Source organism: Ranitomeya imitator, chromosome 2, assembly GCF_032444005.1.
Source record: "Ranitomeya imitator isolate aRanImi1 chromosome 2, aRanImi1.pri, whole genome shotgun sequence".
Classification (NCBI taxonomy): Eukaryota; Metazoa; Chordata; class Amphibia; order Anura; family Dendrobatidae; genus Ranitomeya; species Ranitomeya imitator.
The window spans coordinates 279,360,818-279,504,996 of record NC_091283.1 but is presented as its reverse complement, the minus strand read 5'-3'; the positions used below and the strand labels follow the sequence as shown (position 1 = coordinate 279,504,996).

The following is a 144,179-nucleotide window of genomic DNA, read 5'->3' as shown; positions in this document are numbered from 1 at the left end:
AACTATATATTTGGTGCGTTCCGCCAACCCTAACAGTAGACATGTGGGAAATGTTATTTATTAACTATTTTGTGTGACATATTTCTCTGTTTTATGGGCATAAAAATTCAAAGTTGGAAAATTGCGAAATTTTCAAAATTTTCGCCAAATTTCTGTTTTTTTTTCACAAATAAACGCAGGTAATATCAAAGAAATTTTACCACTATCATGAAGTACAATATGTCTCAAGAAAACAGCGGGATCCGTTGAAGCGTTACAGAGTTATAACGTCATAAAGGGACAGTGGTCAGAATTGTAAAAATTGGCCCGGTCCATAACGTGCAAACCACCCTTGGGGGTAAAGGGGTTAAAAATATTTCCAGAATCTGTCCTTTCCTCAACCCTCAATCTACTAAAATGCTTGTGCATGCCCTCATCTCCGACCTTGACTACTGCAACATCCTTTTCTGTGGCCTCCCTGCTAACACCCTCTCACCTCTCCAGTCCATCCTTAACTCTGCTGCCCAACTAATTAATCTCTCTCCTCGCTACTCCTCTGCTTCTCCCCTCTGCAAATCTCTTCACTGGCTCCCATTCCCTCAGCGTATCCAGTTCAAACTACTAATAATGACCTACAAAGCCATCCATAACCTGTCTCCTCCATATATCTCTGAACTAATCTGCCGATATCTTCCCTCACATAATCTTCGGTCCTCCCAAGACCTCCTTTTCTCTCCTCCACACTTATTCGCTGCTCACCCAACCGCATCCAAGACTTCTCCAGAATATCCTTGATCCTCTGGAATTGTTTGCCCCAACACATCAGACTATCAACCTGTCATGACTGACAGGATGGTTCAGCCTCCATCCTGGTCAGGTCAGAGTTAATTCGAGTCTGCCTCTCTTTGGTTCTGGGGAGGCTATTTAATGTTGGTAGTTCCTGGGTTTGGTGTCGATGATACTTCAGTATACTCGCTTTGTGGTTGCTCACCCAGGTTACTCGTCCGTAATCTTTGTGCCTCTGTGCGTGTGAGCTTTTGCTGTGTATCATCTGGTTTGTGTTGTGAATTCTGCTTTTGGGCTCCCTCCGGTGGTTGTAGGTGGTAATGCAGTTGTCCCAGGGCTGCAGTCATGGTCAGGTGTATCTGCTGATTGCAATTCTGACTGGGGTATTTAGGTTTGCAGGATTCATTAGTCCTTTCCAGTTGTCAATGGTTCTTGGGAGGTGTTGGACCTCTGTCTAGTTTCTCCTGCTTAGCTGCCAATTCAGCAAAGATAAGTGTCTTTTTTTTCTATGGCACACATGCTGTGTACTGGATTTTTGGTTGTATTTCTGCTCTGTGTGTAGGATTCTCTGGAGTTGCAGATATACGTTCCACGTCTTTAGTTAGATGGAGGAATTTTTTGTATAATCTGCTGTGGATATTTTTGGAAGGGTTTTAATACTGACCGCACAGAACTCTGTCCTATCCTTTCCTATTTTAGCTAGAGTGGCCTCTTTTGCTAAATCCTGTTTTCTGCCTACGTGTGTCTTTTCCTCTACTACTCACAGTCAATATTTGTGGGGGGCGGCCTATCCTTTGGGGTTCTGCTCTGAGGCAAGGTAGACATTCCTATTTCCATCTATAAGGGTATTTAGTCCTCCGGCTGTGTCGAGGTGTCTAGGTTTTGTTAGGTACACCCCACGGCTACTTCTAGTTGCGGTGATAAGATCTGGGTCTGCGGTCAGTATAGTTACCACCTACTCCAGTGAAAGTTTTCATGCTGCTCCAAGGTCACCTGATCATAACAGTACAACTGGCCAATAATGAGTTAAATGCATCTCAGAAGAAGGGAAGAAAGGTCTTGAGCCATTTTTTTTTCTTCAGTCTACTTTGTCTTCTCCTCCCTCTTTATCTCTGGGTGGCTAAAGAGCCTTGTGCTAGCATGAATGTTCAGGAATTAGCTTCTCGTGTAGACCAGCTTGCTGCTCGGGTACAGGGTATTTCTGATTATATTGTTCAGACTCCTGTTTTAGAACCGAAGATTCCTACTCCTGATTTGTTTTTTGGTGACAGGTCCAAATTTTTGAGTTTTAAGAACAACTGTAAACTGTTTTTTGCTTTGAGACCTCGATCCTCCGGTGATTCCATCAAGCAAGTAAAAATTGTCATTTCCCTGCTGCGTGGCGACCCGCAGGATTTGGCATTTTCCCTGGAATCTGGGAATCCGGCTTTGCTTGATGTTGACTCCTTTTTTCAGGCCTTGGGATTGTTATATGATGAACCTAATTCTGTGGATCAAGCTGAAAAGACCTTGTTGGCCCTGTCTCAGGGTCAAGAGGCGGCAGAATTGTATTGTCAGAAATTCAGAAAATGGTCGGTGTTGACTAAATGGAATAATGATGCTTTGGCGGCAATTTTCAGAAAGGGTCTTTCTGAGTCCGTTAAAGATGTGGAGCGTATATCTGCATCTCCAGAGAATCCAACAAGACCGAGAAAACACTGACACAGTCTAAGGCTACGTTCACACTAGCGTTCTGCTAGTGTGCGTCGCCTTAGCGTCGGGCGACGCAGCGGCGACGCACGCGTCATGCGCCCCTATGTTTAACATGGGGGACGCATGCGTTTTTGTGTGCTGCGTTTTGCAACACTTGCATCTTTTTTGCCACTAGCGTCGGACCAAGAAAACGCAGCAAGTTGCATTTTTCTTGCGTCCGATTTTCGGCAAAAAACGACGCACGCGTCGCAAAACGCAGCGTTTTTGCGTGCGTTTTGCCGCGTTTTTGTGTGCGTCGCGTCGCCGACGCAGCGGCGTGCAACGCTAGTCTGAACGTAGCCTAAGCTGGACAAGAGAAAAACAAATGAATAGCACAGAATATAAGCACACTGCATGTGTGCCACAGGAACAAAAATCAGAGACTTATCTTTGCTGAATTGACAGCTGAGCAGGAGAAGCCAGAAAGTGATCCAACACTTCAGAAGAAACATTGACAACTGGCAAGGGCTAATGAATCCTGCACACTTAAATATCCCAGTCAGAACAGCAATCAGCAGATACACCTGGCCAGGACTGTGACTCAGAGACAACTGCATTCCCACCTACAACCACTGGAGGGAACCCAAGAGCAGAATTCACAACAGGCAAGATAGTATTCCTATTTCCATCTATAGGGGTATTTAGTTCTCCGGCTGTGACAAGGTGTCTAGGGTTTGTTAGGCACACCCCACGGCTACTTCTAGTTGCAGTGTCAGATCAGGATTTGCGGTCAGTACAGTTACCACCTACTCCAGTGAAAGTTATTCATGCGGCTCCAAGGTCACCGGATCATAACAGTTTGTCTCCTGACTTTTGCTTCTTTATCCTGCATTTGTACTGCCCTGTACTTCCTGGTTATCTGACCCCTTGGCTCATCTCAGTGTACTCTGTCTTTTCCCTAGGTACCACGCTCTCTGGCTTTTGACTCTCTGCTCTGCTTTGACTACGCTTAAATTCTGTGCCCTGTACTCCGCGCTCCCAGCTGCCTTCCCTGGCCATACGCGTAGTGACTCAGTTATCACATGACAGCTTAATTCCAGGTCCTTGCGCTCTGCGTGCCTTGTTCCTCTATTCCCTGCACTCGTTCCCATGCCCCCTGATAGCGCCCCCTAGGCTGCACCTGTAGCACCATTGGTGTCATTACACCACAACATTCAGATCCTTCAGACGGAACCTGAAAACCGACCTCTTCAGGAAAGCCTACAGCCTGCAATGACCCCGCTGCCTCCATACTACTACCGAAGCTACCGCCTCACCAACACCAAAGTTGCTGCAAACCCCCAACCTACTGTCTTCTTCCCCACCATCCGGTAGAATGTAAACCCGCAACAGCAGGGTCATCTCCCCTCTGTATCAGTCTGTGATTGTTAGTTTGTTTACTGTAAGTGATATCTGTAATTTGTATTTAACCCCTCCTCATGTACAGCACCATGGAATCAATGGTGCTGTATAAAATTAATACATAATAATAATAATAATGTATTCATGTACTGACGGTGGTTCAGATAATTACCTAGGTATTTAGCCAGCTCTCTGCCTCAGATTAGTGCAAATTGTAGCTTCTTGCTCACTGGTGTATGTTTGCCTTGTTTCACTGTGCTCTGTTCTACTGCTGCCTGACCTAGGACCGTGCTCTGGATCTGTGTCTTTTTACCGTTTACTTACTATGCTGCCCTGGTTATCCAAGCCTCCTGATGATCCAATCGGTGAAACGCGTTGAGGCATGAGGAACTTATCCTCAGAACATCACAAAACGATGAGTACCCTATTGAGCTTAACTGGCATCTTTTTAACAATATAAGATGAGTGCACAGTGTTCATCCAGACTGTGCTCTTTTCTATTGATAGAGATGAAATCTGTCTTATGTCTATAGCTGTGGTTGGAAATTGGTTATATGCCCAGTATATTATATACAGTTTATCTATAGGGCCACTGATAAAGTGAGCCGTCGAGGAGTGGGGGCGCCGTTTCCGCTGTACAGTAGGGTGCCAACCTCCACAGTTAGGTAGGCTGCCAGAGCAGGGAACAGTTATAGAGAGGTACTCTATATATGATATGCACTTTTTTGCACTTTAATATAGTCTGTTATTCACTCTACCTCACACTGTCTATATTATTGCTATGGATTACTAATGTTTAAAAGCAAGCACTGTCTTCTTCATATTTTTCCTGTCGTGTAAGATTGGAGTTCAATTGCATCACATTATTATCAGGGGCTGGACAGGAGTAAAAAGGGACAGCCACCGTTGAGCGGGGGCGCCTATCTCGAATAATTTTAGGGTGCCAACCTCCGCTGCATAGGCAGGGAAATTCAGAACATTTACAGTGTGAGGGTTATGTTGTAGCTAAGCACGGTTGTTTGTATGGTGAGTGTGTTCAGTATTTCAAGTGATGAAATAAAATGTAGTTTTATTCAGTATCGGCTAATTACAAGGTCTCCTGGTTTGGTTTTCTTGATTTTGAACCTTGAATGTCCAATCAAAAAAATTTTCTGTCCTAGTAACTAGTGTCACAAATATACAGTGAAATGGGGGGATGGCGGTACTGTGGGAACATTATACTGTCTGGGTGAATGGCTGTACTGTGAGAACCTTAGTGACCTATGAAGCTTCGATCTCAGAACAAGGCTCCATAGGTTGTACTATGATGGTGAATGATGGACTGTCTCTTGTCTGAATTTATTTAAGTCCCTCAGTATTTTAGGTTTTTTAAGGTTGCCATTTGTGGACTATGTTGAAATCCTTCAAACCAGCATGGCTTTTTAATATTTTTTAATAATTTGTTGAACCAGGGTTTAGGTTAGTTGTTTTTTTTCTTTCAGCTTACTGGGTTATTAATGGGGAAGTCTGACAGATGTCTCTCCAACACTAACCCCTAGGATTGATGCCAAACATAAACCCCTCAAACTATTACCTTGATTGCCAACGCACCAAGGCAATCGGGAAGAGCCAGGAAAAGTGGCAGCTGTTAGGTTACTGTTCACAACACACAGAGACCCTAAAATAGTCTCAGTGCTCAAGGGGTTAAACTTCCCCACGCCCATTGTGGCAACATCGCATTTATTCCGAATTATCCAGATGTATTATTTCAGTAGGCCCAGGGACACGAGTTAGAGTTCATGTGACAATGAATGTTGGCCTTTATTGTCCCTAAATTATTGTTCACGGGCTGCTGTTTAGCTATTGTATCTGTCCTAGCATTGTTCTACTGTCATTGGGAAATAAAGGCACAATGTTTGAATGTTTGCTAATACATTGATGACTCTTTGGTGGTCTGCAATATGAAGGACAATCTATGCATGTTGTTTGCACACTCCAGCAGTGAGGGATGGCCTCCTTCCACCTTCCCCCAAGACTGTGAAAGACTGACTGAATGAGATATTGTGACATATAAAAAGGAGGATCTTCCTGTGTTCAGGAAGTCTACATTACAGAAGTCATGGCATCATCACGCCAACTGAAGAAATACAGAGCTGCCACATGTGACCATCGCTGAATCATGGATATGTTTTGAGAAAGCCAAGATTGGGACCTGCCGGTCACCTGGTTCCATGGAGATGTTTGGAGAAGTTGCGATCATTTGATCAACTGGCCTTGAATCTTGGATGGACTCAATGGTCTGTCATCTTCCTACGCTTGTCGTTACCTCCTCTCTGTGCGCGTGCTACAGGTGGGGTAGAGACCCTGGAAGATCTGAAGTCACAGCTGCCATTATCCTGGTGAGTCAGCGGAAGGACGAGACTCTGTAATGTGCAACATCTTGGGTATTGTGCCGGGACTGTTTTATGTGATAGCTGTCTGTTTTGTGGTTCAATAAACCATTGCCACACTGTTACCCTCACCCTGTGTTGTCTGAGTAGTTTTCTGCCCACGAGGAGAGAGAGAGCGGACGTTCAGTGGTGTGAGCCCAGGTCCAGGCATCCAAGACAGCGGACGAGGGCAACCACTGACCCTGTATCTCCACACCCAGTAATGGAGCCTGCAGCACCGACCTCCACCCACAGAGCCGCACTCCACATAGAGAATAATGGAGCCTCCAGCACCGACCTCCACCCGCAGAGCCGCACTCCACATAGAGAATAATGGAGCCTCCAGCACCGACCTCCACCCGCAGAGCCGCACTCCACATAGAGAATAATGGAGCCTCCAGCACCGACCTCCACCCGCAGAGCCGCACTCCACATAGAGAATAATGGAGCCTCCAGCACCGACCTCCACCCGCAGAGCCGCACTCCACATAGAGAATAATGGAGCCTCCAGCACCTACCTCCACCTGCAGAGCCGCACTCCACATAGAGAATAATGGAGCCTCCAGCACCGACCTCCACCCGCAGTGCCGCACTCCTCAGAGAATAATGGAGCCTCCAGCATCTACCTCCACCCGCAGAGCCACACTCCTCAGAGAATAATGGAGCCTCCAGCACCTACCTCCACCCGCAGAGCCGCACTCCACATAGAGGATAATGGAGCCTCCAGCACCCACCTCCACCCACAGAGCCACACTCCACATAGAGAATAATGGAGACTCCAGCACCGACCTCCACATAGAGAATAATGGGGCCTCCAGCACCCACCTCCACCCGCAGAGCCACACTCCACATAGAGAATAATGGAGCCTCCAGCACCGACCTCCACCCGCAGAGCCGCACTCCACATAGAGAATAATGGAGCCTCCAGCACCGACCTCCACCCGCAGAGCCGCACTCCACATAGAGAATAATGGAGCCTCCAGCACCGACCTCCACCCGCAGAGCCGCACTCCACATAGAGAATAATGGAGCCTCCAGCACCGACCTCCACCCGCAGAGCCACACTCCACATAGAGAATAATGGAGCCTTCAGCACCGACCTCCACCCGCAGAGCCGCACTCCACATAGAGAATAATGGAGCCTTCAGCACCGACCTCCACCCGCAGAGCCGCACTTCACATAGAGAATAATGGAGCCTCCACCACCGACCTCCACCCGCACTCCACATAGAGAATAATGGAGCCTCCAGCACCGACCAACACCCGCAGAGCCGTACTCCACATAGAGAATGGAGCCTCCAACACCGACCTCCACCCGCAGAGCCGCACTCCACATAGAGAATAATGTAGCCTCCAGCACCGACCTCCACCCGCAGAGCCGCACTCCACATAGAGAATAATGGAGCCTCCAGCACCGACCTCCACCCGCAGAGCCACACTCCACATAGAGAATAATGGAGCCTTCAGCACCGACCTCCACCCGCAGAGCCGCACTCCACATAGAGAATAATGGAGCCTCCACCACCGACCTCCACCCGCACTCCACATAGAGAATAATGGAGCCTCCAGCACCGACCTCCACCCGCAGAGCAGCTCTCCACATAGAGAATAATGGAGCCTCCAGCACCGACCTCCACCCGCAGAGCCGCACTCCACATAGAGAATAATGGAGCCTCCGCACCTACCTACACCCGCAGAGCCGCACTCCACATAGAGAATAATGGAGCCTCCAACACCGACCTCCACCCACAGAGCCACACTCCACATAGAGAATAATGGAGCCTCCACCACCGACCTCCACCCGCAGAGCCCTACTCCACATAGAGAATGGAGCCTCCAACACCGACCTCCACCCGCAGAGCCGCACTCCACATAGAGAATAATGGGGCCTCCAGCACCGACCTCCACCCGCAGAGCCGCACTCCACATAGAGAATAATGGAGCCTCCAGCACCGACCTCCACCCGCAGAGCCGCTCTCCACATAGAGAATAATGGAGCCTCCAGCACCTACCTCCACCCGCAGAGCCACACTCCACATAGAGAATAATGGAGCCTCCAGCACCGACCTCCACCCGCAGAGCCACACTCCACATAGAGAATAATGGAGCCTTCAGCACCGACCTCCACCCGCAGAGCCACACTCCACATAGAGAATAATGGAGCCTCCAGCACCGACCTCCACCCGCAGAGCCACACTCCACATAGAGAATAATGGAGCCTCCAGCACCGACCTCCACCCGCAGAGCCACACTCCACATAGAGAATAATGGAGCCTTCAGCACCGACCTCCACCCGCAGAGCCGCACTCCACATAGAGAATAATGGAGCCTCCAGTACCTACCTCCACCCGCAGAGCCGCACTCCACATATATGGCTGCTCTCTGCGCACAGGACCTGTGATGAGGTCACAGGAGGGGAGGAGTCAGGGGTCACATGATCAGGGGTCTCACTGTATGCAGGACTCTGCTGTGCTGGTTGTCATGGTGCTGGATGAGAGGAAGTTTATGTGTGGGGTCAGGAGGTTTTTACACTGTGGATGTAGCATGTGTGTCTGAGGTGTATGGAGCAGAGCCGCTTGTGTACGAGGTGTACGGAGCGGAGCCATGTGTGTGAGGTGTACGGAGTGGAGCCGCATGTGTACGAAGAGTACGGAGCGGAGCCGTCTGTGTATGAGGTGTACGGAGCAAAGCCATGTGTATGTGAGGGGCGGAACCATGTGTGTCCTAGGTGTGAGGAGCAGAGCTGTGTGTGTACGAGGTGTACGGAGCCGTGTGTGTACGGGGTCTATGGAGCTGAGCCATGTGTGTACGGGGTCTATGGAGCCGAGCCCTGTGTGTATGGAGTGGAGCCGTGTGTACGGAGCGGAGCCATGTGTATACGAAGTGTGAGGAGCGGAGCCGTGACTATAACCAGCCTTTGGGGGTAAATGGTTTTCTAACCTTGCCCTTAGAGGGACTTACAATTTGATGCATCGTGATCATTGGAATATGGCTTTTTTACTGTCTGGGGATTATTCGAAAATCTCGTCCTCCATTCGGAGTCTCCAACGCACCATCGGGATCTCACAACCTTCTGAATGATATTTCTCTGATTACATTGGGAGATTTCTTGTGATTTACCTTGAAGATATGCAATTTTCTCTCCTGATTTGGATTCTCACCGGGAAACGTGTGAGGGAGCACCAGTGCCGTAGTCGTTGTTGAGAGTATGTGCTGTAACGCGCCCTGGTCTCCCGTCACGTGAATATAATGTCCCCTCTGCTATATCTCTTATGCACCATCAGGGTCCATTCGGCTGAAGCTCGGCTACTGGCGTTGTTGCATATAAAGAGACAGAGTCCATTTCAAACTTATAACGTAAAACTTTACTTTCCTCTGTTCGCAGCACATCCTGTTCAGATACAGCATTAGCATCGATTTCCATACTGTGCACATTCTCGTGCACTTCTGTCTACGTCCTTCAGTACGTGTCCGTGTCTTACCGCCTCTTGCGGTAACGCAGCGTCCTCCCTGTCCAGAGTCACTACACTTGGTATTCCCTCGTCCGTTTCACACTGGATCTGAGAGCATCAGCCCATGCGATGATCTGACACATGATGAGTGACCTGCATCCCCGTACTGCTTAGGACCTCTTTTCCAGCTTCTGCTCCACACTGTTGTACTTGTGACCCTTCTGGTCCCTGGATGGTGGAGCTGCTCGCTTACAACATTTCGGAGCTAATGTAACATAGTAACATAGTTATTAAGGTTGAAGAAAGACTTTAAGTCCATCTAGTTCAACCCATAGCCTAACCTAACATGCCCTAAGATGTTGATCCAAAGTTAGGCAAAAAAACCATGGGGCAAAGAGTAAGCTCCACATTGGGGAAAAAAATTCCTTCCCGACTCCACATACGGCAATGAGACTAGTACCCTGGATCAACACCCTATCAAGGAATTTAGTATATATAACCTGTAATATTATACTTTTCAAGAAAGGCATCCAGTCCCCTCTTAAATTTAAGTAATGAATCACTCATTACAACATCATACGGCAGAGAGTTCCATAGTCTCGCTGCTCTTACAGTAAAGAATCCACGTCTGGTATTATGTTTAAACCTTCTTTCCTCCAGACGTAGAGGACGCCCCCTTGTCCCTGCCTCAGGTCTATGATTAAAAAGATCATCAGAAAGGTCTTTGTACTGTCCCCTCATATATTTATACATTAACATAAGATCACCCCTTAGCCTTCGTTTTTCCAAACTAAATGGCCCCAAGTGTAATAACCTATCTTGGTATTGCAGACCCCCCAGTCCTCTAATAACCTTGATCACTCTTCTTTGCACCCACTCTAGTTCAGCTATGTGTTTCTTATATACCGGAGACCAGAACTGTACACAGTATTCTAAGTGTGGTCGAACTAGTGACTTGTAAAATTATGTTCTCCTCATGAGCATCTATGCCTCTTTTAATGCATCCCATTATTTTATTTGCCTTTGCAGCAGCTGCCTGACACTGACCACTAAATGTGAGTTTGTCATCCACCCATACTCCCAGGTCTTTTTCATTGACGGTTTTACCCAGAGTTTTAGAATTAAGCACATAGTTACACATCTTATTACTTCTACCCAAGTGCATGACCTTACATTTATCCCCATTAAAGCTCATTTGCCATTTATCAGCCCAAGCTTCTAGTTTACATAAATCATCCTGTAATATAAAATTGTCCTCCTCTGTACTGGTTACCCTGCAAAGTTTAGTGTCATCTGCAAATATTGAAATTCTGCTCTGTATGCCCCCAACAAGGTCATTAATAAATATGTTAAAAAGAAGAGGGCCCGGGACGTGGCCTAGCTCTGGACATGTGAGGGTGCAGGAGCTGTGAGCTCTCTAGCTTTTTCCCAAATACAGCGTCAGGAAAGCGACTATATGAGGATAAAAAGAAATTTTATTGACATTACTTAATAGCCGTAACTACGAGCATCAAAACGACACCAAAACGGAGACTCTAGATGGAATGCAGCTGAAGTTATCCAGCACGCTTTACTCTGCCTGACAAGGAACTAGTGGAGCCGCCATTTTGGAGCTCCCATCTGCCTCGTGCTGACAGAGTACCCGGTGCAGCTCATCGTCTGCAGCCTGGGTTCCCTCTGCTTGTGAGGACCTGACACAGAGGAGCGAAGAAACGTCCCACCATCAAGCAGCTGAAGAAACCAGAGACTGCCGCCTTCCCTAATTCACAACATAGCGGTGTCTAGACAGGGGAGCTTCCCCACTGCTACACAGAGAAAATGGCGCGGACCGGCAGCTGAGAGGGGCGCCAGATAACCAGACGCACTAGGACCAACTGCGTAGCAAAGGAGGATTGGAGAGGCACTCCGGCCACCCGTAGGAGCAACCACTTGGACAGGCCACCGCAGAGCCGGAACTGCCTGACTCATCGCTGCTTGCTCCTGCGCGCCACTGCGGTGACAAGCGCTGCCACAGCGAGGACCCGGGGAGATCAGCGACCGCTCCTGAGCCTTCCTCGGACCATCTTGGGGACGCCGCTCCTGTTAGCAGCGGCGACGCCGGACACAGCTGCGAGCACAGGCAGCTTCACTGGAGATCACAGCAGACAAGCACACAGACACTAGCGCCGGAGGACCGCAACGAGGAGCAGAAGAGAGAGCCGCATTGCCTGCGGCGACGGCCGACAGGAGCACCTACTCCAAGCCGCACTGCAGCAGGATCACCGTTCCTGACCCCTGCAGCGACGTGGGACAACAGCTGGAGGCGCCGCTTCTAACCCCCACAGCCACATCTGTAAGTCGGAGCACAACAGCGTCGGTGCCCTCCCTGCACACTGAGGCACAAGGTAAGCCCGGCGGCGGAAATCCCCCTTAGACACTAACGAGCCGCAAATAAAAAGCATAAGGAAGGGGATTCACCCCGGTCTGTCCGGCGGGAGATAACGGTCTGTCCGGCGGGAGATAACGCTGTGGAAGTAATAAGGCATTGCTAATTACCACCCCGGCACTGACGCTGAGGAATGCGAACGAGGTACTGTTTGGGCGGGAAGCCTGCTGTGGAACACTATTAAAATAACATAAACCCTCTAACATTTGGGGTCCGGGAGCCAGCCCCTCGCATTACAGTCCACAAACTGCACACAAGCTCTGGGGATTGTCACAATAAATCTCCCATATTCTACAGAGCTTAGGATATACAACATCCATAGTAAAACCTGATCTTGTGACTCCTTCTCAGCGCCACAGTGCCACCTGGTGGATAAATTAATGTTTCTAAGTGACAACAGAGAATCTGAAGACAATAGCTGCATTTAAAGAGACAGTACCAATTTTGAGATACACGGACGTTGTTTCTCTTATCTTCTTAAGTATTTAAAGCTGAGAATTTGACTGCTGAAAATAGAGGATTTAATCTAAATAACTCGCATACTCATTACAATTCCTAAATGGAACAAAGGTCTGAAAACAAAAAATCACTACAAAATCAAAAGGAAACTTCTGCATCCTATTCCAGATCATATACAGACATTTCCAACCTGTCGAGCCCAATTAAATTTAGAGCTCCTCAAAAAGCTGACGACCCAAAAACTCATAAAATAACAATGCAACCAAACGGTGCTAAATCCACTTCTCCAAAAGCCGCTCCTACTCAACGGTCTAATCCTATCAAAACAAATTTAGATACCAGGAGCAAAAATCTCCCCTCCGCGAAGGTTGTGTCTTCAGCATTGAGTCAGCTTATGGACACCACTGTATCGGCCAAGAGAGGCGCACCGGAGGAGGAGAGAAATTCGGACTCTGAAAGTAAAAATAAAAAAGACCGACCAGAATCAGAACCAAATACTCCAAAAATGAGCCACGAGGAATTATTTTATCAAAAAATAACCTCATTAATTGACCAGAAATTAGATACGGGTTTCGCTAAACATAATGCCTCTTTTGAGGAGGTCTGCAGAGGCTTTACCCAAAAACTGGAACTCTATGAATCCAAAATAACTGACCTTGAAACTAAAACAGACTCACTAACCAGCCAAAATATTGTTTTAAAAAAAAGAAATTAACGACCTCAGAACCAAAATGGCAGACTTAGAGGATAGGAGTCGGAGAAATAATTTGAAAATCAGAGGTATCCCAGAGGAAGTAGGACAATCAGAACTACCAGACTTTGTTAAAACTATCTTTAAAAAAACGATTCCAAGTCTCAGCACTATGGACCTTTGCATTGACAGAATCCATAGACTCCCTAAACCCAAAGGTATACTAGCAGACAAACCAAGGGATACGATCCTTCGCCTACACTTTTTCGGCACTAAGGAAAAGATACAGGATTATGTTAAAACTAAGGGCTCGCTTCCGGAGCCTTACCACCAACTAAAAATATTCACAGATCTCTCAAAACACACTCTGGACACCCGCAGATCTTTCAAGCCCTTAATAGATATTTTAAGAGGGAAAAATATCCAATACAGATGGGGATTCCCTACCAAGTTGATGTTCAGCTACAGAGACAAATTCGTTGTGATTAATACCTTGGAGGAGGGATTGGCACTTTTTAAATCTCACTCCTGATTTTATTTCATTTTAAGGATCTAAAGAGACTCCGGAAAACTTATGGCTAACGCTTCCTCTATAATCGTAGGGAAAAGGTGGAGAGTCAATCTTTCACGAACTTTTCCCCCAACAGGTCGAGACTTCCTTAGGGAACAGACCCAGTTTTGAATTTCTTGTTCATACCAGTTATATTGTATTGTATTTGACAAACCGTTTCTTTTCATTGTTAATCCTTTTATCTTTTCTTGGTGTTCCTACAGCTCCTTTAATATACCGGATTATGCAGCTAAAATGTATGTCCTACAATGTCAGAGGGCTTAATAGCCCATGGAAAAGGTACGCGTTGTGGAAAGAAATTAAGCAATCACATGCAGACATCGTATGCATTCAGGAATCGAAATTTTAAAAAGGTAGCCATCCAAATTTCACCCACAGGGACTTTCTACACTCTTTCTCATCTTCATCACCCAAAAGAAAGGCAGGAGTAATCACGTTAATAAAAGATACGGTGCCATTCCATCTTGTTGAGGAGGTGGTGGATCCCGCCGGCAGGTACCATATTCTAATTTGTGAAATCAACTCAACTCAGTGTACAATCGTTAATGTGTACTGCCCTAACACAAAACAGCTGAGCTTTCTCAATAAAGTGATGAAGAAAGTCCAGTCAAAAAAGAAGGGCAATTTATTTATTTTGGGAGACTTTAATATGGTGCCTGACGGAGGTTTGGATTCCACGTCTTTAACTCGCCACTTAACATGTAACCTCAATAAATGGATTCAAAACAATGAGCTATACGACACTTTCAGGTGTCTAAATTCTTCATCCAGAGAGTACTCACATTTTTCATCAGTACATAAAACCTCTGCGAGAATAGACTTGCTTCTCACAGACATATTCACCCTCAATAAAATAAAAAGCTCAGCCATACTAGACAGGTCAATCTCGGACCACTCTCCCATCATATTCGAAATGTGGATCGGCCCATTCTTTAAAAACTCTACTTTATGGAGGTGCAATGACTTCCTATTGAACATCCCAGAGTATAGAAATGAAATTGTCACGACATTAAAACAATATTTCAAAGAAAACGATACTGAGGGGATGAACCCACTCACAGTGTGGTGTGCTCATAAGGCAGTAATAAGGGGGAAATTGATTCAAATAGCAGCAAGACACAACTCCAAAAAAATAGAAAAAATTAAAACTATACAAAAACAAATAAATATAAAGGAAAATGATCTCTCTAAAACAAACATAAAATCTCAGCAAGTTTACAGGGAAATCCTCAATTTGAGACAGGAACTAAACAGGGCTATCCTTGATGACTTTGATAAAATTGTTAGAGTGTCAAAGTTTAGAGTGTACTCTGAGACGAACAAACCAACGAGGTTCATGATGTCCAAACTGAAGAATGAGAGAGTTCGTAGCAGAGTATATAAAATAAAAAATGCAGCTGGAGATATAAAACAACACCCAATTGATATAGTAGAGGAATTCGCTTCTTATTATAGGAAACTATACAACCTAAACGGAGAAAATCCTAACTCTCAACCAGATCCCCAAAAAATAACAGAGTTCTTTGATAAACTACAACTTCCTAAAATCAGCCCATCAGACCTGTCACAACTTAACTCACCAATAACAACCTCAGAAATTACAGAAACGGTAAACTCACTAAAATTACAAAAATCACCGGGCCCAGACGGACTAACAAACGAATACTTCAAAAACTTTGCAGATATACTTATTCCTTACATGGCAAAAATTTTCAACCAGGTTTCGGGAGGTGGGATCTTCCCTGGAGAGATGTTGGAGGCAACACTTATTATGATTCCCAAGTCATCAAGTAATCTAGAAGAGGTGAAGAATTTTCGCCCAATTTCACTGATAAATTCAGACTTAAAAATTTTCTCCAAATTATTAGCTACAAGATTGAAAGGAATCCTACCAAGGCTAATCAATGATGACCAATCAGGCTTCATTGAAGGCAGGAAAACTTCCGATAGCACTAGGAGGCTTATAAACATTATTAATAGAATTAATTCTACCCGAACCCCCTCAATTCTCCTAACACTGGATGCCGAGAAGGCGTTCGATAGAGTCAATTGGGCTTACTTAAAAAGTGTTCTTTTAAATTTTGGTTTCAACAACAAATGGATAGAAACTGTTTTTACACTGTACTCCAAGCCAAGTGCCAAAATTTACATAAATAGCAACTTATCAAAGTCATTCTATATAAATAATGGCACAAGACAGGGATGTCCCCTCTCGCCACTGCTGTTCGCCTTGGCGATAGAACCATTAGCCGAAGCAATTCGTATAAACGAAAAAATCACGGGGATTTACACACCGACTAAACAATTCAAAATAAGTCTATTTGCAGACGACATGCTGCTTTCACTCACAAATCCGTCACAATCCATTGCAACACTTCTTGAGATAGTAGAGGAATTTTCACAAATATCAAACTTTAAAATTAATAACAGTAAATCGAAAATCCTACAATTTTACCTTACAAACACCACAATAAACTCTATTAAAAATAATTCAGAGTTCGGCTGGGAAGAAGAACAAATATCACACCTAGGCATTGTGTTAAAAAAAACAATACGTAGCACAGTTAATGCAAATTGCGAGACATTTCTGACCAATAGCTCAAGAGATCTCCAACCCTGGGGAAATATAGGCTTGTCGTGGATGGGTAGAGTATTAGCGATAAAAACGGTGATACTTCCGAAAATTTTATACATTTTTAGGGCTCTCCCTCTTATCTTCCCAATAACTTTTTTTAATAGCTACAACAAAAAAATCTTCTCCTTTGTTTGGGGAGAGAAGAGAGCTAGAGTAGACAGAACAGTTCTTTCTAAACATAAATGTAATGGAGGAATGGGGATACCAAACATTTTAGCTTATTACCACGCTAACCTAATCAAACAAAGCTAATACTGGATAACTGAAGATGTCAAACCATCTTGGATGGATCTAGAAAAGGACCATAGCATCTCAAGCCCTCTTAAAAATCTCCTCCTCAATCATATATTCAACTTAAAAAAATACAAACTAAATCACCCTATTTTTCTGGCAATTACCCAATCTTGGGATCATCTTGCCTCATTGAACAAAACGGAGAAGTCAAAACTGAAAGAGAATTTTCCAATTTCCCTGATTGCTTCTGTTTACGGATTCTCGGTACCTGAACTCTGGACAAAAAATGGCATCCGAAAGTTGGGAGACATTCTCGCAACTGATAGATTGCTCAGTTTTTCCGAGATTAAAAACAAATTCAAGATACCCTCCTCAGACTTTATGCAATATTGCATGGTTAAGGAGTACCTTCAAAATTTCATCTGTATGGTTCCCCCGAAAACAGAAGTAATCCATCTCCTTCTAAACAACCAAACTCATAAAATCTTCTGGAGCACTAAATTTCTTTACGGTACTTTCAATAAGGATAGCGAGTTCATAAAAAATAAATATATGGTCAAGTGGGAGAGAGATCTCCAGTTCTGTGCAACAAAGGAACAATGGGAGAAAGCAATAAAAAATTCATACTCTTCAAATATATCCATACCGCTACATGAATCATTTTATAAATTATTAACAAGATGGTATCTGACTCCGTCTAGGATAGCACACTTCAAACCTGGCTCGTCTCCATTATGCTGGAGAGGGTGTGGGCTAAAGGGAGATCTGAAACACATATTCTGGACATGCCCAGTTCTCACAGAGTTATGGAATAAGATTTCTACATATATCGGTGAACTTCTTGATAAGAATTTCACTCTTTCCCCACAGACAGCACTCTTTTTCTTGGACCTCGAAGAGGTACATCACTCAACCAAAAAGGTCATAATTCATTTGTTACTGATAACTAAAAACTTGATCGCCACCTTCTGGCGAAGATCTGACATACCAAGGTTCTCTGACATTGTGGACAGACTAAAGACGCATAATACCCTGGATTTAAAATTTGCAATAGCTAATGGATGTTTGCATAAATACGACAAAAAATGGAGCATTTGGAACACTAAACACCAAACCTTAGATTAGTTAATGTTATTTTATTAAATTTCTTTTCATTTCTAGATTAATGGTAGCTGCCGTGCTACTTTGATGTATATAGTTCTGAATTTAGAAATTCATGGAAGCTTTTCTATTCAAGACAGCTCAATACTGTAGCAAATATACAAATAATTACAAATCTGTCTATTACCAATAAAGTTGTTTTTCTTTCCCCTCCCTCTCCCAACCCCTCACCTCCCCCCTCTATCCCAATTACTAATGCGAAACATCACACATATAAATAAAATGCAGATGTCTTGAAATTGTTAAAATGTTCAATAAAAATGTTTGAAACAAAAAGAAGAGGGCCCAATACTGACCCCTGTGGTACCCCACAGCTAACTGCAACCCAGTCTGAGTGTGCTCCTTTAATAACCACCCTTTGTTTCCTATCCCTGAGCCAGCTCTTAACCCACTTACACATATTTTCCGCTATCCCCATTATTCTCATTTTATGTATCAACCTTTTGTGTGGCTCCCTTTCATAGCCAGTCAGTGAAAGGCTTCTTTTGAATCTTGAATAAAGTGCTCAGAACCTCCGGCTACCACCCTTAACTTCGCAGGGTATATCCACAGCGAGGAGATTGGAACAAAACAAAATCCTCTAAACTGCATGCTCGCAAACTCCAGAAGCCTGACAAACAAGATGGAAGAACTAGAAGCAGAAATATCTACAGGTAACTTTGACATAGTGGGAATAACCGAGACATGGTTAGATGAAAGCTATGACTGGGCAGTTAACTTACAGGGTTACAGTCTGTTTAGAAAGGATCGTAAAAATCAGAGAGGAGGAGGGGTTTGTCTCTATGTAAAGTCTTGTCTAAAGTCCACTTTAAGGGAGGATATTAGCGAAGGGAATGAGGATGTCGAGTCCATATGGGTCGAAATTCATGGAGGGAAAAATGGTAACAAAATTCTCATTGGGGTCTGTTACAAACCCCCAAATATAACAGAAACCATGGAAAGTCTACTTCTAAAGCAGATAGATGAAGCTGCAACCCATAATGAGGTCCTGGTTATGGGGGACTTTAACTACCCGGATATTAACTGGGAAACAGAAACCAGTGAAACCCATAAAGGCAACAGGTTTCTGCTAATAACCAAGAAAAATTATCTTTCACAATTGGTGCAGAATCCAACCAGAGGAGCAGCACTTTTAGACCTAATACTATCTAATAGACCTGACAGAATAACAAATCTGCAGGTGGTCGGGCATCTAGGAAATAGCGACCACAATATTGTACAGTTTCACCTGTCTTTCACTAGGGGGACTTGTCAGGGAGTCACAAAAACACTGAACTTCAGGAAGGCAAAGTTTGACCAGCTTAGAGATGCCCTTAATCTGATAGACTGGGACAATATCATCAGAAATAAGAATACAGAAAATAAATGGAAAATGTTTAAGAACATCCTAAATAGGCACTGTAAGCGGTTTATACCTTGTGGGAACAAAAGGACAAGAAATAGGAAAAACCCAATGTGGCTAAACAAAGAAGTAAGACAGGCAATTAACAGTAAAAAGAAAGCATTTGCACTACTAAAGCAGGATGGCACCATTGAAGCTCTAAAAAACTATAGGGAGAAAAATACTTTATCTGAAAAACTAATTAAAGCTGCCAAAAAGGAAACAGAGAAGCACATTGCTAAGGAGAGTAAAACTAATCCCAAACTGTTCTTCAACTATATCAATAGTAAAAGAATATAAACTGAAAATGTAGGCCCCTTAAAAAATAGTGAGGAAAGAATGGTTGTAGATGACGAGGAAAAAGCTAACATATTAAACACCTTCTTCACGGTGGAAAATGAAATGCTAGGTGAAATCCCAAGAAACAATGAAGACCCTATATTAAGGGTCACCAATCTAAACCAAGAGGAGGTGCGAAACCGGATAAATAAGATTAAAATAGATAAATCTCCGGGTCCGGATGGCATACACCCACGAGTACTAAGAGAACTAAGTAATGTAATAGATAAACCATTATTTCTTATTTTTAGGGACTCTATAGCGACGGGGTCTGTTCCGCAGGACTGGCGCATAGCAAATGTGGTGCCAATATTCAAAAAGGGCTCTAAAAGTGAACCTGGAAATTATAGGCCAGTAAGTCTAACCTCTATTGTTTGTAAAATATCTGAAGGGTTTCTGAGGGATGTTATTCTGGATTATCTCAATGAGAATAGCTGTTTAACTCCATATCAGCATGGGTTTATGAGAAATCGCTCCTGTCAAACCAATCTAATCAGTTTTTATGAAGAGGTAAGCTATGGGCTGGACCACGTTGAGTCATTGGACGTGGTATATCTCGATTTTTCCAAAGCGTTTGATACCGTGCCGCACAAGAGGTTGGTACACAAAATGAGAATGCTTGGTCTGGGGGAAAATGTGTGTAAATGGGTTAGTAACTGGCTTCGTGATAGAAAGCAGAGGGTGGTTATAAATGGTATAGTCTCTAACTGGGTCGCTGTGACCAGTGGGGTACCGCAGGGGTCGGTATTGGGACCTGTTCTCTTCAACATATTCATTAATGATCTGGTAGGTTTACACAGTAAAATATCGATATTTGCAGATGATACAAAACTATGTAAAGCAGTTAATACAAGAGAAGATGGTATTCTGCTACAGATGGATCTGGATAAGTTGGAAACTTGGGCTGAAAGGTGGCAGATGAGGTTTAACAATGATAAATGTAAGGTTATACACATGAGAAGAAGGAATCAATATCACCATTACACACTGAACGGGAAACCACTGGGTAAATCTGACAGGGAGAAGGACTTGGGGATCCTAGTTAATGATGAACTTACCTGGAGCAGCCAGTGCCAGGCAGCAGCTGCCAAGGCAAACAGGATCATGGGGTGCATTAAAAGAGGTTTGGATACACATGATGAGAGCATTATACTGCCTCTGTACAAATCCCTAGTTAGACCGCACATGGAGTACTGTGTCCAGTTTTGGGCACCGGTGCTCAGGAAGGATATAATGGAACTAGAGAGAGTACAAAGGAGGTCAACAAAATTAATAAAGGGGATGGGAGAACTACAATACCCAGATAGATTAGCGAAATTAGGATTATTTAGTCTAGAAAAAAGACGACTGAGGGGCGATCTAATAACCATGTATAAGTATATAAGGGGACAATACAAATATCTCGCTGAGGATCTGTTTATACCAAGGAAAGTGACGGGTACAAGGGGGCATTCTTTGCGTCTGGAGGAGAGAAGGTTTTTCCACCAACATAGAAGAGGATTCTTTACTGTTAGGGCAGTGAGAATCTGGAATTGCTTGCCTGAGGAGGTGGTGATGTCGAACTCAGTCGAGGGGTTCAAGAGAGGCCTGGATGTCTTCCTGGAGCAGAACAATATTGTATCATACAATTATTAGGTTCTGTAGAAGGACGTAGATCTGGGGATTTATTATGATTGAATATAGGCTGAACTGGATGGACAAATGTCTTTTTTCGGCCTTACTAACTATGTTACTATGTTACTATGTATTGAATATGGAATGTGTAGATCTCTTTGGCTCTTTGTTTCTGCACTTCTGTAAAGTAATCTGGAAGATCGAGATTTTGGATGTATTGCTAGATCTGGGTGATCCCTTGCCTGTGACAGGAATATCTCTGGCTCGGTAGTGTAAAATGTTAGCCAGTGCATGTTTTGATCAAAAAACAGAGGGAAAAGAGAGCAGCACAGCTCACAAACAAGAAAAAATAAACTGGCACATCTGAAGTGTATAACAGTGGCATGGACATCGGAGGCAACAACCCAAGAATTATCCTCCTGGCCATAACCCTTCCACTTGACAAGATACTGAAGCCTCCGCCTCGAAAAACGAGACTCCAAAATCTTCTCAACCTCATATTCCAACTCTCTCCCTCAACCAACACCGGGGCAGGAGGGTCAACCGAGGGAACAACAGGCACCACATATCTCCGCAACAAAGATCTATGGAAAACATTATGAATGGCAAAAGAGGCTGGAAGAGCCAACCGAAAAGACACCGGATTAATAATTTCAGAAATTTTATAAGGACCAATAAACCGAGGCTTAAACTTAGGGGAAGAAACCTTCATAGGAACATGACGAGAAGACAACCAAACCAAATCCCCCACACGAAGCTGGGGACCAACACACCGACGGCGGTTAGCAAAACGTTGAGCCCTTTCCTGAGACAACGTCAAATTGTCCACCACATGAGTCCAAATCTGCTGCAGCCTGTCCACCACAGAATCAACACCAGGACAATCAGAAGGCTCAACCTGCCCAGAAGAAAAACGAGGATGAAAACCAAAATTACAAAAGAAAGGTGAAACCAAAGTAGCCGAACTAACCCGATTATTAAGGGCAAACTCGGCCAACGGCAAGAAAAACACCCAATCATCCTGATCAGCAGACACAAAGCATCTCAAATAGGTCTCCAAGGTCTGATTAGTTCGCTCAGTTTGGCCATTAGTTTGAGGATGAAACGCCGAAGAAAAAGACAAATCAATGCCTATCCTAGCACAAAAGGCCTGCCAAAATCTAGAGACAAACTGAGAACCTCTGTCAGACACAATATTCTCCGGAATGCCATGCAAACGAACCACATGCTGAAAAAATAATGGAACCAGATCTGAGGAGGAAGGCAACTTAGGCAAAGGTACCAGATGGACCATTTTAGAGAACCGGTCACAAACAACCCAGATAACAGACATCTTCTGGGAAACAGGAAGATCCGAAATAAAATCCATGGAAATATGCGTCCAGGGCCTCTCAGGGACCGGCAAAGGCAAAAGCAACCCACTAGCGCGGGAACAGCAAGGCTTGGCCCGGGCGCAAGTCCCACAGGACTGCACAAAAGCACGCACATCGCTCTACAAGAAAGGCCACCAAAAGGACCTAGCAACCAAGTCTCTGGTACCAAAAATCCCAGGATGACCAGCCAACACTGAACAATGAACCTCAGAAATTACCTTACTTGTCCATCTATCAGGAACAAACAGCTTCCCCACTGGACAGCGGTCAGGCTTATCAGCCTGAAATTCCCAAAGCACCCGCCGCAAATCAGGGGAGATAGCAGAAAGAATCACCCCCTCCTTAAGAATGCCAACTGGCTCAAGGACTCCAGGAGAATCAGGCGAAAAACTCCTAGAGAGGGCATCAGCCTTAACATTCTTAGATCTCGGAAGATACGAGACCACAAAATCAAAACTGGAGAAAAACAGGGACCATCGAGCCTGTCTAGGATTCAGCCGCTTGGCCGACTCGAGGTAAATCAGATTCTTATGATCGGTCAGGACCACAACGCGGTGTTTAGCTCCCTCAAGCCAATGTCGCCACTCCTCAAACGCTCACTTCATAGCCAACGACTCCCGATTGCTGACATCATAATTGCGTTCCGCAGGCAAAAACTTTCTGGATAAAAAAGCACACGGTTTCATCAAAGAACCATCAGACTCCCTCTGAGACAAAACGGCCCCTGCCCCAATCTCAGAAGCGTCGACCTCAACCTGAAAAGGAAGAGAAACATCCGGCTGATGCAACACAGGGGCAGAAGTAAATCGGCGTTTAAGCTCCTGAAAGGCCTCAACAGCCTCAGAGGACCAATTCGTCACATCAGTGCCTTTCTTCGTCAAATCAGTAAGGGGCTTAACCACACTGGAAAAGTTGGCAATGAAACGGCGATAGAAATTAGCAAAGCCCAAAAATTTTTGAAGGCCCTTCACAGATGTGGGTTGGATCCAGTCATGAATAGCCTGGACCTTAACAGAATCCATTTCTATAGACGAGGGAGAAAAAATAAAACCCAAAAAAAGAGACCTTCTGAACTCCGAATAGGCACTTAGACCCCTTCACAAACAAAAGCATTATCGCAAAGGATCTGGAACACCATCCTGACCTGCTTCACATGAGACTCCCAATCATCGGAAAAAATCAAAATATCATCCAAATATACAACCATGAATCTATCAAGATAATTGGGGAAAATATCATGCATGAAAGACTGGAACACAGATGGAGCATTAGAGAGCCCAAATGGCATCACAAGGTATTCAAAATGGCCTTCGGGCGTATTAAATGCAGTTTTCCATTTGTCACCCTGTTTAATACGAACAAGATTATATGCCCCTCGGAGGTCAATCTTAGTAAACCAACTAGCCCCCTTAATCTGAGCAAACAAATTAGTAAGCAAAGGCAAGGGGTATTGGAATTTGACCGTGATCTTATTAAGAAGACGATAATCAATACAGGGTCTCAAGGAGCCATCCTTCTTAGCAACAAAAAAGAAACCCGCTCCCAATGGTGACGAAGAGGGCCGAATATGCCCCTTCTCCAAAGACTCCTTGACATAACTCCGCATGGCGGCATGCTCTGGCACAGACAGATTGAAAAGTCGGCCCTTAGGGAACTTGTAACCAGGAATCAAGTTAATAGCACAATCACAGTCCCTGTGCGGAGGAAGGGAACTGGACTTGGGCTCATCAAATACATCCTGGAAATCCGACAAAAACTCAGGGACCTCAGAAGAGGGGGAAGAGGAAATTGACATCACAGGAACGTCTATGTACCCCTTGACAACGCCAACTAGTCACCGACATAGTTTTCCAATCCAGCACCGGATTATGTTCCTGTAACCATGGAAAACCCAGTACAACAACATCATGCAGGTTATGCAACACCAGAAAATGGCAATCTTCCTGATGTGCTGGAGCCATGCACATAGTCATCTGTGTCCAGTACTGAGGTTTATCCTTGGCCAAGGGTGTAGCATCAATACCCCTCAAAGGAATAGGGCTCTGCAAAGGCTGCAAGGAAAAACCACAGCGCCTGGCGAATTCTAAGTCCATTAAGTTCAGGGCAGCGCCTGAATCCACAAATGCCATGACAGAGAAGGACGACAATGAGCAAATCAGGGTCACAGATAAGAGAAATTTAGGCTGTATAGTACTAATGGTAACAGACCCAGCGACTCTCTTAGTACGCTTAGGGCAATCAGAAATAACATGAGCAGGATAACCACAGTAAAAACACAGCCTATTCTGACGTCTGAATTCCTGCCGTTCTGTTCTAGTCAAAATCCTATCACATTGCATAGGTTCTGGACTCTGCTCAGAGGATACTGCCATATGGTGCACAGCTTTGCGCTCGCGCAAACGCCGATCAATCTGAATGGCTAGAGACATAGATTCGCTCAAACCGGCAGGCGTAGGAAAGCCCACCATAACATCTTTAAGGGCTTCAGAAAGACCTTTTCTGAAAATAGCAGCCAGAGCCTCTTCATTCCATTTAGTGAGCACAGACCATTTTCTAAATTTCTGGCAGTATAACTTTGCCGCTTCCTGACCTTGACACAAGGCCAACAGGGTTTTTTCTGCATGATCCACAGAATTAGGTTCGTCATGCAATAATCCGAGCGCTTGAAAAAATGCATCAACATTCAATAATGCCGAATCCCCTGTTTCAAGAGAAAAAGCCCAGTCTTGAGGGTCACCACGCAGCAAGGATATGATGATTTTTACTTGCTGAATGGGATCACCAGAAGAACGGGGTTTCAAAGCAAAAAACAATCTGCAGTTATTTTTAAAGTTCAAAAACTTGGATCTGTCTCCAAAAAACAAATCAGGAGTAGGAATTCTAGGCTCTAAAGCCGGAGTCTGGACAACATAGTCCTGGATACTCTGTACTCTTGCAGCAAGTTGATCCACACGAGAAAACAAACCCTGGACATCCATGCCAAAGCATATATCCTGAACCACCCAGATATCAAGAGGAAAAAAAAAAGACAAACCAAAGCACAGAAAAAAAAATGGTTCAGAACTTTCTTTTCCTTCTTTTGAGATGCATTTAATTCATTTTCGGCCACTTGTACTGTTATGATACGGTGGTCTAGGAGCAACATGGAACGAGCTCTGAAGGAAGTGGTAACTGTACTGACCGCAGTCCCTAAGCTCAACACAACACTAGAAGTAGCCGTGGAATGCTCTTAACTTTCCCTAGGCATCTCGTCACAGCCTAAGAGCTAACTACCCCTAAAGACAGAAGCAGGAAAACTATCTTGCCTCAGAGAAAATCCCCAAAGGATAGATTAGCCCCCCACAAATAATGACTGTGAGTGGAGAGGGAAAAGACATACACAGAATGAAACCAGGATGAGCACAGGAGGCCAGTCTAGCTTGATAGATAGGACAGGATGGAATACTGTGCGGTCAGTATAAAACACTACAAAAATCCATGCAGAGTTTACAAAAAAAATCTCCACACCTGACTAAAGGTGTGGAGGGTAAATCTGCTTCCCAGAGCTTCCAGCAAGATAGAATTAATTCATACTGATAACGCTGGACAAACATAGAAAGCACTGAACGGATAAGTCCACAATCTGTGAACAGAAAAGTGCAAGCAAAAACTTAGCTTTGCAGAACTGGTAAGGATAACAGGGAAATCCAAAGAGATGTGAATCCAACCAGGAACCATTTACAAGTGGCACTGGCTGAAGAAAGAGCCAGACTTAAATAGCTGAGCAGAAGAGCCGATAAGTGGAGGCAGCTGATGACAGCTAACTCCAAGGAGCAGCCATACTGTTATGACCTGGTGGTTAGGAGCACCCGGAACGACCTGATGGTTAAACTCACACAGGACAAGCTCTGGGAAGTGGGAGCTCTGCTGACCGCAACCCCTAATCCTAACACACAACTAGATATAGCCGTGGAGCGTACCTAACACGACCTAGACGCCTCTTCACAGCCTAAGAGCTACCTAGCCCTAAAGATAGAAAATAAAGCCTACCTTGCCTCAGAGAAAGTCCCCAAAGGAAAAGGCAGCCCCCCACATATATTGACTGTGAGTTAAGATGAAAGTCACAAACACAGAAATGAAACAGGTTTTAGCAAAGGGAGGCCAGACTTACTAAACAGACTGAGGATAGGAAAGGTGTCTTTGCGGTCAGCACAAAACCCTACAAAAAGACCACGCAGAGTGTGCAAAAAGACCTCTGCACCGACTCACGGTGCGGAGGTGCCACTCTGCATCCCAGAGCTTCCAGCTAGCAGGGCAAGATCATGATAGCCAGCTGGACAAGGAAACAATGAACAAATAAATAACTAGCAGGGACTTAGCTTCTGCTGGAGTAGACAGGTCACCAGAAAGATCCAAGAGTGAACTGAACCAGTACAAGAACATTGACAGCTGGCATGGAGTAACGATCTGAGTGGAGTTAAATAGAACAGCCAGCCAAAGAATAAACTACGTCACCTGTGGAAGGAACCTCAGAAGCAGCAGCTCCACTCACAGCCACCAGAGGGAGTCCATGGACAGAACTCGCCGAAGTACCATTCATGACCACAGGAGGGAGTTCGATAACAGAATTCACAACAGTACCCCCCCCCTTGAGGAGGGGTCACCGAACCCTCACCAGAGCCCCCAGGCCGATCAGGACGAGCCAAATGAAAGGCACGAACTAGATCGGCAGCATGAACATCAGAGGCAAAAACCCAGGAATTATCTTCCTGACCATAACCCTTCCACTTGACCAGGTACTGGAGTTTCCGTCTCGAAATACGAGAATCCAAAATCTTCTCCACCACATACTCCAACTCCCCCTCGACCAACATCGGGGCAGGAGGATCAACGGAGGGAACCATAGGCGCCACGTATCTCCGCAATAATGACCTATGGAACACATTATGGATGGCAAAAGAAGCTGGAAGGGCCAAACGAAATGACACAGGATTGAGAACTTCAGAAATCTTATATGGACCAATGAAACGAGGCTTAAACTTAGGAGAGGAAACCTTCATAGGAACATGACGAGATGACAACCAAACCAAATCCCCAACACGAAGTCGGGGACCAAAACAGCACCGGCGGTTAGCGAAACGTTGGGCCTTCTCCTGGGACAATGTCAAATTGTCCACCACATGAGTCCAAATCTGCTGCAACCTGTCCACCACCGTATCCACACCAGGACAGTCCGAAGGCTCAACCTGCCCTGAAGAGAAACGAGGATGGAAACCAGAATTACAGAAAAAAGGTGAAACCAAAGTAGCCGAGCTGGCCCGATTATTAAGGGCGAACTCAGCCAAAGGCAAGAAGGACACCCAATCATCCTGATCAGCAGAAACAAAGCATCTCAGATATGTTTCCAAAGTCTGATTAGTTCGTTCGGTTTGGCCATTTGTCTGAGGATGGAAAGCCAAAGAAAAAGACAAATCAGTGCCCATCTTAGCACAAAAGGACCGCCAAAACCTCGAAACAAACTGGGAACCTCTGTCCGAGACGATGTTCTCCGGAATGCCATGCAAACGAACCACATGCTGGAAAAACAATGGCACCAAATCAGAGGAGGAAGGCAATTTAGACAAGGGTACCAAATGGACCATCTTAGAGAAGCGATCACAAACCACCCAAATGACCGACATCCTTTGAGAGACAGGGAGATCTGAAATAAAATCCATGGAAATATGCATCCAGGGCCTCTTCGGGACCGGCAAGGGCAAAAGCAACCCACTGGCACGAGAACAGCATGGCTTAGCCCGAGCACAAGTCCCACAGGACTGCACAAAAGAACGCACATCCCGTGACAAAGAAGGCCACCAAAAGGATCTAGCCACCAAATCTCTGGTACCAAAGATTCCAGGATGACCCGCCAACACCGAACAATGAACCTCAGAGATAACTCTACTAGTCCATTTATCAGGGACAAACAGTTTCTCCGCTGGACAACGGTCTGGTCTATCAGCCTGAAACTTCTGCAGCACGCGCCGCAAATCAGGGGAGATGGCAGACAAAATTACCCCCTCTTTGAGAATACCCGCCGGCTCAGGAACACCCGGAGAGTCAGGCACAAAACTCCTTGACAGGGCATCAGCCTTCACATTCTTAGAGCCCGGAAGGTACGAAACCACAAAATCAAAACGGGAAAAAAAAGCGACCATCAAGCCTGTCTAGGATTCAACCGTTTAGCAGACTCGAGATAAGTCAAATTCTTGTGATCCGTCAAGACCACCACGCGATGCTTGGCTCCTTCAAGCCAATGTCGCCACTCCTCGAATGCCCACTTCATGGCCAACAACTCTCGATTGCCAACATCATAATTGCGCTCAGCAGGCGAGAATTTTCTAGAAAAGAAGGCACATGGTTTCATCACCGAGCCATCAGAACTTCTTTGCGACAAAACAGCCCCTGCTCCAATCTCAGAAGCATCAACCTCGACCTGAAACGGGAGCGAAACATCTGGCTGGCACAACACAGGGGCAGAAGAAAAATGACGCTTCAACTCCTGAAAAGCCTCTAAGGCCACAGAGGACCAATTGACCACATCAGCACCTTTCTTGGTCAAATCAGTCAACGGTTTAGCAACACTAGAAAAATTAGCGATGAAGCGACGGTAAAAATTAGCAAAGCCCAGGAACTTCTGCAGGCTCTTCACAGATGTCGGCTGAGTCCAATCATAAATGGCCTGAACTTTAACAGGGTCCATCTCGATAGTAGAAGGGGAAAAAATGAAACCCAAAAATGAAACCTTCTGAACCCCAAAGAGACATTTCGACCCCTTCACAAACAAGGAATTCGCACGAAGGACCTGGAACACCATTCTGACCTGCTTCACATGAGACTCCCAATCATCCGAAAAGACCAAAATATCATCCAAATATACAATCATGAATCTATCAAGGTACTCTCGGAAGATGTCATGCATAAAGGACTGAAACACAGATGGAGCATTAGAAAGCCCGAATGGCATAACCAGGTACTCAAAATGGCCCTCGGGCGTATTAAATGCTGTTTTCCATTCATCGCCCTGTTTAATTCGTACAAGATTATACGCCCCTCGAAGATCTATCTTGGTGAACCAACTAGCCCCCTTAATCCGAGCAAACAAATCCGACAGCAGCGGCAAAGGGTACTGAAATTTGACTGTGATCTTATTAAGAAGGCGGTAATCAATACAAGGTCTCAAAGAGCCATCCTTCTTGGCCACAAAAAAGAACCATGCTCCCAACGGTGATGACGACGGGCGAATATGACCTTTCTCCAAGGATTCCTTTATATAACTCCGCATAGCGGCGTGCTCTGGCACAGATAAATTAAACAGACGGCCCTTAGGAAACTTACTACCAGGAATCAAATTAATAGCACAATCGCAATCCCTATGAGGAGGTAAGGCACCGGATTTTGGCTCCTCAAATACATCCCGGTAATCTGACAAAAAGTCAGGGACTTCATAAGGAGTGGAAGGCGAAATTGACAGCAATGGAACATCACCATGTACCCCCTGACAACCCCAGCCGGACACAGACATAGATTTCCAATCCAATACTGGATTATGGACCTGTAGCCATGGCAACCCCAAAACGACCACATCATGCAGATTATGCAACACCAAAAAGCGAATATCCTCCTGATGTGCAGGAGCCATGCACATGGTCAATTGAGTCCAGTACTGAGGCTTGTTCTTGGCCAAAGGCGTAGCATCAATTCCTCTCAATGGAATAGGATACTGCAAGGGCTCCAAGAAAAAACCACAGCGCCTGGCAAACTCCAAGTCCATCAAATTCAGGGCAGCGCCTGAATCCACAAATGCCATAACAGAATAGGACGACAAAGAGCAAATCAGAGTAACGGACAAAAGAAATTTAGACTGTACCGTACTAATGGTGGCAGACCTAGCGAACCGCTTATTGCGCTTAGGACAATTGGAGATATCATGAGTGGTATCCCCACAGTAATAACACAGCCCATTCTGACGTCTGTGTTCTTGCCGTTCAGCTCTAGTCAACGTCCTATCACACTGCATAGGCTCAGGCCTATGCTCAGAGAATACCGCCAAATGGTGCACAGCTTTGCGCTCATGCAAGCGCCGATCGATCTGAATGGCCAAGGACATAGACTCATTCAGACCAGCAGGCGTGGGAAATCCCACCATGACATCCTTAAGGGCTTCAGAAAGACCCTTTCTGAAAATTGCCGCCAGGGCACACTCATTCCACTGAGTAAGCACAGACCACTTTCTAAACTTCTGACAGTACACCTCCGCTTCATCCTGACCCTGACACAAAGCCAGCAAGATTTTCTCTGCCTGATCCACTGAATTAGGTTCATCATAAAGCAATCCAAGCGACAGAAAAAACGCATCTACATCACGCAATGCAGGATCTCCTGGCGCAAGGGAAAATGCCCAGTCTTGAGGGTCACCACGCAACAAAGAAACAATAATTTTTACTTGTTGAACGGGGTCACCAGAGGAGCGGGGTTTCAAAGCTAGAAACAGTTTACAATTATTTTTGAAATTCAGGAATTTAGATCTATCCCCAGAAAACAAATCAGGAATTGGAATTCTAGGCTCTAACATCGGATTCTGAACCACAAAATCTTGAATGTTTTGTACCCTTGCAGTGAGATGATCCACACAAGAGGACAAACCTTGAATGTCCATATCTGCACCTGTGTCCTGAACCACCCAAAGGTTTAGGGGAAAAGAAAGACAAAAAACACTGCAGAGAAAAAAAAATGGTCTCAGAACTTCTCTTATCCCTCTATTGAGATGCATTAATACTTTGGACCAGCTGTACTGTTATGACCTGGTGGTTAGGAGCACCCAGAACGACCTGATGGTTAAACTCACACAGGACAAGCTCTGGGAAGTGGGAGCTCTGCTGACCGCAACCCCTAATCCTATCACACAACTAGAAAAAGCGGTGGAGCGTACCTAACACGACCTAGACGCCTCTTCACAGCCTAATAGCTACCTAGCCCTAAAGATAGAAAATAAAGCCTACCTTGCCTCAGAGAAATTCCCCAAAGGAAAAGGCAGCCCCCCACATATATTGACTGTGAGTTAAGATGAAAGTCACAAACACAGAAATGAAACAGGTTTTAGCAAAGGGACGCCAGACTTACTAAACAGACTGAGGATAGGAAAGGTGTCTTCGCGGTCAGCACAAAACCCTACAAAAAGACCACGCAGAGTGTGCAAAAAGACCTCCGCACCGACTCACGGTGTGGAGGTGCCACTCTGCATCCCAGAGCTTCCAGCTAGCAGGGCAACATCATGATAGCCAGCTGGACAAGGAAACAATGAACAAATAAATAACTAGCAGGGACTTAGCTTCTGCTGGACTAGACAGGTCACCAGAAAGATCCAAGAGCGAACTGAACCAGTACAAGAACATTGACAGCTGGCATGGAGTAACGATCTGAGTGGAGTTAAATAGAACAGCCAGCCAAAGAATAAACTACGTCACCTGTGGAAGGAACCTCAGAAGCAGCAGCTCCACTCACAGCCACCAGAGGGAGTCCATGGACAGAACTCGCCGAAGTACCATTCATGACCACAGGAGGGAGTTCGATAACAGAATTCACAACACCATACCACTTGAAACCACAAGAGGGAGCCCAAGAGCAAAACTCACAAAAGTGCCACTTACAACCACCGGAGGGAGCCCAAGAGCGGAATTCACAACACTCAACACCTGCTCTGGTCGTATTGAGACTTCTGGCAGGAGAGCCTCTGGGTGCATAGTCTCTTCAATCAAGGGAAACGTGCATATACCCTTGCCAACCCTAATTGAATGTGACCAGATACCTGATAACAGGGAGGAGATTCCTACTTCGGAAGCTGCGCTTCATCATCGCCACTTGAGGCACCTGACTAAAGAAATTCCTCTTTGGACACGAATGCTGATGTTCTAATCCTACTCGGGAGGAACATTCTGAAGGTCCACAAGGTGTGCCAACAATGCAATGGCCCAGATGATGCTCCATACTCCCAAAGACTCGACCTAGGCTGGGTAATCGTGGGCGATGTATGTCACAAGGCATCCGAAGTCAACACCTGTAAAACGTATGTGCTCCAAAATGGTCGTGCAACTCATTTTAAGCTATGCCCTCATCACTACAAAGTGAAAGAAAGGTTCTCTGATTGCATCCGGGAGCCTGACATCATTCCCACTCCCTACGGTGATAACTTAGGGAGAACAGTGTTTCACACAACAAAAGATGACAACAAAGTCGCCTTATCCATAGAAGACAAGGAGTTTCTTAAAATGATGGACAGTCGATTCTTAAAAAATGAATCTGGCCGCTGGGTTGCTCTCTTACCCTTCAAGGCTTCAAGGACCAGGCTTCCTAACAACAGAGAACAGGCCTTATCTAGATTCATCTTACTGCAGAGAAGCCTAGGCCTGAGGTGGAACTTGCTAAAGGACTCCTTCAGCTTTCAGGTTAGTGGTGCAGAAAAACCATTTACTAAGCGTGGGATTCTGTCAGTGGTGAACAGTCTATATGATCCACTTGGGTTTGTCGCATGTTATGAATTCTGTTATCGAACTCCCTCCTGTGGTCATGAATGATACTTCGGCGAGTTCTGTCCATGGACTCCCTCTGGTGGCTGTGAGTGGAGCTGCTGCTTCTGAGGTTCCTTCCACAGGTGACGTAGTTTATTCTTTGGCTGGCTGTTCTATTTAACTCCACTCAGATCGTTACTCTATGCCAGCTGTCAATGTTCTTGTACTGGTTCAGTTCGCTCTTGGATCTTTCTGGTGACCTGTCTACTCCAGCAGAAGCTAAGTCCCTGCTAGTTAATTATTTGTTCATTGTTTCCTTGTCCAGCTTGCTATCATGACCTTGCTTTGCTAGCTGGAAGCTCTGGGATGCAGAGTGGCACCTCCGCACCGTGAGTCAGTGCGGAGGTCTTTTTGCACACTCTGCGTGGTCTTTTTGTAGGGTTTTGTGCTGACCGCAAAGATACCTTTCCTATCCTCAGTCTGTTTAGTAAGTCGGGCCTCCCTTTGCTGAAACCTGTTTCATTTCTGTGTTTGTGAATTTCATCTTAACTCACAGTCAATATATGTGGGGGGGCTGCCTTTTCCTTTGGGGAATTTCTCTGAGGCAAGGTAGGCTTTATTTTCTATCTTTAGGGATAGTTTGCTCTTAGGCTGTGAAGAGGCGTCTAGGACGTGTTAGGTACGCTCCACGGCTATTTCTAGTTGTGTGATAGGATTAAAGGTTGCGGTCAGCAGAGCTCTCACTTCCCAGAGCTTGTCCTGTGTGAGTTTAACCATCAGGTCGTTCCGGGTGCTCCTAACCACTAGGTCCATAACAGTCGCACCCCTGACTATACAAAGGCAAGCTCCTGCTGAGACAACTCTCAGTGCATTAAGGAATGGGATATACCACTCCCTGTGGACAAACAACTAAGGTGGAAGTCATGGAGAGAATCTCTTTGCGCCTTGGATAAGATCCACATACTACGTTGTTACACTCCGGCATCCCTAGCTATAAGTCAAAGGAAAGAGATTCATGTATTTGCTGATGCTTCCACTGAAGCTATTGCCACTGTCGCTTACTTGAAAGTTGTAGACTCTAACAATGAAGCCCATGTTGAATTTCTGTTTGGAAAGGCTAAACTGGCTCCTAAACCCAAGCACACCATACCCAGACTCGAGCTCTGTGGGGTTGTACTAGCCGTAGAGATTTCAGACTTCATACAGAGCGAACTAGCTATTCGAGTGGATGACACACAATTCTACACAGACAGTAAGGTAGTTCTGGGCTACATATATAACCAGATGAAACATTTCTACGTCTATGTCAGTAACCGCGTGGAAAGGATCAGGAAATCCTCTAAACCCCAGCAATGGCAGCATGTCCCATCCCATCTTAACCCCGCAGACCTTGCTACTAGACCAGTGTCCATTAGTGCCTTCACAAGCTCTTCTTGGTTAACAGGACCAGAGTTCCTTCACGACCATTGCAAAGAGACTGCCGTTGAAGACAGCTTAAACCTTCAGGATCCAGATGTCGGTATTCTATCCTCATTCAATTTTATTTGAAGTGTGCAATCGTATGAGCCTGAAATGGTATCATGTGTCTCGATTCTCTAAAAAAGAGGGAGTGGCTGATGATGCACCCGAGGAGGATGACGCATATGCTTGTCCCTGTTCCATACGTTCTGAGCTTCGCCATCTACTTGTATTTCCACTTTTCCCCCTTCCTTTTGGTCTTCTAAAGGGTCTAAAGGGGTCCTTTGAGTGATATTCAGGGTCTGATGACTCAATGTCAGACGAGGAAATATCAATTATGCTGGGGGGGTCTAATATTTGTCTGGGTACTGTTCAATGGAGGGTAGGCTTTCTTCTCCTTAAAATCTGTAAGGTCTCTGATAAACTTTTTATGTTTTTTGTCCTTTAAGGACAGCTGGTATTTTTCAACTGCTAGTTTCAGGTTTTCCTCTTTTATTGTAAACTCAGGGGATGTTTTAAATTTTAAAATGCTGTCAATTATTTCTTTCAAACTAGTTGAGGATTTTTCAAAAGTGGTAATTTCCTCCTCTATCAGGATCTGCATAAACCTCAAAGATGAAGCTATGCTTTCTTTTTCCCACTTGTCTAATAAACTTGTAGATCTACCCCTTAACCTCTTCATGACCCAGCCTATTTTGACCTTAATGACCTGGCCATTTTTTGCAATTCTGACCAGTGTCCCTTTATGAGGTAATAACTCAGGAATGCTTCAACGTATCCTAGCAATTCTGAGATTTTTTTTTGTGACATATTGGGCTTCATGTTAGTAGTAAATTTAGGTTGATAATTTTTGCATTTATTTGTTAAAAAATCGGAAATTTGGCGAAAATTTCGCAATTTTAAAATTTTGAATTTTTATTGTTAAACCAGAGAGTTATGTGACACAAAATAGTTAATAAATAACATTACCCACATGTCTACTTTACATCAGCACAATTTTGGAAACAAATTTTTTTTGTTTTGCTAGGAAGTTACAAAAATCATTTTTTTTAGGGACCACCTCACACTTGAAGTTAGTTTGAGGGATCTATATGGCTGAAAATACCCAAAAGTTACACCATTAAAAAAAACTGCACCCCTCAAGGTGCTCAAAACCACATACAAGAAGTTTATTAACCCTTCAGGTGCTTCACAGCAGCAGAAGCAACATGGAAGGAAAAAATGAACATTTCACTTTTTAGTCACAAAAATGATATTTTAGCAACAATTTTATTATTTTCCTTATGGTAAAAGGAGGAACTGGACCCCGAAAGTTATTGTACAATTTGTCCTGAGTACGCCGATACCCCATATGTGGGGGAACCACTGTTTGGGTGCACGACAGGGCTCGGAAGGGAAGGAGCGCCATTTGACTTTTTGAATGAAAAATTGGCAGGAATCAATAGTGGCGCCATGTCGCGTTTGGAGATCCCTGATGACCCCCTCAATTCTAACTCCGACACTAACCCCAACACACCCCTACCCTAATCCCAATTCCAGCCATAACCCTAATCACATCCCTAACCCCAACACACCGATAACCACAACCCTAACCCCAATACACCCCTAACCCTAATCCCAACCCTAACCCCAACACCTTCCTAACCCTAATCCCAACCCTAACCATAACCCTAACCACAAGCCTAACTCTAATCCCAACACACCCCTAACCCTATTTCCAACCCCAACCCTAACTTTAATTCCAACCCTAACCCTAAGGCTATGTGCCCACGTTGTGGATTCGTGTGAGGATTTTTCCACACAGTTTTTGAAAAATCCGCAGATAAAACGCACTGCGTTTTACTTGCGGATTTACCATGGATTTCCAGTGTTTTTTGTGCAGATTTCACCTGCGGATTCCTATTGAGAAACAGGTGTAAAACGCTGCGGAATCCGCACAAAGAATTGACATGCGGTGGAAAATACAATGCAGCGTTTCTGCGCGGTATATTCCGCACCATGGGCACAGCGGATTGGTGTTCTATACATTTACATGGTACTGTAAACATGATGGAAAACTGCTACGAATCCGCAGTGGCCAATACGCTGCGGATCCGCAGCCAAATCCACACCGTGTGCATATAGCCCAATTCTAACCCTAACCCTAGTTGTAACCCTAACCCCAGTGCTAACCCTAACCCTAGCCCTAACCTTAACCCTAGCCCTAGTGGAAAAATAAAAGTAAATATATTTTCTTTATTTTATTATTGTTCCTACCTATGGGGGTGATAAAGTGGGGGTTTATTTATTATTTTTTTTATTTTGATCGCTGTGATAGAACCTATCACAGTGATCAAAATGTACCTGGAATGAATCTGCCACTGGGCATGCGCCCGCCATTTTGGAAGATGTCGGCGCCCATGCAGAAGACGGATGGACACCGGAGGTCGGTAAGTATGCGGGTGTGGGATCGGACAGGGGGGTTGAGCACAGGACAGGACAGAGGATGGAGGCAGTGGATCGGTAGTGGTGGCAGATCGCAGTCTCCAGCCATGGCCGAAGTTATTGCAGCATCGGCCATGGCTGGATTGTAATATTTCACCAATTTTTATTGGTGAAATATTACGAATGCCCCCCTGGGCTGAAGTACCACTCCCCCTTTCCCTGCAGGTCGGGTGAAATTACAGTTAACCCTTTCACCCGGCCTGCAGGGACGCGATCATTCTGTGAAGCAGCATATGCGTCACAGGTTGGATTGGCACCGACTTTCATGACGCATACGCTGTGTCACAAGTCAGGAAGGGGTTAAAGCTGGATAAATATTGATCCTAAGGCCCCTAGGTACAATACCTTGTTTCATGTAATTTTCTAGTGATTGCACCTCCCATCACGACTTAATATTTTCTTTATATGTAAAGGAACCCCGCCATTGCATTTAGAAAAAAACCCAAACAAAATTTTCACTTAAGGTGTCACCATCCGATCTCATTAAAACGGGGGATTCCTAAAGGACAGTTCCTCAGATTACGGAGGAACTGTTCCGCGGACACTGACTATCACAATAAGTCTAAGGAACTAAAAAAGAGATTCCGTGATCGTGGATATCTGAGGGCTATTATAGATCAAGCCTGCTATAATGCCTGGACTACTGATAGACCCACTTTAGTTAATCCACGCAAGCCAACTAATGAAGACTCCATGAAGAGACTTATAGGCACATATGATGACCAACAGCCAGAAATTATGAGAATACTAAGAAAATACTGGGGAATTCTAAAAACTGACCCCGATCTGTCCAAATGGATTTCCCCATATCCATCAGTGACATAGAGAAGGGGGAGATCAATAAAATATCAAATCGTTAGTAGCCACTATACCCCCCCAAAAAAGAAGGGACATGGTTAGATCAGAGATCGGTAGAGACCTTGTTGTGAATTCTGTTGTTAAGCTCCCTCCTGTGGTCATGAATGGTACTTCGGCTGGTTCTGTCCATGGGCTTCCTCTGGTGGTTGTGAGTGGAGCTGCGGCTTCTGAGGTTCCTTCCACAGGTGACGAGGTTAATTCGTTAGCTGGCTGCTCTATTTAACTCCACCTAGATCATTGCTCCATGCCACCTGTCAATGTTCCAGTATTGGTCTAGTTCGCTCCTGGATTGTTCTTGTGACCTGTCTTCCCAGCAGAAGCTAAGTTCCTGCTTGTTTTTTCTCTGTTTGCTATTTTTTCTGTCCAGCTTGCTATTTTGATTTTTGTCTTGCTTGCTGCAAGCTCTGGGACGCAGAGGGAGCGCCTCCGCACCGTGAGTCGGTGCAGAGGGTCTTTTTGCGCCCTCTGCGTGGTCTTTTTGTAGTTTTTTGTGCTCACCGCAAAGTTACCTTTCCTATCCTCTCTGTTCAGTAAATCGGGCCTCACTTTGCTAAATCTATTTGATCTCTGTGTTTGTAATTTTCATCTTAACTCACAGTCATTATATGTGGGGGGCTGCCTGTTCCTTTGGGGAATTTCTCTGAGGCAAGGTAGGCTTTAGTTTTCTATCTTTAGGGCTAGCTAGTTCCTTAGGCTGTGACGAGGCGCCTAGGGAGCGTCAGGAGCGCTCCACGGCTATTTCTAGTGTGTGTGATAGGTTTAGGGATTGCGGTCAGCAGAGTTCCCACGTCTCAGAGCTTGTCCTGTATTATTAGTAACTATCTGGTCATTCCGTGTGCTCTTAACCACCAGGTCCATTATTGTCCTCACCACCAGGTCATAACAGTACCGGTGGCCAAAAGTATTAATGCATCTCAATAGAGGGATAAGAGAAGTTCTGAGACCATTTTTTCTCTTTGCAGTGTGTTTTGTCTCTCTTTTACCCTTTACCTCTGGGTGGTTCAGGATACAGGTGTAGATATGGACATTCAAGGTCTGTCCTCTTGTATGGATAATCTCACTGCAAGGGTACAAAACATTCAAGATTTTGTGGTTCAGAATCCGATGTCAGAGCCTAGGATTCCAATTCCTGATTTGTTTTTTTGGGGATAGATCTAAGTTTCTGAATTTCAAAAATAATTGTAAATTGTTTCTTGCTTTGAAACCTCGCTCCTGAGGTGGCCCTGTTCAACAAGTGAAAATCCTTATTTCTTTGTTACGTGGCGACCCTCAAGACTGGGTATTTTCCCTTGCGTCAGGAGATCCGGCATTGCGTGATGTTGATGCGTTTTTTCTGGCGCTTGGATTGCTTTATGATGAACCAAATTCAGTGGATCAGGCAGAGAAAATCTTGCTGGCTCTGTGTCAGGGTCAGGATGAGGTAGAGATATATTGTCAGAAGTTTAGGAAGTGGTCTGTACTCACTCAGTGGAATGAATGTGCGCTGGCAGCAATTTTCAGAAAGGGTCTCTCTGAAGCCCTTAACACTAGAAGTCCCGGGAATTTCAAGATCCCCCCTGAAGTCCTGAGAGAGGGTCAAATGACCCTCAGTCCATATTGACACCTTAATTAGCATCCTTTCATTTGTAAATGTGCTCTTGCCTGAGTAATCTGCAGGGGGGGATTATCTAAGATAAGAGTGTGTAAACAGAAGAATGCAAGCTATTCCTGAGTGTGGGGGTTGCTGCTCACAAGAAAGAAAGAATATGAGTGTCTGCCCACCCCCCCCCCCAGCTGTATTGCATTAGCAAATTTGCATGCAGCTTTATGTGCTGTGGGGGAGAAACCTATTTTGTTCACAGGAAAGAAAATGGAGAGGAGGCACACCATTGAAGAGGCATTGGAACTGATTCTGAGCAACACAAACCCTTCAGACTCAGATGGAGAAGACATAGTCCTTCAACCGGCACATGTGGGGTCTGTGCTGACACATGCCGTAGGCACGGACATACGGGACACATGTTCCCCTATGGCCCCATTCCGCACGAACTGTGTCTCTGTGTGGAGCACATGCGTGTCCGTCTGCTCCACACAGAGACATGTCCGTTTTGCGGAAGCACGGACCGCTTTTTGCCGAAAACGTCCATGCACACAGATGTCATCTGTGTGACTTCCATGTGCACGGACCACGGAGGAAAGTGAAAAGCCTAAAAATAAAGAATTTCATATTCACCTCAGTCCAGCGCTGACAGTTCCTCTCACTTCCAGTGCCGCTCACTAGGCTGTGAATATTCACTTCACTGAGCCCAAGAGTGAACCGGAAGTGAGAGGAGAAGAGGTGCTGGAGGAAGGTGAGTATGTGGTGACAGCAGACAGCGCTATCTGTGGATTCACGGATAGCACACGGACATCACCCACGGTGCATGGGGGCCAAAAGGAATCCTGTTCTGCTTGTTTCAAAAACGGACAGAACAGGATGCCAAAAAAGGCCGTGTGAGTTACCTATTTTATTTCCTGACTATCTTTTTTATTTTGAACCAAAACAAAATGCTTATTTGAAATTATTTATCTTGCAGATGAGGAGACTCCGTCTCTACCAAAAAAGAGAGCTCGGTTGGCGAGTGAGCCAACAGAGACCGCAAAAGATGGCACAGTGTGGCATGAAGTACAAGTGGGGAAACATCTCCATTTGACCCCAATAGAACCGTACCCTACAGATGGAGAGCCAAGTGCCAAGGCCAGACAAAGTGTCCAGAGTCGCCTTCAGAGCTTCCTCTGTTTTATCAGTCTTGACATGCTTCGTAGCATTGAAGAATGGACTACTCAACATGCACGTCACACGGAGCAGGTGGATTGATTCATGGGTCTCCCGGAACCAATGGCATTTATTTCAGTCATTATCTTGTGGGGGGTGACCAAGGTTCCATCACTACGTGACAGCTGGTCAGCAAACCTGGGAAACCCAAGGATCATTGCCACTATGACCCAAAACCGCTTTCAAGACATCATGCAACACCTACACTTTGATGACATGTTCACGCGCAGTGAGCGAGTGGAGACCGATAAGTTTGCTGCAATCTCCGATGTGTGGAGATTGTTTGTCACCAACTGCATCTCATCCTACAACCCTGGTCGACACATCACTATTGATGAACAGCTTTTCCCGTCAAAGACTCGCTGCTGTTTTCTGCAATACATTGCAACAAAACCAGACAAGTTTGGCATCAAGTTTGGGGTGGCTTGCGACTTTAAATCAAAGTACATCTGTAATGTCCTCCCATGTCTTGGCAAGGACCCCAGTCGTCCCAGCGGGGAGAGACTGTCCGAAACTGTAGTGATGAGGCTGATGGAACCATTCATGGACAAGGGCAGAACTGTAACCACGGACAATTTCTTTACATCATTGTCACTTGCACAACGACTGCTTAGCCGGGAAACCACTATCCTCGGCACAGTCAACAAGAGTCGCCGGGAAATTCCTCCATCCGCTAGACAGATGGACCGCACTGAATTCACCACTCAGGTGTTTTCAACCACTGGTGCCACACTGACAGTGTATGCACCCAAACGAAAGAAGGCCGTCTACATTCTCAGCAGCATGCACAGGGTGGTTGAGACTGAGGATACCAACAAAAGGAAGCCAAACACGGTCACACAATACAACCACACAAAGTGCGGTGTGGATGTAATGGACCAAATGGTGCGGGAGTACAGCGTGCGTGCAGGAACACGGAGATGACCAGTCGCCGTGCTCTACAACATCATTGACATGGCAGCACTCAATGCTCATGTTCTTTATCAGGCATGCACTGGGGTGCTGGAGAGACGGGTGGACTTCCTGGTTGAGCTTGCAAAAGAGTTAGGTGGCCGTCATGTGACTGAAAAGAAGGCACGCAAGGAGAAAATCCTTTGGCAACTTCCTTCCACACCCAGCCCTGGCAAAAAGGTGAAGTGTCAGGTCAACCATCGATGCACGAACAATTGTGCAACTGAGAGATGTGTTGGCTGCTACAAATACACATGTGGCAAATGTACCAGGGACATACCCAGGCAGTGCCAGGTATCTTCCGACATGTTCAGACAGACTGCTGAGTGAGTGCTGAAATGCTAGTCACACAAGGACATGCCACTCACACACAAACAGCCCCCCACTGCAGCCTATGGAAAATATGTTGAATTGTTTTATTCCTTGTATTTTTTTTATCATTTTTATAACAAAAATAAAAAGCATCCTTTGATGCGTGCTCCTTTACTCCCCTACCCCCATGTATTTGTCTTTACCCTTTCCCCCCTCCCCTCTTCCCACTCCTCCACCAACATCCCTCCCTGTTGTATAATTTGATTATATTTTTTTCTTGTTCACTGTTTTATCACATTTGTTTGGCCATGCCGCTTATACACTGCTCATCTTGAAAATGTGACTATTTGTTTGATGTTGGTGTGAAATAACCCTTTAGTGAAAAAAAAATCTTATTGGTTTTTTAAAAAAAAATAAAAAGCATCAAAACAGTTGTTCTTTTGTATATATTTCACACTAAAATTTCAGTCCTCTTGTGCGAATTTTTTTCACGCCAAATTTGGACAAGAATGAACATGCTGCATTTTTTTTTCGCTAGTGTGATTGAAGCCTAAAGGTACAGTTACACGTTACGATCTCGTTGATGATATCGTTTGAAAACGTCACATGATCACGTCATTCATGCAATGTCATTTTCACATCTTTGCATGTAACGTGAATATATCGGACGAACACATCGTTGGATCGCTGATCGCAGATTTGAGGTCAGGATCTCAAATCTGACGATCCTCGTCCAATTATGTGTCAGAAGATGTGCAGCATCGTTCAGTGTAACGCTGAGATGAACGATGTCGGTCTAAATTCTCCTATTCCTGCCATTGTGAAAAATCGTTCTGCAAACGTTTGCAATGAGGCTAACGCGGAGCCAAAATTTACATCGTTAACAAGATAGTTGCATGTGACGCCTCTTGGACGATGTGAAACTGATTGCACGAACGATGTGATCACGTGACATTTCTAACAATATCGTCGACGAGATCGTAACATGTAACGGTACCTTTGACCGCTGCGGATCCGCAGCAGTTTCCCCTGAGTTTACAGTACAATGTAAACTTATGGGAAACAAAAAACGCTGTGCACATGCTGCAGAAAAATCCGCGCGGAAATGCTGCGGATTACATTCTGCAGCATGTCACTTGTTTTCTGCGGATTTTCACCTGCTCCAATAGGAAACTGCAGATGAAAATCTGCAGAAGAAACCGCAGTAAAAAACGCGATAAATCCGCAGTAAAAACCGCAACGGGTTTTCACTGCGGATTTTGGAATTCCGCTGTGGAAAAATCCGCAGTGGAATCCGCAAAGTGTGCACATAGCCTTAGACACAAATGCTTCTGGTCATTACTCACAGCTGTACCTTGCTCTAAAATTTCTAATTCTCTGTTTAAAATATATAAAAAATGATTCATTGTTTCAGCGCTTTTTTGCACAAATAATACTAAACTAAATACAATATGTATAGTCTTTATATTATCAAATACAATAAACTGAACAGAACTAACTTGAAACTTGAAACTACATGGGTAAACTTGATGGAAAACAGCAAACAACCTCCTGTGGTGCAACAGTAATGGCTTTAATTACAGAACAAAAGACAGTGAATAGAGATAAGATAAGCTATAGATAAAATCCTTTAGGTCATTTGACCCTTCTCTGGGTTTCAAAGGTAAAAATGTCAAATGACCAGTCTCTGGGACTTCTAGTGTTAAGGATGTCATGATGGGATTTCCCATGCCTGCTGGTCTGAACGAGTCTATGTCTTTGGCCATTCAGATCGATCGACGCTTGCGTGAGCGTAAAGTTGTGCACCATTTGGCGGTATTATCTGAGCATAGACCTGAGCCTATGCAATGTGATAGGACTTTGACCAGAGCTGAACGGCAAGAACACAGACGTCGGAATGGGCTGTGTTTTTACTGTGGTGATTCCACTCATGCTATCTCCGATTGTCCTAAGCGCACTAAGCGTTTCGCTAGGTCTGCCACCATTGGTACGGTACAGTCGAAATTTCTTTTGTCCGTTACTCTGATTTGCTCTTTGTCATCCTATTCTGTTATGGCATTTGTGGATTCAGGCGCTGCCCTGAATTTGATGGACTTGGAGTTTGCTAGGCGCTGTGGTTTTTTCTTGGAGCCCTTGCAGTATCCTATTCCATTGAGAGGAATTGATGCTACGCCTTTGGCCAAGAATAAGCCCCAGTACTGGACCCAATTGACCATGTGCATGGCTCCTGCACATCAGGAGGATATTCGCTTTTTGGTGTTGCATAATCTGCATGATGTGGTCGTTTTGGGGTTGCCATGGCTACAGGTCCATAATCCAGTATTGGATTGGAAATCTATGTCTGTGTCCAGCTAGGGTTGTCAGGGGGTACATGGTGATGTTCCATTTTTGTCTATTTCGTCATCCACCCCTTCTGAAGTCCCGGAGTTTTTGTCGGATTACCGGGATGTATTTGATGAGCCCAAATCCAGTGCCCTACCTCCTCATAGGTATTGCGATTGTGCTATCAATTTGATTCCTGGTAGTAAGTTTCCTAAGGGCCGACTGTTCAATTTATCTGTGCCAGAACACGCCGCTATGCAGAGTTATATAAAGGAATCCTTGGAGAAGGGTCATATTCGCCCGTCGTCGTCACCATTGGGAGCAGGGTTCATTTTTGTGGCCAAGAAGGATGGTTCTTTGAGACCTTGTATTGATTACCGCCTTCTTAATAAGATCACGGTCAAATTTCAGTACCCTTTGCCGCTGCTGTCTGATTTATTTGCTCGGATTAAGGGGGCTAGTTGGTTCACCAAGATAGATCTTCGTGGTGCGTATAATCTTGTGCGTATTAAACAGGGCGATGAATGGAAAACAGCATTTAATACGCCCGAGGGCCATTTTGAGTACCTGGTTATGCCATTCTGGCTTTCCAATGCTCCATCAGTATTTCAGTCCTTTATGCATGACATCTTCCGAGAGTACCTGGATAAATTCCTGATTGTATATTTGGATGATATTTTGGTCTTGTCGGATGATTGGGAGTCTCACGTGAAGCAGGTCAGAATGGTGTTCCAGGTCCTTCATGCTAATTCATTGTTTGTGAAGGGGTCTAAGTGTCTCTTTGGAGTTCAGAAGGTTTCATTTTTGGGTTTCATTTTTTCCCCTTCTACTATCGAGATGGACCCTGTTAAAGTCCAGGCCATTTATGATTGGACTCAGCCGACATCTGTGAAGAGTCTGCAAAAGTTCCTGGGCTTTGCTAATTTTTATCGTCGCTTCATCAGTAATTTTTCTAGTGTTGCTAAACCGTTGACTGATTTGACCAAGATGGGTGCTGATGTGGTCAATTGGTCTTCTGAGGCTGTGGAAGCTTTTCAGGAGTTGAAGCATCGTTTTTCTTCTGCCCCTGTGTTGTGCCAGCCAGATGTTTCGCTCCCGTTTCAGGTCGAGGTTGATGGGTCTGAGATTGGAGCAGGAGCTGTTTTGTCGCAAAGAAGTTCTGATGGCTCGGTGATGAAACCATGTGCCTTCTTTTCTAGAAAGTTTTCGCCTGCTGAGCACAATTATGATGTTGGCAATCGAGAGTTGTTGGCCATGAAGTGGGCATTCGAGGAGTGGCGTCATTGGCTTGAAGGAGCCAAGCATCACGTGGTGGTCTTGACGGATCACAAGAATTTGACTTATCTCGAGTCTGCCAAACGGTTGAATCCTAGACAGGCTCGTTGGTCGCTATTTTTCTCCCGTTTTGATTTTGTGGTTTCGTACCTTCCGGGCTCTAAGAATGTGAAGGCTGATGCCCTGTCAAAGAGTTTTGTGCCCGACTCTCCGGGTGTTCCTGAGCCGGCGGGTATTCTCAAAGAGGGGGTAATTTTGTCTGCCATCTCCCCTGATTTGCGGCGGGTGCTGCAAAAATTTCAGGCTGATAGACCTGACCATTGCCCAGCGGAGAAACTGTTTGTCCCTGATAAATGGACTAGTAGAGTTATCTCTGAGGCTCATTGTTCGGTGTTGGCTGGTCATCCTGGAATCTTTGGTACCAGAGATTTGGTGGCTAGATCCTTTTGGTGGCCGTCTTTGTCGCGGGATGTGCGTTCTTTTGTGCAGTCCTGTGGGACTTGTGCTCGGGCTAAGCCCTGCTGTTCTCGTGCCAGTGGGTTGCTTTTGCCCTTGCCGGTCCCGAAGAGGCCCTGGATGCATATTTCTATGGATTTTATTTCGGATCTCCCTGTCTCTCAAAGGATGTCGGTCATTTGGGTGGTTTGTGATCGCTTCTCTAAGATGGTCCATTTGGTACCCTTGTCTAAATTGCCTTCCTCCTCTGATTAGGTGCCGTTGTTTTTCCAGCATGTGGTTCGTTTACATGGCATTCCGGAGAACATCGTTTCGGACAGAGGTTCCAAGTTTGTTTCGAGGTTTTGGCGATCCTTTTGTGCTAGGATGGGCATTGATTTGTCTTTTTCCTCGGCTTTCCATCCTCAGACTAATGGCCAAACCGAACGTACTAATCAGACTTTGGAAACATATCTGAGATGCTTTGTTTCTGCTGATCAGGATGATTGGGTGTCCTTCTTGCCTTTGGCTGAGTTCGCCCTTAATAATCGGGCCAGCTCGGCTACTTTGGTTTCGCCGTTTTTCTGCAATTCTGGTTTCCATCCTCGTTTCTCTTCAGGGCAGGTTGAGTCTTCGGACTGTCCTGGTGTGGATACTGTGGTGGATAGGTTGCAGCAGATTTGGACTCATGTGGTGGACAATTTGACATTGTCCCAGGAGAAGGCTCAACTTTTCGCTAACCGCCGGCGCTGTGTGGGTCCCCGACTTCGTGTTGGGGATTTGGTTTGGTTGTCGTCTCGTTATGTTCCTGTGAAGATTTCCTCTCCTAAGTTTAAGCCTCGTTTCATTGGTCCGTATAAGATTTCTGAGGTTCTCAATCCTGTGTCATTTCGTTTGACCCTTCCAGCTTCTTTTGCCATCCGTAATGTATTCCATAGGTCGTTGTTGCGGAGATACGTGGCGCCTGTGGTTCCATCCGTTGATCCTCCTGCCCCGGTGTTGGTTGAGGGCGAGTTGGAGTATGTGGTGGAGAAGATTTTGGATTCTCGCATTTCGAGACGGAAACTCCAGTACCTGGTCAAGTGGAAGGGTTATGGTCAGGGGGATAATTCCTGGGTCTTTGCCTCTGATGTTCATGCTGCCGATCTGGTTCGTGCCTTTCATTTGGCTCGTCCTGGTCGGCCTGGGGGCTCTGGTGAGGGTTCGGTGACCCCTCCTCAAGGGGGGGGTACTGTTGTGAATTCTGTTGTTAAGCTCCCTCCTGTGGTCATGAATGGTACTTCAGCTGGTTCTGTCCATGGGCTTCCTCTGGTGGTTGTGAGTGGAGCTGCGGCTTCTGAGGTTCCTTCCACAGGTGACGAGGTTAATTCGTTAGCTGGCTGCTCTATTTAACTCCACCTAGATCATTGCTCCATGCCACCTGTCAATGTTCCAGTATTGGTCTAGTTCGCTCCTGGATTGTTCTTGTGACCTGTCTTCCCAGCAGAAGCTAAGTTCCTGCTTGTTTTTTCTCTGTTTGCTATTTTTTCTGTCTAGCCTGCTATTTTGATTTTTGTCTTGCTTGCTGGAAGCTCTGGGACGCAGAGGGAGCGCCTCCGCACCGTGAGTCGGAGCGGAGGGTCTTTTTGCGCCCTCTGCGTGGTCTTTTTGTAGTTTTTTGTGCTGACTGCAAAGTTACCTTTCCTATCCTCTGTCTGTTCAGTAAGTCGGGCCTCACTTTGCTAAATCTATTTGATCTCTGTGTTTGTAATTTTCATCTTAACTCACAGTCATTATATGTGGGGGGCTGCCTGTTCCTTTGGGGAATTTCTCTGTGGCAAGGTAGGCTTTATTTTTCTATCTTTAGGGCTAGCTAGTTCCTTAGGCTGTGACGAGGCGCCTAGGGAGCGTCAGGAGCGCTCCACGGCTATTTCTAGTGTGTGTGATAGGTTTAGGGATTGCGGTCAGCAGAGTTCCCACGTCTCAGAGCTTGTCCTGTAATATTAGTAACTATCAGGTCATTCCGTGTGCTCTTAACCACCAGGTCCATTATTGTCCTCACCACCAGGTCATAACAGGACCTTTAGACATTGCAGCTTCTGTAAATACATTACACCCTCAAACACGTTTCAGAGCTCAGTTACCAAAAGAATTTATAAAAACAAATGCTTTGCAAACTGTAGGACCGAGGGGGTGATCTACTTGGGAACCTGTTCCTGCCCCAAAGATTATGTGGGTAAAACCAAGAGACAATAACGTATTAGAATAGGAGAGCATCTGGGAGATATCAGGAACAAGAGAGACACCCCAATAGCAAGGCATGTGAATTCTCAACATCTGTGTGACCTTGAAAGCATTAGATTTAGAACCATTGATGTGGTTACTAACTTACTCCATCTGTAAGACAAGGCAACTGAGACAAGAAAATTCTACAGAGGGAAAGTAGGTGGACATTTTGGCTAGAGAATTTGAGTCCAGCTGGTTTAAATGAGCAAATTAGCTTTGTAAGCTTCATATGAGTTTGTTGTTTTGTAGAAAAATTTCTGATAAAAGAACACTATTAAGCCAATTGAACCTACTATCGGTTGATGTGTGCCAATATTGGATTGAGCACTATAGCAATGGAAGCCCTCATAATAGTATGTAAATATGCCGGAGGGGGTTATGGATAACCCTTGTTCTGGGTCCCATTATTCTCTTTCGATCCAATATGTATAACCTACCTTGTGGACTGTGCACAGTTTTGCAAAAGACAATCAAAACTTATCTTTAATCAGCCGCTAAGTTTTAAATTATATACCGGGGCGCTTTAAAAATAAACATCTGTAATAAAGGTGCATAATGCGCATCTCAGTGGATTTAAATACATGTACAGTAGTAGATTAAACTGTCTGACTACGGGCGAGATGGATAATGCGGAAAGAATGCCTGTAGCTGCAGAATAGTAAATACGGTGCGCTCCCGCTATAGTGGAACGCCATCTGCGTGCCAAAGACCGGAAGTCTGCTTTTAGGAAGCTAGGCTAACACGCACATGCGTTCCACCGACCGGAAGTATATCCGAATACCGGAAGTACCATCCTGCGCGGCAGACACGAGATTCTAGACAGCGAGGGTCTCCCAAGTGCCTCTGATTAAGGTAATCATGGGTCCGTGGCTATAAATAAGAGGCATGCGAGGCCCATTTCCACCCATTTTTATTTTATATCCTAGCTTGGCTGAACTTAGTGTCATACACATCTTGTCGTTTGGTATGCATGTTGGATTTATTCTCCTAGACGATGGGTTTGCAGGGATATAAGGGACAGTCAACATGGAGCGGGGGCACCATATCAAATTTAGGGTGCCAACCTCTGCTGTCAGGAAGGCTACCAGATTATTAGTGTTGGTAGGGACATGACAGGAATATTTTTTTCCTAAAATCCCTGTAAAGTGTGTCTACACTAATATACACAGACCTTGGTCTTAAGGACTGAAAGGTGCTTTTTTTGTATCGGCATTTTTTTGGAATTTTTAAAGCATATTTAATAAAAGTAACGTTTTTAGGGTTTTTCTATGTGATTTCAAAGATCTTCCTGTGTCCTCAGGCTGTACTGTCATTTAGATAGTGGTAGACAATGGCACATTTCACTCCATTGTCAGGTTTTCAGTCTGCTCTTGAGAACTTCATTCAGCACACCTTCTGTTTTCATGGAAATTAGTGTCACATCATTTCTGACTGAGGTGGCCAGTTTAGATACAAAGTTTGGTGGGCTTTGTGTAAACTTCTAAACCTTGTCTTGAATTTCTCATCTGCATACCATCCTCAATCTAATGGACAGGTGTAGAGAGTTAACCAGATACTGGCAAACCTCTTGAGGCACTTCACTAGCGCACATCATGACAATTGGGTCAAACTCTTACCTTCAGCAGCGTTCTCCTATGACAACCACATAAGTGAGTCTTTTGCGAGTTCTCCATTGTTGTAGAGACACGCGGGTTAGTAGTTGCTATCGTCCGCTAGACCGGCTGCCTTAAAAAAGACCGCATGGACCTGGGCTCATCCCACTGAACAGCCAAACTCCTTTCCCATGGGCAAAATACCACTCAGGCAACACAGGATGATGGAAAAACAGTGTAGCAATAATTTATTGAACAAACAGACAGTAACATGGTGGTGCAAAATTACAAAGTTTCACCCTCCGCTGACTCACTGGGTTTAGAGCAGATGCAACTTCGGATCTTTGAGGGCCGACTACCCCCACTTGTGGCACCCCACTTTTGTCAGGCACCCACAGAGAGGAGGTAAGGACAAGCTTAGGAAGCTGACAGTCCATTGAGGCATATGACTGAAGGGTCACAACCTGGCTTCTCCGTACATCTCCATGGGGCAAGGTGAAGGGTGGAAACCAATCCTAGCTTCCCCAAATGTACCATGGGTTCAGTGATGATCAGTGGAGCAGATCTGTATTCTTGCAGTTAGGGCCATGGTCCTTAAGCTGGCATCCTGTACAATGTCAAATCTTTGTTCCTTTTGATGGAGCCATGGTGGAGCTTGGCAGATGTCATGTATTGTGTTCCTGGCTGTGGTTTTGTAAAGTAACTCTGATAAAGGGGCAGATCCCTTTTATAGTTCACAGCTCTTATTCAGGCATTTTTCCAAAGGATTGGGTGAATTGTGGCAGGGGCTCATCTCTCAATGTTTGAATATTTAATCAATCTGCATAGTTTGTACTCTGTTTTGCAGGTTAACAAACTGGATGATCTGGTACAATGAGTAATGAACACAATAGCAAACATCGATTGTTCAATGACCCTGCCTCCCTTGCTCGCAAAGATAGCAGACAATAACCCGCAGGAGCTGATATAAGAGGTAAACAGCACCCATTCAGCAATTTCACAATCATCAATTCTAGAGTCAATATTCAGATTCATATGACAATAGTCCATGTGTCTTGAACAACTAAAGAAAAAACACAAATTCAATAGTCCATGTTCAGACAATAGCCTATGTCTCCTGGCCTACTGAAAATAGATGTCTGGAAAATTAAGATCAAATGCTGTGTTATCACAATTGTTTTTGGACAACAGCCAGGAATTCCACTTCATGTATCAGCGGCTTCTGGTGTTCATGCCGCCGATGATCTTACTGGGGATTTCTTGAAGATATGGTTTGACACTAAGGTCACTCTGAGGAGACTCTGCGTCTGAATAAACATGTGTATTAAAGATGATTGGATTCACATTGTCATTGTCCTGGGCATAAGGTGTGGTTGTCCTTTAAGAACATTTGTCTTAAAATCCCATTCTACAAGTTATGTCCTCGCTTCATTTGTCCCTTTGAAGTCATCAAATTAATGCGGTGTCCTACAAATTGAAGTGGTCAGCCTCCTTACTCATACCCAATTCCTACCATGCGTACAGCCGGAGGCCAATCATTTTAAGTCCCTTCTTCAAGGATGTCTTCCAGATGTCTAAACATTATTTCTAGGATCCATAGTAGAGATGTCTCTAGTTTAAGATTTTCAGTGACCGAAAAAGTGTATAAACCCATACGTTGCGGAAACCATAAATGTAAACTATTTAATACAGAATCCTTTTGGATATTTATGCTAGAAACCAGATGGGTTTCTTTTAATACAAGATCTTATTCTTCAATATTAACAATATTTTTATATGCAAATGAGTTTGTCATTACTTGCTATGCTTTGCTTAATAATTCATTTGTGTTTCTATTTTGTACGAGCACTTTTTTAATTTTTGTATGGCATTTGATATTCCCTAATTGGATACCACACACGTGTATGGCAATGCCTATTACTTGACTATCAGTTTCTTAAATGCCTAATTGTTCAGACAGCAAGTAGACCATGAGTAAGACTTTTGGCAAAACGCGTAGATCTGAAACCTCATATTGCTATCAAGGTTGTCTGGAGCATGTTTTATATGGCTAATTAAAAGCTAAGTTTTACAAACAATGTACAAGCTTCCTCGCTGAATTTTTCCCACTTTTGGTGTTCGTGCTGCAGCTACTCTGGCTTATTTCTTGTGAAGTATTTCATGCTTAATACCCTGAAAGGTGAGTGGACTTTTTTGATTAGAAACACTGTAAAATACCACGCTAGGAAGAAAATCCCATGGGAGTTAAGGGTTCAATTGTCTGGAAATGAATAAGCAGGAAGCACTGCTGAGCTCAACAGAGTTAATCACTAACTGTTCAGTCACACTTATGACATCCTATGGTATGTACTCATAGTCAAGTTGCCAGACTAGTATACATGAGTGTTTCACATACCTTGGTAGCGTGTGGAATCTGATACTGTGTTGAAGTGCTCCAGCATGCGTTGTTTGTGCAGCCCGTACTTGTGGGTCTCTGCAGAGCCGAGGCAGGTATGCATGTTCCCCGGTGTAGCTTGTAGGCGGAGCAATGGGTGGAGGGGAAAGTGCGAAGTGAGTAGAGCCAGAGGCGCCCCGGCCGGCGGCGTCCCTGGATACACGCGGAGATATAAAAAACTGGCCGCTGTTGCGCAGTTGCACGACTACGATGCGACGTTACAGGACAACGGAGTAGCAGAAGGGTCAAAAATAACCGACGCGTTTCGAAGTGGAACGCACTTCTTCATCAGGGTTACGGCCCCTTGCAATCGAGTCCATTAATATAGCAGCCTGTCATCACCCCTCCCCTCCTCATTAACTCTTAGCATACTGGGCACCACATCAACACAGCAGAAAGAACTAAAAAAAGAGATATGTGCTGCCTATGATTAAATTACTAGTGCTCTTATATTGTATTATATGATTGGTATGAGAAGAATGTGTATATATGAATATATACAATTGTATAACTTATAGGTGATCACAGTTAAAAAAGATTTTATTGAATTAAAATAGAATAAAATAAATAAAATAAAATTGGAAATAGCTCCAACTACTGTCATTAACCCGATGGAGCATATATTTAACCCCTTCCCGACCTGTGACACAGCGTATGCGTCATGAAAGTCGGTGCCAATCCGACCTGTGACGCATATGCTGTGTCACAGAAAGATCGCGTCCCTGCAGATCGGGTGAAAGGGTTAACTCCCATTTCACCCGGCCTGCAGGGACAGGGGGAGTGGTAGTTTAGCCCAGGGGGGGTGGCTTCACCCCCCCCCCCGTGGCTACGATCGCTCTGATTGGCTGTTGAAAGTGAAACTGCAAATCAGAGCGATTTGTAATATTTCACCTAAAAAACTGGTGAAATATTACAATCCAGCCATGGCCGATGCTGCAATATCATCGGCCATGGCTGGAAACACTTATGTGCCCCCACCCCACCCCATCGATCGCCCCCCCAGCCCCCCGATCTGTGGTCCGCTCCCCTCCGTCCCGTGCTCTGCTCCCCCGTCCTCCTGTCCGCTCCCCCCGTGCTGCAATCACACCCCCCGTGCTCCAATCAAACCTCCCCGCACTGCGATCCCACCCCCGCACAGCGATCCCCCCCGTGCTCTGATCCACTCCCCCGCACAGCGATCCCCCACCCCGTGCTCCAATCCCCCACCCCGTGTTCCGATCCACCCCCCCGTGCTCCAATCCACCCCCCCGTGTTCCGATCCACCCCCGTGCTCCGACGCTCCCCCCGTGCCCTGATCTCCCCCCCCCCCTTTATACTTACCTCCCAGGGTCCGTCCGTCTTCTTTGCTGGGCGCCGCCATCTTCCAAAATGGCGGGCGCATGTGCAGTGCGCCCGCCGAATCTGCCGGCCGGCAGATTCGTTCCAAAGTGAGTTTTGATCACTGAGACAGGTTATATCTCAGTGATCAAAATAAAAAAAATAGTAAATGACCCCCCCCCCCTTTGTCACCCCCATAGGTAGGGACAATAAAAAAAATAAAGAATTTTTTTTTTTTTTTTGTTCCACTAATATTGGGGTAAGAACTAGGGTTAGGGTTAGGGGTAGGGGTAGGGTTAGGGTTAGGGGTAGGGTTAGGGTTAGGATTAGGGGTAGGGTTAGGAATGTGCACACGTATTCTGGTCCTCTGCGGATTTTTCCGCAGAGGATTTGATAAATCCGCAGTGCTAAACTGCTGTGGATTTATCGCAGATTTACCGCGGTTTTTCTGCGCATTTCACTGCGGTTTTACAACTGCGATTTTCTATTGGAGCAGTTGTAAAACCGCTGCGGAATCCGAAGAAGTGACATGCTGCGGAATGTAAACCGCTGCGTTTCCGTGCAGTTTTTCTGCAGCATGTGTACAGCGATTTTTGTTTCCCATAGGTTTACATTGAACTGTAAACTCATGGGAAACTGCTGCGGATCCGCAGCATTTTCCGCAGCGTGTGCACATACCTTTAGAATTAGGCTATGTGCACACGGTGCGGATTTGGCTGCGGATCCGCAGCAGTGTTCCATCAGGTTTACAGTACCATGTAAACATATGGAAACCAAATCCGCTGTGCCCATGGTGCGGAAAATACCGCGCGGAAACGCTGCGTTGTATTTTCCGCAGCATGTCAATTCTTTGTGCGGATTCCGCAGCGTTTTACACCTGTTCCTCAATAGGAATCCGCAGGTGAAATCCGCACAAAAAACACTGGAAATCCGCGGAAAATCCGCAGGTAAAACGCAGTGCCTTTTACCCGCGGATTTTTCAAAAATGGTGCTGAAAAATCTCATATGAATCCGCAACGTTGGCACATAGCCTTAGGGTTAGGGTTGGAATTAGGGTTGTGGTTAGGGTTAGGGGTGTGTTGGGGTTAGGGTTGTGGTTAGGGGTGTGTTGGGGTTAGGGTTGTAATTAGGGTTACGGCTACAGTTGGGATAAGGGTTAGGGGTGTGTTGGAGTTAGAATTGAGGGGTTTCCACTGTTTAGGCACATCAGGGGGTCTCCAAACGCAACATGGCGCCACCATTGATTCCAGCCAATCTTGTATTCAAAAGGTCAAATGGTGCTCCCTCACTTCCGAGCCCCGACGTGCGCCCAAACAGTGGTTTACCCCCACATATGGGGTACCAGCATACTCAGGACAAACTGCGCAACAATTATTGGGGTCCAATTTCTCCTGTTACCCTTAAGAAAATAAAAAATTGCTTGCTAAAACATCATTTTTGAGGAAAGAAAAATGATTTTTTATTTTCACGGCTTTGCGTTGTAAACGTCTGTGAAGCACTTGGGGGTTCAAAGTGCTCACCACATATCTAGATAAGTTCCTTGGGGGGTCTAGTTTCCAAAATGGGGTCACTTGTGGGGGCTTTCTACTGTTTAGGCACACCAGGGGCTCTGCAAACGCAACAAGACGTCCGCAGACCATTCCATCAAAGTCTGCATTTCAAAAGTCACTACTTCCTTTCTGAGCCCCGACGTGTGCCCAAACAGTGGTTTACCCCCACACATGGGGTATCAGCGTACTCAGAAGAAACTGGACAACAACTTTTGGGGTCCAATTTCTCCTGTAGCCCTTGGGAAAATAAAAAATTCTGGGCTAAAAAATTATTTTTGAGGAAAGAAAACGTATTTATTATTTTCACGGCTCTGCGTTATAAACTTCTGTAAAGCACTTGGGGGTTGAAAGTGCTCACCACATATCTAGATAAGTTCCTTTGGGGGTCTAGTTTCCAAAATGGGGTCACTTGTGGGGGGTTTCTACTGTTTAGGCACACCAGGGGCTCTGCAAACGCAACGTGACGCCCGCAGACCATTCCATCAAAGTCTGCATTTCAAAAGTCACTACTTCCCTACTGAGCCCCGACGTGTGCCCAAACAGTGGTTTACCCCCACACATGGGGTATCAGCGTACTCAGGAGAAACTGGACAACAACTTTTGGGGTCAAATTTGTCCTGTTACCCTTGGGAAAATAAAAAATTGCGGGCTAAAAAATCATTTTTGAGAAAAGAATTTTTTTTTTTTCATGGCTCTGCGTTATAAACTTCTGTGAAGCACTTGAGGGTTCAAAGTGCTCACCACACATCTAGATTAGTTTCTTTGGGGGTCTAGTTTCCAAAATGGGGTCATTTCTGGCGGATCTCCAATGTTTAGGCACACAGGGGCTCTCCAAACGCGACATGGTGTCCGCTAATGATTGGAGCTAATTTTCCATTTAAAAAGCCAAATGGCATGCCTTCCCTTCTGAGCCCTGCTGTGTGCCCAAACAGTGGTTTACCCCCACATATGGGGTATCAGCGTACTCAGGACAAACTGGACAACAACATTTGTGGTCCAATTTCTCCTATTACCATTGGCAAAATAGGAAATTCCAGGCTAAAAAATCATTTTTGAGAAAAGAAAAATTATTTTTGATTTTCATGGCTCTGTATTATAAACTTCTGTGAAGCACCTGGGGGTTTAAAGTGCTCAGTATGCATCTAGATAAGTTCCTTGGGGGGTCTAGTTTCCAAAATGGGATCACTTGTGGGGGAGCTCCAATGTTTAGGCACACAGGGGCTCTCCAAACGCGACATGGTGTCCGCTAACAATTGGAGCTAATTTTCCATTCAAAAAGTCAAAAGGCGCGCCTTCCCTTCAGAGCCCTGCCATGTGCCCAAACAGTGGTTTACCCCCACATATGAGGTATCGGCGTACTCGGGAGAAATTGCTCAACAAATTTTAGGATCCATTTTATCCTATTGCCCATGTGAAAATGAAAAAATTGAGGCGAAAAGAAATTTTTTGTGAAAAAAAAGTACTTTTTCATTTTTACGGATCAATTTGTGAAGCACCTGGGGGTTTAAAGGGCTCACTAGGCATCTAGATAAGTTCCTTGGGGGGTCCAGTTTCCAAAATGGGGTCACTTGTGGGGGAGCTCCAATGTTTAGGCACACAGGGTCTCTCTAAACGTGACATGGTGAATTTGGGAGTTACTCTGGTTTGAGAATCAACTGGGAAAAGTCCAATATGATGTTAGTAGATGGGGACTATGAGAATAGTGAAATACGGGACTCTCCTACAAAGCTGAGGTTAGTAGATAAATTTAAATACCTGGGGATCCAGATCGCGTTGCCTCTGACTAGCTTTGAGGAACTAAATTTGGCGCCACTTTTGCGGAAGATACGCACTAAGGTTCAGGCGTGGAAAAAGCTACATTTATCGGTTATTGGTAGAATAAATCTAATAAAGATGATTGTGATGCCGCAACTTCTCTACGTGCTACACAACTCCCCTATGTGGATATCGCAGAATAGATTTAGGAGGATTAAATCTCTATTTGGCGAGCTGATTTGGGATGGGAAAAGTTCTAGATTTAAACAAGAAATTCTACAAAGACCAAAGACGGAAGGAGGAGTGGCATTGCCCAACCCATGGTTATACTTTTTGGCTGCACAATGTCAACATTTTAGGGGATGGGGTGAGGAATCGGGTTGGGAGCGGACACCCTGCAGTCTGAGGAATTTGATTGGGTCAAGGGTACTGAGTGAGGGCCTGGAGGGTGGGCATTTTCGAGAGAAGGGTACTAAATTCTGCACTATTAGGCTTATCCAAAAGGTTTGGGACAAAGTTAAGGGAATTAGGGGAGTGAGGGCACTTACTAGGTTCTCGCCCTTGTGGAATAATTGTCTCCTACAGGAGTTTAGACAGATGGAGGGATTTCAGGTTTGGAAGGGAGCGGGAATCTCTCGGATGAGCCAGGTTTTGCACCAAGGTAGAATTAAGGATTTCAAGACATTACAGGAGGAATTTCTGCTGCCAAGCTCTGAACTGTATCAGTATAATCGCATCTCTCATGCATATCGGGCACAATGTAGGAGGGGGCCTATAGAGATTCAGGTGGACCTGATGCTAGACTTTATCCTTATGGGGGAAAGCACAAGGGGGGTGATCTCGGGAATATATGAGTTCCTGCTATTTTCCTTTTTAGAGAAACATCCTATCAGAGCCAGGGCGAAGTGGGAGGCCGATTTGGGGGCGATTGACGGCGATCGGTGGGACTCAATATTGGAATACGTGCCCAAGATCTCGATGAGTGAGCCTGGGAGGTTGTCACAATTGTTTGTTATTCATAGGGCCTATAGAACTCCGGATATGCTGTTCAGGGCAGGTTTAAGACCTAATTCTGAGTGCCCTAGGTGCTCGCAATCCGAGGCGGGTATCTTCCATATGATGTGGCAGTGCCCCAGGCTGGCCTCGTTTTGGATTGTAGTGATAAACAAAGTGGGACTAACATACAATTGTTCGGTACCACGGGACCCTCTGGTATGCATATTAGGTTACGTGGAGGAAATTGTAACTGATAACTTGTATAAAACAGTTATTGCTAGATTGCTGTTTATTGCACGAAAATTGATCGCTAAGTTCTGGATTAGGGTTGAGCCACCAACGAGAAGAGATTTCATGATGCAAGTAGACCATATTGTTGCATTGGAGAGGAGCATCTATTCTAAAAGAAACAAGATGGACCTTTTCAACAGGTTATGGAATCCCTGGATCGAGTCGACGTGATCTGGAGACCTTGCTCGTGCTTTTGGAACATATATCGCCGTGGGAGCAGTATTGATACGACGCCTTCTTGTTCCTGGTTAATAATGGACATTCGGGTAGATCGGAGTGGTTCTTGTTAGGTCTCCAGGGGTGGGGGTGAGGGGGGGGAGGGAGGTTGGTTTGGGGCTGAAAGTTTATTGAAAATGCAAAACATAGATGTGTACTGTTTGCAGTAATGTAATCTGCATATATTTTTCTGTTTAATAAAAACATTTGATTAAAAAAACGTGACATGGTGTCCGCTAACGATGGAGATTTTTCATTCAAAAAGTCAAATGGCGCTCCTTCCCTTCCGAGCCTTACCATGTGCCCAAACAGTGGTTTACCCCCACATGTGAGGTATCGGTGTACTCAGGAGAAATTGCCCAACAAATTTTAGGATCCATTTTATCCTGTTGTCCATGTGAAAATGAAAAAATTGAGGCTAAAATATTTATTTTGTGAAAAAAAAGTACTTTTTCATTTTTACGGATCAATTTGTGAAGCACCTGGGGGTTTAAAGGGCTCACTATGCATCTAGATAAGTTCCTTGGGGCATCTAGTTTCCAAAATGGGTCACTTGTGGGGGAGCTCCAATGTTTAGGCACACAGGGTCTCTCCAAACGTGACATGGTGTCCGCTAAAGAGTGCAGCCAATTTTTCATTCAAAAAGTCAAATGGCGCTCCTTCCCTTCCAAGCCCTGCCGTGCGCCCAAACAGTGGTTTACCCCCACATATGCAGTATCGGCGTACTCAGGACAAATTGGACAACAACTTTCATTGTTCAGTTTCTCCTTTTACCATTGGGAAAATAAAAAAATTGTTGCTGAAAAATCATTTTTGTGACTAAAAAGTTAAATGTTCATTTTTTCCTTCCATGTTGCTTCTGCTGCTGTGAAGCACCTGAAGGGTTAATAAACTTCTTGAATGTGGTTTTGTGCACCTTGAGGGGTGCAGTTTTTAGAATGGTGTCACTTTTGGGTATTTTCAGCCATATAGACCCCTCAAACTGACTTCAAATGTGAGGTGGTCCCTCAAAAAAATGGTTTTGTAAATTTCGTTGTAAAAATGAGAAATCACTGGTCAAATTTTAACCCTTATAACTTCCTAGCAAAAAAAAATTTTGTTTCCAAAATTGTGCTGATGTAAAGTATACATGTGGGAAATGTTATTTATTAACTATTTTGTGTCACAAAACGCTCTGGTTTAACAGAATAAAAATTCAAAATGTGAAAATTGCGAAATTTTCAAAATTTTTTCGCCAAATTTCCGTTTTTATCACAAATAAACACAGAATTTATTGACCTAAATTTACCACTAACACGAAGCCCAATATGTCACGAAAAAACAATCTCAGAACCGCTAGGATCCATTGAAGCGTTCCTGAGTTATTACCTCATAAAGGGACACTAGTCAGAATTGCAAAAAACGGCAAGGTCTTTAAGGTCAAAATAGGCTGGGTCATGAAGGGGTTAAAACTGATTAGTATCCCAATTAAGGTGCACAATATTAAACAGGATGGGTGTATATTTAAAAAAACAAAAAAACACAAGTATATATACATGTGTGTCACAACCCTACCTGTTTAGGTTAAAAGGTATATAGCTCCAATTCGTGATTGAGCCCATTGGGGACCAGGCTGTCCAGAAGAAAAATCCATTCAGATTCCTTTCTGGACATTTGCTTGATAAAATCACCCCGCCAGTTTTTTATATCTCCGCGTGTATCCAGGGACGCCGCCGGCCGGGGCGCCTCTGGCTCTACTCACTTCGCACTTTCCCCTCCACCCATTGCTCCGCCTACAAGCTACACCGGGGTACGTGCATACCTGCCTCGGCTCTGCAGAGACCCACAAGTATGGGCTGCACAAACAACGCATGCTGGAGCACACAGCATCAGATTCCACACGCTACCAAGGTATGTGAAACACACATGTATACTAGTCTGGCAACTTGACTATGAGTACATACCGTAGGATGTCATACGTGTGACCGAACAGCTAGTGATTAACTCTGTTGAGCTCAGCAGTGCTTCCTGCTTATTCATTTCCAGACAATTGAACCCTTAGCACCCATGGGATTTTCTTCCTAGCGCGGTATTTTACAGTGTTTCTTGTTTTTGGTTAATTATCTGATAGAGGGAAGCACAGCCTCTATCTAAATACTAGCAGCTTGTTTTCTCCTTTTTCCCTCCCTCCTCCCCTCTCCTAGCAGCGCCAGTGTGGTTCTCCTATTCATCTTCGACTTTTTTGTTTGTTTGCACTGCCTCCAGTCTATAAGACGCACTCACTTATTAGCAAGATCTTTTTATTGCTAAAAGTGTGTGCGTCAAAGATCCCGCCCAAGGAGGTAATGCTAAACCCCACCGCTGCCAACAATTGTCAAGACATGAACCGGCGAGATCACACAGAATCCCTCCACAACCACCAATTGTCAAATATCACCACCTCGGAGGTTGCGCACTGTTATCTTTCTGTCAAGAACAGCGCTCTGCTGCTCCTATCTTCCGAACAATTACGCGATTGACGGACGATTAAGAGAGCAGGCCTCAGGCTGTTTCCACTAATAGGACTGTTATTGGGAAAATAACAATAAGCGTATGGTATATACACCCCTCATTTCAATGCATGGACTGTATATATACTCCGGGTACGGTCACTGCTAACTCCATGCTAAACCAAGAACAACTTGCTGCCACCAACAGTTATTTATACAGGCTGACTGGACGCCTGATTTCTGGTAGCATATGGCTCCAGGGTGCGGCTTACAGAATAAAAGGGACAGAACTATTACATTTTATGTTTAATCCAGAACGATAGGCAGAGTTTATAAAAAAATATACTAAAAATTTTACAAAGGGGACAAACAATACAGCATTTGCAGTGCATAAAATAAACAAGATTAAATCAAGAAGCTTACTATGGTGATCAGAGAGATGATTTGGCTTAGGGACAGAGAGCACTTTGATTGGGAATGTCCAATGAAGGGGATTGTGCATACAACGATATACAGTATATCTTTCCGCATGAACCCAGATCTTAATTAACCTAGACCTTTTATCAGCATCTAAGTTACACCCAGACTCCTCTCCTTGATGACCTCACGTGGGCTGAGTAGTGGGATGTTCTCAGCCTTCAGGATTTTATATAATTACCAAAATAACAATAGCATCACTCCTGAAGACTGCAGAAGTTCAAGATCACCACTATGCTTTTTAGCGCGATTCCATATAGATAGTAAACATGGCATAGCTGGAGTCAGCGATCTACTGATTTGGGGCTTATAGGCAGGCATTGCTTTATGGATTTTAAGGTTTTCCATGATAGTGTCTGTTAAGGACCGGCGGAACGCACCAAGTATAGATAATAAGAAACTAGGTGCGTTCGCAGTCCGAGGTCCACCGTGCAGGTAAAAGACCCTGCTGCTAGTAAGACGGACTATATGGCGGTACTAAGTATACACACATGGGTTAACTTCACCCTGCGTGAAGGAAGCGATCCTGTTGCGTCACAGGACCGCAGTACCGCACATAAAGCGCGAGCAAGAAGTCAGCGGACTCAACCCCTACACAGGATTGAAGTCCGATTAGACACTTGCTGGCACAACACCGCAACTGGGTGTGTCAGAGGAATATAAATAATAATATAAAGGCACAAGAGTGCGTGCGGTGCCGCACTGACGGATGCCACTAACCACCCAGGCTTGGGTCAGGAAAGCGCAGAGCAAGCGCACGGCACCGTACTGGCGGACACAGCAACTGGTAGCTGAAATGTGTGTTTCGTGCTGTTGGATAAGTCGGGCGCTAGATAGCAAACATACACCTTCCGCGAACAGACATTCAATAGGGAGGGTTATTTAAAGAGCGACTTTCACTCACAACACACACACATATTTACAAGACAATACTAGCGCATGGCCGTGCGGTCATGCGCAGTTTATATAGTAGCAGCACAGGAAGCAGCTCCAGAAGTTTTGCCCTTCCAGGACCTGCCAAGAGGACCAATGGGATGTGCTGCAATACCTGAGCATGTGACCCTCGATCTCCAACGGGAGATCCTGCCCTGGGCATGCTCAGACAGAGAAAAGCAGGACTTAGATCCAGAAACGTCCACTCGCCGCTGCCCAGCACTGGCTTCAATAGCAGAAGCAGGAAAAGCAGCAGTAACTCTTCGCACAGAGTCAGACTGAGCGAGATGCTGGGATCGACGTCCCTGCTGAGCAGACTCCACCGCGGCTGGAGAAGAATGGGAGACCGCAGCGGAGACGGATCGAGATTCCCCCAGTGCAGCAGAGGAAACTCGACTCCTAACATGGCCCCCCCCCCCTTGGGCCTCGCCACGTTCGAAGGCAGCAATGAGCTGCGGGGCCCGAATGTGCTCAACAGGCTCCCAGGACCTGTCCTCGGGGCCATAACCCTTCCAGTTCACCAAATAAAATTTTTTGCCACGTACCACCTTGCACCCCAAAATAGCGTTCACCTCATAATCGTCCGTAGACGAACCCGATGTCCCAGCAGGTGACTCGGAAAACCGGGACATATACACAGGTTTCAAGAGGGACACATGAAAGGTGTCGGTGATACCCAGGCGTGGCGGAAGGGCCAAACGATAGACCACAGGATTAACCTGCTCAAGGACCTTGAACGGGCCCAAGTAGCGAGGAGCAAATTTAGTGGACTCAACTCGCAGCCTGATGTTACGGGCGGAGAGCCACACCAAGTCGCCAGGAGCAAAGGTCAGAGCGGGGCGGAGGACCTCATTCTCTCCTTAGAGGCCCGAATGGCATCCTGATTGCGGTCCCAAATATCCCATGTCTCCACAGCCCAGTCTGCCACCCTGGAGTCGGTGGAAGACACGGGCATAGGCACAGGTACCCGTGGATGCTGACCATAGTTGAGGAGGAATGGGGTTTGTCCAGTGGAGTCGGCTACGGCGTTGTTCAGTGCAAACTCTGCCCATGATAGCAAGGATGCCCAGTCATCCTGCCTGGCTGAAACAAAATGTCGCAGGTATGTGACCAAGGTCTGGTTGGCCCTCTCTACCAACCCATTCGTCTCGGGATGATAAGCGGAAGAGAGATTCAACTCAATGCTGAGAAGACGACAAAGCTCTCTCCAGAACCAAAACGCAAACTGGGGACCCGGTCACTGACAATTTTGTCAGGCATACCATGTAGGCGGAAGATGTGTTTGATGAACAACGCTGCCAAGGCCCCTGCAGAAGGTAACCGTGGTAGCGGCACCAAATGCACCATTTTTGAGAAATGATCGGTGGTGATCCAAATGATGGTACAGCCGCGAGACTTGGGTAAACCCACAACAAAGTCCATCCCGACCATCTCCCAGGGCCTATCTGCCACCGGCAAGGGATAGAGCAACCCAGCTGGCCTTTGACGCGGAGATTTATTTTTGGCGCAGGAGACAGATGCCAGAATATAATCCCTGACATCCCGGACCATATGCGGCCACCAGTACGTCCTCGCCAGTAGCTCAGATGTCCTCTTTGTCCCAAAGTGTCCACCCACCCTGGACGAATGAGCCCAAGAGAGAACCTCCGGTCGCAAATTAATGGGCACAAAAGTCTTGCCCGGAGGCACAGACTCTAGCGAAACCGGCGCTATGGTTCTCAGGCTCTCGGAAGGGACAATAAGCCGAGGCTCCTCTTCCTCCTCCTCAGTTGACATGAGGGAGCGAGAGAGAGCGTCAGCACGGATATTCTTCTCCCCGGCGAGATAATGAAGGGAAAAGTGGAACCGGGAGAAGAACAGGGACCATCTGGCCTGGCGAGAATTTAGCCGCTGGGCTGTTTGTAAATAGACCAAATTTTTGTGGTCCGTGTAAACTTGGAAGGGAAACCGCACACCCTCCAGAAGGTGTCTCCACTCCGAAAAGGCCAACTTCATTGCTAGCAACTCCCTGTCCCCGATGGAGTAGTTTCTCTCCGCTGGCGTGAAGGTCTTAGAGAAGAAGAAGCATGGATGCTTCCGACCTTGAGCATCCTTTTGATAGAGGACTGCTCCAGCACCAACGGACGAGGCATCCACCTCCATTAGGAATGGCTTATCCACGTCGGGACGATGTAAGATGGGAGCGCTAGCAAAGTGTGACTTAATAGAAGTGAAGGCCTTGGAGACCTCTTCCGACCACAATTTGGGATTCGCTCCCTTCTTGGTGAGGGCCACCAAGGGAGCTACCAGAGTTGAGAAGTGGGGAATGAACTGGCGGTAATAGTTTATGAACCCCATAAAGCGCTGCACCGCTTTAAGAGAATGGGGCTCTTGCCAGTCCATCACAGCCTGTAGCTTGGCAGGATCCATAGCCAATCCCTGGGCGGAGATGATATAGCCCAGGAAAGGTAAGGACTCCTGCTCAAACACACACTTCTCCAACTTTGCATAAAGAGTTTGCCCGTAGGAGGTCGAAGACTCTGCCAACATCTCTCCGGTGGGAGTCAAATTCTGGAGAAAAGATGAGGATATCATCCAGATAGACTACAACCGAGGTGGAAAGCATATCCCGGAAGATGTCGTTGACAAAGTCTTGGAAAACGGCAGGTGCATTACAGAGCCCGAAGGGCATCACCAGATACTCATAGTGCCCATCTCTGGTGTTAAACGCCGTTTTCCATTCGTCCCCCTCACGGATGCGAATCAGGTTATAAGCACCCCGCAGATCTAGTTTAGTAAACACTCTAGCTCCCCGAAGCCTATCGAAAAGCTCAGATATCAAAGGCAAAGGGTACTTGTTCTTAACTGTGATAGCATTAAGACCTCTGTAGTCTATGCATGGACGTAGTTCTCCACTCTTTTTCTGCACGAAAAAGAACCCTGCCCCAGCAGGTGACACTGACTTCCTGATGAACCCTCTTGCACAAATTCTCTTGAATGTACTGAGACATTGCCTCCGTTTCCGGGAGAGATAATGGATAGACTCGACCCCGGGGAGGCTCAGCACCAGGCAAGAGATCAATAGGACAGTCATAGGGGCGATGGGGCGGAAGGGTCTCCGCTGCCTTTTTGGAGAACACGTCTGCATAAGATCAATATTGCTTGGGGAGAGAGGAAAGGTCTGCGGGTACCTCTGTTGTAGCAACCTGAACGCACTCTCGATGACACCTGTTCCCACAAGATTCACCCCATGCCAGAATTCTGCCTGAGTACCACTCGATGTGAGGAGAGTGGTACCGTAACCAAGGTATCCCTAAGAGAACCTCATCAATTCCCTCAGGAATGACGAGTAGAGATATAACCTCCTGATGAGATGGTGACATGGACAGAGTAAAAGGGATAGTTTGATGTGTAATCTGTGCGGGCAGTGTCAACCCATTCACCACTCGTACCGTTACTGGTTGAGATAGCATGACCAGAGGAATTGTGTGACATTGGGCGAAGGCTGAAGACATAAAATTGCCCTCCACCCCAGAATCCACGCAGAGTTCTACCGAGTGAGAGGATGAGCCCAATGTTATTGTCCCCTTAAAGGACAATTTGGAGGCAAATGTAGCCGTGTCTAGTGCACCTCCACCAACTACCACTAGACGCTGACGTTTCCTCGACCGCTGGAGACATCTGGAGGCAAGATGTCCTGACTGTTGGCAAAGATGACAAATCTGGAATGCACGAGCGGTCCGGGACTTAGATCCCGCTCGTGACTCTACCACAGGCTCATGGCGCTCAGGAGCCTGGTCTGGAGATTCCAAAGGTTTGGCAAAGGTGGGAGCCAGCCGAAACCTCTGCCTACACTCAGCTCGTTCTAACCTCCGCTCGTTAAAACGGAGATCAATACGAGTGGATAGAGTTATTAATTCCTCCAGTGTGGCGGGAATCTCCCTAGTGGCCAGGGCGTCCTTAACGTGGTCAGCCAGCCCCCTCCAAAATATTGGAATGAGAGCTTTATCCGACCACTCCAGCTCAGATGCTAAGGTGCGGAAGTGGACGTCAAAATGACTGACCAAGGACGAGCCCTGAGTCAATGCCAACAATTGGAGCGCCGTATCATGGGTGACACGAGGTCCTAAAAAGACCTGTTTCAGAGTGCTCAGAAACAACGGAGCACTCTGTACCACATGATCGTTACGCTCCCTTAGCGGCGTAGCCCACTGCAACGCCCTGTCCGATAGAAGAGACACTATAAATCCCACCTTAGCCCGCTCTGTAGGGAAACGAGAGGCCAGAAGCTCGAGATGGATAGAGCACTGACTCACGAAACCCCTACAAGACTTACTGTCACCAGAGAATTTCTCTGGAAGCGGGAGGCGAGTTAGAGTCGGGACAGGAGCGGCAGTGGACAAGGTGGCTGCAGCAACACTAGCAGCCTGAACAGCGACAGCAGTGACATCCACAGCTGAGGTTGAACGCTCAAGAGCCGCCAACCTTCCCTCCAGCTGCTGGATGTACCGCTGTGAACGCTGATCGTCCATCATTTACTAGCCAGACCTTGGCGCTAGTATTATGTTAAGGACCGGCGGAACGCACCAAGTATAGATAATAAGAAACTAGGTGCGTTCGCAGTCCGAGGTCCACCGTGCAGGTAAAAGACCCTGCTGCTAGTAAGACGGACTATATGGCGGTACTAAGTATACACACATGGGTTAACTACACCCTGCGTGAAGGAAGCGATCCTGTTGCGTCACAGGATCGCAGTACCGCACATAAAGCGCGAGCAAGAAGTCAGCGGACTCAACCCCTACACAGGATTGAAGTCCGATTAGACACTTGCTGGCACAACACCGCAACTGGGTGTGTCAGAGGAATATAAATAATAATATAAAGGCACAAGAGTGCGTGCGGTGCCGCACTGATGGATGCCACTAACCACCCAGGCTTGGGTCAGGAAAGCGCAGAGCAAGCGCACGGCGCCGTACTGGCGGACACAGCAACTGGTAGCTGAAATGTGTTTCGTGCTGTTGGATAAGTCGGGCGCTAGATAGCAAACATACACCTTCCGCGAACAGACATTCAATAGGGAGGGTTATTTAAAGAGCGACTTTCACTCACAACACACACACATATTTACAAGACAATACTAGCGCATGGCCGTGCGGTCATGCGCAGTTTATATAGTAGCAGCACAGGAAGCAGCTCCAGAAGTTTTGCCCTTCCAGGACCTGCCAAGAGGACCAATGGGATGTGCTGCAATACCTGAGCATGTGACCCTCGATCTCCAACGGGAGATCCTGCCCTGGGCATGCTCAGACAGAGAAAAGCAGGACTTAGATCCAGAAACGTCCTCTCGCCGCTGCCCAGCACTGGCTTCAATAGCAGAAGCAGGAAAAGCAGCAGTAACTCTTCGCACAGAGTCAGACTGAGCGAGACGCTGGGATCGACGTCCCTGCTGAGCAGACTCCACCGCGGTTGGAGAAGAATGGGAGACCGCAGTGGAGACGGATCGAGATTCCCCCAGTGCAGCAGAGGAAACTCGACTCCTAACAGTGTCTTACAGTCAAAAAACTATGGTAAGTTGTAAAGTAATTTCCCTTTCTTATTTAATTATACAACTGTCTGTTACATCTTTTTGTACAATTTGTCAATAACAATATATATATTGTTTCTCCCCTTCTAAGTTATTTTTGACGGTCAATAAAATATGATTTTCCAGTAATTCATTTTTCACGCTATAGGTATGATAATGGATTCTGTCTGGCATTTTCCAGCGGTGTCGGCACCTGCATTCCTGGGGTTGATGTGAGGTTGTTACATTATGTGAAACCTGCCCCCAATCAGCACTGGTGTCACCATCCCCAAATCAAACATCACAAAGTCAGAGAACAGCTGCAGCCCTGGCTTCCAGTTGATATTCAATGCATCCAAGGTGGGGGGGTCAGTAAAGCTGGCACTGATTGGGAGCAGGGCTCATGTGATGCAACAACCTCACGTGAGCCTTGGGAATGTAAGTCCCGACACCACTGGAATGGCATCGGCACGGAAGCTGAGATGAGTGTTTTTATTTTAATGAGGCCAAACATGGGTAATGACATGGGGTTGTTGTCGGGTAATTCATTTCCAACATGATGAACATGAAAAAAAAGCTTCTCCCCTGTGTGACTGCTTTGATGTTTATTAAGAGTTGATTTTCAAGCATAACAGTTACCACATTAAGATTATAAAAAAAGGCTTCTCCCCTAAGAGACTTTTCTGGTCAAAAAGAAGAGATGATTTCTTCACAAAATATTTTCCACATTCTGCACAGAAAAAGGCTTCTCCCCTGTGTGAGTTCTCTGATGTGCGTTAAGACTTGATTTCCTTGTAAAATATTGCCCACATTCTGAACATGAAAAAGGCTTCTCCCCTGTGTGAATTCTCTGATGTTTGACAAGACTTGATTTCTCTGTAAAACATTTCCCACATTCCGAACATGAAAAAGGCTTCTCCCCTGTGTGAATTCTCTGATGTGCGCTAAGATGTGATGTATTTGTAAAACATTTCCCACATTCTGAACATGAAAATGGCTTCTCCCTTGTGTGACTTCTCTGATGTGTGATAAGATTTGATTTCGTTGTAAAATATTTCTCACATTGTGAACATGAAAAAGACTCTGTGTGACTTCTCTGATGTTTGACAAGACTTGATTTCTCTGTAAAACATTTCCCACATTCTGAACATGAAAATGGCTTCTCCCCTGTGTGACTTCTCTGATGTGTGATAAGATTTGATTTCCTTGTAAAATATTTCTCACATTGTGAACATGAAAAAGGTTTCTCCCCTGTGTGAGTTCTCTGGTGACTAACAAGATTTGATTTCTTGTTAAAACATTTCCCACACTTGGAACAAGAATAGTTATTCTTTACTGAGTGAATGTTTTGATGTTTCAGTAAAGATTTTTCAGAAGGAAAATGATTTCCATATTCTAAACCTGAAAATGATTTTTTTGCTTCATGAGCAGTTAGTTTTTGAATACGTATTTTGTGACTTTGATTTTCCTTAGTAGTCTGTAATGAATCAGAAGACAGGACATGTTTGAAAGCATCAGATGAGAGATCATCGCTGTGAAGGGATGATGGTGTATTTGGAGTAATGGCAGTCCCTTTATTTGTATCCTGTGGAATCTCAAGATCATCTGATTTAAACATTGAAGATATCAGCTGTCCTTCTGTTCTTCTAGTACAGTCATCTGCCAAGAATAAAATCAGTTATTAATTTTTAATAAAATATCCTTAACTTATATTTTTGAACATTTCTACTTAAACAGTCTGTAAAAATAGCAACTTATGCAAAAATATTAATTTACCAAGACAATGACAGTTCATAGGCTAATCGAAAACCGCATAACATGCACGAGTAGATTGTGGTTGTAACGGGGTCTACTGTGCTGTAGTACCTCTTTCAGCACCCCCCGTGTTTCAGAAGGTCCATTCTGCTTTTGCTGGATTCTGAATGAAGGACGCTGGCTAGGATTTCTTGATTACATGGGAGCATATAAAAGCTGACTGCTACTCCAGGTATTTCCAGTCTAAAAAAACACACTTTATTTACAACACACAGAATATATAACACAGATACACAGGGCAGGCCAATAGAAAAAACAAGCCAGACATACATTACAATAGCCGCAGGGGGCCGGAGCCTGCTGGTATTTACTGTGGGAATTACAAAGGTGGGGGAGGTCAGAAGCAGAATATCTTGTCCCCACTGCCCAGGGATGCAGCCTGTGGACTGATGCATTTCACATGGAACCTATTATACATAATATATATATAGCATAACATATTCTTGGTGCTGGGGGTTCTGTACCAGTGGTGCTCGAATAAAAAGCCACCAAACTGTATTGTAGGCAAAAATAATACCAATTAAAACTATACTCATTTGAAAAAAAAGTCCCCACTCAGGTCCATCATCTGTCAGTGGAAAAACAGATTTCCACATTATTAGTGGCTCAAAGTCTTTTGAAAAGCAACATGGCTTCTAAAAACCAATCCAGCAATATCAGCTCTGCTGGAAGGTGCCAGATACAAGCTTATTCTCCTCTGGTTCAGTTCTCTGTTCCCCTGGGTGCAAACTTCTCCTTGAAGCGTGGGTCTAGCAGGGTGTACAACCAGTGCTCTTTTCTGGCTAAAATGAATATAACACGAGAGTCACAGGAAAGGCAGCAGTACATGAAGTATGCCATATGTGCCAAGTTCCCTACAGCCAACAATTCCCTGTCTCCACCATGATGACTATTCCCCATCTCCTCTAATCTCTTCCTACTCATTCCCCTCCTCAGCCCATCCACATAGGAAACTTGTGTGTATTAGGGTACCGTCACACTATGCCATTTCGATCGCTACGACGGTACGATTCGTGACGTTCCAGCGATATCGTTATGATATCGCTGTGTCTGACACGCAGCAGCGATCAGGGATCCTGCTGAGAATCGTACGTCATAGCAGATCGTATGGAACTTTCTTTCATCGCTGGATCTCCCGCTGTCATCGCTAGATCGGTGTGTGTGACACCGATCTAGCGATGCGATCCAGCGATGCGTTCGCTTGTAACCAGGGTAAACATCGGGTAACTAAGCGCAGGGCCGCGCTTAGTAACCCGATGTTTACCCTGGTTACAAGCGTAAAACTAAAAAAAAACAAACAGCACATACTTACATTCTGGTGTCCGTCAGGTCCCTTGCCGTCTGCTTCCCGCACTGTGACTGCCAGCCGTAAAGTGAAAGCAGAGCACAGCGGTGACGTGCTTTCACTTTCACTTTACGGCCGGCAGTCACAGAGCGGGAAGCAGACGGCAAGGGACGTGACGGACACCAGATGTAAGTATGTGCTGTTTGTTTTTTTTTAGTTTTACGCTTGTAACCAGGGTAAACATCGGGTTACTAAGCGCGGTCCTGCGCTTAGTTACCCGATGTTTACCCTGGTTACCCGGGTACCTCGGCATCGTTGGTCGCTGGAGAGCTGTCTGTGTGACAGCTCCCCAGCGACCACACTACGATTTACCTACGATCACGGCCAGGTCATATCGCTGGTCGTGATCGTAGGTAAATCGTATAGTGTGACGGTACCCTTAGACTCTGTTATGCTCCTATTCCTCTACCTCCTAATTGTTAGCCAATTTGCACTGAGCAGATTAAATGAGGCTGAGCTGGGTAGTATCTCCATGTCTCATGTCTTCCTCCATCTCCATCTGATCAGCATGTAAAGCTTCATGTTTGTCAGCAGCAACTGTTGAAGTAGGCACAGAAGCGGGATCGTTGTGCTGGTGATGGCATCATCACTGCTCATGATCTTTGTGGAGTTCTCAAAGTCTTGGAGAACCGCAAACGTCATACATCCATGCTGACTCTTCAGTTATGTGCGGAGTCTGACCAGAATACAGACAAGCACGATGGAGCTGGTATTTCACAACTGGTCTCTGCCACTCACAAAGCCTTGCCAGCTTGTGCAGTGTGGCATTCCAATGCATGGCCACGTCGCACACCAGTCAGTGAGCTGGCACCTGCATGTGCTGCTGCAACACAGCCAGAGCGACGGTAGCTGTAGCTGACTGTGGAAATGGGCGCCCATGCAGCGTACTTTGATCAGAAGCTCTGGCAACTGTGTAGGTTTTCAGCAACTGAGGGCTAGGGCCAATTTAAGTAAGTGTCACATTCAGTTAGAGAAAGTGTGGTGAGGTGACTGGAGCAGTCACAGGCAATAGGCTGCTAGGGAAAGTGTGAGTATGTTACTCAAGGCAGTGCATTGTCAAAAACCCTTCCATGCAAATCCATCTGTAGGCTTGGGAACCTTGAGATGGACATCGGGGCCTTTAAGTGCTCTAAGCCTGCGGAGCTGCAGGGAAAGAAGGACTTAAACTCTCAGAGGCAGGAGGTGATGGAATTCGGGTGCATTGCTTGTGATGGAGAAGAATTCCTAGGGCTAACGGAGTTAGCAAGAGAGATGCTCTGCACATACCGCGAACTAGGGCTAAAGGTAAGTCCAGTACCTGTGGGAAAGTCCTTAACCCATTGGGCCCTATCCTATATGACTTATTGTAATGACCAAAAGCTGCCAATAAAAGTTTCACTGCTTTAACAAATTCAATGTCCCCCGGATTGTTTGCCTTGAAGGTTCTGGAATATGGGAGCATAGAGACAATGGAAGCCTATGGGCCACAAGTAAGTGTGGTGCACCCCACATACAGCAGCACTCTGGGACACGTTTTGTCTGTAGGGAGGGTGCCAGAGTGTGCAGAAGCAGCAGCTCGCCCACAAATACCTCAATCAGTCACCTTACACAAGCATGGTACATGTGTAAGCTTGCCAACCTTCAGAAACTCCACCAGGTTACACCCATTATCACACACCACCATAGCTGGTTGTAGTCTGGTCTGTTATTCCTTTCAATAACTCTGCAGTGGTGTGTGGTTTGTCTCCTTGACAAATTACTTTCAGCGCAGTCTGTTTCCGCTTTGCTAAGGCAGTGCTGCAGAGCTTCCAGCTGATGTAGACAACATGCTCTGAGATAGCAAATCAAAGATGATAGATGAGCAGTAGGGGCTGCAGGAACTTGAGTAGGATGTGGAGGAAACCCTGATAGAAGTAGGTCCAACAATCCTACGTGTAGGCAGCACATGTGCCATGCCATGGTGGGACTCGTGCCCAGCCTCCACAAAATCACTCAGTGTGCTGTCAGGGAATTGTAGCATGCCTGAGCACACACGATTATCAACGTGTTGGACGTTAATTGGACAATCACAGTAACCATGTTGGAAAAATAGTGGCGGCAGGGGACCAAGTAGCAAAGGACTAAATGTGTATACCTGTAGCAGGCCATTTCTTTAATTTATTTCTAACTATGGGAATTTCACACAAACCAAGTTCTACAGTATATATGACAATAGTCAGTTTTGGAACAACCAAATGTGCAGACTTGTAGCAGGCCAATTTTTCTTTTTTATTTCAAACAAAAAATTTCACCCAAAGCAGATTATACAGTATGTACACTCCCTGACAGAAGTTATGTGGCTTATCCATGTTATGTAAATAAAAGCTTATAACCTGACGTTAAATTCATCCATTGGTTGTATAAATTATTCTTTTGAAAGCTGAAACCTTCCGAAATGTGGTTTAGGTTAAGAAAATAAATTGGCATCAATGCAGAAAATATTGATTAGTTAATATTTCACAGAATGGTCAGATTTTGGCAAGACAAAAGTTTTGTCGCCCACAGAAAGTAATGTGATATTCAAACAAATAATTAACTTAAAATACAAATATACGTTGCCTAACATTGGTGAATGAAGTTGTGGTGCTATTTCATATTTTGTGTGACTTCCATGAGCTTGAAGGACTGCATCCATGCGGTTCAACAAGGATTCATACAAGTTAATAATGAAGTCATCAGGAATACCAAAGAATGCAGTCTTACATGCCCCCCAGAGTTCATCTAGATTCTTTGGTTTTGTCTTCCAGGCCTCCTCTTTCATCCTACCCCAAACATACTCAATGATGTTCATATGTCTGGTGACTGGGCTGGCCAGTCCTTGAGCACCTTGATCTTTTTCGCCTGGAGGAACTTTGTTGTATAGATGGATGTATGAGACGGAGCACCATCCTGCTGCAGAATTGGCCCATTTTATGATTTGGAATATAAGAGGTAGCTAATACTTCTTGATATTTTAGGCTATTGATATTGCCTTCCACCTTGCAAATGTTTTGCACACCCCCATACTGAATGTAACCCCAGACCATGATCTTTCCACCACCAAATTAAAAACTGTTTTCTGGGTGTATTTTTGGATCCATACGGGCTCCAGTAGGTCTCCTGCAGTATTTGCTTGGGCTGTGGTATAATTCTACTGAAGATTCATCAGAGAAATCTTCCTTCTGTCACTTTTCCAGTGTCCATCTATTTAGCAGGCTGTGGGACTTTGCAAATACCACAATTTTTTATTTGCCTTTTGTTTAGTGCTGGCTTCTTGGCACTGATTCGACCATGGAGGCCATTTCGAGACAGAATCCTACAAACTGTTCTAGTTGACACAGGGACTTGAGGTGTTGGAGCTCTGCTGCAGTGGAAGAGGGGCTTGCTTTGGATTTTCTAACCAACATACTTTCCTCCTGAGCAGTTGTTTTGCGAGGTCTGCCAGATCTGGGCTTGCCAAACACATCTTCAGTCTCTTCAAATTATTTTTTAATTCTTCGTACTTGACGCAGAGACACATTAAAGGTGCGAGCAACCTCTGCAGTGGATCTTGTCTTCAGCCTCTTGATAATCCAGGCTTTGGTCACAGGGTGGCTTTTTGGCATGTCGTCAGAGCTCAAGTTGCAGGTCAAGTGAAGGACTGGGGTGCTGGGTTTCTTTTTATACACACACACTAATTAACCGATCATTTACTGAGCACAGATGAGGATGTAAACTAGGATTGGGTGCATTATATGACCAGGTGACAAAACTTCTGTCTTGACAAAATCTGACCATTCTGTGTCCATTAACTGATCAATAATTCTTCATTGATGCCAATTTATTTTCTTAACCTAAACCACATTTCGGAGGGTTTCAGTTTTCAAAAGAATAATTTATACAACCAATGGATGAATTTAATGTCAGGTTAATAGCTTTTATTTACAAAACATGGATAAGCGACATAACTTCTGTCAGGGAGTGTATGATGAAAAAGTAAAATTTTTTCGAGCAAGCATATGTGGGGAATTGTACCAGTCCAAGTTGTTTTTTTTCCTTTTAACCCCTTTCTGACCTCGGACGTACTATCCCGTCCGAGGTCAGAACCCCCGCTTTGATGCAGGCTCCGGCGGTGAGCCCGCATCAAAGCCGGGAAACATGCCAGCTGTTTTGAACAGCTGACATGTGCCCGCAATAGTGGCAGGTGGAATCGCGATCCACCCGCCACCATTAACTAGTTAAATGCCGCTGTCAAACGCTGACAGCGGCATTTAACTAGCGCTTCCGGTCATTAGGCCGGAAATGAGCGCATCGCTGTCCCCCGTCATGAGATCAGACCAGAGGTCTATTGAAGACTTCCATGGTTGTTGATGCCAGATTGCTGTGAGCCCCACCCTGTGGTCGGTGCTCATAGCAATGCAGTAATTAAGCTAAATAGGAGCGATCTATGATTCGCTCCCAAGTAGCAGAGCCGATCGAGTTGTGCCAGCTTCTAGCCTCCCATAGAGGCTATTGAAGCATGGCAAAAGTAAAAAAAAAAGTTTTAAAAAATATGAAAAAAATAAAAAAAAATAAAACAATGAATAAAAAAAAAAAAAGTACACATATTTGGTATCGCTGCATTCAGAATCGCCCGATCTCTCATTAAAAAAAAAAAAAGAATTAACCTGATCGCTAAACGAAGTAGCGCGAAAAAATTGCATTAAAATGCAGTATTGGGCGATCAAAAGAACTTATCTGCATCAAAATGGTATCATTAAAAATCAGTAGGCAAAAAATAAGCCCTCACCCGACCCGAGATCACGAAAAAAATGGAGATGCTACAGGTATCGGAAAATTGCGCTTTTTTTTTTTAATTATTATTTTTTTTTTAGCAAAGTTTGGGATTTTTTTTTTTACATTTAGATAAAAAAAGAACCTAGACATGTTTGGTGTCTATGAACTCATAATGACCTGGAGCATCAAAATGGCAGGTCAGTTTTAGCATTTAGTGAACCTAGTAAAAAAGCCAAACAAAAGACAAGTGTGGGATTGCACGTTTCACCGCACTTGAAAATTTTTTCCCGTTTTCTAGTACACGACATACTAAAACCAATGATGATGTTCAAAAGTAGAACTTGTCAAGCAAAAAAAAAGCCCTCACATGGCCATATTGATGGAAAAATTAAAAAAGTTATGGTTCTACAAAAACACAAAATTGAAAAAAGCCAGGCTCATGAAGGGGTTAAAACACAGTAATATTACACAAAGCACGTTAAACTGTATGGATGACTAATTGAATTCAGACATTTTTTCAATGCTTTTTTGGAGTGTTACATACCAACATAATGTTACAAGAACCACATTTTACAGTTTATGGATGAATCATTGAATCTATAAAAAGTTTTGGAACTTTTTTTGGAGTCTTATATACCATAGAAATTTAACAGAAAGCAACTAATGCTTAATGGATGACTAATTAAATCAGATACATTTTTAAGTGCTTTTTTTATTGTCTTATAGATCACCAAAATGTCACAAAAAGCACCAAATACTATATGGATAACTAATTAAATCCAGAAATATTTTTCAACACTTTTTGTAGTTTTATATACCACCGTAATGTAGCAATAACCACGTTCAACTGTATGGATGACCAATTGAATCCAGAAATTTTTTTTAATTAAAGTAAATATTTTGAAAGTGTAGTTGATGTACTTCTACACTTATAAAAGCTTTGCAGAAGGTGCAAAGCAAGGAAAACATTATAAAGCAAGAGTGGGGAATCTTTTTCTCATGGTGTGTTGGATTTATTCTGTTTGGAGCGTCTAGGGTTAAATCCGGATAGCCTCCTTTTGGTTTCTCGGGGGCTTTTTATAACCTCTTTCTGGGACCTGCTTTGTCGGTTATATCCCTGTGTGCCTGCGCCTTGTGCCTGTGTTCTAGCTTGCTTGTATGGTTTTGACCCGGTTCTGTTCCCTGTTGTGGTTTTGTCCTTTGATTCTGTACTGTGTATCTGCTTCTCTGGTGTTCTGACTCCTGCTATGTCCCTGACTTTTCTTGATTAGCCTGTCCTTTGTGTACTGCGTTTGCCTTTCTGGTTCGCAGACCTCGGCTTGTCTTGGATTCCGTCATCCGCCTGTCTTCTGTTATTCTCCTGGCAGGCCTCTCTCCCCTCTCCCTGTCCCCGGGGTCCCAGTAGGGTCCCGCACTCTTCAGGAGCAGCGCGAGGCCCCGCCTCTTTCCCCTGTGACCTGCAGTCACGTTCCACAGGTTCTGTCAGTACACTCCCCACCCGGCGCTCTGCTTTCTGCAGCCCCGCTGAGTAGCTGTCATCTCACTGAGCTCCAAGATGCTGTGAGTTCAGCTGTCACAGTTTGTCTGAGGCTCCCTGCTCTCACTATCAGGACTGCTGAAACCGCTGGCAAGTGCCCATCCGACAGTTTCTCCTGACATTATAACCAACCCATATTGTATTTTCTTAACTTTCCTTCTCTGGGGAAGGGTGGGGAAGTTATGGATCCCATGCAGGCATTGTCTGAGCAAATCCAACACCTGACTCAGCTGTTTCAGAAACTTAATGTGGAGCAGCGTACCATGACTCATGCGGCAATTAGCTGATACTGTGCAAGGGGCAGTTTCTGCTGGTAACCTGGGAGTGGAGGGGTAGTCAAAATGTTGCCTTGGTGTCCCCTGAAACCCCAGTTAAGCGTCCGGATACATTTTCAGGACACAATAAGGATCTTAGAGCCTTCAAAGAGGGGTGCAAACTTTTTTTTTCCAGAGAGTGGGGGTCGTTATATCTTTACTTAGGGGGGGGGGGGGGGGGGCCTCTAAGCTTGGGCTTTTTCCCTTCTTCCCTCAGCCTCAGAGATTGATGGTGGAAGCTTTCTTTGAAGCTTTGGGGCATATTTATGATGAACCTGACAGAGTGCACCTGGCGGAGGACATGGTAATGGGTGTGTGTCAGGGGAGGCACTCGGCAGAGTCGTTCTTCTCGGAATTCCAACGTTGGCCTGCGGAGGTCTCCTGGGATGATGCTGCCTTGCGGGGTTTGTTCCGGAGAGGGTTGTCCAAATGCCTTAAGGATGCTCTAGCACTTCACCCTCCGCCTGACTCTTTGGAGGACGCTATGACCCAAGCTGTACGCATAGATCGCAGATTAAGGGAAAGAGGGGTAATGCAGCATGATACCCATCTATTCTCCAGCCGTAAAGGAACTGGTGCCACGCCAGAGCTTATGGAAATTGATACCATTACACTTAAGGAAAAAGAAAGGAGAAGCTGCTGCGAGATGCAACTATGTTTTTACTGCGGAGAACCTGGACACTGGAAGAGGGATTGTCCTTCCTGTCCATCATCCTCCAAGGTGACAGGAAACGACTAGGTCTGGGTGGTGGTCAAGGAAGCTGACTAGACCTTTAGGTACATTTCTCCTCATGCTCTAAAATGTTACTAAAAGTTGAACTATTGGTGGACAACTGTCATTTTTCTTCCTCAGCTTTGGTGGACAGTGGTTCATCCATCAATCTGATCAGCAATTTTGTTGTTTCCCAATTCAAGATAAGGATAGTCAGGCTCAAGACCCCACTCAAAATCGTGGCCATTGACTCATCTCCCCTCACCCAAGCTGGGATTCTTTATGTTTGAGACTTTTTAGTTACAAATTGGCGCTTCTCACGTGGGGGAGTTAAAATGTTTTGTTTTGGACAATCTGCCTTCAGGGCTGGTGCTGGGAATGCCGTGGCTGCAACGCCATAACCCTGTCATTATGTGGGAGTCAGGCGAGATTGTCATGTGGGGTTCAGAATAAGTTAATTCCGGTTATAAATCTATTCTGTGTGTGGAACCTGCAAATTCTGTTTGTGTCATCTGTTAGTCTGGAGGGTATTCCGGAGTACCTAAAAGACATCGAGGACATATTTTCTGAAAGCGAGGCCGAGGCTTTACCACTGCATAGACCCTATGATTGCGCTATTGATTTAATTTCCAGGGCTAAACTGTCTAAAGCTTGTTTATTTAATTTGTCAGGTACGGATAGATGAAGGAGTATATTGCTGAAAGACTTTGTAAGGGGCATATACGGCCTTCCGTTTCTCCTGTGGCTGCTGGTTTCTTTTTTGTTAAGAAAAAAGATGGCGCTTTACGCCCCTGCCTCAACTTTAGGGAACTTATCAAAATTACGGTGAAAAACACTTACCCCTTTCCTTATTCCAGATTTGTGTAATCAGCTCTCCGGGGCTAAATGGTTCTCCAAACTCAACTTTCGGGGGGCTTATAATCTGATTAGGGTACGGGAAGGGGATGAATAGAAAACTGCCTCTCTCAAGTCAGAAGGTCTTTTTGAAAATTTGGTAATGCCATTCGGTCTCACTAATGCCCCAGCTGTATTACAAACTTTTATTAATGTGGTTTTTGCGGACCTCATAGGCCACTTTGTGTTAATTTTACTGAGATAACATTCTGATGTAAATGCATGTAGAAATGCCGCGGAGACACCATCACGTGTTTCTCAACGCAAGCAATAAATAGCCAGGTCTTTCACCAGGAAGGAACAACCACGGGAAGGGCAGCATCCAAAAAGGAAAACCACCTATGCCAAAACATGGCATTCATCCACAAACAGCTGTGAAAGACCTGGCTATTTATTGCTTGCGTTGAGAAAAACGTTGTTAGGGCTAGCGGAACGCACCAAATAAGAAAGGTAGAATAAGGTGCTTTCGCAGCCCGAGGTCCACCGTGCAGAGATGGAATCTGCTGCTAAGTAATGACGGACTATATGGCGGTACAATGAGGATACACACATGGGTTAACTTCACCCTGTATGAAGAAAGCGAACCCTGTTAAGTCACAGGGTCGCGGTACCGCACAGAGAGCGCAAGCAAGGAACCACAGAACTCTATCCCAGAACACAGGATTAGAGTTATTATGGACCTCTTGCGATCGACACCACAATTGGGGTATCAGAGTAACTAATATGCACAGAAGTGCATGCTGTGCCACACTAGCGGACGCCACAAACCACCCAGACTTGGGTAAGGTAAGCGCTCTAATAGCGCAGGGCGCTGCACTGGCGGTCACAGCAGTTAGACGCTGTTTCGTGCGTTAAAACTGTGAGTTCAGCAGGGCGCTAGATTGCAGCCATACACCTTACGCGAACAGTCATACACAAGGGATGGGTTTTTTAAAGAACGACTTGCACTTATCAACACACACACGATAACAATTGTATACTAGCGCATGGCCGTGCGGTCATGCGAAGCTTATGTAGCTGCAGCACGTTCAGGACCTTCCAATAAAGGACCAATGGGAAGCTGCCACAGAAGATTAGCACCTTCAGGACCTTTCAATAAAGGACCAATGGGATCTGCTGCAGTATCTGAGCATGTGACCCCCGACCTCCAATGGGAGGTCATCCCGTGGGCATGCTCAGAAAGGGAAAACCTGGACTTAGTCCCAGAAAGACCTGCTCGCTGCTGAACATTGCTGGCTACAAGAACAGAGCCTGGATGGGCAGTAGTAACCAGTCGTCCAGTATTAGCCTGAGCTAGACGCTGGGACCGAGATCTCCGCTGAGCAGACTCCACTGCGGCTGGAGAAGAATGGGAGACCGCAGCGGAGATTGTTCGAGATTCCCCCTGTGCAGAAGCGGAACTTGACACCTAACACACGTGATGGTGTCTCCGCGGCTTTTCTACATTAATTTGCATATTTCCCATAAGGGATGGGGGCAGTGTTCTGGATCACTGCGTTGAGAAACACGTGATGGTGTCTCCGCAGTGTTGGATGTTTTGATCTCCCCGAGGTCATTCATCCTTATGTTTATAACATTCTGATGTAGTCTGCTGATAGTCATTCTCAATTGCTTCATTTAAAAACAGTGCTCCAGAAACTCAGGGAGAATCAACTGTTTGTCAACCATGAAAAATGTTCGTTCTTTGTACAGGAGTTATCTTTTCTTGGACTTATTGTATCAGCAGAGGGGTTTAGGATGGATCCCAAGAAGGTGCAAGATATAGTTGAATGGGTCCAACCCCGGGGCCTCAGAGGACTCCAGCGCTTCTTGGGATTCGCTAACTATTACCGGAAATTCATCAAAGGGTTTTCGCAGATAGTTAAGCCCCTCACATACCTCACATGTAAGGGGGCGGATGTTAAAAATTGGTCTTCATTGGCTAAACGGTCTTTTCTAACTCTGAAAAAAAAAATCATATCTTCCCCAATTTTGATACAACCTGACCTGTACAAACCGTTTGTTCTTGATGCTGATGCTTCAGAGGTGGGGGTGGGAGCAGTGTTGTCCCAGGGGCCCGCTACTTTGACTAACCTTATGCCCTGAGCCTTCTTCTCCAGGAAGTTCTCTTTGGTCGAGAGAACTACGATATGGGCAATAGGGAGCTCCTAGCTGTTAAATTGGCATTCGAAGAATGGAGGCATTTTTTTGAAGGGGAGGCTCAACCTATCATTGTGATCACGGACCATAAAAATTTTGCGTATATTGAGTCCGCTAAAAGGTTAACCCCCAGGCAGGCTCGTTGGTCGCTGTTTTTTTTCTAGATTTCAAGCATATCATCCTGAAAGTAACGGTCAAACAGAGAACACCGATCAAACAGATTCTTTGATGTTTGACCTCGGTTTTGCAAGATAACTGGTGTGATGCTCTGCCTTTAGCGGAATTCGCCTTCAACAATCAGGTGAATCAATCTACTGGTAGGTCTCCATTTTTTGTTATCAATTACGGGTTTAACCCACACTTTGGGGAATTCTCACGGATGGATTCTGGTTGTCCGGGGGCGGAGGGGTGTGTCAAACAACTCAGTAATTTGTGGGCAGAGGTCCAGCGAAATATCTCCATAGCTCAGGGGAAGTATACATTTTTAGCTGATAGGAAAAGAAATCTTGACCAGGGATTACAGCTTGGGGATAAGGTGTGGCTTTCTACGCGAAACATAAGTCTTAAGGTACCTTCGACTAAGCTAGCCCCTAAATTTATTGGTCCCTATAAAATAATTAAGTTAGTTAATCCTGTGGCTTATCGTTCGCGACTTCCTCCCTCTTTGAAACTTCATGATGTGTTCCATAGGTCTCTGTTAAAACCAGGTTCGGTAGTAGAAGTTTGAGGTGCAACACATTGTGGACTCCCGCCGAGTTCGCAGATCATTGCAGTACATGGTACATTGGGGGGGGATATGGGCCTGAGGATCAATCATGGGTGCCTGCCAGATTGGTGCATGCTGACCGGTTGGTTCAAGCTTTCCATGCTCGGCATCCTGAGGAACCTGGGGGTCCAGAGGCCTCCCCTGTTGAGAAGGGGGTACTGTCATGATCTGTTGGATATATTCTGTTTGGAGTATCTAGGGTTAAATGCGGATAGCCTCATTTTGGTTTCTTTGAGGCTTTTTATAGCCTCTTTCTGGGACCTGCTTTGTCGGTTATACTTCTGCCCTCGGCTTAGAGTGACGACCCTTGTGTGCCTGTGCCTTGTGCCTGTGTTCTAGCTTGCTTATATGGTTTTGACCTGGTTCTGTTCCCCGTTGTGGTTTTGTCCTTTGATTCTGTACTGGGTATCTGCTTCTCCGATGTTCTGACTCCTGCTACGTCCCTGAATTTTCTTGATTAGCCTGCCCCCTGTGTACTGTGTTTGCCTTTCTGGTTCACTGACCACCTCTTGTCTTGGATTCCGTCTTCCTCCTGTTTTCTGTTATTCCCCTGGTGTCTGGCAGGCCTCTCTCCCCTCTCCCTGGCCCCGGAGTCCCGGTAGCGTTCATCACTCATCTTCAGGAGCAGCGCGCGAGGCCCCGCCTCCTTCCCCTCTGACCTGCGGTTACGTGCCACAGGTCCTGTCAGTACACTCACCACCCAGCGCTCTGTTCTCTGCAGCCCCACTGTACAGCTGTAATCTCTCCCAGCTCCCGGATGCTGCGAGTTCAGCTGTCACAGTTTGTCTGAGGCGCTGGCTCTCACTATCAGGACTGCTGAAACCGCTGTTAAGTGCCCATCCGGCGGTTTCTCCTGACACTTTTTTCTGCCAAGGGCCATTTGGATGTTTATACAATCCTTCAGGGGTTGTACAAACTCCACCCAAAAAGTATATCCTGACTGGCACTGGTTTCAGGACGTAATCTTTCATTGCATGACCTTCAGTGTTCAGTAGTGAACACTGCATATGTGTGCTAACAGACCAAGAAGAAATTAATGAGCTGGTTGTAATCAAAATAGACCTCTCTGCCCAAGAAAGCGGTCCCTGAAAATCTGCTAGGGGCCTGATAAAAGGTCATTGAGGGCTATAAATGGCCCTGGAGCCTGAGGTTCCCAACCCCTGTTATAAAGGAAGATAATCCATAGACCCCTGAAAGGCAACAACTGGCGGGCCTCATTAAAATATTTTTAAAATGGATTTGCTGTACTCCGAAAATCAAAAAAGGCATGGTAAAATGTGCAAAGCCATGAAAACATAAGTAGTGATGAGCGAGTATACTCGTTGCTTGGGTTTTCCCGAGCACGCTCGGGTGGTCTCCGAGTATGTGTTAATGTTCGGAGATTTCGTTTTCATCGCTGCAGCTGAATGATTTACAGCTACTAGCCAGCTTGATTACATGTGAAGATTCTCTAACAACCAGGCAACCCCCACATGTACTTAGGCTTGGTAGTAGCTGTAAATCATTCAGCTGCTGCTATGAAAACTAAATCTCCGAACAGTAACAAATACTCGGACACCACCCGAGCGTGCTCGGAAAAACCCGAACGACGAGTATACTCGCTCATCGCTAATTATAAGGAGGGTAATGCAGTAATCCTCTTCAAGTGTGAGCATCTTCTTCCTCGGTAGGCTTGAGTGACTGCATCCCCTGTTTCCTGAAGCCCGGTGCAGGGCTGCCATCAGGGCATTACTGCCCTGACTGGCGTATGGGGCCCAGTGGGCAGAGGGGCCCGCATCGGGCCACGTCTCATCTGCTCACCGGGCCCTTACCGGCAGGCTAAACCGGGCCCTTAGCGGCGCTGCGGCAGTTTTTACGCTATTGACGTGTGGGAGGCTGGGAGCTGACGTCAGCCACAGTCGCACGTCGCCGGACATCACTGTCAGTCGCTGGCGAATGCGCACTTCAGCTACATGGAGGGAGCCAGGTAAGAAGAACTTTTTTTTTTTTATTGAGAGTGGCGATCCGGGGGGACCGGGGAAGACTGAGGCATGGGGACAGAATGGTGGACATGGGGGGGGGGGGCAGAATGGTGGACATGGGGGTGGGGCAGAATGGTGGACATGGGGGGGGCAGAATGCTGGACACGGGGGTGGGGCAGAATGCTGGACACGGGGGGGAGAATGCTGGACATGGGGGCAGAATGCTGGACACAGGGGGGGCAGAATGCTGGACATGGGGGCAGAACGCTGATCATGGGGGCAGAATAGTGGACATGGGGCAGACATGGGGCAGAATGGTGGATATGGGGGCAGAATAATGGACATGGGGGCAGAATGCGAGATACGGGGCATGACTGGAGACACTGGGGGCATGACTGGAGACACTGGGGGCAGGATTGGAGACACTGGGGGCATGATTGGAGACACGGGGCAGGATTGCAGACATGGGGGCATGACTGGAGACATAGGGGGCAGAATGGAGATGCGGGGCATGATTGGAGACACTGGGCAGGATGAAAGACATGGGGGCAGGATGAAAGACATGGATACGATGGAGACAGATGGGGCAGGATGGGGAGATCATATGGGGCAGATTGGATACTCATGAGGGCAGAATGGAAGAACATATGGATGAAGCCAGGAATGAGACACACAGGGACCAGGATGGAGAATATTATTACCATAGGGGCTAATTAAGGGATATTATTACTGCAGTGATGTATTTATTTTTTGAGTATACTGCTTTAAATGGGGGGGGGGGCGGTCCTATAACTGTGTAGAGTGATACTATGTAGCCTTTTTTTCTTCATGTGGTGTAATGTAGAAATTGGGAAAAATTAATGTGTTCTGCAAGCGGAGCTCGAGATAACTGTGTTATTTCCTGCAGAGACGAGCCCAGGCTGTGCTGGATGAAACATGAAAAACAAAGATGAAGGACTTCACCTAGAGACGTCACTGGTGAGTCAGTGTGTTAGGCCGGTTTCACATTTGCGTTGCGGACGGCTGCGGACTTCCTCAGTGAAGCCCCGCCCTCGGCTGCACCTCCGCCGATAGCTCCGCCTACTTCTGCATGCGGCCAGCGTACCTATCTTTAACATTAGGTACGCAGGTCATGCCACTGTATGCAGATGCTTCCGCAGAAGTAGGCGGAGCTAGCGTCTGAGGGCGGGGCTTCACGGAGGAAGTCCGCAGCCCTCCGCAGCTCCTCAAAACGCTAGTGTGAAACTAGCCTTAACTATACACTGACACTATACACTGTATACCAGGGGTTTCAAACTGCATTCCTTGAGGGCCGCAAACCATGCCTGTATTCGAGATTTCCTTAGCATTGCACAAGGTGCTGTAATCATTATGTGTGTAGGTGATTAAATTATCACCTGTGCAGTACAAGGAAATCCTGAAAACATGACCTGTTTGCAGCCCTCAAGGAATGCAGTTTGACACCCCTGCTGTATACTATATACAGAGCTCCTGTGTATAATGTCACCAGTGATCACTGTATCACCTGTACACAGACACTGCATACTAAGTAAAGATCTCCTGTGTATAATGGCACTTATGGTGATAGTATTGTTTTTTTTTTTTTTATTACTGATCGATCAGTATTGTAGTATTCAGTCACTATGTGGTGGTAATATGTGGTCTGGACATGGTGTTTCAGTATTTATCCCTTGTATGTGCTATTTGGTCATTTTGTGGTGGTAATATGTGGTCTGGTCATGGTGCGGTGGTATTTGTTCCTTGTATGTGATATTATTCGGACACTGGTGGCAATATGTGGTCTGGTCATCCAAAAAACACACTTAATAAGCGGGCACCATCTGCATATATAATACACTTTGGGGGATCACCACCTGCATACTTCATATAACATAGAGCCAAACAAGAAAAAGTGTATGCATAAAAATTGGGATCACCACAACAATTCAAAATTAGCAAAATACAGCTTTATTAAGGGAACATCATACAAAACACATAAAAACATTTAAAAACCCCATAATGTGACCTGGGGTAACGGGTCCATACAGATCACAGATAAATGCTATAACACAGCAAACAACATTGTACAGCTCATATGCATACATAGATCACAAAGCCAATATTCCCAACATTTGGGCGTGATGTCATGTAGTGTATAACCACATACCAAATCAAGTATGACCTTGAGGAAGACGCTATAGGCGTCGATACGCGTGGGTCTTAAGCAACTGCACAGCCTGCTATAGTTCCGCTCAGCCAATCCTGCTAGGAGCCCTACTACTGCCTAACTCGTTTAGGGAGGGTAAGATATATGGGACCTAAGTATCAGGGTCTAGGGATTTGGATGATATTTATCACTTCTTAAGGGGAATTTATTTTTTATTTCTCCTCTGGATCCTTTCTTAGGGGGCTTAGTAACTTGTGCCTGGACCTATTCCAGGATTTTGGATTTGGTATGTGGTTATACACTACATTACATCACGCCCATATGTTGGGAATATTGGCTTTGTGATCTATGTATGCATATGAGCTGTACAATGTTGTTTGCTGTGTTATAGCATTTACTAGCTATTGAACCTGTTCTACGCCCGGGTGGCGAGCATTTATATTGGTATATGGTCTCCATCCTGGTATGTGCTGCTCCATCCTGCGTCCCCATCCTGTCATGTGCTGCTCCATCCTGCGTCCCCATCCTGTCATGTGCTGCTCCCATCCTGCGCCCCCATCCTGTCATGTGCTGCTCCATCCTGCGCCCCCATTCTGTCATGTGCTGCTCCATCCTGCGCCCCCATTCTGTCATGTGCTGCTCCATCCTGCATCCCCATCCTGTCATGTGCTGCTCCCATCCTGCGCCCCCGTTCTGTCATGTGCTGCTCCCATCCTGTCATGTGCTGCTCCCATCCTGCGCCTCCATTCTGTCATTTGCTGCTCCCATCCTGTCATGTGCTGCTGCCATCCTGCGCCCGTTCTGTCATGTGCTGCTCCCATCCTGCGCCCGTTCTGTCATGTGCTGCTGCCATCCTGCGCCCGTTCTGTCATGTGCTGCTCCCATCCTGCTCCCCTGTTCTGTCATGTGCTGCTGCCATCCTGCCCCCGTTCTGTCATGTGCTGCTCCCATCCTGTGCCACCTTTGTATTATATGCCGCCCATAAGACGCTCCAGTGTGTATGCCCCCGTATGCTGCTGCCATATAAAAAAAAAAAAATACTATACTCACCTATCGTCCGGCTCCACTGCAGGTGTGTCTTCAAGAAAATGGCGCCGGAAAGCGCAGTCCGCACTTTCCGGCGCCATTTTCTTGAAGACACACCTGCAGTGGAGCCGGAGTGTGTCGTGTGTCTTCAAGAAAATGGCGCTGGAAAGCGCGGACTGCGCAGGCGCCGATTCCGGCAGCAGGAATCGGCGCCTGCGCAGTCCGCGCTTTCCGGCGCCATTTTCTTGAAGACACACTCCGGCTCCTCTGCCTGTGACTGGTAAGTCAGAGGGCGGCGCCGGCGCACATTAAGCGCATCATCGCGCCCTCTGAACTGTCACAGCAGAGGAGCCGGGAGACGGAGCCGCACGCAGCGCTGGAACGGGGAAAGGTGAATATACTTACCCTCCTGGCGGTCCCTGACTCTCCGGTGGAGATCGCGGTATGCGTTCAGTGTTTACGCATACCACGATCTCCTGGGAGCGTCACTCTGTGGGGGCCAGACTGCGCTGGCGCTTGCGCCGGCGCAGTCTATAAAGGCTTCGGACAGAGTGACGCTCCCAGCGTTATATTATAGATCTGTGATCTGTATGGACCCGTTACCCCAGGTCACATTATGGGGTTTTTAAATGTTTTTATGTGTTTTGTATGATGTTCCCTTAATAAAGCTGTATTTTGCCAATTTTGAATTGTTGTGGTGATCCCAATTTTTATGCATACACTTTTTCTTGTTTGGCTCTATGTGGTCTGGTCATGGTGTAGCAGTATTTGTCCCTTGTTTGTGATATTATTCGATCACTGTGGTGGTAATATGTGGTCTGGACATGGTGTAGCAGTATTTGTTCGTTGTATGTGATATTATTGATCATTTTAAAAATTTAATAAATAAAAATATACCTAAATTGTATGGCATATTTTAACAAATATTTAATAGGTTACAGCAGAGTGGGGCCCGGCCAAAAGTGTCTACAGTGTTATGGTGGTGGCTTAAAAAATCTTTTTGACAAAACAAAAGCTGCCGACTATGTGTGATCTGGTGATGGGAACTGTTAATGTGTGATGGGTGAGAAGTGGAGTTTTTCCAAGAGAGAGGTGTGGGACTGTGGACAGTTCGAGGGGTGGAGGCGGGGCTGGGGTGGAGCCTGGGTGGAGTCTCAAGGGGGCCCCGAAAATTTTGCCAGTATGGGGCCCCAAAATTTCTAGTGGCAGCCCTGCCAAGGTGCAAGGGCTGTAAGTGACCTGACTGCGGGCTGTGCCGGAGTCCCCGACATATAGAAATGGGCAACAGAACTCTGTCACCTGCACCATCGGCTGCTCCCACATAAGAGGAGGAGAATCCGGGGACAGTACGATCTCTCGGGAGTGGTCTCAAGTGGCATCGAGGAGCTTCTCCCAGGCCCGTTCATTCTTCAAGAAGGGTTGATCCTGCTCCCTTCCTTCTCAGATCATACCCACTGCATAACAGCGATGTTGCCCCTCCATTTTGAGTAATGTGACAACTGGTTCCAGCAGTCAGCAGTTGCAGCCTTCAAAGCAAGTGTTCCTCCTCTACTGCCCACTGGTTGAATGAGATGTGATGAAGGAACCTGAACTCTATGGGCTCCCATCTCCGATGCCAGTTGTACGCAGTGACCTCACCCAAGATGCCAATTGTGGGTACCTTGTGGCTAGTGGGCACCATAGCATTTCTCCAGTCCTGGCTCGCCTCCTTGTTTCTTCTGACAACCCTAGGTCCCGCAGTCCGTGTACCACTTCCTGGGTCCTAACTCTCCCAACTGCAGTCCACAATAACCCCAGCAATAAAGGCTGTAGCCTGGGTTAGTCCTTGGAGGTTCCAGGAAAACATTCTGCTCCTGCCACCCCTGCTGTTGTGCAAGCTTTCTCTGGCTCAGACATTCCTCCGGTCACTCCCTCGGGAGTCTGACGTGATTCCACCATCTTTGCTGTCCACCAAGGACATTTCCCTGTATGGATGTCTAATTGAATCCGGAAACATTTTTTAACGCTTTTTTGGAGTGTTATATATCACATATAAAATTACAGGAGGGGCTGGGGGGGCATACACATCACAGGTGATGCTAGGACATATTCATCACTGGGGAGGCCAGGGGGGAATAGACAACACTGAAGGGCTATATACATTACTAGGAAGCACAGACAGCACTGGGGGTATATGTCCCTAGGGGGAATATACATCACAGCACATAGCTGGAGGGGACAGAGATCACAGGGGGCACAGGGAACACATGGGTGCACAAATAGCACAGGGGGTACAAAGTAGGGGGACACAGGAATGACATAGATCACAGGGGTGGCACAGATCACAGGGGGGGGGGGAATATAGCTGGGGGAGCAGAGAGATCACAGGGGGAACAGATCACCAGGGGGTGGCACAAAGATCATAGAAAGGGGGGCACATAGCTGGGGGGGGTCAAAGAAATCACAGGGGATATACAGCTTTCGGGCACAGAGATCACAGGGGTGCCCATAGCTGGAGACACAGATCAGAGGGGGGTCATAGAGTGGGGTCATAGAGATCATATTGGGGCAAATAACTGGGGGGGGGCACATAGCAGAGGGGCAGAGATCACCATCAGAAAAGTACAGAGCTGCAGACACAGATCACTCTGAACTCTCTGGCAGCAGCTCCTCTTCCACAACGGGAGGACGGGAGTGAATTGGGCACTAACCCCGCCCACCCCGATGACATCATTCATATGCAGTCAGTGTTCTGTAATGAACGCTGCATACTCTGCACTTGAGGGTTAAGGGGCCGGCAGCTGGCAGGATATGGCTGCCACCCGAGCCTTGTTGACTCCGGGGACCTGCCTGCGGGTCGCACGAGGTTCCCCACCCCTGCCCTAATCACTGCCTACAGACTGTATTCAGCCACTCTCCCTGCTCCTTCAACTCTCTTCATCGGAGGCTAAATGCAGATTGCATCTGATACAAACTTCAAAGCACAAGATTAACCCTTGAAATTGGCTGTTAGTATGATGGTTCAGCTTCAGCACCAGTATCTACACTACAGGACTCGGACATTGTACTGCATACACACGCCTGGACAAGCACCAATAAGAACTGTCACAGAGCTCTGCAATGGTGTCACTGTGCCGAGCCTGACACCGCCTACCATTTTAACAACCCCCTGATGATGTCACACAGCCAGGAATGAGAGTAATGCCACTACCAAGATGGCTACAGCATTACAGTGACCCGCAGGCAATCCCCGCATGCTTTTTGGCTGTGTAACAGGCACCACACATGGGGTGGGGAATAGAGTTTGAAATCGAGCACTGGCTAATGTTTCCCGAGTAACGAGCACATCCGAGCACCCAGATAATCAAGTGATATCCGAGTATCACTGAGCACATTCGCTCATACATAATCGGGATTCTAGGAAACCAACAGCATCATTACCCTCCGCTTTCTCTTAGAGGACCATCATAATATTTTTTTCAAGTGATTTTCTAACTTGTCAGCAAATTCTACGTACTTTGTTATTTGGATTTTACAGATCTGGACAGGTAAAGATCAGAATCTTATAATGGGTCGTCTGCCAGGGCCTGAGGAACTCGGTACCAGGTCCGGTCTTAAAGGGGATGTCACGGTGGCTGCGACCCGGTTCGTGCCCTGGGTGCCCAATTAAAGGGGAACGGTCTTTAAAGGGGTTTTTGAATAAAGTTTGTCTGGCCGTCACCTGTGGTGTTCGGTCAGTGGTGACCGACGACGCTTAAAGGGGTGCTCTGGGCTGATGGTATGGCAGCTAGATGGTGATGCTTCCCATAGGTGAAGCGGGGTCTACAGGGCTCCCAAGGTATATGGCAAAAATAGGGGGTTGCCGATAAATAGAGGACACAGGGTTGCAGTCTTTACCTGGTTTACTGAGAGGATATTCAGCCTCAGTCCAGGGTACCGGCAACAGGTACAGAAGGAGTCCAGGCAGCCCGGAAACAAGTGGAAGTCCCCTTGGCAGGTCAGGTTGGGAGCCTTCCACTTTGCACTCACTATTAGTCCCTTGCTACCTGAAGTGTCCTCACAAGGTCCTCGTTCTTCCCTGTCCTGGGACAGTACCTGTATGGAAGGTGTTATGATCCGGTGACCTTGGAGCAGCATTAGAACTTTCACTGGAGAAGGTGGTCACTATACTGACCGCAATCCTGAACTTAACACCGCGACTAGAAGTAGCCGTGGAGTGTACCTAACAATCCTAGACACCTCGTCACAGCCGGAGGACTAAATACCCCTAAAGATGGAAATAGGAATACTATCTTGCCTCAGAGCAGATCCCCAAAGGATAGACAGCCCCCCACAAATATTGGCGGTGAGTCGGAGAGGAAAAAACATACACAGGCAGAAAAACAGGATTTAGCACAGGAGGCCACTCTAGCTAAATAGGACAGGATAGGACAGAGTTCTGTGCGGTCAGTATTAAAACCCTTCAAAAATATCCACAGCAGAATATACAAAAACTTCCTACATCTAACTAAAGATGTAGGACTGTATATCTGCAACTCCAGCGAATCCTACAATCAGAGCAGGAATACAAACAAAAACAAGCACACAGCAGTGTGCCACAGACACAAAAAAAACAAACACTTATCTTTGCTGAATTTGGCAGCTAGCAGGAGAAGCCAGAAAGTGATCCAACACTTCACAAGGAACATTGACAACTGGCAAGGGCTAATGAATCCTGCACACTTAAATATCCCAGTCAGAACAGCAATTAGCAGATACACCTGGCCAGGACTGTGACTCAGAGACAACTGCATTCCCACCTACAACCACTGGAGGGAACCCAAGAGAATTCACAACAGGAAGGCAGCTTGAGCAGTTCCTTCTGGGGTCTCTGCATGGTGACTCCAGGCTCCAGAATGCTGCTGTACCACAGGTGTGGTGTGGGCAACTCGCGCATAGTCCTATGCCCTCCGGTTTTGCTATGGGGCTTGCAGCTCCCCACAGCCTCAGGCTCCCGGTACCCAGTTTCTGCGCTCTGGCTTAAGGAAGCCCACTCGCAGCCTCCTCTAGCCCTTGATATCTCCGCTGCTCCTTTCCCTTCACTGTCTGCTCCAGACTAAACTGACTCCTCCTCCAGACCAGGATCTTTATTCAGGGAAGCTGCACTGAAACCGGCTTTAGAGCTCCCCCTCCTGGCCTGGATTCAGAAGGTGTTGTGTGCGTGGTTTACCTGCCAAAGAAATTCTTCTAGTTTCCAGGTATAGCACTACCCTCTCCGAGAGGAAGGCAGCACTACTGTGGTACCTGAACTCCTGGTGTGCCACACTAATCCCAGGGAGTAGAGGCAAAACACCAAAGTTACTTACGGGTAACAGGTTTTACCGGAACCCATGACGGCACACCTGAGAGAGGGGATCCGCCCAGCCAGGACAGGAAACCCTACTGAAAATAAAAGGGCGGTACCTCTCCCTCGCTTCAGTTGGTTTTCAGAGCATGAGAGGCCCCCCTGGTTAGTACACATGGCAATCCAACACCACATCATATTAACTAAAAAAGCACCCAAAACAATAGTGCACACCGAAAGGGTGATAAAGGGGGGGAATATACGGGTGCCGTCATGGGTTCCGGAAAAACCTGTTACCCGTAAGTAACTTTGGTGTTTTCACTTCCCCCATGACGGCACACCTGAAAGACTTTTGTAGAATGAAACCTTAGGGAGGGACCACCGCTTGGAGTACCCTTCTACCAAAGGTTAGGTCAGCAGAGGAGGAAAGGTCTAGCCGGTAGTGCTTGAAAAAAGTTGAGGGTGAGGACCAGGTAGCAGCCTTGCAAATTTGATCAATTGATACCTCAGCCTTTTCCACCCAGGAGGTAGCCATGTGTTGTGGATTCTGTTTTTGGGCTCCCTCTGGTGGTTACAGATGGTACTGGGTGACTTGTGTTTTCTGCGGTCTCTGGTGTCCACCTGTTCTATCAGGATATGGGAGTTTCCTATTTAACCTGGCTTTCTTGTCATTTCCTCGCCGGCTATCAATGTAATCAGTGTGTCTTGTTACCTCTGCTTCCCGCTTCTGTAATCTTCAGGACAAGCTAAGTTTTTGATTTTCCTGTTCCACGTTTTGCTTAATTTTTGTCTTAGTCCAGCTTGCAGATATGTGATTCCTTTTTGCTGGTTGCTCTAGTGGGCTGATATTACTCCTCATGTTCCATGAGTTGGCACATGAGTTCAAGTAATTTCAGGATGGTTTTTTGTAGGGTTTTTCGCTGACCGCGCAGTTCACTTTTGTATCCTCTGCTATCTAGCTTTAGCGGGCCTCATTTTGCTGAATCTGTTTTCATAACTACGTATGTGCTTTCCTCTCATTTCACCGTCATTACATGTGGGGGGCTGCTATTTCTGTGGGGTGTTTCTCTGGAGGCAAGAGAGGTCTGTGTTTCTTCTAATAGGGGAAGTTAGTCCTTCGGCTGGCGCGAGACGTCTAGGAATCATCGTGGCACGTTCCCCGGCTACAGCTAGTTGTGTGTTAGGTTCAGGATCGCGGTCAGCTCAGTTTCCATCACCCTAGAGCTTGTTTTGTTTTTTGTGCTTGTCCTTTGTGATTCCCTGCCATTGGGATCATGACAGCCATGGCTCTGGTAGAGTGAGCCTTGATGCCTTCAGGAACCGGAGTGCCACCCGCAGAGTAGGATAAACTAATGGCCTCCCTAATCCATCTAGCAATAGTACTTTTAGCTACCCCACACCATCTTTTGCTACCCTGAAAGGCTATGAATAGGGTTTGATCTTTCCTCCACTGACTAGTCATAGATATGTACTGTAACATAGATCTTCTCACATCTAGCATGTGGAACTTTTGTTCCCCTGGATTTTTGGGATTACTACAGAAAGAAGGTAAGGTAATCTCTTGACTCCTATGGAACTTTTGAACCACCTTGGGGAGATAAGCCGGGTCTGGTCTTAGAACGATCCTGTCATCAAAAACCTGAGTATAAGGAGGGGATATTGACAGGGCTTGCAAATCACTTACCCTACGTGCCGATGTTAGGGCTACTAGAAGAACTGTTTTAAGGGTAAGTAATTTAGGTGATAACTCCTGTAAGGGCTCGAAAGGGTGTTTAGTTAGAGCTTCTAAGACCAAATTTAGATCCCAAGGAGGGATTTTTGGGATAACGACCGGCCGAGACACCCATCTATTTGAGGCAAGATTACAGTTATACAGGGCCCCCAAGGCTGAAACCTGAACTTTAAGGGTGCTGGTTGCTAACCCAAGATGTAATCCTGCTTGCAGAAATTCTAGGATAGGACCCACTGGAGCCACCTCCCCCAATGGTTCACCCAGGAAGTCAAGAAATTTTTTCCATGTCCTACCATAGATTCTAGAAGTTATGGGTTTTCTGCTTTTCAACAGGGTGGAGATTAATCCTGGAGAGAATCCATGGCGACTTAGTAACGCCCTCTCAAATTCCAGGCTGCCAGATGGAAGCCCTTCACCTGAGAGTGGGTTACTGGGCCCTGGGTTAGTAGGTCCGGAATTTCTGGCAAAATCCATGGATCTGTTACCGACATCTGCCTTAGAAGGGAGAACCATGGTCTCCTTGGCCAAAATGGAGCTATGAGGATAATTTTCGCCTGATCCTCTCTGATCTTCCAGATCACAGCTGGGATCATCACTATCGGGGGGAATGCGTAGGCTAGAGAAAACTTCCAAGGTATTAGTAGGGCATCTACTGCGAAGGGATGTTCTTTTGGATTTAAGGAGCAGAACTGTCTGACTTTTTTGTTGTGTGAGTTGGCAAACAAGTCTATTTCTGGTGAGCCCCAGGCTTGGACTATTTGCTGAAATATCTGGGGGTTTAAGGACCATTCCCCCTGTCTTAAGCCTCTGCGACTCAGGAAGTCTGCTTGAGTGTTTTCTATGCCCTTGATGTGTAGTGCCGACAGAGATAACAGGTGTTGTTCTGCCAGTTGGAAGAGGAGTTTTGACGCATTCATGAGGCTTTTGGACCTCGTCCCCCCCTGATGATTGACATATGCCACCACTGCTCGATTGTCTGTTAGGATTCGAGTATGGCGACCTTGGAGTAAAGGGAGAAAATGTCTTAGGGCTTTCTCCACTGCCCACAGCTCTTTTTCGTTTGATCCATAGTTCTTTTCTCGTATGGACCAGGTACCTTGTACAGAGTGAGATCTCAGATGAGCTCCCCAACCTGTACCGCTTGCGTCGGTCGTGATGATGTCTATGACCGGATTTTTCCACCGGACCCCCATTGTCAGGTGGTGTTCTACAGTCCACCAAGCTAGGGAATCCCTTACGCTCGGGGAGAGACATAGATTTCCTTCTAAATGCCCTCTTAACAGTCTTTGAGCTGAGAGAACTTCCCACTGTAGATGTCTTAGGTGGAATTGTGCCCATTCTACTGCCGGTATACACGATGTTAACGAGCCTAGAAGGGACATCGCCTTTCTGAGAGTCATTGCGGGTTGACGTATTGCTGTACTGGTCAGGTTTATTATTTTGTCCACTTTGTTTTGTAAAAGGAGGCAGAGCTGATGCTCGGAGTCCAGTATTAACCCCAGGAAGGACTGTATTTTTACTGGCAGTAGTCTTGACTTGGGGATGTTTATTATCCAACCCAGCTCCATTGATGTTACCACTGATACTTGATGAGTGCAGTGGGACTCAGTGCAGTGGGACTCTGACCTCCCTATTACCAGGAAATCGTCCAGATATGGGACAATTACTACATCCCGGGACCGGAGGTATGACATTACTTCCACCATCACTTTGGTGAAAACTCTGGGGGCTGTAGACAGGCCGAATGGAAGAGCTGTATATTGATAATGCTTTACCTGATTTTGAATATAGAGAGCTACTCTCAAGTATTTCCGATATTCCTGATGTATTGGTATATGGTAGTAAGCGTCCTTTAAGTCTATTACTGCCATGAAGCAGTGCTGGAAGAGAAGTTTTATGGTCGTGTTTATAGACTACATCTTGAAAGTGTAGTTCTCTATGGATTGGTTGAGCTTCCTTAGATTTATAATAGTTCTCCAAGAACCATCCGGTTTTTGGATCAAGAAGAGGGGGGAGTAAAACCCGTCTCCCTCTTCCTGAACCGGGACTTCCTGAAGAACCTTTTTGTGGACAAGTCCCAAGATCTCGGTTTCTAGGGCAGATTGTTCCTGCTGAGACTTCCGACGAGGAGTTATTATGAAGTTTCGTCTGGGAGGACAGACGAATTTTATTTTTAGGCCGTCTCTGATGATGTTCGTGACCCAGATACTGGGGGAGATATTTACCCAAGCCGGAAAGAAGAGGGAGAGTCTTCCTCCCACTTCTGGCGTAATGTCATTGGGGGGATTTTTTAGCCGATGTGGAGGGGCCTTTAAACATATAGCCCGATCCTCTTTTATCTCTAAAGTCCCAATTTTTCCTCTCCCCTGGGGGGCGACCTCTATTATATCTTCTCCTCCGAAAAAAAGGTTTTTTAGGATCTTTAGGGATGTTGGGAAAACCTTTCTTCTTATCTCCTGCATGTTCCAGGATGTCTTCAAGTTTTTTCCCGAAGAGAAGTTGGCCGTCACATGGAATAGAACACAGTTTGTGTTTAGATGGCAAATCCCCCGGGCAACTTTTGAGCCAGAGGGCTCTTCTTGCCGCGTTGGACAAACCTGCGGCTCTTGCTGTTAGTCTTGCGGAATCCGCAGAAGAGTCTGCCAAAAAGCTGCTGCTCCTTGTAGCAAAGAAATATTTGCAAGGATGTCAGTTCTGGGTACTTTGTTTTTCAGCTGATCTTCTACCTGTTGTAGCCAGACCATTAGGGCACGAGCCGTACATGTTCCCACAATCGCCGGCTTAAGGCCCCCCGCTGAGGCTTCCCAGATGTGTCTCAGGAAACTATCTGCTTTTTTATCAAGCGGGTCTTTGAGAACACCAGAGTCCTCTAACGGAAGGGATGATCTTTTTAAACATTTGGCTACTGCCCCGTCAATCTTAGGGATTTTCTCCCAGGACTCAGAGTCTTTATCCTCAAAAGGATATCTCCTTTTGGATGAAGAGGGCAAGGAACCCATTTTTTCGGGCTTTTTCCACTCTTTGTCAATTAATGCTTTTATTTTTGCATTAACCGGAAACGTGCGTTTCCCAGCGTGCCTTGCGCGTGACGTCAGACGAGCGACCCGGAAGCGGCCACCGCACCTGGACGCCGGCAGAGAGGGGAGGGCGGCGTGGCAGCCATGGAAGGGAACCCAGCCCTCTGACCACGCTGCTCAACGCCCGCTCGGACGCAGAGACCCGGAGGACCTGCTGACGGCGCTTCCAGACCCCCGAACCCGACGCACAGGCGCTGCCTGTTCTTCCACGCCGGGACGGGACCTGGGTAAGTGAACCGCCGTGTTCAGTAAGAGGGTCCCTGTCAGGACAGGAAACCCAACTGAAGCGAGGGAGAGGTAACGCCCTTTTATTTTCAGTAGGCTTTCCTGTCCTGGCTGGGCGGATCCCCTCTCTCAGGTGTGCCGTCATGGGGGAAGGGAAAATGGTGATCACACAATTGTGATACGGCCAAACTACACGACTGATAAAGCAGCCACAGCCGGTGACTGAGAAGAATCTGTGACTTCTCTGCATTTAGTGGTTACTACTCACCTGGGTAGTCATATGTGGGAATCTCCTCTTTACACCGCTCATCACCCCTCACATATGTCTCTGCAGTATTAATATGGGTCAGATCTTCACCCTGAAACAAATATTGTAAAAGTCACAGACAGATGGAGAAGTCACATCTATGGTCAGCTCTAATCCTGCCATCTCCACTGTTCTCATTACACAAGCATAAAACATATAATACTGGTGGATAAAACAAGACTGAGCACAAGACCTTCACAGCCGTCTACACATCATAGGGGAGATCTCATGACACCTTCTCTCCATCTACCTGATGATCCTGAGGAAAATAGAGATCTTCTTGTTTACAGTCCTGTGGAAGAAGAGGATGAGGACATCTCTCTGGTGTTGTCTTCTTACTGGATAGATCTGGAGGAAACACATACAGGGACTGAATTCATTCTTTATATACAGATAATTATAGGCTGTGTGTGTTTAGTCCTGTCTATTACCTGGTGATGTGAGGGGCTGGGGAACCTCCATCAGGACGTCCTTGTACAGGTCTCTGTGTCCTTCTAAATACTCCCACTCCTCCATGGAGAAATAGACGGAGACATCCTGATACCTTATAGGAATCTGACACATACAATGATACCGTCATCCCCCGATTCCTTCATAGCGTTACTGTATAATGTCCCAGCATTCCCAGCAGTGTCACCTCTCCAGTCAGCAGCTCAATCATCTTGTAGATGAGCTCTAGGATCTTCCGGTCATTGATGTCCTCATGTATCAGGGGGTGAGGTGGAGGCCCTGTGATTGGGCTCAGGGGTCTTCCCCATCCCTCAGACACAGGGTCCTGACAGTGTTCGCTAGAGGTCATCTTCACTACTGTGTAATCCTGGTTATGGAGAGACACATTAATAAATCTCACTACAGACATTTCCAGAGTCCTCACCTCTCCAGTTCTGTCCATCTGTTACTTTCATAGATAAGAATGATGTAATGTGACGTCATCAAAATCTCTCACCTCTCCAGTAAGCCGGAAGAGGATCTCTAGGGTGAGGTGTAATATTCTTGACGCCATCTTGTCCCTGTCGATATCCATCATTGACAGTTCTTAATATATAAGATCCCCACAGAGAGGATACGATATCGTAGAGATCTGAATGAGAAGATGAGCAGATTAATTCAGAAAAATTCTCTTAATATACAAGATGTCCACTGAGAACATCTGACACTGTAGGAAAATGAATAGGAAGAAAATGAGCCAATGTAACATCATAAAGAATGACACCAAGGGGAAGCATACCAAGAGAAAGAATATGTAGATGTTGGATTCTCTAGTCTTGTACAGGCCGGAACACAGTTGAATTGCTGACCACGACATCTCTTCCATGCTTCCAATCACTGGCTAAGTTGGCCACTGCTTAGGTAACTTATTGGCTGTAGGAATCATATGTTTTTGGGACTGAAACCATCATTGATTGTGGATACTTCACACTAGACCTCGGAAATCAAAGTCCTAGAGTCTGGAGGAAGAGCGAAGAGACAGAAAATCCAAGCTACTTGAGGTCTAGTGTGAAGTATCCACAATAAGTGATGGTTTGGGGAGCCATGTCATCTGCTGGTGTAGGTCCACTGTGGTTTATCAAGACCAAAGTCAGTGCAGCAATCTACCAGGAAATTTTAGAGCACTTCATGCTTCCCTCTGCCGACAAGCTTTTTGGAGATGGAAATTTCAGGGTATGTGCACACGTTGCAGATTTGCCTGCGGATTTTTCTGCACTGAATCTGCATCTCTTGGCAGAAAACGCAGGTGCATTTTTGATGATTTTTTTATGCAGTTTTTGATGCATTTTTGAAAGCTAAATAAGGATGTATTATTGAACAAAAAAAAAAAAAATATTTGTGATGTAATTTCTTGTCCAGCCTCCTCTTTTACATTTGTCCAACCCACACTCCATTACACACATAGATAGATAGATAGATAGATAGATAGATAGATAGATAGAATGAGATAGATAGAAGGAATGAGATGAAGGAATGAGATAGATATATCTATCTCATTCCTTCTGTCTATCCCATATCTATCTATCTATCTATCTATTCTGTTCCTTCTATCCATCACATATCTATAGATAGATAGAAGGAACGAGATAGATATATACATAGATCTACATATAGATAGATCTATAGATATATGAATAGATAGATCTATGTATCTATCTATAGATATATGTATGGATAGATATATATATGGATAGATGTAGATAGATATATGGATAGTTAGACTACTTTCACACATCAGGTTTTTTTCAGGCAGGCAGGATCCGGTAAATTTATGAAAAAACTGATCCGTTGCAAATAGTGAAAAACTACTAATCCTCTAGTAGTGAATGAGTTAAAAAAAAAAAAAAAAAAAAAAGACAGCCAGAAAAAAAGTATTTTAATATTCTTAATTTCACCATACTTATCATAATCGATCGCCTGCAAAAAATTAAGAAAATAATAAACCAACCGTATACACCCTGTCCGACGCAGTCCAATTAATAACGAGTGTCCCACGACAATCTCCCCTATGAAACAGTGACATCGGGTGATGTCACTGCTCTATAGGCCTCCAGTGACACACTGACAGGAGACAATGGCTCCTGCAGTGCATCACTGAAGAGGTTACCTGAGTTCATTGGTCTCACTTTATGGCAAAGCTGAGTGGGAATTTTCCCACACAGCAGTGCCACAAGTGAGAGTAGGAACTATTTCTCACAGCAACGGAGGGATACAGTGCAGAAGGATACCTTCCATCATTGAATCTTAGAGCCCCTGGAGAGCGGTCACATCAGCTGATGTGGCAGCTCGCCACGGAAGATCGTCATGGGACACTAGTATTAATTGGATATCTGTGGATCAGGGAGTATATTGTTTGTTTATTATTTTAATATATATATATTTTTTTTTACAGGTGAGCAATGGCTTCTGGGATCAAGGTAATGGTGAGTATGTACTCTATGTTGTATCTACTGTATTTGTTGTGTATATGTACTGTATGTCTATATGTATGTGTTGCATGTACTGTATGTCATACTGTATGTTGCATGTACTGTTGTATGTAGTATGTTCTGTATGTCATATGTTGTATGTACTGTATATATACTGTACTGTATATATATGTATGTGTGGTATGTACTTTTGTATGTTGTATTTACTGTTGTATGTTCTGTATGTACTGTTGTATGTTATGTACTGTACATCATATCTTGCATGTTGTATGTTCTGTTGTATGTTGCATGTGCTGTATGTCATATGTTGTATGTACTGTTGTATGTTGTATGTACTGTATGTCATATGCTGTATGTACTGTTGTATGTGCTATATGTTGTATGTTGTGTTGTATGTCATATGTTTTATGTTGTATGTTTTATGTACTGTTGTATGTTCTGTTGCATGTTCTGTATGTTATATGTAGTATGTTCTGGATGTCATGTTGTATGTAATGTTGTATGAAGTGTTCTGTATGTTGTATGTACTGTTGTATGTAATATGTTCTGTATGTCATATGTTGTATGTAATATGTTCTGTATGTACTGGTGTATGGAGTATGTTCTATATGTCCTATGTTGTATGTTATATGTGGGTTTTTTTTTTTTACATTCAACACATTAGCCAGATGATGGGACTACTAGTGTCCCATCATTGGCTAATGTGTCAACCACTGTCACTGTAGCAGGCATAGCCCGATGGGACTTTTACTCCCATCGGACGATGCCTGCACACACAAAGACACCCCCCCCCCCGCACAGCCCCGCAGACCCCCGGACAGCCCTGCACAGACCCCACTCACACAGACACGCGGACCCCACCCGCACACACATACACGCACAGTCTCCGCCCACACTCTTCCCTCCTCCTGATCTGCAGCGTTTCCCCCGCAGCTAAACCACAGATCTTTTTTTAAATCTGCAGACTTGCTGCAGAAGTGCCCGATTCGATGCAAGTCAATGGGTGCAGAAACGCTGCAGATCCGCACAAAGAATTGACATGCTGCAAAAAAAAAAAAAAAAAAACAATGCAGAGTTCCCGCGTGGTTTTTTCCGCACCATGTGCGCAGCGGATTTGGTTTTCTATATATTAACATGATACTGTTAAACGCATGGAAACTGCTGCAGATCCGCAGGGTCAAAAATCCGCAACGTTTGAACATGGCCTTATTCTCCAGTATGACTTGGCACCTGTCAACACTGCCAAAAGTACCAATACCTCGCTTAAAAACAACAGTATCAGCTGAACAACAGACGAGCTGAAGGCTGCTATCAAAGCAACCGGGGCTTCCATAACACCTCAGCAGTGCCACAGGCTGATCGCTTCCATGCTGCTTGGATGCAGTAGTTGATGTCAAAGGAGCCCTGGCCAAGTATGGAGTGCATTTACTGAATATACACTGAAAACAATGTTTCTATTTGTTTTCACTCTCACCCCTATAATCCTTCACTTTCTGCTAACCCCCCTAATCCCTACACCTAGTAAGGAACTGTTCATCTGTTCTTCAATTCTCCCCATCCATCCAGCTCACCTCCTCCTCGGAACTGTTCCTCAACATACAATTCTCTGTCTCCAAACACAGAAAGCCCCCTCATGCCCTCTCCTGCTGACACTCTCTGCTCCTCCTCACTACCGGTGATATTGCTCCAAATCCTGGTCCTCCATACCACATTCCCACAGTCATTTCTACCTCCCATCCACGCTCTATCACAGCTTTCCATAACCTCTCTAACCTTATACCTATTCGCCCAGCCCCCGCTTCCCCAATCCCACTAACTGGAACTCTATGGAAAACTCGCTCTGTCTGCAACAAACTTTCCTACATCCATGATCTATTACTAACAAACTTTCCTTCCTCGCTATCACTGAAACCTGGATCATCCCCTCTGACACAGCCTCTCCTGCTGCACTCTCATACAGTGGATTCCACCTTTCACACACCACCCGCCCCAGCAGCACACATGATGGAGGAGTTGGTTTTCTCCTGTCAGATAACTGCTCCTTCACCCCAATTCCACTGCCACCCTCTGTTACCATCCCTTCCTTTGAGGTGCACTCTGTGCGCATCTATTCCCCCTCCAACCGGCTGTCATTTACCACCCCCAAGGGCCAGCCATCTCTTTCTTTGACCACTTCACTACCTGGCTACTTCATTTCCTTTCTGCTGACATCCCTACTATCATCATGAGTGACTTCCACATCCCCATTGACACTTCCCTCTCAGGTGCTACTAAACGTCTATCTCTCATTTCCTCCTTCGGCCTCAATCAATGGTCTTCTGCAGCCACTTCCAAAGATGGCCACACATTGGACCTCATCTTCACCCGCCTCTGCTCCCTATCTAACCTCTAACTCACCTCTCTTTCTGACCACAACCTACTCACATTTTCTCTCTTTTCTACTCCTTGTCCACAATCCCCACTCCACAAACTCGCACACCCTTGCAGAAATCTTAAACACCTCGATCTACACTCACTGTCCGAATCCTTCATCCCTTACAGACATAAGTTCCCTACACAATGCGGATGCCGCTGCTGCTCTATATAACACCACAATAGCTGTAGCTCTGGAATCGGTCACCCCACTCACAGATAAAAAAGCTCTAAAAATCAACAGACAGCCCTGGCACACCAGCCTGACTAAAGAACTGAGACGGGTGTTATGACCTGGTGGTCAGGACAATAATGGACCTGGTGGTTAAGAGCACACGGAATGACCTGATAGTTACTGATAATATGGACGAGCTCTGGGACGTGGGAACTCTGCTGACCGCAATCCCTAAACCCATCAAACACACTAGAAATAGCCGTGGATTGCGCCTAACGCTCCCTATGCAACTCGGCACAGCCAAAGAAATTAGCTAGCCATGAAGATAGAAAAATAAAGCCTACCTTGCCTCAGAGAAATTCCCCAAAGAAAAAGGCAGCCCCCCACATATAATGACTGTGAGTAAAGATTAAAATACAAACACAGAGATGAAATAGATTTAGCAAAGTGAGGCCCGACTTACTGAACAGACCGAGGATAGGAAAGGTTACTTTGCGGTCAGCACAAAAACCTACAAAAAGACCACGCAGAGGGTGCAAAAAGACCCTCCGCACCGACTCATGGTGCGGAGGCGCTCCGTCTGCGTCCCAGAGCTTCCAGCAAGCAAGACAACAAATTAAATAGCATGCTGGACAGAAAAATAGAAAACCAAAGAAATACAAGCTGGAACTTAGCTTCTGATGGGAAGACAGGTCACAAGAACGATCCAGGAGTGAACTAGACCAATACTGGAACATTGACAGGTGGCATAGAGCAATGATCTAAGTGGAGTTAAATAGAGCAGCAGCTAACGAATTAACCTAGTCACCTGTGAAACTCAGAAACACCCACCAGAGGAAGTCCATGGACAGAACCAGCCGAAGTACCATTCATGACCACAGGAGGGAGCCCGACAACAGAATTCACAACAGACGGGCTACCAGGGTTGCTGAGCGGAGATGGAAAAGATCCCACTCCAACGATGACTTCATTGCATTCAAACAGTCCCTCACTACTTTCAAGGCCACACTCAGTGCAGCAAAACAATCCTACTTCTCGTCCCTCTAATCCTCCCTGTCTCAGAACCCTAAACAGTTAATCACTTTCAATTCTCTCCTCCGTCCCCAGCACCTCCTCCCTCTCCACTCATCTCAGCCGAAGACTTTGCCTCATTTTTCAAGCAGAAGATTGATAGCATCAGAAACAGTTTTGGTCGACAACCCCCAGAGCCCTTTCTTCTTATTGCTCAGCCCTCCTCCAAAACCAACTTCTCCATTACAGAAGATCCACTCTACTCTCAAGATCACATCTCACCACCTGTGCACTTGACCCGATTCCATCCCACTTCATCCTAATCCTCACCATAGTCTTCATCACAACCCTAACCCATCTCTTCAACCTATAACAACTGGTGTCTTCCCCTCAAGCATTAAACATACCTCAATCACACCTATCCTCAAAAAGCCCTCTCTTTACCCATCATCTGAATCTAGCTATTCCCACATATCACTTCTCCCCTATGCCTCAAAACTGCTGGAACAAAACATCCATCTTGAACTGTCCTCCCACCTCTCTTCTTGCTCCCTCTTTGACCGCTTACAACCTGGCTTCCAGCTGCATCACTCCATTGAAACTGCCCTAACTAAAGTCACCAATGACCTATTAACCGCCAAAGCCAAGTGACACTACTCTGTCGTCCTCCTCCTAGACCTTTCCTCTGCCTTTGACACAGTGGACCATTGCCTATTACAGACCTTCTCATCTCTTGGCATCATTTACTTGGCCCTATCTTGGATCTCGTCATACATAACAGACCGGACATTCAGCGTCTCCCACTCGCACACCACCTCCTCACCTCGCCCCCCATCTGTTGGAGTCCTGCAAGGTTTAGTCCTAGGGCCTCTGCTCTTGTCCATCTACACCTTTGGCCTCAGACAGCTCACAGATTCTCATGGCTTTCAGTATCACCTCTATGCTGATGACACACAGATCTACATCTGTGGACCAGATTTCACCTCACTACTAAAAAGAATCCCACAATGTCTGTCTGCCATTTCATCCTTCTCCGCTAGATGTCTAAAACTTAATATGGACAAAACAGAATTCATCATCTTTCTCCCATCTTACTCGACTTCCCCCACAGACCTATCCATTAAAATACATGGCTGCTCACTCTCCCCAGTCCCACAAGCTCGCTGCCTCGAGGTAATCCTTGACACTGATATCTCCTTCAAACCACATATCCAAACCTTTTCCACTTCCTGCCGACTTAAACTCAAAAATATTTCCCGGATCCGTACATTCCTCAACCGAGAATCTGCAAAAACCCTAGTCCATGCACTCATCATCTCCCGCCTTGACTACTGCAACCTTCTGCTCTGTGGCCTCCCCTCCAACACTCTCACACCCCTCCAATCTACTCTAAACTCTGCTGCCTGACTAATTCACCTGTCCCCCAGCTATTCCTCAGCCTCTCCCCTCTGTCAATCCCTGCACTGGCTCCCCATTACCCAAAGACTCCAATTCAAAATCCTAACCATGACACACAAAGCCATCCACCACCTGTGTCCTCAATACATCGGTGAACTTGTCTCCTGGTACTTACCTGCACGCAACCTCTGATCCTCACAAGATCTCCTTCTACACTCCCCTCTTATTTCCTCTTCCCACAATACATTCAAGATTTCTCCTGCGCATCACCCTTACTCTGGAACTCTCTATCCCAACATATAAGACGCTCGCCTACCATGGAAACCTTCAAAAAAGAACCCTAAGACCTACCTCAGCTGGCACAACCAGCTCTACCCTCGCCTACTGTATCCTCACCCATCCCTTGTAGATTGTGAGCCCTCGCCGGCAGGGTCCTCTCTCCTCCTGTACCAGTCGTGACTTGTATTGTTTAAGATTACTGTACTTGTTTTTATTATGTATATCCCTCCTCATATGGCAAAGATCTCACCCTATCTTGGATCTCCTCACACCTTTCCAACCGCATATCTCCCACACTACCTCATCCCACCCTCTCTGTTGGAGTCCCCCAAGGCTCTGTTCTAGGACCCCTACTCTTCTCAATCTATACACTTGGCCTGAGACAACTCAATGTCCCATGGATTCCAGTACCACCTTTATGCTGATCACACTCAGATCTACCGCTCTGGCTCAGATGTCACCTCTCTGCTGTCCAGAATCCCAGAGTGTCTATCAGCCAGATACTCCTTCTCCTCTTGCTTCCTCAAATTCAATGTGGACAAATCTGAACTCATCATCTTTCCTCCATCTCACAGATCTTCCTTACCTGACCTATCTATCACAATTAACGACATCACGCTTTCACCCGTACCGGAAGTCTGCTGCCTCGGAGTAACCCTTGACTCTTCCCTGTCCTTGAAACTGCACATCCAAGCTCTTTCCACCTCCTGTCGCCTCCAGCTTAAAAATATTTCCAGAATCTGTCCTTTCCTCAACCTGCTAAAATACTTGTGTACGCCCTCATCTCCCTCTTTGACTACTGCAACATCCTTTTCTGTGGCCTCCCTGCTAACACCCTCGCACCTCTCCAGTCCATCCTTAACTCTGCTGCCCAACTAATTAATCTCTTTCCTCGCTACTCCTCCACTTCTCCCCTCTGCATATCTCTTCACTGTCTCCCATTTCCTCAGCGTATCCAGTTCAAATTACTAATAATGACCTACAAGGCCATCTATAACCTGTCTCCTCCATATATCTCTGAACTAATCTCCCGATATCTTCCCTCACGTAAACTCCGATCCTCCCAAGACCTCCTTTTCTCTCCTCCACACTTATTCGCTGCTTACCCAACCGCCTCCAAGACTTCTCCAAAATATCCCCCATCCTCTGGAATTCTTTGCCCCAACAAGTCCGACTATCAACCTGTCATGACTATGACAGGATAGTTCCGCCTCCATCCTGGTCAGGTAAGGGTTCATTCTAGTCCACCTCTCTTTGGTTCTGGGGCGGCTATTTAATTTTGGTAGTTCCAGGGTTTGGTGTCAATGATACTTCCGTCTACTCAGTTTGTGGTTGCTCACCCAGGTTACTCGTTCGTAATCATTGTGCCTCTGTGCGTGTGAGCTTTCGTGATGCCCCAGGGTCCTGGTCATCACAGTGGCATTGCTTTCCTCACTGGGTGAGTGATGTCACGCTTGGAAGCGATGAAGGATAACTCTCACTAGGTAACACAAACATGCAACATGTTCACACTGCAGGCCACAAGAGGGAGCTTGTGATCCTATTTCTAGGTGACTCCCCTGCATATAGAGATACAGTATATTGTGGTTTGGAGGGAAAGTTAGTCAGATAGTGCCAGAGAGCAGACTGGAGCAGTCTGAGGTAGGAAAAACGTATCCGTGCAGCCACAAGAAAGTGCTGCAGCTCCTAGACAGAGATAATACCGAAAGCCGAACAGATTGTTGTGAGCGTGTGGGAGAGCGAAGCACAGGAGAGTGATACCAGCGGAGCAGAGCAGTGAATTAGCTACCTCCCTGGCTGGCGCAGAACACCAGTAGCCGGTTTTGAGGGACTCTAAGACTGACAGCAGAAACCGGCAGGAGAGCTGGATTACACATCACCTGTCCACCCTGATACACAGGAGGCACAGTGACACAGAGCCCGGGTCATGATAGAGATCCTGTAAAAAGGCTCGAGTCACCTGCCATATGGGTTTATGTCCCACCTTTATGGAGGACAGAGAGAACTGTGAGTACCTTATCAGAAGCCATAGGCAATAAGGGACAACACCACCACGCTATGAGGAAGGCTTATAACTCCACCTGGTAAAGGGGACTCTCAATTCGCTTCCAAGCCGGCCGGACCCTACCTGTCCTGTGATCTGGTGCCCTGGACTGTGGTTACCTGAAGCTACAGTAAATATGGTAAAGAGACTGCAAACCTGTGTCCTCATTCTTTACTGCACTATTCACCATCTTCCATCTACACACAGGGAGCCCTGGGGATATACTTCACCTGTGGGAAGGTATACCATCTAGCTGCCATATCACCACCCCAGAGGACCCCTTAAAGCAGCGTTGGTCCTCACTGACTGAATACCAAAGGTGGCGTCACGAACATAAACTTTATTCAATTTCCCTTTTACATGGGCGCCCAGGGCCACGGACCTTGTTGCCACCGTGACATCCCCGTGAATACAGGACACGATACCGGGTACCTTACGGCCCTGGCGGGCGACTCATTTTTGGGGTCACGAACAGGAAGGACCGACCCTGAGAATCAGGTCATGTGCACCTAAGAGACTGTGCCTGATTGTGATTTATTGAGAGACTGTTTATTGTGAATTGCCACAAAAACTTCCGCCATTATAGCGCCACGAGGAGCGCTGGAAAAGAAAAGTGCACCATCGTGGGCAGAGACTAGCTGTGGGGCGCGAAAACAATGGCTGCCCACTCCAAATACCTTTGCACCATGAGGACATGCCCATCAGCAACTGAGATCCGCCTCCTGAATGGCGGGAGAAGGAGGAAGAAGAAGCTCCGCCCCCGCCGAAGAGAACGAGAACCAGAAGGTGAAGCAAGAAGGAACATGGAGGATGAGATGGCGAGCAGCCTGGCGGGCGTTCCATTTTTACTGTGTATCACTTGGTTTGTATCCTGACTTTTGCCACTTTATCCTGAGTTTGTACTGCCCTGCCCTTCCTGGTTATCTGACCCCTTGGCTTGGCTTGAGGAGGTGGTGATGGCGAACTCAGTCGAGGGGTTCAAGAGAGGCCTGGATGTCTTCCTGGAGCAGAACAATATTGTATCATACAATTATTAGGTTCTGTAGAAGGACGTAGATCTGGGTATTTATTTATTATGATGGAATATAGGCTGAACTGGATGGACAAATGTCTTTTTTCGGCCTTACTAACTATGTTACTATGTTACTATGTCTCTTTGTCTTATCCCTAGGTACCACGCTCTCATCTGGATTTTGACCTTCGGCTCTCCTTTGACTATGCTTACATTCTGTGCCCTGTACTCCGTGCTCCCAGCTGCCTTCCCTGGCTGTACGCGCGTTGACTCCTCCGCCTAGTTCCAGGTCCTGTGCTCACTGCTTAGTCTTAGGTCCTTGCACTGTGTGCTTTGTTCCTCTACTCCGTGCACTCGTTCCCTTGCCCCGATAGCACCCCCTAGGCTGCGCCTGTGACACCATTTGTGTCATTACACAACCACATTCAGATCCTTCAGACAGAACCTGAAAACCGATCTCTTCAGGAAAGCTTACAGCCTGCAATAACCCCGCTGCCTCCTCACCACTACCGGAGCTACCGCCTCACCAACACAAGAGCTGCTGCAAACTCACAACCTACTGTCTCCTTCCCCACCATCCTGTAGACTGTAAGCCCGCAAGGGCAGGTCATCTCCCCTCTGTGTCAGCCTGTGACTGATAGTTTGTTTACTGTAATTTGTATGTAACCCCTTCTCATGTACAGCTCCATGGAATCAATGGTACTGTATAATAATAATGTATTCATGTACGGACGATGGTTCAGATAATTACCTAGGTATTTAGGCAGCTCTCTGTCTCAGACTAGTGCAAATTGTAGCTTCTTGCTCACTGGTGTATGCTTGCCTTGTTTTACTCTACTCTGTTCTACTGCTGCCTGACCTAGGACCTGGCTCTGAATCAATGTGTTTTCACACTTTGCTTATCTGCTATCTCCCTGGTATTTTAACTCCAGGACCATGACCTGACACTATTTTTGTATCACCCCTGTCTATAAGGTACCCTCCTGGCTCCTGACCTTTTGATTACCCAGCCTTGCAGCTTGTCCATGAGTAGTAACTAGCATCACAAATATACAGTGTAATGGGGGGATGGAGGTATTGTTGGAGTATTCTACTGTGTGGGGGAATTAACCCAATACTAGGCCTAAATAGAGAACGGCACTTCCAAAATACATAATATATCAGAAAAAAGCAACCAGGAAGCTTCAATGCCAATAAAAGTATCAATTTTTATTTATTACAAAACATGATAAAAACCTTGACAATTCTAATAGTAACCAGTGGTGAGACATGTGACAGAATAATACTGTCTGCATACGGGAATATACCACAAAAAATAAAATAATACACATCAAAAATGCCTAAGATAATAGCTACAAAAAATGTACAAAAAATATAGCAAAAAAAGCACCTACATAGTAGTAAATATATAGTCATGCAAAGCCCACATATGATAAAGTTTTACTACATTAGATATATATCAGTAAATACTGGACAAGTAACGAGCCTAAATGGCTACAGACAGCATATAATATATGTACAAAGTCACTGTTTCTGATATATAAAAAGACCAAGTAAGTATACAGACAAAATGTCACCAGAATTACTGTCTCTGATATAGAAAAAATAGTAGGCAAGTATATGGACAAAATGTCACCAATATCTATATAGGAAGAGTTCCATAGTCTAAAACAGACTATGTTGTGGTAGAGAAAAGGGTTAATCTAATATACTATAAAGTATGCACATAGTGTCTAGCGAATAGAAAGCCCTATTCCCTCACACATAACATAGAGCGCATTATACCGCTGTAAAAAAGGTGCATATAGTGCATATATGAGGCAAAAGGAGATAGTGTAAATAAGGGTATATTACCTGAACATGCAGCCCAGTATAAGGTCCCCGACGCGCGTTTCGCGGTATGCTTCGTCCAGGGGGATAGTCACAGCACATAGTGGCTATTGTGGGATGTTATATAGTGAGTATAATCAGTGGTGGCAGCGGTTTGAAATGGCGCTTGTTTCAACACGCCGGCTCGTACGTCACTGCCGGTCAGCGTCATACGTGACCCATCCAATCCCCTGCCCGACGCGTCAGGACAGGGGGCGGAGTAAGCCACATACAGACGCGTCTCCACAGCAACTCAAAGCCGGGAGTATTCGCAAGCGCACACCGCAGGGAAGTAAATATAAGAGGGATACTACAGGGATCTACAACGCCTATCTAAACAGGATTAAAGGGAAAGAGGTGAAAGGAACAAAGTATCGCTAGGTGTGCTAATCCAGAAATACATCATAACAAAGGACATTGTATGCATAGTGATAAGCATTTATAAAGAGAGAGAGAAGGGAAACACTGTTCTCCTGTGTCCATTAATGAAGGTCGCCAACATTCTATTCAAAAGTGAAATAACATCACCACAATAAGTGCCAATGTTAATGTGTATTATACAGTACATAAACTAAAGGTACCGTCACACATAGCGACGCTGCAGCGATACCGACAACGATCCGGATCGCTGCAGCGTCGCTGTTTGGTCGCTGGAGAGCTGTCACACAGACAGCTCTCCAGCGACCAACGATCCCGAGGTCCCCGGTAACCAGGGTAAACATCGGGTAACTAAGCGCAGGGCCGCGCTTAGTAACCCGATGTTTACCCTGGTTACCATCCTAAAAAGTAAAAAAACAAACGCTACATACTTACCTACCGCTGTCTGTCCTCGGCGCTCTGCTTCTCTGGTCTGGCTGTGAGCGCCGGGCAGCCAGAAAGCAGAGCGGTGACGTCACCGCTCTGCTTTCCGGCTGACCGACGCTCACAGCCAGAGCAGGAGGAGAGCAGAGCGCCGAGGACAGACAGCGGTAGGTAAGTATGTAGTGTTTGTTTTTTTACTTTTAGGATGGTAACCAGGGTAAACATCGGGTTACTAAGCGCGGCCCTGCGCTTAGTTACCCGATGTTTACCCTGGTTACCAGTGAAGACATCGCTGAATCGGTGTCACACACGCCGATTCAGCGATGTCTGCGGGGAGTCCAGCGACGAAATAAAGTTCTGGACTTTCTTCCCCGACCAGCGATCTCCCAGCAGGGGCCTGATCGCTGCTGCCTGTCACACTGGACGATATCGCTAGCGAGGACGCTGCAACGTCACGGATCGCTAGCGATATCGTCTAGTGTGACGGTACCTTAAGGGGGTAAATGTTAATTGAGTATGCTATTCCAAAGTGCTGCCCATAGGATACAAATAGTTGCATAGGGAATAAATCCTATGGAGTATGCCTTAAAAAAGTGTTAAATGTAAATGTGTTAGAATTAATAGTGTATACATATATATCAAATACAAACATACAGTGAATAAAAAAATATATATTATGACATATATAAATAATGCCGCACAAAAAAAAGAAGAAAGAAAAAAAATAGTAAAATTCTTGATAGAAGCTCCTGTTATACATCTACATATTTCTGTTCGAATCTGCAGTGTCTTGGCTCTGTACTTTGGGATACTTCTTACAGAATTTGGGATCTACTTCTATCAAGAATTTTACTATTTTTTTCTTTCTTCTTTTTTTTGTGCGGCATTATTTATATATGTCATAACATATATTTTTTTATTCACTGTATGTTTGTATTTGATATACAGTGGGGCAAAAAAGTATTTAGTCAGTCAGCAATAGTGCAAGTTCCACCACTTAAAAAGATGAGAGGCGTCTGTAATTTACATCATAGGTAGACCTCAACTATGGGAGACAAACTGAGAAAAAAAAATCCAGAAAATCACATTGTCTGTTTTTTTAACATTTTATTTGCATATTATGGTGGAAAATAAGTATTTGGTCAGAAACAAAATTTCATCTCAATACTTTGTAATATATCCTTTGTTGGCAATGACAGAGGTCAAACGTTTTCTGTAAGTCTTCACAAGGTTGCCACACACTGTTGTTGGTATGTTGGCCCATTCCTCCATGCAGATCTCCTCTAGAGCAGTGATGTTTTTGGCTTTTCGCTTGGCAACACGGACTTTCAACTCCCTCCAAAGGTTTTCTATAGGGTTGAGATCTGGAGACTGGCTAGGCCACTCCAAGACCTTGAAATGCTTCTTACGAATCCACTCCTTCGTTGCCCTGGTGGTGTGCTTTGGATCATTGTCATGTTGAAAGACCCAGCCACGTTTCATCTTCAATGCCCTTGCTGATGGAAGGAGGTTTGCACTCAAAATCTCACGATACATGGCCCCATTCATTCTTTCATGTACCCGGATCAGTCGTCCTGGCCCCTTTGCAGAGAAACAGCCCCAAAGCATGATGTTTCCACCACCATGCTTTACAGTAGGTATGGTGTTTGATGGATGCAACTCAGTATTCTTTTTCCTCCAAACACGACAAGTTGTGTTTCTACCAAACAGTTCCAGTTTGGTTTCATCAGACCATAGGACATTCTCCCAAAACTCCTCTGGATCATCCAAATGCTCTCTAGGAAACTTCAGACGGGCCCGGACATGTACTGGCTTAAGCAGTGGGACACGTCTGGCACTGCAGGATCTGGGTCCATGGTGGCGTAGTGTGTTACTTATGGTAGGCCTTGTTACATTGGTCCCAGCTCTCTGCAGTTCATTCACTAGGTCCCCCCGCGTGGTTCTGGGATTTTTGCTCACCGTTCTTGTGATCATTCTGACCCCACGGGGTGGGATTTTGCGTGGAGCCCCAGATCGAGGGAGATTATCAGTGGTCTTGTATGTCTTCCATTTTCTAATTATTCCTCCCACTGTTGATTTCTTCACTCCAAGCTGGTTGGCTATTGCAGATTCAGTCTTCCCAACCTGGTGCAGGGCTACAATTTTGTTTCTGGTGTCCTTTGACAGCTCTTTGGTCTTCACCATAGTGGAGTTTGGAGTCAGACTGTTTGAGGGTGTGCACATGTGTCTTTTTATACTGATAACAAGTTTAAACAGGTGCCATTACTACAGGTAATGAGTGGAGGAAAGAGGAGACTCTTAAAGAAGAAGTTACAGGTCTGTGAGAGCCAGAAATCTTGATTGTTTGTTTCTGACCAAATACTTATTTTCCACCTTAATATGCAAAAAAAATGATAAAAAAACAGACAATGTGATTTTCTGGATTTTTTTTTCTCAGTTTGTCTCCCATAGTTGAGGTCTACCTATGATGTAAATTACAGACGCCTCTCATCTTTTTAAGTGGTGGAACTTGCACTATTGCTGACTGACTAAATACTTTTTTGCCCCACTGTATATGTATACACTATAATTCTAACACATTTACATTTAACACTTTTTTAAGGCATACTCCATAGGATTTATTCCCTATGCAACTATTTGTATCCTATGGGCAGCACTTTGGAATAGCATACTCAATTAACATTTACCCCCTTAGTTTATGTACTGTATAATACACATTAACATTGGCACTTATTGTGGTGATGTTATTTCACTTTTGAATAGAATGTTAGCGACCTTCATTAATGGACACAGGAGAACAGTGTTTCCCTTCTCTCTCTCTTTATAAATGCTTATCACTATGCATACAATGTCCTTTGTTATGATGTATTTCTGGATTAGCACACCTAGCGATACTTTGTTCCTTTCACCTCTTTCCCTTTAATCCTGTTTAGATAGGCGTTGTAGATCCCTGTAGTATCCCTCTTATATTTACTTCCCTGCGGTGTGCGCTTGCGAATACTCCCAGCTTTGAGTTGCTGTGGAGACGCGTCTGTATGTGGCTTACTCCGCCCCCTGTCCTGACGCGTCGGGCAGGGGATTGGATGGGTCACGTGTGACGCTGACCGGCAGTGACGTACGAGCCGGCGTGTTGAAACAAGCGCCATTTCAAACCGCTGCCACCACTGATTATACTCACTATATAACATCCCACAATAGCCACTATGTGCTGTGACTATCCCCCTGGACGAAGCATACCGCGAAACGCGCGTCGGGGACCTTATACTGGGCTGCATGTTCAGGTAATATACCCTTATTTACACTATCTCCTTTTGCCTCATATATGCACTATATGCACCTTTTTTACAGCGGTATAATGCGCTCTATGTTATGTGTGAGGGAATAGGGCTTTCTATTCGCTAGACACTATGTGCATACTTTATAGTATATTAGATTAACCCTTTTCTCTACCACAACATAGTCTGTATTAGACTCTATGGAACTCTTCCTATATAGATATTGGTGACATTTTGTCCATATACTTGCCTACTATTTTTTCTATATCAGAGACAGTAATTCTGGTGACATTTTGTCTATATACTTACTTGGTCTTTTTATATATCAGAAACAGTGACTTTGTACATATATTATATGCTGTCTGTAGCCATTTAGGCTCGTTACTTGTCCAGTATTTACTGATATATATCTAATGTAGTAAAACTTTATCATATGTGGGCTTTGCATGACTATATATTTTCTACTATGTAGGTGCTTTTTTTGCTATATTTTTTGTACATTTTTGTAGCTATTATCTTAGGCATTTTTGATGTGTATTATTTTATTTTTTGTGGTATATTCCCGTATGCAGACAGTATTATTCTGTCACATGTCTCACCACTGGTTACTATTAGAATTGTCAAGGTTTTTATCATGTTTTGTAATAAATAAAAATTGATACTTTTATTGGCATTGAAGCTTCCTGTGTGGGGGAATGGCTGTACTGTGAGAACCATAGTGACCTGTGATGCTTCGATCTCAGAACAAGGCTCCATATGTTATACTATGAGGGTGAATGAAGCACTGTCTCTTGTCTATATTCGTTTAATTCCCACTTTTTATTTTAGTTTTTTCAGGTTGCCATTTGTGGACTATGTTGGAATCCTTGGACTCCTTTGAACCAGCATAGCTTATTAATTTTTTTTTTTTTAAATAAATTGGTGTACCAGGGGCGCTGAAGACAGGACGCGCAGCCGGCGCTGAGACACAGTTGCAGCCACCGCTGGAGGAAGGTGAGTATTATGTCTTCAAGGAGGGGGGGTGGGAAGGAGGGAGTTGGGAGGAGGGGCGGGGACTTGACCCCGGAGTTTTATAAAAAAAAACAAAAAAATACCGGATTACTCACCGGTACTGCTCTTTTATAGAGCCCACGACAGCACCCACTAGAGAGAGGGGATCCGCCCCTAGGAACAGGAAACCTACAGAGAGATAAAAGGGGCGGCCCCCCCTCGCTCCTCAGTTGTTTTACAGAGAATAGGAGGAACCGCCGCCAGGTTTTAGTTAATAGGTTCAGAGATATATATATATATATATACACACACACACATACACATATTTACAACCCTATACTACATCTTTCTAATATTTATACCTCACCAAAAAGCACCACGTGCAACTATACAAAGAAAAGGGAGGGATGTGAATGGGTGTTGTCGTGGGCTCTATAAAAGAGCATTACCGGTGAGTAATCCGGTATTTTCTATTCGCCACGACAGCACCCACTAGAGAGATTTGCAGAGGCTATAGACTGGGTGGGTTTACTGAGTCAAGGACAGATACCCCAAAGGTTAGATCAGAAGCAGAAGATAGGTCTAATCTATAGTGCTTATAGAAGGTATTAGGTGAAGACCAAGTTGCAGCCTTACATATAAGGTCTATTGGCACATTCGCCCTTTCTGCCCAGGAAGTCGACAAGGCTCTTGTAGAGTGTGCTCCTACATGCATTGGAGGATCTCTTCCTCCAGCTCTATACGCCAAGATTATGGCCTCTCTGATCCAGCAAGATAATGTGTTCTTTGTGACTCTGGTACCCTTGGTTTTACCCTGGAAAGACACAAAGAGAGCCCTACTCTTCCTTCAGTCCCTAGTTTTCTCTAAATAGGTCAGGACAGTCCTTTTAACATCTAGGGTATGAAGTCTTACTTCTTCTGGAGTTGAGTGGTTCTCATAAAAGGTAGGTAATAAGATCTCCTGGGATCTATGAAAAGTAGTGGCTACCTTAGGGAGATAACAAGGGTCCGTTTTCAAAATTATCCTATCTGATGTCACCGATAAAAAGGGAGGATCTATAGATAATGCATGGAGATCGCTCACTCTTCTAGCGGAAACTAATGCCACTAATAATACGGTTTTCAAAGAGATATTTTTTAGTGAGGCTGCATGGAGAGGCTCAAAAGGGGGCTGTGTCAATGCATCCAGGACTATAGATAGATCCCACTGAGGAACCTGTGGTATGCGAATTGGTCTTGATCGCTCACATGCAGATATAAACCGGGATATCCACCTATTACCCGCCACATCATAATTAAAAAGAGCTCCTAAAGCTGAAACCTGAACCTTCAGAGTGCTTACGGAGAGTCCTAATTCCAGACCCTTCTGTAGAAACTCTAACACAGGGAATATAGGAACTTCAGAAGAAAGTTTTGCAGTATGGAATTGAAGAAATTTTCTCCAAATTCTAACATAAATCCTGGTAGTTGAAGGTTTTCTACTCTTCATGAGGGTATCGATTAACCGACTAGAAATCCCCCTCAGACTTAGTAACCGCCTCTCAAACTCCAGACAGTCAAGTTCATGCCTTTTACCTGAGGATGGAAGAATGGTCCCTGAGAGAGCAGGTCCTCGGTCTGAGGCAGAATCCAAGGGTCTGAAACTGACATTGCCCTCAGCCATGAGAACCATGGCCTTTTGGGCCAGAATGGGGCTATTAACAGAACTCTTGCGCCTTCCTCCCTTATCTTTCTTATTACTATAGGTAATAGATTCCATGGGGGAAAAGCATAAGCCAGGTCGAATGTCCATGGTACCTGGAGGGCATCGAGTATGTCCGGCTTGTCCTCCCTGCATAGAGAGGCAAACACCTTGACCTGACGGTTGGCTCTTGTGGAAAACAATTCTATTTGAGGAACACCCCATCGAGCTGTTATTAATTTGAAAATCTTCCTGTTGAGCATCCATTCCCCTGATGAAGAGTGTGACGGCTGAGGAAATCGGCACGAAAGTTGTCTACGCCTCTGATGTGCACCGCTGACAAGGATAGCAGATGACCTTCGGCTAACTCCATGATGTCTGCTGCCACCCCCCTGAGTTTGTCTGACCGCTTACCTCCTTGATGGTTCAGATAAGCCACCGCAGTGGTGTTGTCGGAGAAGACTCTTGTATGAGAGCCCTCAGCTGAGGAAGAAAGTGAAGTAGGGAATAATATATAGCCCTCAACTCTTTGACATTAGAGGAACTGTTAAGTTCTGAACTGGACCAACGACCCTGAACATGTGCCCCCCAGCCTTCAGGACTAGCATCTGTGGTCACTATACTAGAAGGGGTGATTACCCATAGAACCCCTCTCGAAAGATTTTCCCGATCCAACCACCACATAAGGGAGTGTATTACTTCCGATGTTAGAAAAACTGTTTTATCCAGACATCCTTTATTTTTAATGTCCTCTTCCAATACAAATTTTTGTAGATGCCTAGTATGGAACTGTGCCCACTGAACCGCAGGAATGCATGAAGTCAGAGAACCTAGCAATGACATTACACTTAATGACATACTACGCTTTTTGCTTGCTAAGCACACTTTATCGAATATGGAAGTTTTCTTATCTTCAGGAAGCCTACAAATCTGGTCAACCGAATCCAGAAGGAGCCCAAGGAATTTCTGACACGTTACAGGCTGGAGTCTGGATTTTTCCCAATTAACCAGCCAACCCAGGGATTGTAAGGATAACACTACCTCCTGTAACCTCTGCTCACACTGTAGGGAGTTCTTACCTACAATCAATAGGTCATCCAAATACGGAATGACCAAAGTATCCTTTACACGTAAAAAGGACATTACTTCCAATAATAATTTAGTAAAAACCCTTGGGGCCATAGATAAGCCAAAGGGCATTGCCCTGTATTGCAGATGACGAATTTGCCCCTCTATATAAACTGCTACCCGAAGAAATTGCTGGTGTAACTGGTGTATAGGAATATGGTAATAAGCATCCTTAAGATCCAGTACTACCATGTAACAGTTTGGAAATAGATTCTTTATAGCCGAACGAATGGATTCCATTTTAAATGTTCTGGGTCTTATAAAGGTGTTCAGCTTCCTCAAATTAATTAGGCTGCCGTCACACTAGCAGTATTTGGTCAGTATTTTACATCAGTATTTGTAGCCAAAACCAGGAGTGGAACAAATAGAGGAAAAGTATAATAGAAACATATGCACCCCTTCTGTGTTTATCACCCACTCCTGGTTTTGGCTACAAATACTGATGTAAAATACTGACCAAATACTGCTAGTGTGACGGCAGCCTTATAGTTCTGAAAGAGCCATCAGGCTTACTAATCAGAAACAAGGGAGAGTAAAATCCCCTCCCTATCTGGGATGATGGAACCTCTACTAGGACTTGTTTGAATAAGAGGGATTTAACTTCAGTTTCAAGTGCCTCTTGCTGAGGCCTGGATCTTAAGGTGGTAAGAAGGAAAGAATCCGGAGGTGTTCGAATAAAGTCCAATGTGAGGCCTGAGGATAATAAATCAATGGCCCATAGATTAACAGTTATTTCTTTCCACTGTTTAAAAAAAATTTTTTTTATTCTTCCTCCCACCGGTGAAATATAATCAATGGAATTTATCCGCTGGCTTGAAGGGCCGTTTATTAAACATATTTCCTTTTTGTTTGAAATCTTTATTGTTCCATCGATCTCTGAAGCCTCCCTTCTTGCCGAATGGTGGCTTCCTGAACGCCCTTCTGTAAGAAGGAATAAAGGGATTAGGAAACCCCTTCTTCCTTTCACCTGCCTTAGTGAGAATTTCATCTAAGACAGTTCCAAAGAGGTACTCACCCTGGCAGGGTATGGTACACAACTTAGCCCTGGACTGGGCATCTCCCTTCCAGTTCTTTAACCATAATGCACGACGCGCCGTATTAGTGAGGCTGGCTGTTCTGGCTGCCAAGCGGAGCGAGTCTATAGAGGCATCAGATATGAAGGCTGCAGCCCCCTTAATCAAAGGAATAGAGGCACGTAGTTTCTCCCTGGATACACCGCTCTTGATATTTTGGTCCAACTGCTCCAGCCAGACCAGCATAGATCTACTAGTGGACGTGGCTGAGATTGCTGGCTTAAATGCAGTAACACAAGCTTCCCATGACTTTTTAAGCAGAGCGTCTGATTTCCTATCCATGGGATCAGATAAGGAGCCCGCATCCTCTACAGGTAAAGAGGATCGGCGAGAAGTGGATGCTACAGCCGCATCCACTTTAGGTATTTTAGACCAAACGGCCAAGTCCTCATCATCCAAGGGGTACCGCCTCTTACATGATACTGGCACAAACCCCTTTTGTCCTTTACCCCATTCTTTTTTAACTAGGTCTTTAATGGCCTGATTCACAGGGAATACCTGGCCCTTTCGCTGCGATAAACCTGCGAACATAATGTCTTGAGGCGTCTGAGGATCCCTAGACTCTGACACCCCCATTGTTCCTCTTACAGCCTTAACCAAATTATTCACATTGTCCGTAGGAAAACAGACAAAATCCTCCTCCTCCGAGGAATCCAATTCCTGAGAGATGTCTGAGTCAACCTCTCCACTTTCTGCTGATGTGTCGGCTATAGGTGAAAGAGTTCTCCTAGTTCTCCTTTCAATATTCACTGCCGGGCTACCTCCCAAGGACTGTAGCTCTTCCCAGATCATGAGACGTATGTCATTCATTCTGACCGAACTCTCCTGCTGCAGAGTGTTATCTATGCAATTTTGACACAATTTCTTTATATAAGAGTCAGGTAGAGGCTCATTTCATATTGCGCACTGTTTATGTTTAGATTTCGCCGTCCGTTTAGCCTATAAAAGACACAAGTAAAGGAGACTACTGTAAGCGCTATGAAGCTATATACATACTCATCCGGAAATAAAAATATATACCGGCTGCAGAGTTGTCTGATCGGCCTGGGGTGTAGAACGGGACGATTTTTTCGCTGACTTATCAGTGGAATCACTCATTTTCGAGTGTCCACTGCTTTTCTTTCTGGCATCACCACTAGGCAGGACTAAAACCTCCAGTGGGCGCTCGATATCCTCCTGAGACGACATGTTGCGCATAGAGCCATGTGTCATCAGCCTTATATAGTGTAGCTTAGCTGAGGATACACGCCCCCACCCCTTTTTTTTTTTTACCTGAACAACTTTAACAGGCATCGCCTCCACCGCTACTGAATGCCGAGGCGTCCATACCAGAACGCTCGACCGACCCCGCGCACCCGGAAGTTCATCATCTACATCCGGGACACCGACCATACAGCGCCTGTGTGCACGCTCGCGCGTCTTTCCTCCACGCTATTGACGAAGAGAGGCGCCTGCTACCGCAGCCTTCCATGCTGCTCCACATGCTGGCCGAGAATTGGTAAGCCCCTCATACGGTGTCACTTACCCGATATGCCGACGGGGAGTCTGTCATTAAGCGGAGGAGCAACAACCTTCTCCCAGCAGGGAGACTGTTGTAATCCGGGCATCCTGGTGATGCATTCAGACGAGGGGGGAGCCAACAGGAACATTCCCCCGTCTCTGACACTCGCTCTGGGGCCCCTGTCGCTCAGCAGAGACGTACAGGCTGCGGTCCAGGCGAGCTTTCCTCTTCTTAAACTGCAGAGATTCTCTCTGAGGGTTTCCCACTTAGGAACAGGAAACTAACTGAGGAGCGAGGGGGGGCCGCCCCTTTTATCTCTCTGTAGGTTTCCTGTTCCTAGGGGCGGATCCCCTCTCTCTAGTGGGTGCTGTCATGGCAAATAGAAAAAAAAAAACCTAGCAGCGCAAATCCAGTTACTACGGAATCTGCCGCCCCCTCTCTTCTGCCGCCTGAGCCAAAGGGCTCAAATCGCCTAATGGAAGAAGCGTCCCTGACCAGGGGTTAGGTTAGTTTTTTACAAACAAGATATTTTTCTCAGTGCTTTTTTTCTTTCAGCTTACTGGGTTATTAATCAAATTATTACCTTGATTGCAAATGCACCAAGGCAATCGGGAAGAGCCAGGCAAAGTGGCAGCTGTTAGGTTACTGTGACACCACACGGAGACCTCAAAATAGTCTCAGTCCTGAAGGGGTTAAAGTCCCCCACACCCATTGTGGCAGCATCGCATTTAATCCGAAGTATCCAGACGTATTATTTCGGTAGGCCCAGGGACATGAGTTAGAGTTCATGTGACCAGGGCTGTGGAGTCGGAGTCGTGGAGTCGGAGTTAGTTTTGGTTGGAGTGGAGTCGGTAGAAATGTACCGACTGACTCCAGCTTTAAAAAAAAAAATGTATTAATATTTCATAATTGAACTTTCATATGAATTTTATAAAGGTTACTCAAATATATATGGGAAACACATGGGAAGAAGGAATCAATATCACCATTACACACTGAACGGGAAACCACTGGGTAAATCTGACAGGGAGAAGGACTTGGGGATCCTAGTTAATGATAAACTTACCTGGAGCAGCCAGTGCCAGGCAGCAGCTGCCAAGGCAAACAGGATCATGGGGTGCATTAAAAGAGGTCTGGATACACATGATGAGAGCATTATACTGCCTCTGTACAAATCCCTAGTTAGACCGCACATGGAGAACTGTGTCCAGTTCTGGGCACCGGTGCTCAGGAAGGATATAATGGAACTAGAGAGAGTACAAAGGAGGGCAACAAAATTAATAAAGGGAATGGGAGAACTACAATACCCAGATAGATTCGCGAAATTAGGATTATTTAGTCTAGAAAAAAGACGACTGAGGGGCGATCTAATAACCATGTATAAGTATATAAGGGGACAATACAAATATCTCGCTGAGGATCTGTTTATACCAAGGAAGGTGACGGGCACAAGGGGGCATTCTTTGCGTCTGGAGGAGAGAGGGTTTTTCCACCAACATAGAAGAGGATTCTTTACTGTTAGGGTGGTGAGAATCTGAAATTGCTTGCCTGAGGAGGTGGTGATGGCGAACTCACTCGAGGGGTTCAAGAGAGGCCTGGATGTCTTCCTGGAGCAGAACAATATTGTATCATACAATTATTAGGTTCTGTAGAAGGACGTAGATCTGGGGATTTATTATGATGGAATATAGGCTGAACTGGATGGACAAATGTCTTTTTTCGGCCTTACTAACTATGTTACTATATATATGTTCTATCAAACTATCAACAACAGTGATAAGCAGTTCTGCTGGAGATAGAGACATTTCTAAGGGTACCGTCACACAGTGGCATTTTGATCGCTACGACGGCACGATTTGTGACGTTCCAGCGATATATCCGTGACGTTCCAGCGATCTCGCGGTGTCTGACACGCTCCTGCGATCAGGGACCCCGCTGAGAATCGTACGTCGTAGCAGATCGTTTGAAACTTTCTTTCGTCGTCTAGTGTCCCGCTGTGGCGGCATGATCGCATGGTGTAACAAAGGTGTGCACGATATTGTATACGATGTGCGCATAGTAACCAACGGCTTCTACATCGCACATACGTCATGAAATTATCGCTCCAGCATCGTACATTGCAAAGTGTGACAGCAGTCTACGACGTTGGAGCGATATTGTTACGATGCTGGAGAGTCACGGATCGTGCCATCATAGCGATCAAAATGCCACTGTGTGACGGTACCCTTACTTCTTGTGTGTCACTGTTCTCCACTGCCCTTATCTAATCTTATACTTGGTTAAACTCATGCTGCCGCAACCTCCCTACTTACAATGTATGAAACTGAAAATGTGTTGCAAATTCTTAGTAGTAAAGCTCCTCCTCTAAACTAGATGTTTGGTGTGCGTCTTCCAAGCATCTCACAGCTGCTACTCAGAAGAGGAAGACTGTAAGAAGTATTATCCTTTCAATAAACTTTGATCAGTTAACTGTGAGTACATGAGGAATAACAGTATTACTGACAACTATATCAGTTGTACGACCTGGCAACAATTTTGTACAATTGTTTTTAGGAAAAACAATTGTCATTTGGATTGTGAATGCAGAATTAAAAACCTGAGAATGTCAAAGAAGCGTCACATTAAATCAGCTGTATTTGAACATTTCACCATCACTCAAGATAGAAAACATTATGTCTGTCAGTGTATGACAAATGATCCAGACAAAAACAAATGCTGTGAAGCCAAGATTAGGGCATCCATGAAGGAGGATCTGACAGAGGCAATACTTTTTCTGAGGACAAATTTATAGATTTCTTCTTATTAACTGCAGAACAGTGTTTATTGCATATTTACTTACAAGAGTTTAGAAAAGTTTATAAAAGTTATTTGCTATATTCTAATTGTATTCTAATATAGTTTTTGCTCTAAGTGGTCTGATTACTTATATGATGGTGAGAAACTGAATAAGCACGATGTTAATATTTGACAACAGTAAATTTATTGTTACGAACTGGCCATTTATGAAGGAGTTGGAGCCTGATAAAATCCAGGAGTCGGAGTCGCAACTGTGGCTTAAGGTACCGTCACACTAAACGATATCGCTAGCGATCCGTGACGTTGCAGCGTCCTGGCTAGAGATATCGTTCAGTTTGACACACAGCAGCGATCAGAATCCTGCTGTGATGTCGTTGGTCGCTACAGAAAGTCCAGCACATTATTTTGTCGCTGGACTTCCTGCTGACATCGCTGAATCGGCGTGTGTGACGCCGATTCAGCGATGTCTTCGCTGGTAACCAGGGTAAACATCGGGTTACTAAGCGCAGGGCCGCACTTAGTAACCCGATGTTTACCCTGGTTACCAGCGTAAAAGTAAAAAAAAAACAAACACTACATACTTACATTCCGCTGTCTGTCCCTCGGCGCTCTGCTTCTCTGCCCTGTGTATGCACAGCGGCCGGAAAGCAGAGCAGTGACGTCACCGCTCTGCTTTCCGGCCGCTGTTCTTACACAGGGCAGAGAAGCAGAGCGCCGAGGGACAGACAGCGGAAGGTAAGTATGTAGTGTTTTTTTTTTTTTTACTTTTACGCTGGTAACCAGGGTAAACATCGGGTTACTAAGCGCGGCCCTGCGCTTAGTAACCCGATGTTTACCCTGGTTACCGGGGACCTCTGGATTGTTGGTCGCTGGAGAGCTGTCTGTGTGACAGCTCTCCAGCAACCAAACAGCGACGCTGCAGCGATCCGGATCGTTGTCGGTATCGCTGCAGCGTCGCTTAGTGTGACGGTACCTTTACTGACTCCACAGCCCTGCATGTGACAATGAATGTTGGCCTTCATTGTCACTAAATTATTGTTCACTGTCTGCTGATTAGCTATTGTAACATAGTTAGTAAGGCCGAAAAAAGACATTTGTCCATCCAGTTCAGCCTATATTCCATCATAATAAATCCCCAGATCTACGTCCTTCTACAGAACCTAATAATTGTATGATACAATATTGTTCTGCTCCAGGAAGACATCCAGGCCTCTCTTGAACCCCTCGACTGAGTTCGCCATCACCACCTCCTCAGGCAAGCAATTCCAGATTCTCACCACCCTAACAGTAAAGAATCCTCTTCTATGTTGGTGGAAAAACCTTCTCTCCTCCAGACGCAAAGAATGCCCCCTTGTGCCCGTCACCTTCCTTGGTATAAACAGATCCTCAGCGAGATATTTGTATTGTCCCCTTATATACTTATACATGGATATTAGATCGCCCCTCAGTCGTTTTTTTTCTAGACTAAATAATCCTAATTTCGCGAATCTATCTGGGTATTGTAGTTCTCCCATCCCATTCATTAATTTTGTTGCCCTCCTTTGTACTCTCTCTAGTTCCATTATATCCTTCATGAGCACCGGTGCCCAAAACTGGACACAGTACTCCATGTGCGGTCTAACTAGGGATTTGTACAGAGGCAGTATAATGCTCTCATCATGTGTATCCAGACCTCTTTTAATGCACCCCATGATCCTGTTTGCCTTGGCAGCTGCTGCCTGGCACTGGCTGCTCCAGGTAAGTTTATCATTAACTAGGATCCCCAAGTCCTTCTCCCTGTCAGATTTACCCAGTGGTTTCCCATTCAGTGTGTAATGGTGATATAGATTCCTTCTTCCCATGTGTATAACCTTACATTTATCATTGTTAAACCTCATCTGCCACCTTTCAGCCCAAGTTTCCAACTTATCCAGATCCATCTGTAGCAGAATACTATCTTCTCTTGTATTAACTGCTTTACATAGTTTTGTATCATCTGCAAATATCGATATTTTACTGTGTAAACCTTCTACCAGATCATTAATGAATATGTTGAAGGGAACAGGTCCCAATACCGACCCCTGCGGTACCCCACTGGTCACAGCGACCCAGTTAGAGACTATACCATTTATAACCACCCTCTGCTTTCTATCACTAAGCCAGTTACTAACCCATTTACACACATTTTCCCCCAGACCAAGCATTCTCATTTTGTGTACCAACCTCTTGTGCGGCACGGTATCAAACGCTTTGGAAAAATCGAGATATACCACGTCCAATGACTCACCGTGGTCCAGCCTATAGCTTACCTCTTCATAAAAACTGATTAGATTGGTTTGACAGGAGCGATTTCTCATAAACCCATGCTGATATGGAGTTAAACAGTTATTCTCATTGAGATAATCCAGAATAACATCCCTCAGAAACCCTTCAAATATTTTACCAACAATAGAGGTTAGACTTACTGGCCTAAAATTTCCAGGTTCACTTTTAGAGCCCTTTTTGAATATTGGCACCACATTTGCTATGCGCCAGTCCTGCGGAACAGACCCTGTCGCTATAGAGTCCCTAAAAATAAGAAATAATGGTTTATCTATTACATTACTTAGTTCTCTTAGTACTCGTGGGTGTATGCCATCCGGACCCGGAGATTTATCTAGTTTAATCTTATTGAGCCGGTTTCGCACCTCTTCTTGGGTTAGATTGGTGACCCTTAATATAGGGTTTTCATTGTTTCTTGGGATTTCACCTAGCATTTCATTTTCCACCGTGAATACCGTGGAGAAGAAGGTGTTTAATATGTTAGCTTTTTCCTCGTCATCTACAACCATTCTTTCCTCACTATTTTTTAAGGGGCCTACATTTTCAGTTTTTATTCTTTTACTATTGATATAGTTGAAGAACAGTTTGGGATTAGTTTTACTCTCCTTAGCAATGTGCTTCTCTGTTTCCTTTTTGGCAGCTTTAATTAGTTTTTTAGATAAAGTATTTTTCTCCCTATAGTTTTTTAGAGCTTCAATGGTGCCATCCTGCTTTAGTAGTGCAAATGCTTTCTTTTTACTGTTAATTGCCTGTCTTACTTCTTTGTTTAGCCACATTGGGTTTTTCCTATTTCTAGTCCTTTTATTCCCACAAGGTATAAACCGCTTACACTGCCTATTTAGGATGTTCTTAAACATTTCCCATTTATTATCTGTATTATTAGTTCTGAGGATATTGTCCCAGTCTACCAGATTAAGGGCATCTCTAAGCTGGTCAAACTTTGCCTTCCTAAAGTTCAGTGTTTTTTGTGACTCCCTGACAAGTCCCCCTAGTGAAAGACAGGTGAAACTGTACAATATTGTGGTCGCTATTTCCTAGATGCCCGACCACCTGCAGATTTGTTATTCTGTCAGGTCTATTAGATAGTATTAGGTCTAAAAGTGCTGCTCCTCTGGTTGGATTCTGCACCAATTGTGAAAGATAATTTTTCTTGGTTATTAGCAGAAACCTGTTGCCTTTCTGGGTTTCACAGGTTTCTGTTTCCCAGTTAATATCCGGGTAGTTAAAGTCCCCCATAACCAGGACCTCATTGTATCACAGGATCAATTGTATCTGTCCTAGCATTGTTCTACCATCATTGGGAAATAAAGACACAATGTTTGAATGTTTGCTAATATGCTGATGACCCATTGGTGCTATGCAATATGAAGGACAATCTATGCATGTTGTTTGCACACTCCAGCAGTGAGGGATGGCCTCCTTCCACCAAGACTGTGGAGGAATCACTGAATGAGAAGTTGTGACCTATAAAAAGGAGGATCTGCCTGTGTTCAGGTAGTCTACATTACAGAAGTCATAGCATTATCACTCCAACTGAAGAAATACAGAGCCGCCACATTTGACCATCGCTGGACCATGGATATGTTTTGAGAAAGTCAGGATTGGGACCTGCCGGTCGTCTGGACCCATGGAGATGTTCGGATAAGCCAGGTTGTGATCATTTGATCAACTGGCCTTGTACCTTGTATGGACTCAATGAACTGTCATCTTCCTACGCTTGTCATTACCTCCTCTCTGTGTGCGTGCCACAGGTGGGGTAGCGACCCTGGAAGATCTGAAGTCACAGCTGCCATTATCCTGGCGAGTCAGCGGAAGGGTGAGACTCTAATGTGCAACATCTTGGGTATTGTTCCGGGACTGTTTTATGTGATATCTGCCTGTTTTGTGGTTCAATAAAGTGTGACACCCCAGGGTCCCGGTCGTCACAGTGGCATTGTTTTCCTCCCGGGGGAGAGTGATGTCACGCTTGAAAATGATGAAGGATATCATTCACCAGGTAATCACATAAACACAACATGTTCATACTCCAGGCCAGAAGGGGGAGCCCTGAACCCAGATTAAGGGGAACTTCCTTATATTCTGGCTGGAGAGGGAGTGAGTGTCAGACAGCAGTCTGAAGCAGACAGTGGCGGAGGAAAGATTCTGTCAGAGGACAGAGACGAAGGCAGACGGACATAGAGTGTCAGAAGGTCTGAAGGGGACATGTAGTCAGAGGTTCTACAGCTCCTGAAGAGAAGAAACTTAGAAGGAAAGAACAACTTGTAGAAAGTGTGCAGGAGAGAAAAGGCACGGGAGTGTGACACACGAAGCTGAACTTGGTTTCTTATTCGTTCTGTTTCTTATTCGGAGCTGAAGTTGGTTTCTTATTCGTCAGTTTCTTATTCGGCATTTTTTTCTTTTCTGTTTTTTATAGGTTTAACAACAAAAAATAATCATCATAATAATAAAAAACAATGCAGCGAGGAGCCCTGATGGGAATACACTTAAAGACGGCTACAAAAACAATAAAACTGGCACAAAAATGGGCATCAAAGTGGGCACCAAAGAGCGCTGAAGAAAGGGTTAAATGCCTTTGGGCCACTGATCTCACACTGCAGACATATAGAACAGGGCGCCCCACATCCAAACCAGTTATTTCCAGCCTGGCCCAAATGGGTTCTGGGCATCAGAACTGGCATCAAAGTGGGCAGACAGTAAATTTTGGACATATGAATAAGTAACTGATGTTTTTAAGGGGTTAAATGCCTTTGGGCCACTGATACAACACTTCAAATACACAGACAGTGATGCCCTGCATCAAACCCAGGTCCCTTCAGCCTGGCCCAAATGGGTTCTGGGCACCAGAACTGGCATCAAAGTAGGCAAACAGCCCATTTTCACAGATTTAAATAAGGAACTGATGTTTTTAAGGGGTTAAATGCCTTTGGGCCACTGATCTGATGCACAAAATACACAGACAGTGATGCCCTGCATCAAATCCATGTCCCTCCAGCCTGGCCCAAATGGGTTCTGGGCACCAGAACTGGCATCAAAGTGGGCAAACATCCCATTTTCACAGATTTGAATAAGTAACTGATGTTTTTAAGGGTTTAAATGCCTTTGGGTCACTGATCTGACACTTAAAATTCACAGACAGTGATGCCCTGTGTGACGGGGTGTACGGCAGAGCAAGAAGGGACAACAGGCCGAGGGATGATTCAACAGATTTATTATCAAGAACGCTGGAACAACACATGCAGGTAGATCTACAGAGTCCACAATTAGTCCAACAGAACAGGTTCGGGGGCACCTCCCAATAATCCTTGTGCCAGCTAACAAAGCAATAGTCCACACGAGTCCAAGGGATCCCAAAACAATCCCACGAGCGACGAGATATGTCCTCAGCTCAAGTCTCGCCCCATTCGCTTCCGCAGTCTCAGATGGACATGGGTGTCATGATCTGTACTTTTTTCCCTGTCCTATATTTTGTATCATATGTCATGATGTGATGCGACTAAACGCATGTGATGCGTTAAACTAGAAGAAGAGGGGACGGGAAGAAAAACATTAGACTCGAACAAAGACGACCCAGGAAAACATACTCAGAAGGGAGGTAAGAACATTTCTAAAACAATCCACAGTGAGGAGATAGGAACAAAACAAAATCCTCTAAACTGCATGCTCGCAAACGCCAGAAGCCTGACAAACAAGATGGAAGAACTAGAAGCAGAAATATCTACAGGTAACTTTGACATAGTGGGAATAACCGAGACATGGTTAGATGAAAGCTATGACTGGGCAGTTAACTTACAGGGTTACAGTCTGTTTAGAAAGGATCGTAAAAATCGGAGAGGAGGAGGGGTTTGTCTCTATGTAAAGTCTTGTCTAAAGTCCACTTTAAGGGAGGATATTAGCGAAGGGAATGAGGATGTCGAGTCCATATGGGTTGAAATTCATGGAGGGAAAAATGGTAACAAAATTCTCATTGGGGTCTGTTACAAACCCCCAAATATAACAGAAAGCATGGAAAGTCTACTTCTAAAGCAGATAGATGAAGCTGCAACCCATAATGAGGTCCTGGTTATGGGGGACTTTAACTACCCGGATATTAACTGGGAAACAGAAACCTGTGAAACCCATAAAGGCAACAGGTTTCTGCTAATAACCAAGAAAAATTATCTTTCACAATTGGTGCAGAATCCAACCAGAGGAGCAGCACTTTTAGACCTAATACTATCTAATAGACCTGACAGAATAACAAATCTGCAGGTGGTTGGGCATTTAGGAAATAGCGACCACAATATTGTGCAGTTTCACCTGTCTTTCACTAGGGGGACTTGTCAGGGAGTCACAAAAACATTGAACTTTAGGAAGGCAAAGTTTGACCAGCTTAGAGATGCCCTTAATCTGGTAGACTGGGACAATATCCTCAGAAATGAGAATACAGATAATAAATGGGAAATGTTTAAGAACATCTTAAATAGGCAGTGTAAGCGGTTTATACCTTGTGGGAATAAAAGGACTAGAAATAGGAAAAACCCAATGTGGCTAAACAAAGAAGTAAGACAGGCAATTAACAGTAAAAAGAAAGCATTTGCACTACTAAAGCAGGATGGCACCATTGAAGCTCTAAAAAACTATAGGGAGAAAAATACTTTATCTAAAAAGCTAATTAAAGCTGCCAAAAAGGAAACAGAGAAGCACATTGCTAAGGAGAGTAAAACTAATCCCAAACTGTTCTTCAACTATATCAATAGTAAAAGAATAAAAACTGAAAATGTAGGCCCCTTAAAAAATAGTGAGGAAAGAATGGTTGTAGATGACGAGGAAAAAGCTAACATATTAAACACCTTCTTCTCCACGGTATTCACGGTGGAAAATGAAATGCTAGGTGAAATCCCAAGAAACAATGAAAACCCTATATTAAGGGTCACCAATCTAACCCAAGAAGAGGTGCGAAACCGGCTAAATAAGATCAAAATAGATAAATCTCCGGGTCCGGATGGCATACACCCACGAGTACTAAGAGAACTAAGTAATGTAATAGATAAACCATTATTTCTTATTTTTAGTGACTCTATAGCGACAGGGTCTGTTCCGCAGGACTGGCGCATAGCAAATGTGGTGCCAATATTCAAAAAGGGCTCTAAAAGTGAACCTGGAAATTATAGGCCAGTAAGTCTAACCTCTATTGTTGGTAAAATATTTGAAGGGTTTCTGAGGGATGTTATTCTGGATTATCTCAATGAGAATAACTGTTTAACTCCATATCAGCATGGGTTTATGAGAAATCGCTCCTGTCAAACCAATCTAATCAGTTTTTATGAAGAGGTAAGCTATAGACTGGACCACGGTGAGTCATTGGACGTGGTATATCTCGATTTTTCCAAAGCGTTTGATACCGTGCCGCACAAGAGGTTGGTACACAAAATAAGAATGCTTGGTCTGGGGGAAAATGTGTGTAAATGGGTTAGTAACTGGCTTAGTGATAGAAAGCAGAGGGTGGTTATAAATGGTATAGTCTCTAACTGGGTCGCTGTGACCAGTGGGGTACCGCAGGGGTCAGTATTGGGACCTGTTCTCTTCAACATATTCATTAATGATCTGGTAGAAGGTTTACACAGTAAAATATCGATATTTGCAGATGATACAAAACTATGTAAAGCAGTTAATACAAGAGAAGATAGTATTCTGCTACAGATGGATCTGGATAAGTTGGAAACTTGGGCTGAAAGGTGGCAGATGAGGTTTAACAATGATAAATGTAAGGTTATACACATGGGAAGAGGGAATCAATATCACCATTACACACTGAACGGGAAACCACTGGGTAAATCTGACAGGGAGAAGGACTTGGGGATCCTAGTTAATGATAAACTTACCTGGAGCAGCCAGTGCCAGGCAGCAGCTGCCAAGGCAAACAGGATCATGGGGTGCATTAAAAGAGGTCTGGATACACATGATGAGAGCATTATACTGCCTCTGTACAAATCCCTAGTTAGACCGCACATGGAGTACTGTGTCCAGTTTTGGGCACCGGTGCTCAGGAAGGATATAATGGAACTAGAGAGAGTACAAAGGAGGGCAACAAAATTAATAAAGGGGATGGGAGAACTACAATACCCAGATAGATTAGCGAAATTAGGATTATTTAGTCTAGAAAAAAGACGACTGAGGGGCGATCTAATAACCATGTATAAGTATATAAGGGGACAATACAAATATCTCGCTGAGGATCTGTTTATACCAAGGAAGGTGACGGGCACAAGGGGGCATTCTTTGCGTGTGGAGGAGAGAAGGTTTTTCCACCAACATAGAAGAGGATTCTTTACTGTTAGGGCAGTGAGAATCTGGAATTGCTTGCCTGAGGAGGTGGTGATGGCGAACTCAGTCGAGGGGTTCAAGAGAGGCCTGGATGTCTTCCTGGAGCAGAACAATATTGTATCATACAATTATTAGGTTCTGTAGAAGGACGTAGATCTGGGTATTTATTATGATGGAATATAGGCTGAACTGGATGGACAAATGTCTTTTTTCGGCCTTACTAACTATGTTACTATGTTACTATGTTACTATGACTTCTCTTTTGTTACATTTACTGTACATTTTGCAATGTCATGGGGTGCATGTAACTAACCTGTCTCCTTCCCCCAATACTTGCAGCCCTGAGATCTAATGTAATTAAGCTTTGTCCACACCACTAGGGAAGGAATAGCCATTCTTCCTCACAGCAGGTGGCTAGTCAAATGCACACAATGAATAGACTAAGTGGAGCCAACCAGTCTAGAATCTTCTGCTGGACCCAACCATTGAATAGAAGGTGTGACCCCTACCCCCCCCCCCCTTCATGGGCGGATCCCAGGAGCTCAGACAATCCATTCTTATTTTGAGATCAGATGTGAGTTGATCCTTGAAGGAGAAGGAGTGGGGATTCTTAGCTGAGGCAAGACCCCACGCCCATCTAGGACTGTGGAAGCGAACGGGGCGAGACTTGAGCTGAGGACATATCCCGTCGTTCGTGAGATTGTTTTGGGATCCCTTGGACTAATTGTGGACTATTGCTTTGTTACCTGGCACAAGGATTATCGGGAGGTGCCCCGAACCTGTTCCATTGGACTAATTGTGGACTCTGTAGATCTACCTGCATGTGTTGTTCCAGCGTTCTTGATAATAAATCTGTTGAATCATCCCTCGGCCTGTTGTCCCTTCTTGCTCTGCCGTACACCCCGTCACAAACTGGTGGCAAGCAGTGGGATCAGAGCAGAAGGAATGGAGGACAATGGCCCAACATCGGGAACCAACACCGCAGAGTAGAAGAACTGGACTTTGGGGAGCCTACAATGAAAGGCCCGTGAAGTAGGAGTCCGTTTTAAGGGACTCTCCAAGGAGCAGCTTATTGAGGCTTTGGAAGGAGTTCGCCTGCAAGATGACGCTGAGGAAGGACCCTCAAAGCAAATGGAGGAAAGACTGCAGCCGGAGGTAAATACCCAAAAAAGTCAGTGGGTTGTGTGGTACGAGGAGGAGTTGGCATTGCTGGGAGAAGAGGCCACCATAGACGATAAGAGGGAGGCCATTCACTGAGCTCAGGAGATGGCATTGCTGGAGAGGCAGATCGCTTTGGAAGCAGCTAGAAGCTCCAGACAGACTGTAACCCCAGCACCCACCATGAGGGAACTCCCCAGAGTGTCCCGCAAAGACTTCAAGCCCTTTAATGAGGCTGCAGGCAACATTGAGGGCTTCTTCCAGGACTTTGAGCATCAGTGTCGATTAATGGAAGTCCCGGAAAGGGAGCGAGTCCGACATCTGGTGGGGCTCTTAGAGGGTGGAGCTGCCGCCGCCTATAGAGCTATGGACCCTCAGGGGAACTGTGAGTATGCGGAGATTAAACGGACTATTCTAGAACATTATGCTGTTACCCCAGACACTTACAGGACTCAGTTTCGTACTTTAGCCTGTGATGAGGAAGTGTCTTTCAAGATGTATGCCCACAGACTGAAGCAAATATGTCATCGCTGGCTGGAGGCAGAGGAGGCCTTAACCTGGGAGACCTTCCTCCAGGTTATCCTAAAAGAGCAGTTTTACTTCAAGTGCCCTGCTGAGATCCGGGAATGGGTGCGTGAAAGGAGACCAGCCACTGTGGAGGATGCTGCAGCTCTAGCTGATGAGGCTCTCACCATCAAGCCTCAGTGGAGGATTCTGTTGGAGGATGGAGAGAGGCCTACCAGCTCCACAACACCGGTGGCCCCCTGTTCTTCTGTCCCCATTGTTCCCCGTTCCTCTAAGCCACCACCTCATGCTGATACCCGTGTAAATGTGCCTCCAGTTGCTTCTACTGCGTTTTCTGGAATACGACGAGGAGAGGAAGTAGCAGAGCGAAGGTGTTATGGTTGCGGGCATCCGGGGCATCTGCAGGCCTCATGCCCAGCCAGCTCATGGAGAAGTCGTCCTCAAACCCCTACAGCACCTTCAGGTGGGAGCCGGCCTCCAGGTTCCCTTACCCCTCGCCCAAGAGGACGCCTTGGATGGAGTGAGACCCATCACAGATGCTATCGATGTGGACAGCCGGGGCATCTGCAAGCCTCCTGCCCAGCTGTTCAAATGAAGATTGATCCTGTACCCAGTCGTAGTATTAATTATGTACAGCCAAGTGCCATGGAGGACGACGTGTCACCACTACGTGAGGACTGGCCTAGTGCCTCACCCACCCATGTTGCACCACTAGGAGTTTATGGTGTGCGACCCGCAGCTATGACGACTTCTGCTCATCGAGGTAAGCACTTGCAGGAGGTCGTGCTGGATGGACAGAGACTTATTGGATCTTGCAGGCGAACTCCTTCCAAAGCCTCAATAAGCTGCTCCTTGGAGAGTCCCTTAAAACGGACTCCTACTTCACGGGCCTTTCATTGTAGGCTCCCCAAAGTCCAGTTCTTGTACTCTGCGGTGTTGGTTCCCGATGTTGGGCCATTGTCCTCCATTCCTTCTGCTCTGATCCCACTGCTTGCCACCAGTTTGTGACGGGGTGTACGGCAGAGCAAGAAGGGACAACAGGCCGAGGGATGATTCAACAGATTTATTATCAAGAACGCTGGAACAACACATGCAGGTAGATCTACAGAGTCCACAATTAGTCCAATGGAACAGGTTCGGGGCACCTCCCGATAATCCTTGTGCCAGGTAACAAAGCAATAGTCCACAATTAGTCCAAGGGATCCCAAAACAATCTCACGAACGATGAGATATGTCCTCAGCTCAAGTCTCGCCCCGTTCGCTTCCACAGTCCTAGATGGGCGTGGGGTCTTGCCTCAGCTAAGAATCCCCACTCCTTCTCCTTCAAGGATCAACTCACATCTGATCTCAAAATAAGAATGGATTGTCTGAGCTCCTGGGATCCGCCCATGAAGGGGGGGGGGGGGGGTAGGGGTCACACCGTCTATTCAATGGTTGGGTCCAGCAGAAGATTCTAGACTGGTTGGCTCCACTTAGTCTATTCATTGTGTGCATTTGACTAGCCACCTGCTGTGAGGAAGGATGGCTATTCCTTCCCTAGTGGTGTGGACAAAGCTTAATTACATTAGAGCTCAGGGCTGCAAGTATTGGGGGAAGGAGACAGGTTAGTTACATACACCCCATGACATTGCAAAATGTACAGTAAATGTAACAAAAGAGAAGTCGCATCACATCATGACATATGATACAAAATACAGGACAGGGAAAAAAGTACAGATCATGACACCCATGTCCATCTGTAACTGCGGAAGCGAATGGGGCGAGACTTGAGCTGAGGACATATCTCGTCGCTCGTGGGATTGTTTTGGGATCCCTTGGACTCGTGTGGACTATTGCTTTGTTAGCTGGCACAAGGATTATTGGGAGGTGCCCCCGAACCTGTTCTGTTGGACTAATTGTGGACTCTGTAGATCTACCTGCATGTGTTGTTCCAGCGTTCTTGATAATAAATCTGTTGAATCATCCCTTGGCCTGTTGTCCCTTCTTGCTCTGCCGTACACCCCGTCACACAGGGCATCACTGTCTGTGAATTTTAAGTGTCAGATCAGTGGCCCAAAGGCATTTAACCTCTTAAAAACATCAGTTACTTATTCAAATCTGAGAAAATGGGCTGTTTGCCCATTTTAATGCCAGTTCCGGTGCCCAGAACCCATTTGGGCCAGGCTGGAGGGACGTGGATTTGATGCAGGGCATCACGGTCTGTGTATTTTGTGCATCAGATCAGTGGCCCAAAGGCATTTAACCCCTTAAAAACATCAGTTACTTATTCAAATCTAAGAAAATGGGCTGTTTGCCCACTTTGATGCCAGCTCTGGTGCCCAGAACCCATTTGGGCCAGGCTGAAGGGACCTGGGTTTGATGCAGGGCATCACTGTCTGTGAATTTTAAGTGTTGTATTAGTGGCCCAAAGGCATTTAACCCCTTAAAAACATCAGTTACTTATTCATATGTCCAAAATTTACTGTCTGCCCACTTTGATGCCAGTTCTGATGCCCAGAACCCACTTGGGCCAGGCTGGAAATAACTGGTTTGGATATGGGGCGCCCTGTTCTATATGTCTGCAGCGTGAGATCAGTGGCCCAAAGGCATTTAACCCTTTCTTCAGCGCTCTTTGGTGCCCACTTTGATGCCCATTTTTGTGCCAGTTTTATTGTTTTTGTAGCCGTTTTTAAGTGTATTCACATCAGGGCTCCTCGCTGCATTGTCTTTTATTATGATGATGATTATTTTTTGTTGTTAAACCTATAAAAAGCAGAAAAGAAAAAAATGCCGAATAAGAAAGTGACGAATAAGAAACCAACTTCAGCTTCGTGTGTGACACCAGGGGAGCAGAGCAGTGATTTGGCTACCTTTCTGGCTAGCGCAAATTCCGGTAGCCGAAGACCGAGTCCGTGTCGGACTCTAAGGGACATAGCTGAAACCGGCAGGACAGCTGAACTTTAAGTTACCTGTATGCCTTTACACCCAGGAGGCACAGTGATGTATAGGGCCTGGGTAATGATAGAGTCCCTATAAAAAGGCTCGAGTCACCTGTCATACGGGTTTGTGTCCTAACCTATATGGGGGACAGAGAGGAACTGCGAGAACCTTATCAGAAGCCATAGGCAGTAAGGGACGGAAACATCACTGCGCTTTGAGGAAGGCTTTCATCTCCACCTGTTGAAAGGGACTCTGAACTCGCTTCCAAGCCGGCCGAACCCTGCCTGTACCTGTGATCTGGTGCCCTGGACTGTGGTTGCCTGAAGGTAAAGAGACTGCAAACCTGTGTCCTCGTGCTTCACTGCATCATTCACCATCTCCATATCCACACACGGGAGCCCTGGGGACCTACTTCAACTGTGGGAAGGTATACCATCTAGCTGCCATATCACCACCCCAGAGGGGCGGCATCTGTCCCTACTGACCGAATACAACAGGTGGCATCACGAAAAATAGACTTTACTTACAATTCCCCTAAAAAAGACCTTTCCCTTTAATTGGGCGCCCAGGGCCACGGACAGGGTCGCAGCCACCGTGACATCCCTTTAAGCACCGGATATGGAACCGAGTACTCCACGGGCATGGCGGGAAACTCAAAAGCATTGCCACACTGTGTTACCCTCACCCTGTATTGTCTGAGTAGTTTCCTGCCCACGGGGATAAACGGCGGGCGTTCAGTGGTGTGAGTTGTGGTCCATACAGTCATACTAAAGACAACCGAGAGAGCGGACGAGGGCAACCACTGACCCTGTATCTCCAGCACTGACCTCCACCCGCAGAGCCGCACTCCACATAGAGAATAATGGGGCCTCCAGCCCCGACCTCCACCCGCAGAGCCGCACTCCACATAGAGAATAATGGGGCCTCCAGCCCCGACCTCCACCCGCAGAGCCGCACTCCACATAGAGAATAATGGAGCCTCCAGCACCGACCTCCACCCGCAGAGCCGCACTCCACATAGAGAATAATGGAGCCTCCAGCACCGACCTCCACCCGCAGAGCCGCACTCCACATAGAGAATAATGGAGCCTCCAGCACCGACCTCCACCCGCACTCCACATAGAGAATAATGGAGCCTCCAGCACCGACCTCCACCCGCAGAGCCGCACTCCACATAGAGAATAATGGAGCCTCCAGCACCGACCTCCACCCGCAGAGCCGCACTCCACATAGAGAATAATGGAGCCTTCAGCACCGACCTCCACCCACAGAGCCGCACTCCACATAGAGAATAATGGGGCCTCCAGCACCGACCTCCACCCGCAGAGCCGCACTCCACATAGAGAATAATGGAGCCTCCAGCACCGACCTCCACCCACAGAGCCGCACTCCACATAGAGAATAATGGAGCCTCCAGCACCGACCTCCACCCGCAGAGCCGCACTCCACATAGAGAATAATGGAGCCTCCAGCACCGACCTCCACCCACAGAGCCGCACTCCACATAGAGAATAATGGAGCCTCCAGCACCGACCTCCACCCGCAGAGCCGCACTCCACATAGAGAATAATGGAGCCTCCAGCACCGACCTCCACCCGCACTCCACATAGAGAATAATGGAGCCTCCAGCACCGACCTCCACCCGCAGAGCCGCACTCCACATAGAGAATAATGGAGCCTCCAGCACCGACCTCCACCCGCAGAGCCGCACTCCACATAGAGAATAATGGAGCCTTCAGCACCGACCTCCACCCGCAGAGCCGCACTCCACATAGAGAATAATGGGGCCTCCAGCACCGACCTCCACCCGCAGAGCCACACTCCACATAGAGAATAATGAAGCCTCCAGCACCGACCTCCACCCGCAGAGCCGCACTCCACATAGAAAATAATGGAACCTCCAGCACCGACCTCCACCTGCAGAGCCGCCCTCCACATAGAGAATAATGGAGCCTCCTCACCTACCTCCACCCGCAGAGCCGCACTCCACACATATATGGCTGTTCTGTGCGCACAGGACCTGTGATGAGGTCACAGGAGGGGAGGAGTCAGGGTCACATGATCAGGGGCCTCAGTGTATGCAGGACTCTGCTGTGCTGGTTGTCGTGGTGCTGGATGAGGGAAAGTTAATGTGTGGGGTCAGGAGGGGTTTACAGTGTGGATGGAGCGGAGCCGTGTGTGTATGAGGTGTACGGAGCGGAGCCGTGTGTGTACGAGGTATTAATTTGCAACGTCTCTTTACTAATCTACAGGCACAGTCGCACAATGTAGGGGGAGGGCAGATCTCTCGCTCGGTGCGGTGAAAGCTTTTGATAGTATGGAGTGGGAGTACTTGTGGTCGGTCATGAGGGTCTTGGGTTTCAGTCCCGTATTCCTGTCCTGGATGAAGCTTTTATACTGCAATCCATGTGCCAAAATTAAAATAAATGGTTGTAGGTCAGAGGCTTTTGAGCTTTGTAGGGGAACTAGGCCGGGCTGCCCCCTGTCCCCTCTGCTCAGGGGTGGATTAAGGGTAGCCAGGGCCCCGGGCTGTTCAGACTCTGTGGGCCCCCCGGTCATCATATACCTGAACCAGATTATTCCAGAAAAATAGTTGCTGAGTGAAACTCCACTTCTCACCTATCACACATTAACAGTTCCCATCACCAGATCACACATATAACCGGCAGCTTTTGTTTTGGCCAAAAGATTTTTCCAGCCGCCACCATAACATGGTAGACACTTGGCCGGGCCCTACTCTATTGTAACCTATTAAATATTTGTTAAAATATGCAATACAATTTAGGTATATTTTTATTCATTTTTCAATTTTTAAAATGACCAATAATATCACATACAAGGAACAAATATAACACCATGTGACCAGACCACATATTACCACCAGTGACCGAATAATATCAAATACAAAGAACAAATACCACCGCACCATGACCAGACCACATATTACCACCACGAAGTGACCAAATAGCACATACAAGGAACAAATACCACAACACCATGTCCAGACCACATATAAGGCTACTTTCACACTGGCGTTTTTTGCCAGACGTCGCAATGCGTCGTTTATGGCAAAAAACGCATCCTGCAAAGTTGTTTGCAGGATGCGCTTTTGCCCCATAGATTAAAATTAGCGACGCCATGCGACGCTTTGCCACACGTCGCAACCGTCGTGCGACGGTTGCGCTGTGTTGTGGCGGACCGCCGGGAGCAAAAAACGTTACATGTAACGTTTTTTGCTCCTGATGGACTGCTTTTTCCGACCGCGCATGTGCGGCCGGAGCTCCGCCCCCACCTCCCTGCACCTCACAAATGGGGCAGCGGATGCGCCGGAGAAATGCATCCGCTGCACCCGTTATGCAGTGCGTCAAACGCTAGCGTCGGAATCTCTGCCCGATGCATTGCGACGGGGAGATTCTGACGCTAGTGTGAAAGTATCCTTACCACCACATGACCTAATACTGCAATACTGATCAGTAATAAAAAAAAACAATACTATCACCATCAATAACATTATACACAGATCTGTACTTAGTATGCAATGTCTGTGTAGAGGTAATACAGTGATCACTGGTGATATTATACACAGGAGCTCTGTATATAATGTATAGGTAATACAGTGATCACTGGTGACATTATACACAGGACCTCTGTATATAGTATACAGTGTATAGTGTCAGTGTATAGGTAACACTGACTCACCATTGACGTCTCTAGGTGAAGTCCTTCATCTTTCATCCTGCACAGACCGCCATCACTTCTTCCAGCCAGGACTTGTCTCTGCAGGAAATAACACAGTTATCTCAAGCTCCGCTTACAGAACACATTACTTAATTTTTCCCAACTTCTACATTACACCACATGAAGAAAAAGAGGCAACATAGTGTCACTCTACACAGTAACAGGCCTGCCCAGTCATTTAAAACAGTATAGTCAAAAAATAAAATAAATACATCACTGCAGTAATAATATCCCTAAATTAGCCCCTATGGTAATAATATTCCCCATCCTGGCCCCTGTGTGTCTCATTCCTGGCTTCAGCCATATGTTCTCCCATCCTGCCCTCATGAGTATCCATTCTACCCCATATGATCTCCCCATCCTGCCCCATCTGTCTCCATCATATCCATCCTGCCCATGATCCAATCCTGCCCCATGATCCTGCACGATTTGTCTCAAATCCTGCCCCGAGTGTCTCCAATCCTGCCCTGTATCTCCATTCTGCCCCATATCTCCATTTTGCACCCTATCTCCAGCATTTCTGCCCCCAGATTGTCCAGCATTTCTGCCCTCAGTGTCTTCAGTATTATTGCCCCCAGTGTGTCCAACATTTCTGGCCCCAGAGTGTCCAGCATTTCTGCCCTCAGTGTCTCCAGCATTCAGCCCCCTGTGTCTCCAGCATTTTTGCCCCCAGTGTGTCCAGCATTTCTGCCCCCAGTGTGACCAGCATTCAGCCCCCAGTGTGTCCAGCATCTCTGCCCCTATCTGTGTCCAGCATCTCTGCCCCATCTGTGTCCAGCATCTCTGCCCTAATGTGTCCAGTATCTCTGCCCCATCTGTGCCAAGCATCTCTGCCCCAGTGTGTCCAGCATCTCTGCCCCCCGTGTGTCCAGCATTTCTGCCCCAGTGTGTCCAGCATCTCTGCCCCATCTGTGTCCAGCATCTCTGCCCCATCAGTGTCCAGCATCTCTGCCCCAATGTGTCCAGTATCTCTGCCCCATCTGTGCCAAGCATCTCTGCCCCAGTGTGTCCAGCATCTCTGCCCCCAGTGTGTCCAGCATTTCTGCCCCAGTGTGTCCAGCATCTCTGCCCCATCTGTGTCCAGCATCCTGCCCCCAGTGTGTCCAGCATCCTGCCCCCAGTGTGTCCAGCATCTCTGCCCCCAGTGTCCAGCACCTCTGCCCCATCTGCGTCCAGCATCTCTTCCCCATCTGTGTCCAGCATCTCTGCCCCCAATGTCCAGCATCTCTGCCCCCAGTGTCCAGCATCTCTGCCCCCAGTTTCCAGCATTCTGGCCCGGGTCCCCCGGATTGCCGCTCTCAATAACAAAAAAAACGAGTTCTTCTCACCTGACCGCGCTCCTTCGGCGAAGCTCCCTCCTCGCAGCTGAAGTGCGCACTTGCCGGTGACTGACAATGACATCAGACGCCGGTGACGTGTGCGCGCTGCAGCTGACGTCAGCTGCCAGCCTCTGATTGGCTGGCGGCTGTTAACTATTGACGCAGCGCCGGTAGGGGCCCGGTGAGCAGATGAGACGAGGCCCGATGCGGGCCCCCTCTGCCCACCGGGCCAATACATCAGTCAGGGCAGTAATGCCCTGACGGGGGCGGTCAATCTGAGCGGTAGCCCAGGGCCCCCCACACCACTGGGCCCTGGGCTACCACCCAGATTGACGTCATTATAATCCGCCCCTTTTCCCTGGGCTGTTCGCATTGGTGATACAACCCCTGGCTGTAGAATGTAAGCCCGCTAGGGCAGGGTCATCTCCCCTCTTTATCAGTCTGTCATTGTCAGTTTGTTTACTGTAAGTGATATTTGTATTTTGATGTCACCCCTTCTCATGTACAGCACCATGGAATTAATGGTGCTATAGAAATAAATAATAATAATTAAACTCCGGACTAGTGGGGAGATAAAGGGCTTTGTGCATCGCTCTGTGGAAGGAAGGGTGGCATTGGATGCAGATGACCTGTTGGGATTTCTTGGGGCTACAGAGGAGTCATTGATAAACGCTATATCCATGATTAACCAGTTTGGAGATTTTTTGGGGCTTCGTATTAACTGTGAGAAATCTATGTTAGACCTCTTTCACTCGTCAGTGTGTCCCGTACATGTGGTGACTGTTTTCACACGTATCGGAGACTCTGACACATGTAGACCCATTTAAATGGGTCAGTGTTTCCACAGACCATGTTTCCGTGTGCCCCACACATAGACATGTCCGTTTTTGTGTAGCTGCGCGGATCACACGGACCTATACAAGTCAATGGGTCTGTGTAAACATGTACCACACACGGATGTCGTCAGTGTGCGTTTTTAAAGTTATAGGGTTAACATTGCAACAAATTGGTTCTTTGCTAGGCAGGTGTCTAGACCTTGATTGGCAACAACTTTTCCCAAATCTGGCCAACATTTTGTCTGAGGTAAACTGGGAGTAGTATGAGTGTGGTGGTGATTTTTAAGTGTGCTGAGTTTTCAAAATATAATGGACACAGAATGCCTAATTGGTCTGGTGGAGCAACATCCAGAACTTTGGGACACTTGATCCGAGGGATACCATGACATGCTGGCGATAGAATGTGGTTGGTTCGCTGTAGCTGAACAGCTCTTCCCAAGGACTGGTTGGGCCACATATTCACCAGCAAAGCAGGCAGAAGTTTGGTTAGTCTGATCACTCTCTTTATTATTCTGATTAGTCATTAACCAGGCTTGTTAGAAATAAAAATAAACATACGGTGTGTGGATTTTAGTGCTGTTATGTTGCTTTCGGTCTTTACAACCTTAACTCCCTTTTTATTTTAAACTCACAGTTCATTTCCATTACTAAGTCGAGGGATCCTTGTCTTGCATGTGCACATACAGTATGTGTGTATGTGTGCGCACCCAACCCTTACAATATTCCCTCTATAGAAACTACTATATTGTTTTGCTGACACTTCCATGGTGTTAGAAATGACTGCTATTAGGGTTGAGCGAAACGGGTCGAACATT

At 45.8% G+C, this 144,179-nt stretch overlaps 1 protein-coding gene across 1 annotated transcript; it reads right to left on the bottom strand.

Moving 5' to 3' along the window:
- Positions 1 to 67,813: 67,813 nt before the first annotated feature.
- LOC138663139 (oocyte zinc finger protein XlCOF7.1-like) lies at positions 67,814 to 139,495 on the bottom strand. Its single transcript, XM_069749279.1, has 7 exons — positions 139,437 to 139,495; positions 98,849 to 98,983; positions 98,540 to 98,719; positions 98,334 to 98,457; positions 98,153 to 98,250; positions 97,864 to 97,954; positions 67,814 to 69,490 (listed from the first exon to the last, which is right to left on the bottom strand). The coding sequence occupies exons 2-7, from the start codon at positions 98,927 to 98,929 to the stop codon at positions 68,541 to 68,543; spliced, it is 1,524 nt and encodes a 507-aa protein (XP_069605380.1). The 5' UTR covers positions 98,930 to 98,983; positions 139,437 to 139,495; the 3' UTR covers positions 67,814 to 68,540.
- Positions 139,496 to 144,179: the final 4,684 nt, after the last annotated feature.

What these genes read in the sequence shown, in the direction of transcription:
- LOC138663139 (XM_069749279.1), bottom strand. Translation starts at nt 98,929, where the DNA reads ATGATGGATATCGACAGGGACAAGATGGCGTCAAGAATATTACACCTC. An exon ending in CCAGCCCCTCACATCACCAG is followed by an intron (nt 98,251 to 98,333) that starts GTAATAGACAGG and finishes TGTTTCCTCCAG; the next exon opens with ATCTATCCAGTAAGAAGACA. An exon ending in TCCCACATATGACTACCCAG is followed by an intron (nt 69,491 to 97,863) that starts GTGAGTAGTAAC and finishes TATTCTTGGCAG; the next exon opens with ATGACTGTACTAGAAGAACA.